This window comes from Cotesia glomerata, linkage group LG4 (genome assembly GCF_020080835.1).
Source record: "Cotesia glomerata isolate CgM1 linkage group LG4, MPM_Cglom_v2.3, whole genome shotgun sequence".
Lineage (NCBI taxonomy): Eukaryota > Metazoa > Arthropoda > Insecta > Hymenoptera > Braconidae > Cotesia > Cotesia glomerata.
Genome location: NC_058161.1, coordinates 13,793,527 through 13,901,787, shown reverse-complemented (window position 1 = coordinate 13,901,787; position 108,261 = coordinate 13,793,527). Strand labels below are relative to the sequence as shown.

General features: G+C 30.0%; 8 protein-coding genes, 5 long non-coding RNA genes and 1 other non-coding gene across 20 annotated transcripts; 7 read left to right on the top strand and 7 right to left on the bottom strand.

Annotated features, from left to right (window-relative positions):
• Positions 1–789: 789 nt before the first annotated feature.
• Positions 790–3,218, top strand: LOC123263628. Its single transcript, XM_044726535.1, has 3 exons — positions 790–863; positions 941–1,195; positions 2,921–3,218. The coding sequence occupies exons 1-3, from the start codon at positions 790–792 to the stop codon at positions 3,045–3,047; spliced, it is 456 nt and encodes a 151-aa protein (XP_044582470.1). The 3' UTR covers positions 3,048–3,218.
• A 9,248-nt stretch (positions 3,219–12,466) lies between these two features.
• Positions 12,467–72,734, bottom strand: LOC123263527 (acetylcholinesterase). Of its 4 annotated transcripts, none has more exons than XM_044726378.1 (7): positions 72,480–72,734; positions 68,988–70,145; positions 41,486–41,628; positions 37,030–37,182; positions 29,914–30,077; positions 14,981–15,135; positions 12,467–13,591 (listed from the first exon to the last, which is right to left on the bottom strand). In XM_044726378.1, the coding sequence occupies exons 2-7, from the start codon at positions 70,069–70,071 to the stop codon at positions 13,473–13,475; spliced, it is 1,818 nt and encodes a 605-aa protein (XP_044582313.1). In that variant the 5' UTR covers positions 70,072–70,145; positions 72,480–72,734; the 3' UTR covers positions 12,467–13,472. The 4 variants fall into 4 exon arrangements, with proteins under 4 accessions (XP_044582313.1, XP_044582309.1, XP_044582311.1 ...); XM_044726374.1 differs by lacking the exon at positions 72,480–72,734 and adding an exon at positions 72,109–72,188; XM_044726376.1 differs by lacking the exon at positions 72,480–72,734 and adding an exon at positions 72,024–72,111.
• Positions 16,418–18,209, top strand: LOC123263614. The gene is made up of 3 exons (XM_044726518.1): positions 16,418–17,072; positions 17,139–17,422; positions 17,743–18,209. The coding sequence occupies exons 1-3, from the start codon at positions 16,983–16,985 to the stop codon at positions 17,882–17,884; spliced, it is 516 nt and encodes a 171-aa protein (XP_044582453.1). The 5' UTR covers positions 16,418–16,982; the 3' UTR covers positions 17,885–18,209.
• Positions 18,879–28,436, top strand: LOC123263612. 2 transcript variants are annotated; one of them, XM_044726514.1, is made up of 4 exons: positions 18,879–19,014; positions 27,816–27,946; positions 28,009–28,173; positions 28,239–28,436. In XM_044726514.1, the coding sequence occupies exons 1-4, from the start codon at positions 18,907–18,909 to the stop codon at positions 28,375–28,377; spliced, it is 543 nt and encodes a 180-aa protein (XP_044582449.1). In that variant the 5' UTR covers positions 18,879–18,906; the 3' UTR covers positions 28,378–28,436. The 2 variants fall into 2 exon arrangements, with proteins under 2 accessions (XP_044582449.1, XP_044582450.1); XM_044726515.1 differs by lacking the exon at positions 18,879–19,014 and adding an exon at positions 27,403–27,534.
• LOC123263629 lies at positions 19,602–20,190 on the top strand. Its single transcript, XR_006509183.1, has 3 exons — positions 19,602–19,713; positions 19,775–19,939; positions 20,006–20,190. It is a non-coding gene; the product is annotated as an uncharacterized LOC123263629 (long non-coding RNA).
• Positions 22,561–23,832, top strand: LOC123263613. The gene is made up of 4 exons (XM_044726516.1): positions 22,561–22,669; positions 23,262–23,392; positions 23,452–23,616; positions 23,685–23,832. Exons 1-4 carry the CDS (start codon positions 22,562–22,564, stop codon positions 23,815–23,817), a joined length of 537 nt encoding a protein of 178 aa, XP_044582451.1. The 5' UTR covers position 22,561; the 3' UTR covers positions 23,818–23,832.
• LOC123263635 lies at positions 23,854–26,828 on the bottom strand. 2 transcript variants are annotated; one of them, XR_006509189.1, is made up of 3 exons: positions 26,817–26,828; positions 26,646–26,684; positions 23,854–24,153 (listed from the first exon to the last, which is right to left on the bottom strand). It is a non-coding gene; the product is annotated as an uncharacterized LOC123263635 (long non-coding RNA). The 2 variants fall into 2 exon arrangements; XR_006509188.1 differs by lacking the exon at positions 26,817–26,828 and having other exon boundaries at positions 26,646–26,762.
• On the bottom strand, positions 50,702–54,540 carry LOC123263642. Its single transcript, XR_006509195.1, has 3 exons — positions 54,421–54,540; positions 50,938–50,941; positions 50,702–50,733 (listed from the first exon to the last, which is right to left on the bottom strand). It is a non-coding gene; the product is annotated as an uncharacterized LOC123263642 (long non-coding RNA).
• Positions 54,880–72,973, top strand: LOC123263639. The gene is made up of 3 exons (XR_006509193.1): positions 54,880–54,971; positions 65,489–65,491; positions 72,963–72,973. It is a non-coding gene; the product is annotated as an uncharacterized LOC123263639 (long non-coding RNA).
• A 5,840-nt stretch (positions 72,974–78,813) lies between these two features.
• LOC123263616 lies at positions 78,814–87,425 on the bottom strand. 2 transcript variants are annotated; one of them, XM_044726521.1, is made up of 5 exons: positions 86,869–87,393; positions 86,047–86,805; positions 84,887–85,611; positions 84,663–84,827; positions 84,437–84,608 (listed from the first exon to the last, which is right to left on the bottom strand). In XM_044726521.1, the coding sequence occupies exons 3-5, from the start codon at positions 84,979–84,981 to the stop codon at positions 84,467–84,469; spliced, it is 402 nt and encodes a 133-aa protein (XP_044582456.1). In that variant the 5' UTR covers positions 84,982–85,611; positions 86,047–86,805; positions 86,869–87,393; the 3' UTR covers positions 84,437–84,466. The 2 variants fall into 2 exon arrangements, with proteins under 2 accessions (XP_044582455.1, XP_044582456.1); XM_044726520.1 differs by lacking the exons at positions 84,437–84,608; positions 84,663–84,827; positions 84,887–85,611; positions 86,047–86,805 and adding an exon at positions 78,814–79,121 and having other exon boundaries at positions 86,869–87,425.
• A 601-nt stretch (positions 87,426–88,026) lies between these two features.
• Positions 88,027–93,252, bottom strand: LOC123263512 (wolframin). Its single transcript, XM_044726347.1, has 3 exons — positions 93,108–93,252; positions 91,652–91,756; positions 88,027–91,595 (listed from the first exon to the last, which is right to left on the bottom strand). The coding sequence occupies exons 1-3, from the start codon at positions 93,163–93,165 to the stop codon at positions 89,455–89,457; spliced, it is 2,304 nt and encodes a 767-aa protein (XP_044582282.1). The 5' UTR covers positions 93,166–93,252; the 3' UTR covers positions 88,027–89,454.
• A 265-nt stretch (positions 93,253–93,517) lies between these two features.
• Positions 93,518–93,589, top strand: Trnae-cuc. Its single transcript has one exon. It is a non-coding gene; the product is annotated as a tRNA-Glu (tRNA).
• Positions 93,590–94,538: 949 nt separating this feature from the next.
• Positions 94,539–99,951, bottom strand: LOC123263567 (vesicular integral-membrane protein VIP36). Its single transcript, XM_044726451.1, has 8 exons — positions 99,789–99,951; positions 99,577–99,726; positions 99,100–99,215; positions 97,221–97,418; positions 96,969–97,131; positions 95,292–95,458; positions 95,148–95,211; positions 94,539–94,991 (listed from the first exon to the last, which is right to left on the bottom strand). Exons 2-8 carry the CDS (start codon positions 99,701–99,703, stop codon positions 94,840–94,842), a joined length of 987 nt encoding a protein of 328 aa, XP_044582386.1. The 5' UTR covers positions 99,704–99,726; positions 99,789–99,951; the 3' UTR covers positions 94,539–94,839.
• A 5,716-nt stretch (positions 99,952–105,667) lies between these two features.
• LOC123263645 lies at positions 105,668–105,976 on the bottom strand. The gene is made up of 2 exons (XR_006509198.1): positions 105,900–105,976; positions 105,668–105,773 (listed from the first exon to the last, which is right to left on the bottom strand). It is a non-coding gene; the product is annotated as an uncharacterized LOC123263645 (long non-coding RNA).
• Between the last annotated feature and the right edge of the window lie 2,285 nt (positions 105,977–108,261).

Genomic DNA, 108,261 nt, shown 5'->3' with positions numbered 1-108,261 from the left:
ATTTATTATTATTATTATTATTATTATTATAAAAAAATTTATTAGTAAGGTGTACAAAAAATTTTTACAATAATAATAATAATAATAATAAGTTAAATTTATGAATGATGTGAAGATCGGTAGTTTTTAAATTAATATATTTTTAGTAAATTAAGCCATGAATCCCCATCCGAAAATTTTTTTGAAGAATTACTAAATTTTCATTATTTCTTCTTCACCATAATAATTTTATCGGTATGAGGTTTGTGTCGATTAAAGACTGGATTTATTATTAAACTAAAGGTTTCACCTTGATTTTTCGAATTCAGATGATCTAGAAGGCTGCTGTGATGGTCACCGTGAAGCATTACTCGCGGGAGAGGATCCAACCAATATGGCGATATTTTAATAAATAATATATATATATATATATATATATATATATATATATATATATATATATATATATATATATATATTTTTTTTTTCATAAATGTTAAGTTAAAGCATTGTATAAAAACTCTGTATAATTTCTTTTCTAAAATAAACTTAATTACTGTAAAAAATAAATTTTTTAAAATATACCTTTTTTACGCTTCTGAGTGCATCTACCCCCTTAATTATAATTAAATAATTAGAAATATCCGTTAATAAAAAAAATATTTTTAACTATTTTTTGGTAATTAAATTTTAGTTGTTAAAACGATAATTTCTCTGAATGCTTTATATCAGTAGAAAAAAAAGAAAAAATATTGATTATTAAACTTTTGACTGTAAATGCGACACATTCTAAAAAATTAATTAAAAATAATGGAGAAAAAAAATATTTTTATTGCTCTATTAGTAATTTTAAATTTCCATGGCGCTCTTCAATGTGGATCTGGGTAATTGATTGTTTAATTGATTAATTAATTAATTAATTAATTTTTACTTTATTAATTATAATTAATCAAAATTTTAGAAGCTCCGAGCCGCCTAAAAAAGTAATAAAGCCCGTGGTGATAAATTACACAGAAATAATAGAGTCAACGAAATATTTAAAGTTCCTGAGAGACTTTGAGGGCGTAAGTAGGGTCCACCGCTTTGATCCAGAGTTCCATGTGTATCTTAAGTGCAACGGAAGCTACAATGAGCAAATGGGAAGAGTTATGCACGGACTGTGCTCTTATTGCGTTGAAATGCAACCGTCGAAGAATAACGTCTATTGGCGGTGCATGTAAATGTTTTTTTTTTTTTATTAATATTATAAAGGCTATAACTCCTAACCCAGGAAAAAAAGTTTAGATCTAGCTAGATATAATTATATCTGGTCAGATCTCATTATATCCGGTCAGATCTATTTATATCTGACGAGATATGGGATTTGGGACATAATCAGATCTAGTGATATCTGATCAGATCTAAACAGATGTAACTATATCTGGGTTGAAAAATACATTATACATGAAAAGATGTTATCATATCTGGTCAGATATAACTATATCAGAGCTGTCAACAGCATCAGATTCCATCAGATCTGATTATGTTGTTATACATATATTGTAGTAAATCATAAAGAATTAATAACAATGGGTCTTTAATTCTTACCATTTATTTATTGAGAAATATATTGATCAGATATTTCTTAAAGATTAATTGATACATGTAGGTATTTTCAACTAGCTTTTATTAAATAAAATTTTTTTTTAGTAATTAATCAAGACAGTTACGCAAAGTGTGAAAAGAAAATAGTATTCACTGGATATTGTTCCATGAAATTGTAATTTTTGATGATGTGATTATTTAGCTATTATTTTGTTATATCTGATCAGATCTCAATACATCTATAAATATAAATAATGCTGTGAAGCGGGAAAGAATAGGAGTTACGGTAATTATTACGTGAAGCGTTCCACATTCACGTAACAGGATATTGGTAGGAAAGGATTGAGAAAGGAATGTGGAGAGGATCATCTTAATGTGAATTTATAGAATATGCGAGAAAAAATTATTAGATTGCTCGGACTGGGATTCGAACCCAGAACCTTCCGAAGACATGTCGGCTACTCTACCATTTGAGCTATCCGGTCTATACTGGCCATGTCTTGCCAGACAGAGATAATTTAAAGATCTGACCAGATTTGGTCAGATCTAATCAGATTATTTTTTGAGTTATATCTGGTAAGATATATTTATATCTGACGAGATATGGGATTTCAGACATAATCAGATCTAGTGATATCTGATCAGATCTAAACAGATGTCACTATATCTGAGTTGAAAAATACATCAGACATGATCAGATCTAGTGATATCTGATTAGATCTAAACAGATGTAACTATATCTGAGTTGAAAAATACATTATACATGAAAAGATGTTATCATATCTGGGCAGATATAACTATATCAGAGCTGTTAACAGCATCAGATTCCATCAGATCTGACTATGTTGTTATACATATATTGTAGTAAATCATAAAGAATTAATAACAATGGGTCTTTAATTCTTACCATTTATTTATTGAGAAATATATTGATCAGATATTTGTTAAAGATTAATTGATACATGTAGGTATTTTCAACTAGCTTTTATTAAATAAAATTTTTTTTTAGTAATTAATCAAGACAGATACGCAAAGTGTGATAAGAAAATAGTATTCACTGGATATTGTTCCATGAAATTGTAATTTTTGATGATGTGATTATTTAGCTATTATTTTTTATATCTGATCAGATCTCAATACATCTATTCAGATCTTGTGATATTTAATGTAAACAATTTTTTAGTATATCTCGTCAGATCTAGTTATATCTGGCCATGTCTTGTCAGATAGAGACAATTTAAAGATCTGACCAGATTAGTTAAATATAAACTTTTAATAATAAATTAGGTATAAATTATAATTAATTAAAGAAATTTTTAAATTTAGAGATAATTTTACTTAAAAAAATTTTTTTTAGGGACAAATGCTTTACTACTCTCAAAGCCACCAATTGCCTTCGCAACTACGAAGAATTAGTCCTGAAAAAAGCCAGGGAGATTGAGGACTATGTCAAAGAATTAAGCGGACACCGCATGAAATTTTAATATTGATTTTTATTAATTTCAATAAAAATTAAATTACAAATAACTTTTATTTTTTTTTTATTTTTAATTAATTAATCTTCAATTTTCGATAATTAAACTCCCATTAAGCTTTTGAAGTAATGGCTCGAATATTTTTATTTCAATATTTTTATCTTGGCCGTAAAATTTTAAACAATCATTAAAATTTTCCGTTGAAAAACATTCCTAAAATAAATTTTATTATATTTTTAATTATTAACTATAAAATAATAAAATTATTTTATTAATTATAAATTTTAGATTTTTTTATTTATATAAAAAAAAAATTTTTTTTTTACTTACCTGCAGCTTCTAAAATTTTTATTTCTCGGCCCTGAAAAAAAAACAATAATCACAAAGTTCTCTTAAAATATTTTCTGTATTTTCATCAAATGTTCCCTTGCAATTCATTATTTTAAAAAACAAGTAGTCAAATTGATATTTTCTCTTGGTGGCTTCAATTTTTGCACTTGTGAGCAAATCTTTTAGAATACTAGAGTTGGAAATTATTTCCGAGACTGACGCTGTATTAATTTGAGCTTCTGAAGTCTGAGGAGGACTAAAGAAATTAAAAAAAAAAAAAAAAAATTTTTTTTTATTTTGGGGGTCTGTAACTTAGGAATGGTTGGTTTAATTAATTCGTGAATAAGGATCTTTTTTGTAGGAAATTTAATTTGTTATAAGAATATTAAAAAAAAAAAATTAGAAAAACGGTAGACCCTGAAGGCCATCCGTGCAACTTCTCGCTAATTCCATACCTAGGTGCATAAAACTGCACTAATGACGTTTTTGAGCTCTTCGAGCTCAAAAGTCTGATAGAAGTATCATAGGAAAATATTTTTTAAATTTTCAAACCGCACTAACTTTTAAATGAATCAACCAATTTTCACGCGGTTGGCAGTATTTAACACAATTTTTTTAGTTTCATGAAGAATCTTCAAGTTTGAATTGATAAAACTAGGAAATTTGGAGTAATTCCAAAAAAACACTTTGTTTGGTTTTCTTTCGTTCATGATATTTCTTGAACGAATTGACCAATTTTGATCGGCTTGACGGCGATCGACGTAATTTTTTCATGCTAATAGCTGATTAGTTATTGAAATTGATCAGTGCATCCGTTTAAAAGTTATTCCAAAAAATGTCGGAGTTATGTTAAAAAAACACTTGTTTCCAAATATTTTATCGAGGATATCTCTCGAACCAATCAACCGATTTCCACGTTTTTGGCGGCGATCGACGCGGTTTTTTAAGCTCTAAAATTATTTTATATCATCAAAAACGATCCGAGAAGAAATGAGGAAGTTATGTCAAAAAAACACTTTTTTCGGTTTTCTTTCGTTCACGATATCTCTCGAACGAATCAACCGATTTTGACCGGATTAGCGACGATCGGCGTGATTTTTTAAGCTTAAGGGCGGATTAGTTTTTGAAGTTGATCGATAGAGCCGTTTAAAAGATATTCCAACAAAAACCACTTTCAAAAATGATTTTTTTATTTTTTTTGAGATTTTTCAAAATTTCTCAAAATCTATCGGTCCGAATCGGTTCAAATTCTCAGGAAATCTAAGTTTGAGGGAACTCTTTAGAACACCGTTTAGTACGTTCCGATCGGTTCGGTCGTTCAAAAGTTATAAGCGAGTCACATAGTCACACACACACACACACACATACAGACAGAAATAGTGACAACCTCGCGTGGATAGTCAGGGAAGCTTTCTGTGACCTTCAAACGTCGAGATCTGATGAAAACTCGATTTTTGTAAAACGGGGTGAAAACAATAACTTCCCGATTTTTGAAAATCTTCGATTTTCTTAGCGGGAAGTTAAAAATCCTAGATAGGAAAACGCTAAAAATAAAAAAAAGAACTATTAATTAATTTCATTTATTTTATTTTATTTAATATACATATATATATTTTTTCTTAACTACAATTACAGTATACTATTACATACAATGTTAAAAGTATAATAAATAAAAAAAAAATGTTTATGTTAATTTAATTATTTATAATTGTTAATTAGAAGTACAAACAAAACTCGGGAGTGAAAAATAATTGAAAAAGTAAAAAAAAAAGATTAAATAGGTACAAACTTCATTAGAAGCCAAGATTGCACGCGAAGATCGTTGTATTACGACCTTTAAAGCCTGTCGTAATTGACTATTATTGTTATCAATTATTATTATGTATATACCACGTGTTATTTTTCTATCTAATTTGTTAGATTTATTTTTTAGAGAAGGTTAAATTATTTTTTTCTTTGGAATAATTTTTAAAAATGGCTGTAACTCCTAAAATATTGATTTTAGAAGAAATTTATAAGAGACCAAAATTGTAGCTTAAGAAATTTCCTATAAAAAATCTCCTAGTACTTCATTTCTATCTTCAATATTTTAGGAGATATGGCCACTTATAAACTGTTGACAATAAAAAATAAAAAAAAACATTTTTAGGAACTATAGAAGTGGCTATAACTCCTAAAATATTGATTTTAGGAGAAAATTATGAAACTAAAATGTAGCTTAGGAAATTTCCTACAAAAAATCTCTTAGTACTTCATTTCTATCTTCAATATTTTAGGAGATATAGGAACTTCTATAGTGTTGACTTGATTATGGAGGAAAATTTAATATTTAGGAACTATAAAAGTGGTTATAACTCCTAAAAGATTGATTTTAGGAGAATTTTATAAGAGATAAAAATTGTAGCTTAGGAAATTTCCTACGAAAAATTTTTTAGTACTTTAACTCTATCTTTAATATTTTAGGAGATATAGGAACTTTTATAGAATTGACTTAATAAAAATACTGTTAAAATAGCCATAACTCCTAAAATATTCATTTTAGGAGTAAATTATAGTACTTAATTTGTAGCTTAGGAAATTTCCTATGAAAAATGTTTTTATACTATGGGGCTAAATTCAATATTTTAAGAGATATAGGAACTTTTATAGTGTTGACTTAATAAAAATACTATTAAAATCGCCATAACTCCTAAAATATTGATCTTAGGAGAAATTTATAAGACTAACATTGTAGCTTAGGAAATTTCCTACAAGAAATCTTTTAGTACTTTATTCCTATTTTTAATATTTTAGGAGATATAGTCACTTAAATAGTGTTGACTTTCTAAAAAATAAAAAATTCATTATTTAGGAGCTATAAAAAGGGCTGTAACTCCTAAAATATTGATTTTAGGAGAAAATTAGAAGAGTCCAAATTTGTAGCTAAGAAAATTTCCTACAAAAAATGTTTAGTACTTCACTCTTATCTTCAATATTTTAGGAGATATAGTCACTTAAATAGTCACTTCCTAAAAACACTATAAAAATATCCATAACTCCTAAAATAATTATTTCCTATAAAAAATTCTCCTAAAATTTATATTTTTCTTTCATAAAAAATTATTTAACTTTCTCTAAAAAAAATTAAGAGTGCAACGCTTAGAACTTAAACATGGTCCCAGCCATTTTCCTAAAATGTCCGCTGCATTCCACCATTTTATACATTTCTACCAAATAAAACTTACATAGAATTAATAACTAATTAATCTAGCCAAGCATTATTTTTTTTTTTTCAATTATTAAATAATTGATTGCAAGCATTACACAAATTTAAATATTTATTATTATCATTATTAATATTAATATTATTATCATTATTATTATCTCATAATTTCTAATTGATAGTATTCTTGCAAGCTCGACAGGAAATATAAATATAGATATCATACATTTATATATATATATATATTTTTTTTACAGTATAATTCGCCATTTTACCCCTCAAATATTAATCTCACAAAAAAATCATTAGGTGCAAATTGTAGAGCGGAAAATTTCCTATAAAATCCACCTATTGACCTCCCTGTAGCTTTTAGGCCGCCATTTTGTGTATCGCGGCCGCCATTTTGTCGTAAACTTTAAATCGATTTTCCGGGGCTTAATATCAGTCCTACGATAAAAATAAAAAAACTATCCTATAGGAAATTTGATTCCCTATAAGATGGTGAGGTTTATTTTTCCGTAGGAGCGATAGCAGCGTCATAATTTCAAAAAAATTCCGTAAAAGTGTAATTTTTTACAGTTATTGTAGTTTTAATTGTCTTTTGACTTTGTAGAAGGAGTCGTGAGGATCATCTACGGTAAATATATGCCTCATACATTTAATAATATATATATATATCATATATTTATACATAATTATTATCATTTATTTGATCCTCACAATTATCGAACTACGATTGTTTTTTTTTTTAATTTAAAAAATTAATGATTGTTTTTTTAAATATATATATTGAATGCCAAATTCAAGCTCGTTATTAATTATTATTGATTGTAATTATCGGGGGTGGGTTTTTTTAAAACTCACACCCTTATATACATATAAATATATATATAACAAGTACCTCTTCCCGGTAATTGAAAGTTTTTGTTTAACTTGAAACAAACGATGTTAAGAATTTTTTTTTTTTTTTTTTTTAAGGGGGTGGGGTAAACTTGTACAACTAGACAATACACGACATTAAGGGATGAGACAATGCTGAGAACGACGTGCTGAGTATATTAAAAAGCTAGTTTTTCTTTTCTCGAGAGTTCGGAGTTTTGGAGGCCTGTAACTTTTTAACGGGTGATTTTAGGAGAATTTTAAGAGACTAAAATTGTAGCTTAAGAAATTTGCTAAAAAAAATGTCCCAGTACTTCATTTCTATCTTTAATATTTTAGAAGATATAGGAGCTTAAATAGTGCTGACTTAAAGGAAAGAAAAATTAATAAAGTTTGGAAAATCCAAAAGTGCACGACTCATAATGCTCATTTAATTATGAAATATAAAAAAAAAAAAAAAAAAAAACTTAAGTCGTTCAAAATTAATTGCCGAAAAAACAGCTGTAGTAGGAAGGTACTGCACTAGCGCCCCTGGTGGAATAAAATCTACATAATATCTATAGATATAGATATATCACCATCCATGTTAATTTTACATGGATATATATAGATATACAGTCTTGTAGTTTTCGTTTTTTATTAATTACAAGTAAACGACACTGAATTAATTAATCATTCGCATTCAGTGACCTACAATCGTCGATTAGAATTTAAAAAAAAAAAAATTTAACTCAAATAATGGATTTTTTCACAAGTTACAGTGTTTCCGGGTTTCACACATGACGGACAGGAAAATTTTTTGACCTATTTTGGTGTTTTTTTCCAATTCTATTGCAGTAAATCAATTTTTAAAAAGTATGAAATTAATCTCCATTAAATTATCTCAACAATAGTATGCAAAATATCTTGATTCCGTGAACTAACAAGGCTATAATAATAAAAATAGCCGCCAAAATGAGGCGAAAAAAATTTTTCGATCGTAAAGCACTCTCTGATGCTTCGCATCATGAGTCGTGCAATAAGTGGCGATAACTCCTTAAATATTGATTTTAGGAAAAATTTATAAGAGATTAAAATTGTAGCTTAGGAAATTTTCTATGAAAAATTTTTTTATTGTAGGGGGCTATTTTTGATATTTTAGGAGATATAGGAACTTTTATAGTGTTGACTTGATAAAAATACTATAAAAATGGCGATAACTCCTAAAAATGGCCATAACTCCTAAAATATTGATCTTAGGAGAAAATTATAAAACCAAAATTGTAGCTTTGGAAATTTCCTATGAAAAATGTTTTTATACTATGGGGCTAGATTCAATATTTTAGGAGATATACGAACTTTTATAGTGTTGATATGATAAAAACACTATAAAAGTAGCCATAACTCCTAATATATTGATTTTAGGAGAATATCATAAGACTAAAACTGTAGCTTAGGAAATTTCCTATTAAAAACACTCCTATACTCTAAGTCTACCTTCAATATTTTAGGAGATATATCCACTTAAATAGTGTTGACGATAAAAAATTAAAAAAACATTCTTTAGAAACTTTAAAAGTGGCTATAACTCCTAAAATATTGATTTTAGGAGAAAATCATAAGACTAAAATTGTAGCTCAGGAAATTTCCTATCAAAAACACTCCAATACTCTAAGGTCTACCTTCAATATTTTAGGAGATATAGCCACTTAAATAGTGTTGACTTAATAAAGACTATAAAAATAGCCATAACTCCTAAAATATTAATTTTAGGAGAAAATCATAAGAATCCAGCAATATTTTAGGAGATATGGCAACTTTTATAGAGTTGACTTCCTAAAAAATAAAAAATCATTCTTTAAGAACTATAAAATTGGTCATAACTCCTAAAATATTGATTTTACGAGAAAATCATACGAGACCAAATTTAGAGCTTATAAAATTTCCTATCAATAACATGCCCATTTCCTATGCCTATCTCTAATATTTTAGGAGATATAGCCACTTTTATAGCATTGACTTACTAAAAACATTATAAAAATCGCCATAACTCCTAAAATATCAATTTTGTCACACCAAAATTGTAGCCCGGTAATTTTCCTAACCTGTATCCCCTTCAACTTTTACAAATCCCTCATATTCTTCCCAAGATAACTAATAACATTCTTCGATAAACTCCCCATTGAAAATCCTCCTTTTTATCCTTATTAACTTTCTTATTAAAGTTTTCCAATAACCTTTTATCCCGAGAAAATCCAAGAAAAGAAAAACTAGCTCATCATTTCTACTTTTATTTGGCAACAGATTAAAACTAATAAAATATAAACAGGAATTTTGCAGGCACTCGTAATTTAAAAAAAAAAAATAAATAAAATAAATATATATTCTTATAATATATTTAAATTTAAATTTAAATGTTTTTTTTATGTCCTACTTTGATTTTCTAGTGATATGTGACCGGAAGTAAAGGCGGGTGAAGCTAATATATAAATATATATATGTATAGTACTTATTATGTATATTTTAAACAATTAGATAAATTTATTTTAAAAGTTAAAGTAATTTTTTTTTGCAACCGAGTTAAAATTTTTTTTATAAAAAAAATTGAGGACCAGCCTCAAAATAAATTTTATTTTTTAATAACCAATTTTTTTTTGCTCACAAAAAATGAGTCAAAAATAATACATAGTGTGTGTGTATATTTATATATATATATATTTTTTTTTCTATATTCATTTTTTTTTCTAAATATTTATTATGAGTGGATTGAGAATTTAGGTAAAAGCCCCAATTATTGACAGGAGTCTAAATATTGACACCTTAAATAATTTTAAAATAAATCTGTAATAAGAATAACTATATAAATTTTTATAAAATTCTAATTAATTAAAAAATTGAAAAAAATTACTGTGCAATATTAAATATTAATTATTTAAAAATAAAGTTGGCACCATCAAACCAGCTAACGAGCGTCTTTTTTAACAACTTTCGTTAGAAAAACTATTTTTTTAAATGCTGTTTAAATTAATTTCTTCATCTAATTATATGATCTTTTATTTTTTTTAATTAACAATATATGAAAAATTTATAAAATTGAATAATCGAAATTATTAAAAATTATTAATACTCCAACCTAGATCTTTAAATCCTGATTAAAATGAGTACCTACAAGCCTTATTGATTAATATTTGTTCCTACCAAAAATCGCATTAATAATTTATCAAATGATCTATAGATCATTAATCAAAATCGACCTGCGACAAAATGAGTCGTGAAACGGCTCATTTCACTCGGGAGTTATCCAAGATTAATAATTTTTAATTAGTTTATTTTTTAAAAATTTCCTAGACCCATTAATCGCCTCATTAATCATTAATGAAAAAAAAAAGTTTTGTATTTTTAAAAATTATTGATATTGCGACCTAGATCTTTAAATTCTGATTAAAATGAGTACCTACAAGTCTTATTGATTACTATTTGTTCCTACTAAAAATCGCATTAATAATTTATCAATTGATCTATAGATCATTAATCAAAATCAACCTGCGACCAAGTGAGTCGCGAAACGGCTCATTTTACTCGGGAGTTATCGAAGGTTAATAATTTTTAATCAGTTTATTTCAAAAAAATTTCCTAGACCCATTAATGACTTTTTGTTCCTACCAAAAATCGTAATTTCTTTAAATGCCGAGTTTAAATTAATTTCTTCATCTAATTATATGATCTTTTTTTTTTTTAATTAACAATACATGAAAAATTAATAAAATTGAATAATCGAAATTAATTGTTTCCTTTATAATATTTAAATAATGGGTGTCAATAACTAGTTGATAATTTTTAAGTTGAATCTCATATTGACAGCCAGTCGACAGCGCTATCACACCTTTTTTTTACTTTAAGCTAGAAAATTAACTGTAAGAGTTTGAACTCTTGATTCAATAAATTATTTTTAAATTAATTTTTATATTTTTAATAGTAATTAATCATTTATGGAAATTATTATTAATAAACTTTAATAATATTGATTACTTAATTAGTTTCGATAAATAAGAATAAGCTGATAATTGTAGGCATTAGTATATGTGTCAATAATTGGGGCTAAGGTATGTCAATAATTAGATCAATCAGTTTTTTAACCTGTCAATAATTGGTGTATCCGAATACTCTATTTAATTATTTAAAGTTAATAAGTAAATATCAGTGATTATCATTTAAAAAAAAGAAATTAGTTAAAACATTACTTGAGACGCCACAAACAAAATTCAATTTTGATATTTGATTGTTTAAAAAAAATCAAATAATAACTTTGTCTCTTATAGTGTCATAATTAGAGCTTTTACCTTACACTGTTAAAAATTTTTGTAAAATTACAATCATATTACAAAACAATTAATAAGTAAAATTACAAATCAGTGTATAGCAATGCGAAATAAAATACAATTCATATAATTTTCTAACACCTGTCAGCAAATCTACTAAGATGTATTGTAATTTTACAATCTTCATGTATAAACCTAACACGCATTGTAATATTACAGAACCGTTGGTCAATTTTTACGAAAAAGCTTTTTAATTTTGCAAACATTATTTGTCATCTGATTCGGCATAATTGTATGTAAAATCACAAAAAAATTATTGTAATTTATATTAAAATAATCTGATAAAAAAGTTAAAAAGCTTTTTTTTATTTTTACAATTTTCATTGTAAAATTACACAGTGCAATGTAATATTACCAGAAAATTTTAATTATATTACACGAATTGTAATTTTACTTCACTGTTTTCCAATTTTAAATACAATACTTTTAAGTTTTCCGAAAATGAGACTGATGTATCAAAAAACAACAATGTCCTTGATATTTATTTTTACTAATTTTTAGTCTATGGTTGTTTATTTTCAATAATAAATTCGAGGCATCATTTATCTTTTATGAATTTTAATATTACGCTCAAACGATCATTTCGAAATCAATATATTTTAATGAGTATATGTTAGACTAATTTTTATAATATTCAATGAATTATAAATAATGTAAAAGTTAGTTATTTTCCATCAATAAACAGCATCAAATAACACAAATAATGTAAATAATAAATAATAACCCGTAAAGCTTCACCACATATGATTAGCTTATAAGAATAATAAGATGTTAAATCACCTATCGGTCGTACGGCGTAGGGCGTTAAGTATCGTTCTGGCAAGCAAGCGGCTCGCGTTCGATTCTTAGTCAGGGTAAATATTATTTTCACTTTATATCATCAGAGTTGTAAAAATTAGGTCTACGTCAGATGCAAAATCTAGTCAGCGCTTCATAAAAATAAAATGACAACAAATATTAAATCAAATCTTTCTTTTTTATCATTTCAATTAAAGTAAAATTCAAGGAAAGTATTGTAATTTTACAAACTTAGCTAATCTAAAAATATTTTTAAAATTACAAAACCTTGTAAAATTAGTAACCTTACATCTATATATGTTTTGTAATATTACTATACCCGATTGTAATTTTAAATAAATATTTTGCCTATTAGCTTCCAATAGATTTCTTGTAAAATTACAATAGAAATTTTTAACAGTGTATAGATATTAATTATTCTCAATTCACTATCGTAAAAATCTAAATAATGAAATGAACCTAATCTGCATAAATTACTCGTAACATTACTTGTTTTAGGTGATATGTACCAAATGGAAGATTCAAGTTACGCTTTTAATTCTCCTAACTTCAATTAAAAGCGATTAATTCTTTAGAACATGATATCATTGTCACTTAATTAATCATTAATTAATTAATCATTACATTAGGCATTATTTATTTAAAAAATATTTCTATATTTATCGTTTTTTTTTTCCTAGCGCCTAAACTAACCTAACCTAACGTGTGAACCTTCACGTCAAATCCTACCTCCGATCATCTTGACCATCGTCATTAATAATCATCAGCCGTGATGATTTATTTAATCAATCTTTTGCTAAGTCATTCGACCTTAATTCAATATTTTCATTAATTTTCTTTCTCTAATTATTTTTTAGTTCCTTGGATCTAAATTATGCCGGTGATCATGATCAGCGCGAGCATTAGGAGCAATTTTGAGCGCAATTCTTGCGCTCCTGCTGATACGCTCGACGCTATTGCGCCGTTGCACGCCTCCGGGGATGGATCTGAAAAAAAAAAATAGATTTTTTAGATTAAATTTAGGTCCTAAGGAAAAATTTTAGGAACAAAATTTAATGAAGACACTAAAAAATGGCCATAACTTCTAAAAATATTAAGTTTAGGAGAAAATTATGGGGTTAAAATTGTAGCTTAGGAAATTTCCTAAAAAAAATGTCTGAGTACTTCAATCCTATCTTCAATATTTTAGGAGATATAGGTTTTACAGTGTTGAATTTCTAGAAAATAAGGAATTATTGTTTAGGAGGTATAAAAGTGGGCATAACTCCTAAAATATTAATTTTAGGAGATAATTATGAGATTAATATGGTAGCTTAGGAAATTTCCTATAAAAAATGTACTTCATTTCTATCTTCAATATTTTAGGAGATATAGGAAATTTTATAGTACTGACGACAAAAATACTATAAAAATAGCCATAACTCCGAAAATATTGATCTTAGGAGAAAATTATGAGACTAAATTTGTAGCTTAAGAAATTTCCTAACAAAAACACCCCTATACTCTAGGTCTACCTTCAATATTTTAGGAGATATAGTCACTTAAATAGTGTTGACAATAAAAAATTAAAAAAACATTCTTTAGGAACTACAAAAATGGCTATAACTCCTAAAATATTGATTTTAGGAGAAAATCATAAGAAACCAAATTTGTAGTTTATAAAATTTCCTATAAAAAAATACTCATTTCCTATGTCTATCTCTAATATTTTAGGAGATATAGCTACTTAATTAATGTTGACTTCCTAAAAACACTATAAAAACCGCTATAACTCCTAAAATATTGATTTTAAGAAAAAATCATAAAACTAAAATTGTAGCTCAAGAAATTTCCTATCTAAAACACTCCTATGCTCTAGGTCTACCTTTAATATTTTAGGAGATATAGCCACTTAAATAAATACACTATAAAAATAGCCATAACTCCTAAAATATTAATTTTAGGAGAAAATCATAAGACTCAGATTGTAGCTTAGGAAATTTCGCCATTTGAATAGGGTTGACTTCCTAAAATATAACAAATCATTATTTAGGAACTATAAAAGTGGCTATAACTCCTAAAATATTGATTTTAGGAGAAAATCATACGAAACCAAATTTGTAGTTTATAAAATTTCCTAAAAAAAAATACTCATTTCATATGTCTATCTCTAATATTTTAGGAGATATAGCTACTTAATTAATGTTGACTTCCTAAAAACACTATAAAAACCGCTATAACTCCTAAAATATTGATTTTAGGAAAAAATCATAAGGAACCAAATTTGTAGCTTATAAAGTTTCCTACAAAAAATCTTTTGTATATTTTTCAAAATTTTCAATATTTAACCTAGAAATCTCAATTAAAGTTTCAAGGTCATAAAAACGATCTCTTACCTGGTATTCCTTCCAATCTCGGTAAAAATTCATTCCAAAAAGCGCAAGCCGGCAATCGGGGCCCAGTTCCTAGTCCCGATTTTTCAGCATTGAAAATATAGTACTGTGGTTCGTCGCGAGTGTAAGCTGGCCAATCATCGCCCTCTGTCGGTTTTCTGCAAAAAAAAAAAAATAAATAAATAAATAAATCGGAATTTAGTTCGAAGTTTAACATCGTGTTTGAAGGGTAGCTTAACCGGAATATAGAAAAGAGAAAACTTCTTTTTTTTTGTTGAAATAAAAGAGTGGAAAGAACATATGTGGCTAGGGTTTATATTACCCACTTGGGAATTATTCTGAAGATAAATACTGTCGTTTAGCTAGCAGATATTTTTATATTTTTTTTATACGATACAAAGTTATAATTTATTTATTTGTGCTAATGTTTTTTTTTCCTCCATTTATTAGCTAATAAATCTTTTCCCTTTATTTTTATTCCACTGTTTCTTTTTTAATCTCAGTTACATGCTCAAACCCCCGAGAATCGTGCTTACAATCTATTTTATCTAAGCTCATCAATATTCCTTGAATTTTAGAGGTAGAAAAAAAAATTTGCTTTTTTTTTAACACTAATGTTCTAGCGACCTAGAATTTTTCATCCCGAGTAAAATGAACCCAAACACTCTATACTTACTCTCAAGTTTTCATTAAAAAAATCGCGTTAATAATTTATTGAATGATCTATAGATCATTGACCTGCGGCCAATTGACTCGTGCGACGGCTTATTTTCTTCAGAATTTTAAGGAGAAGAAAACTATCCAAAGATTTTTTTATTAATACAATTCCTAGTACCGATTAATCATTAACAGAAAAACAAATATTTGTATTTTTTAAAAATAAAGACCTAGAGACCTAGAATTCTTTCAGCCAAGTAAAATAAACCCAAACACTATACTTATTCCCAAGCTTTCATTAAAAAATCGCGCTAATAATTTATTGAATGATCTATAGATCATTGACCTGAGGCCAATTGACTCGTGCGACGGCTTATTTTCTTCGGAATTTTAAATTAAGGAGAAGAAAAATATCCAAAGATTTTTTTATTAAAACAATTCCTAGTGCCGATTAATCACTGATTAATCGTTAACTAATAAACAAATTTTTGTATTTTTTAAAAATAAAGTCCTAGAGACCTAGAATTCTCTATCCTGAGTAAAATGAATACCTACAACCCTTATTAGTAATTTTTCCTTCTATAAAAAAATCGCATTAATAATTTATCAATTGATCTATAGATCATTAATCAAAATTGACCTTCGACCAAATGAGTCGTGAGACGGCTCATTTTACCCGGGAATTATCAAAGATTAATAATTTTAAATTAGTTTATTTTAAAAAAATTTCCTAGACCCATTAATCACCTCATTAATGATTAATGAAAAAAAAAGTTTTGTATTTTCAAAAATTATTAATACTACGACCTAGATCTTTTAATCCTGATTAAAATAAGTACCTACAACCTTTATTGGTTACTTTTTGTTCCTACCAAAAATCGCATTAATAATTTATTAAATGATCTATAGATCATTAATCAAAAATCGACCTGCGGCCAATAACCTCGTGCGACACGTCATTTTTTTCAGAATTTTCTCGACATTCATATAATCCGACTGTCTTTCTTCTTCCTCTCCACCCAAGCTCGATTAATCACTTCATTAATCATAAAGAAAAAAAAATAACCGACTTTTTTAGTCATTGACCTCGTGACCTAGATCTTGAAATCCCCAGCAAAACAACTACCCACAGTCTATAATTAAAATTATTTCTTAAGCAAAAAACAGACATTAATATTTATTTAATCAATTAATCGATTAATTAATTAATTAATCAATCTACTTTGAATATATGCATGTGGGTATTCATTTTACGCGTCTCGGCACCAGCTGTTCAAATTACGTAATTATATTGTCAAATTAAGTCTTTATAAGCCCTCAGATTTAAAAAACGCCAGTAGTGTTCAAAATGCGTGTCCTTATAGTCTTAATTTTCTGCGCTATCACTGCCGCGGTGCCTAGCTGTCCTAACATTCGCGTGATCGTCGATCTGAATTTGGTAAGGAGAAAATTATAATTTTTAAAAATTGAAAAAAAGAAAATATATTAATGTAATTAATTCCAGGCTTCTGGAACTTGGTACGAGTTCCAACGCAGTGATAATAATTTAATACTTAATGGAACATGTACGACCGTAATTTTCCATCGAAATGACGAGTGTATCTGCAGAATGAGTTATTATGATATTCCAATGTCCGAAAAAACATTACTTGCAGAAATTGTTCCGAGACGTAGCGATGTTTTTTATTATCGGTTTCCTTTAATTGACATTTATGATCAAGAGTATTATATTATTGACACTAATTACATCGAATATACGGTTCTGATGAGTTGTGACCAAAATTATGGGTAATTATTGTGATTAATTAAAAATTTTGAAATTTTTTTAAATTTTTGAAAATTTTTGGAAATTTTGTAATTTTTGAAAATTTTCAAATTTTTAGAAATATTGAAAATTATGAAATTTTTGAAAATTTTAAAATTGTTGAAAATTTTGAAATTTTTTAAAATTTTCAAATTGTTGAAAATTTTGAAATTGTTGAAAATTTTAGAAAATTTTGAAATTGTTAAAAACTTAGAAAATTTTGAAATTGTTGAAAATTTTGAAATTGTTAAAATTTTAGAAAATTTTGAAATTTTTGAAAATTCTAAAAATTTTGAAAATTTAGGATTCCAAAATTTGTGGTGGTAACCCGAAATCCAAATCCAAGCTACAAAACTGTCCAAAAAATACGTCAAGCATTCCATAAACGACGAATTAACACCCCGAACTTAGTGACGATCAACAACGAAGATTGTGGAAAATTTTGAAAAAAAAAATTTTTTTGAATTTTTGAAAATAATTATATCCGCGACCTAGGCCTTGAAATCCCGAGTAAAATGACCCCTCACAACCCTGGTTGGTCATAAATATTAATGCGAAAAAATTGCGTTAATAATTTGTTAAATGATCTATAGATCATTAATTAAAAATCGACCTACGGTCGATTAGGTCGTGCGACGGGTCATTTTACTCGAAATTTTGTCACCTTTTCAAAAATATAATTACTTTTTGAAAATTTTTGTAATTACTCATGAAAATCAGGGCATTGATCCGGTAACAACTGGATAAATAATCAGATGTTAATATTTGTATGGAAATAAAATTTTTGAAAGTATTTATTCTTTTTTTGTTTCATTTAATCTTACAGTTGGATAAATATTTATAGATCCTAAAATATTTTTAGTTGAAATGAAAATATTTACATATTTATATAAAAAGTTTAATCTGAAAAAATAATATTGGATGTTTAAAAATAATTTTTTTGTAGAATATTGACAGTACTGCGAGCTAGCGTTTGAAATGCCGAGTAAAATGAATACCTAGAACATGTCCTGATTAATTTTTCTTCCTATTAAAAATCGCATTAATAATTTATCAAATGATCTATAGATCATTAATCAAAAATTGACCTACGGTCAATTGGGTCGTTCGAGCGCTCATTTTACGCGTAATTTTACCTACAATTTAAAAATCTCATTAATTTTTTCCAAAAATTATTTTAATGCCCCCTAATTAATCATTAATCATATTGCTCAAAACTTTTTCATTTTTTTACAGTTCATCGATTTAAATTAAATATAAAAGGTTTCGCAAGACTATATTTTGAGAACCAGGGTCTCACAATGTTTGCAATGGCGGCCATTAACCGCAAAAATTGTTAAATATTAAGCCGAAAAATTCCAAAATGTTTGACGTTTAATAAAATAATCTTTTTTTGGCCTCAAATATTTACCGATATTTCAATATAAATTAACGAGAAATCGATGACTATTCAGTTTAAAAATCAATCATGTTGCGTTTATTAATCTTCAGTATTATCGTCTTAACCTCAGTTATTTCGGGCCAACAGCCAGGACATTGTCCTAATATTCCTGGGCTATCTAGAAATATTTACAGAATAGGTATTAATTTGCAATTTATTAAAAATTACATTTCTTAAATCGTAGTGACCTAGGACTCGCCAACCCGAGTAAAATGAACCCAAACACTCCATAATTATTCCCAAGCTCTCATTAAAAAAATCGCGTTAATAATTTCTTAAATGATCTATAGATCATTGATCAAAATTGACCTGTGGCCAATTAAGTCGTGCGACGGCTCATTTTTCTCGGGTTTCAATGGACATTAATAGTATCCAATTAATTTTTCATAAAAATAATTCCTTGATCAATTAATCGGGTCATTAATCATTAATAAAAAAAAAAATTTGTTATTTTTAAAAATCTTTGATACTGCGACCTCGAATTCTTCATCCCGAGTAAAATGACTCCTTACACTCTGTATTTATTACCAAGCTTTCATTAAAAAAATCGAGTTAATAATTTCTTAAATGATCTATAGATCATTAATCAAAATTGACCTGCGGCCAATCGGGTCGTGCGATACGTCTTTGTTTTCAGAATTTCATCCACATTACGAATATCTAATTAATTTTACTCTAAAATTGAATTAATCAACAATTTCAGGCGCCTGGAATTTGGTACTAGCACAGCAAAAGTATCAACGACTATGATGAAAAAATAAAATGCGTCCGTATTGACTGGAGCCAACCTAAGGGATCAAACTTCACATTGAACGTTGACGCTATTTCGACCATGTAATTAAAAATTAATCGAAATAATTTATTAGTATTTATTAACCAATGGTATAAATATTAGAACCAACGCTCTTTCGTCAATTGTCATAGAAGGTAGGGATGGCAGTCCTACATTTAGAAACCACGTGCCGGTTTTGGGAGAAGTTGACGTCGACGTTTATATCCTCGGTCATAATTACGACAAATGGGCCGTTTTGTATTATTGTGATAAAACAGAAAACTCTTAGTAAGTTTTTTATTTTAATAAGTTATTTTATTAACAAACAGGTGATTTATTTTTGTGAATTCACAGCATTGAGCAAGCTTTGGTATTTACAAGACAAAAATTCCCGGATGAAAGAGGACTTAATCAATTCATAGATGAATCCTACAGTTATTGGAGTCTACGAAGGCCACAATTTAGCCGAGTTATCCAAAATTGTCGGAATTAATTTCTAAAAAAAAATTGTCAATTTTAAACTCAATAAAAAAATGACATACTTCAAAAAAGTTGATTATTTTTTAAATCCGAGGTCCTGGTGACCTAGAACACACCAGCCCGAGTAAAATGAACCTAAACACTCTATATCAATTCCCAAGCGTCCATTGAAAAAATCGCGTTAATAATTTCTTAAATGATCTATAGATCATTAATCAAAATTGACCTATGACCAATTAAATCGTGAGACGGCTCATTTTTCTCGGGCTTCAATAGACATTAATAGTATCCGATAAATTTTTCATAAAAATAATTCCTTGATCCATTAATCGGGTCATTAATCATTACTAAAAGAAAAGTTTTAATATTTTTAAAAATCTTTGATGCCACGACCTAGATCATGAAATCCCAAATAAAATGAACCCAAACATTCTATATCAATTCCCAAGCGTTCATTAAAAAAATCGCGTTAATAATTTCTTAAATGATCTATAGATCATTAATCAAAAATTGACCTGTGCCCAATCAGGTCGTGCGATACGTCATTTTCTTCAGAATTTCATCCACATTACGAATATCTAATTAATTTTACTCAAAAATGATTCTAATGATCTATAATTGGCGATTAATCAGATTTAAATTCAAAAATTTCTTAATTAAGGTTATTGACTGAACATAAATGTTAAGCAAGAAAGTTTTGAAATGTTTGACATTTAATAAAACGTTCTTTTTTTAGCCTCTAATATTTTCCAATGTTTTGATATAAATTCAAGAAGATAGTAATTGATAAATCAGTTTTAATGCTTAACCATGTCGCGTGTATTAATTATTAATATTTTATTCTTAATCCCACTTGTTTTAAGCCAACAACTGGGAAGATGTCCTATTATATCCGGAATTCCATTAAATCCCTATAAGGTATATATTTAATGTGTAATTAATAAAAAATTAAGTATATAAAAAAGTGCATAGTTACAAAATTTTGAGCTCCTAGTGACCTAGAATTCTTCATTCCGAGTAAAATGACCCCAAACACTATATATCACTTCCAAAGCTTTCATTAAAAAAATCGCGGTAATAATTTATCAAATGATCTATAGATCATTAATCAAAAATTGACCTGCGGCGAATCAGGTCGTGCGACGGCTCATTTTTTTCAGAATTTTAAGGAGATTAAAAGTGGCTTATTAATTTTAACCTAGCAATAATTTATCACCAATTTTAGGTGGCTGGTCACTGGTACCCAAACAGGCGGAGTTCTCAGCTTCGACAAAACAATCAAATGCGGGAGTCTTCTTTAGACCCCACTTAACGAATCGAATTTCACAATGAAGATAGATAGTATCTCGACGATGTAATAACTAACTAAATCAATAATAATTATTTTTAAATAATTAATTAAATAATTTTGTAGAACTAAAACCAAGTCATCGGTTGTCGTCGAAGGTAACGCCAATAGTCATACATTTCGATATCACGTTCTTCTCCTAGGAGAAATATACATTGACGTTTACGCCCTCGGTGCTGATGACAACAGATGGCGCGTCGTGTGGAGTTGTGTGAACCACGGAAACACTCAGTAAGTTTCTTTATATAGGTGACAAGATAATATATAAATATACTGACGATTATTTTGTGGGTCTACAGCACTGAGACGTCTCGAGTATTTACGAGACAACCATTTCCGAATGAAGAAGAACTTGGAAGATTTATAGATCAATCATTCAAGAGATGGGGTCTTCAGAAACCAAAATTCACTAAAATTGACCAAAATTGTTAAATAAAAATTTTTGGCTCAACAAATTTGAATTTTTTGTAATTTTCATGTCCTAGAGACCTAGAACCCAAACCCAAACCTGCGGCCAATTGACTCGTGCGACGGCTTATTTTCTTCGGAATTTTAAGAAGAATAAAACCATCCAAAGATTTTTTTACTAAAACAATTCCTAATGCCGATTAATCATTAACCAAAAAAGAAATTATTGTATTTATCAAAAATAAAGTCCTAGCGACCTAGAATTCTTCCGGCTGAGTAAAATGAACCCAAACACTCTATATCAATTCCCAAGCTTTCATTAAAAAAATCACGTTAATAATTTCTTAAATGATCTATAGATCATTAATCAAAAATTGACCTGCGGCCAATCAGGTCGTGCGACGGCTTATTCTACGCGTAATTTAACCCACAAGATAAATATCTTATTAGTTTAACTAAAAAACAATTTTAATGATCTATAATTGGCGATTAATCAAATTTAAATTTAAAAATTTCTTAATTAAAGTCATTGACCGAACATAAATATTAAGCAAGTAAGTTTTGAAATGTTTGACATTTAATAAAACGTTCTTTTTTTAGCCTCAAATATTTGCCAATATTTTGATATAAATTCAAGAAGATAGCAATTAATCAATTAGTTTAAAAAATTAACCATGTTGCGTGTATTAATTATTAATTTTTTAATCTTAATTCCACTTGTTTTAAGCCAACAACCGGGAAGATGTCCGATAATATCTGGAGTTTCGTTTAATCCTTATACGGTATGTAATTTGTAATTAAAAAAAAATTACTTATTTATTAAAGCGTATAGTTATTAAATTTGAGATTCTAGCGACCTAGAATTCTTTATCCCGAGTAAAATGAGCCCCAACACTATGTATCACTTCCGAAGCTTTCATTAAAAAAATCGCATTAATAATTTATCAAATGATCTATAGATCATTAATCAAAAATTGACCTGCGGCCAAATGAGTCGTGAGACCGCTCATTTTTTTCGGGAGTTATCGAAGATTAACAATTTTAAATTGGTTTATTTTTAAAAAATTTCCTAGACCTATTAATCGCCCTATTAATCATTAATGAAAAAAAAAGTTTTGCATTTTTAAAAATTATCAATACTGCGACCTAGATCTTTAAATTATGATTAAAATAAGTTCCTACAAACCTTATAAATTAACATTTATTCCTACTAAAAATCGCATTAATAATTTATCGAATGATCTATAGATCATTAATCAAAAATCGACCTGCGGCCAATCAGGTCGTGCGACGGCTCATTTTTTTCAGAATTTTAAGGAGATTAAAAGTGGCTTACTAATTTAACTCTAAAATTGAACTAATTACCAATTTTAGGCTGCTGGTTTTTGGTACCGAAACAGGCTGAGTTCAAATGGCTTCGACAACAAGCTTACATGCGAAACTATTTTATTTTCTCCACTTGACCGATCAAACTACACAATAAAGATGGATAGTATCTCGACAATGTAATGACTAATTAATTAATAATAATTTTTTTTTAATAATTAATTAAATAATTTTTTAGAACTAACACCAAGTCATCGGTTGTCGTCGAAGGTAACGCCAATGGTAATACATACAAATATCACGTTCCTCTTCTAGGAGAAATAGACATTGACGCTTACGTCCTTGGTACCGATGACAACAGATGGCGTATCTTGTGGGGTTGTATGAACCACGGAAACACTCAGTAAGTTTCTTTGTCTAGGTGACAAGATAATAAATTAATATACTGATGATTATTTTGTGGGTTTACAGCACTGAGGTCGCTCGAGTATATACGAGACAACGGATTCCGGATGAAGATGAACTTGAAAGATTTATAGATCAATCATTCAAGAGATGGGGCCTCCAAAAACCAAAATTCACTAAAATTGACCAAAATTGTTAAATAAAAATTTTTGGTTTAACAAATTTGAATTTTTTGTAATTTTAATATCCTGGCGACCTAGAATTTGAAATCCCGAGTAAAATGAACCCAAACACTCTATAGTTATCTCCACGATTTCATTGAAAAAATCGCGTTAATAATTTATTGAATGATCTGTAGATCATTGACCTGCGGCCAATTGACTCGTGTGACGGCTTATTTTCTTCAGAATTTTAAGGAGAAGAAAACTATCCAAAGATTTATTTATTTAAACAATTCCTAGTGCTGATTAATCACCGATTAATCATTAACCAAAAAAAAATTTTTGTTTTTTTATAAAATCAAAGTCCTAGTGACCTAGAATTTTTTATCCCGAGTAAAATGAACTCAAACACTCTATACTTATTCCCAAGCTTTCATTAAAAAAATCGCGTTAATAATTGCTTGAATGATCTATAGATCATTAATCAAAAATTGACCTGCGGCCAATCGGGTCGTGCGACGACTCATTTTACGCGTAAATTAACCCACAAGATAAATATCTTATTATTTTTACTCAGTAACGATTTTAATGTTCTATAATTAGCGATTAATCAGATGGAAATTTAAAAGTGAATTAATTAAGGTCAGTAGTTAAATAAATTTTCCTTATTAAGTAAGAAAGTTTTGAGATGTTTGACATTCGCCAATATTTTAATATAAATTTATAAGGATAGCAATTGAAAATTCAGTTTAAATAATAAATCATGTTGCGTGTATTAATAATTAATTTTATCGTTTTAATTCCACTTGTTTTAAGCCAAAAACCGGGACCATGCCCTATTATATCCGGGGTTCCGTTAGATGCTTCTCAGGTATATATCTCCTTTGTAATTAAGAAAAATGACTTATTTATCGTTTGAAATATCCTTTGTAATTAAGAAAAATGACTTATTTGAGTGCATAATTATTAAATCGGAGATTCTAGCGACCTAGAATGCTTCATGCTGAGTAAAATGACCCCTTACACGATATATTCCTTCCGAAGCTTTCATTAAAAAAATCGCATTAATAATTTATCAAATGATCTATAGATCATTAATTAAAATTGATCTGTGGCCAATTAAGTCGTGCGAGGTGTCATTTTCTTCAGAATTTCAAGGAGATTAAGAATATATATATAATATTTATGTAAAGAAAATACCTGGACTTATTAATCGACGATTAATGATTAACAGAAATATAAATGTTAGTATTTTTTTAATCTGAGCTTCTAGTGACCTAGAATTCTTCATTTCGAGTCAAATGAGCCCTCACACTATATAACACCTCCGAAGCTTTTATTTAAAAAATCGCATTAATAATTTATCAAATGATCTATAGATCATTGATAAAAATTGACCTGTGGCTAATTAAGTCGTGCGAGGTGTTATAGTTTTAGTCTCGCTAAAACTCAAAAACGGCTGGACCGATTTTCAAAATTTTTTTTTTGTTTTGTTCGCTATAGTTCAGGAATGGTTTAGAAAAATAAAAATTTTTGAAAAACCCGAAAGTTCAGCTAAAAAAATCAAAAATTGTTAATTTTATATCTGAATCACTATTGTTACGTTTGAGCCTCAAGGTTGCAAGAGTGTACCAAAATTGTTCAATATGTAGAAAGATACGTACAAGTATACTGGAGAGTTATATCATTTACCTACATTCAGTTTGTAGGACATAACCACAAATCTCAAGAAGAAACTCAAGAAAAATGTTTGTCATTGCTTTTGTTTTGTTCGTGTTCATTTTCATATTGTTTATATCTATCTATCTATCTTCTATATATATAAAAAGGAATAGCTGTGCGTTAGTCTCGCTAAAACTCAAAAACGACTGGACCGATCTCAACAATTTTCTTTTTGTTTTGTTCACTACACGCAAAAAAAAATTGGGGCTGCCACATGATTTTTTCATGTGGCTACCACATGATTTTCATGTGGCTACCACATGATTTTTTCATGTGGCTACTACATGATTTTCATGTGGCTGCTACATGATTTTCCTATGGTAGCCACATGATTTTTTCATGTGGTTGCCACATGATTTTCATGTGGCAGGCAATACTATAATAATAGTTAAAACAACAATAATAATTATCATGATGATAACAATAATAATAATCGATATTATTAAGAGAATAAGAAAAATTTTGTGGCCGGTAAATTTTTATGATAAAATGGGTTTTTATGGTTAAATTTGGTATCATTAGAAAGGTCTTAATCTGGAGTTGTGCCTATTCAAGGTTTCATATCATTCTCACTAATAGTCAATTTATTATGATAAGAATTAAGGCTGCATGCGAAAATGCTCTATCTCTAGATACATAATTAAGAAATGATCTTGCATCTGGTGAACTATTGCCATTTTTAAAGATATAAGCTCATCCTGACATTACACTCATCGGGACCTTTCATTTGAGTACCCACATCAACTTTTCATATATTTATATATTTTATATATATGTATTATATATACTCTGAATTTAATTAATTATTTATCATTGGCTATTAACTATTAACTATTGTCTGAAAAATATATAATATGTTTGCTATTATATTTTTCCCCACTTTAAGCACTGTATTTAATGTACACTAAATGTTAAAATTATGTAAAATTGATGGTCTTGAGGGAGTCTTGACTCCAAGATCAAATAAAACTTATTTATCTATCTATCTATCTATATATGAAAAATATATCAAAATGCATGTGGGTACTCAAATGAAAGCTCTTGATGAGTGTAACATCGGGAAGAGCTTACATCTTTAAAAATATAAATTAGAAGATTAATAATATCTAAATAATATTTATGTAAAAAAAAAGGTCCAAGCGACCTAGAATTCTTCGTCCCGAGTAAAATGAATCCAAACACTCTATACTTACTCTCAAGCTTTCATTGAAAAAATCGCATTAATAATTTCATAAATGATCTATAGATCATTGACCTGCGGCCAATCAACTCGTGCGATGGCTTATTTCCTTCAGAATTTTGAGGAGAATAAAACTATCTAAAAATTTTTTCATTAAAATAATTCCTAATGGCGATTAATCACTGATTAATCATTAACAGAAAAACAAATTTTTGTATTTTTGAAAACTATAGCCCTAGCGACCTAGAATTCTCCCGGCCGAGTAAGATGAACCCAAACACTCTATATTTATACCCAAGGGTTCAATTAAAAAATCGCGTTAATAATTTTTTAAATGATTTATAGATCATTAATCAAAAATTGACCTGCGGCCAATCGAGTTGAGTGACGGCTTATTTTACGCGTAATTTTACCTTCAATTTAAAAATCTAATTAATTTTTTCCAAAAATCATTCTAATGCCCTTCAATTAATCATTAATCATATTACTCAAAAACTTTTCATTTTTTTAAAGTTCATCGATTAAAATCAAAGATTGAAGATTTCGTAAGACCATATTTTGACAACCAAAGTCTTACAGTGTTTGCAATGGCGGTCATTAACCGAATAAATCGTTAAATATTGAGCCAAAAAATTCCGAAATGTTTGACGTACGATAAAATAATCTTTTTTTAGCCTCAAATATTTACCGATATTTCAATATAAATTAACGAGAAATCGATGACTATTCAGTTTAAAAATCAATCATGTTGCGTGTATTGATCTTCAGTATTCTCGTCTTAATCCCAGTTATTTCGGGCCAACAGCCAGGACGTTGTCCTAATGTTCCTGGTCTACCCCGAAATATTTACAGAGTACGTATTAATTTGCAATTTATTAAAAATTACATTTTTTAAATCGTAGCGACCTAGGACTCGCCATCCCGAGTAAAATGAACCCAAACACTCCATAATTATTCCCAAGCTTTCATTAAAAAATCGCGATAATATTTTAATAAATGATCTATAGATCATTAATCAAAATTTTACCTGCGGCCAATCAGGTCGTGCGATACGTCATTTTTTTTCAGAATTTCATCCAAATTACAAATATCTAACTAATTTTATTCTAAAATTAAATTAATTACCAATTTTAGGCACCTGGAATCTGGTACGTGCACAGCAAAAGTACCAACGACTTTGATGAAAAAATGAAATGCGTCCGTATTAACTGGAGCCAACCTAAGGGATCAAACTTTACATTGACCGTTGAGAATTTTTCGACCATGTAATTAAAAAATTAACCGAAATAATTTATTAATATTTATTAACCAATAATTTAATTTTTAGAACCAACACTCTTGAGTCAATTGTCGTAGAAGGTAGGGATGGCAGTCCTACATTCAGATGCCACGTGCCTGTTTTGGGAGAAATTGACGTCGATTATTATATTCTCGGTCATGATTACGCCAGATGGGCCATTTTGTATTATTGCGATGAAAAAGAAAATTCATAGTAAGTTTTTTATTTTAAAGTTATTTTATTAATAAATAGATAATTTAATTTCTGTGAATTTACAGCACCGAGCAAGCTTTGGTATTAACAAGACAAAAATTCCCGGATGAAAGAGGACTTAATCAATTTATAGATCAATCCTACAGATATTGGGGTCTACAGAAGCCACAATTTACACCAACTGTCCAAAATTGTCGGAATTAATTTCTAAAAGAAAATTGTCAATTGGTAATTTAATAAAAAAAATTACATACTTCAAAAAAGTCGATCATTTTTTAAATCCGAGGTCGTAGCGACCTAGAACTCGCAAGCCCGAGTAAAATGAACCCAAACACTCTATACTTATTCCCAAGCGTTCATTAAAAAAATCGCGTTAATAATTTCTTAAATGATCTATAGATCATTAATCAAAATTGACCTTCGGCCAATTAAGTCGTGTGACGGCTCATTTTTCTCGGGCTTCAATGGACATTAATAGCATCCAATTAATTTTTCATAAAAAAAATTCCTTGATCCATTAATCGGGTCATTAATCATAAATAAAAAAAAAGTTTTGCTATTTTTAAAAATCTTTAGTGCTGCGACCTAGAATTCTTCATTCCAAGTAAAATGACTCCTTACACTTAGTATTAATTCCCAAGCTTTCATTAAAAAAATCTCGTTAATAATTTCGTTAATGATCTATAGATCATTAATCAAAAATTGACCTGCGGCCAATCTAGTCGTGCGACGGCTCATTTTACTCGGGATTACATCAACGTTACAAATATTTATTATTTTTTAACCTTATTTAACTTGGAGAGAATTTAAATAAGAAAATTATAAAAAATAAAATTTTATAGATAGTAGTCAAATTTTTTAAAAATAACCCAAAACAGATAAAGGGAAAACAACCGACTCAGCAAACTTTGTCGAGAAAAAAAAAGCTAGAGTTTTATTTTTATTCAACTTCTTTTTTTTTCTCAAGCGATCGAAGGAACGTGCAATTGCTACACTTGTATACACGTTCTAGTAAGACATCACTGAGGAGTCACGTAGTCTTAAGTCAGGTGTCTTTTAGTAGTTTTTATTGATTTTACGTGAGTGAAAAGTTCGCCCGAAATTCACTTGAAAATTTTTGCGTGTTAATGGTCGTTGACAAATTAATTAAATAAATATTTTACAAAACACTATTTTATCAAAGTAAATTTTTTTCAAATCTGAGCTTCTAGCGACCTAGAATTTTTAATCCCGACTAAAATGACCCCCCACACTATATATTAATTCCGAAGCTCTCATTAAAAAAATCGCATTAATAATTTATCAAATGATCTATAGATCATTAATCAAAAATCGGCCTGTAGCTAATCAGGTCGTGCGACGGCTCATTTTTTTCAGAATTTCAAGGAGAATAAAAGTGGCTTATTATTTTTTCTTTAAAATCATTACTTCGCACAAAAATCGCGGATTAATAAAAAAAAAAAAATGTATTTGTTAAAATATTGAAAGCGGAGTTATAAAAGAAAGACGTTAACCCTCGATTAGATATCGAGTAAATATAAACTCTTAATACTCGAGTCGAGGGGCTGCTTTATCTTTAAGGTAACGTGTCTTCCCCTATAACTTATAACTATACAACATATTTTTATGCCCGGTTATATCTCTTTAAAGATCCTCTTATTTTTATCGCTAAAACCCAATACAGTTCTTCGTTTTACGTTAAATTAAAACAACTTTTATAGGTTTTTGTTCTTAACTCACCCTGTAAAGGCGAAGTTTGAGAATGCGGATATTATTTTCATGGACAGTTCACGCTCCTTGTCGGTGTATTTAAGGGAGGTGTTCAAGGGGTGTCCAAAAACATACTCGACTTCGTCGCCGTGGACTACGCCCATCCATTCTCCCCATAAATTCGTACTTGATCTCTGAAAAATAAAAAAATTTTTTTTTTAATCAATGGAGGTAATTTTCTTTATTTTCTCGGTAAATATCAATTATTTTTTAAATATAAGCTCATTACGTTGAAGTACGCTTTAAGAGCTTTCATTTGAGTACCCACATGATTTTTCAAAAAATTCCAAATTTTGGAATTTTTGTAAAATGCATGTGGGTATTCAAATGAAAGTTTAATTTAAGTGCTCACATGATTTTAACAAAAAATCGAAAAATTCCAAAATTTTGGAATTTTTCAAAAATCTAGTATTTTTTCCAAAATCTAGAAATTTTTCCAAAATTTGGAATTTATCCAAAATCTAGTCATTTTTTCAAAATTTTGTAATTTTTCCAAAATTTTCTAATTTTTCCAAAATATTGGAATTTTTGAAAAATGCATGTGGGTACTCAAATGAAAGCTCTTGAAGAGTAGGTTAAATAATAATAATAATAATTACAAGTGAAATTAATCAGGAAAGTTGACGTGGTCTTTATGCTCTAATGAACGCACTATTGAACAATGGTAAACTCATAGTCCTGGTGACTTGCTCGCATGTTAGTTGGTAAGAGGTGGGGGCGTGGAAGGGGTCGCCATTGAAGTTTGTATTCATATGCGGGCACAAAACCCAAACTTTAAATGAATGCTTTTATTTGACCACTAAATTACCGGATTGTATTATTTTATTATCCTTCCAAGAGGTAATTTAATATTTCATATAAATACTGAATTTTAATTGCGGGATTAATTAAAATAATAATTAACCTACTTTTTTTATTAGATTAAAAATATACATTTTAGATTATTCGGGATTTTTTTGGGGTTTTTCGGTAGGTATATAAAAATTTATGGACAGTTTTACTTGGAATTTAATGGGCTATACCTTTCAGGCATTTATTTTGACAAACAATTTGATTTTGATCAAAAAAATCCCATTTAAAATCAGAAAAACTGAAAAATCGTGATATTTTGGGAGTTTTTTTGGTAACTAGAGATTTTTTTGGGTTTATATTGGTAAAAACATATTAAATTAAACATCAGTCAACTCGTTTTTAAATGAGCTACAACCTCCATGCATAAACTTAGAGAAAAAAATTTTTTAACAGAAAAAATCCTATTTAAAACAGAAAAACTCAGAAACTCTGATATTTTATGAGTTTTTTTTGGTAATTAAGGATTATTTTGGGTTTTTATCGGTAAAAATATAAAAAATAATAGACCATTTTATTCGTACCTGAACCTACTACAACCTCCATGTATTAATTTTTTCTAAAAAAATTTTTTTGATTAAAAAAATCCTATTTTAAACCTAAAAAATACAAGAAATAAGGGTTTTTATTAGTTTTTTCGGAAATTAGTAATTTTTTTGGGTTTTTATTCAAAAAAATATATCAAATTATACATCATTCTACTTGTTATTGAACTTACTATTAGGTCCGTACATTTATTTTGTTAAAAAAAAATTTACGATAAAAAAAATCCCATTTAAAACCTTAAAAACTAAAAAAATCGAGATGTTAATGAGTTTTTTTGGCATTTAGTGATTTTTTTGAGTTTTTGTTGGTGAAAATATAAAAAATTATACACCATTTTACTCGTTATTGAATGTACTATAGCTTTTATGTATTCATTTTTTCAAAAACAATTTTTTTGATTAAAAAAATCCTATTTTAAACCTAAAAACTCTAAAAATCGGGATTTTAATGAGTTTTTTTGGTAATTAGTGATTTTTTTGGGTTTTTGTTGGTAAAAATGTAAAAAATTATAGATTATTGTGCTCATACGAAAGTGTACTACAACCTCTATACATTAATTATTACAAAAAAACATTTTTTAATAAAAAAAATCTTATTTGAAATCGAAAAATCCCAAAGGTTTGTTAAATCAACTTTAAATGTTTCTACAGTGGATTTCTAAACAAAATCCAATATTTTATAAGAACAGTTATCTGAGAAAACTTCCTGTTAAGAACTATCGACAAAAAAGGCAAGTATATGGATACGAAGGCATGAATAACTGAAGAATTGCGGTAACTCCGAGGCTTTTTAAAGAATTTCAATTTCCTCATTTCGTTTCGTCTCGGGCGAAAAAAAAAGTTATTTCTTTGCGTTTAACGGAACGGATTTAATATTCTGCATCGAGTTACTTTTTTTTCTAACCTCCACGCTTCCTTTCATTTTGTTAAACTCGAATAATAATTATATTTACTCTTATGTTAGCAATTCTTTTCGGATGCCAACTTTTTAATGAAAATGTTGGTTTGTTATTGTTATTCTTTATTTTTGGCTTACATGTCTGTTTACTTTTCATGAAAGCTTATTTTTTGTACTCTATAAGTGTCTAGTGAGTTTAAATTATTATTATTATCACCACTTTTACCGCTTTTTATCATAAAATTACGAGAAACAATAGTCAGAAAAGTTATTCTAGTGAATAATTGGGATTATTCGGGGAAGTAATTTTTTTTTAGGATTGCAAGCGTACTGAACTTGTAGGGTGTTTAAATACGAGTAAAATGATATATAATTTTTTATGTTTTAGAGTATGATTATCCAAAAAAATCACATTTTTATACAAAAAAACTACAAATTTACGCTTTTTCCGAGTTTTTATTATTTAAAATGGGATTTTTTCAAGTAAAGCTTCATTTTTTCACTAAATTATGTCATGAAAGTTGTAGCAGGTTCAATTACAAATCCAACAATACATAATTTTTTATATTTCTACCAACAAAAACCCAAAAAAATCACTAATTACCAAAATAACTCATTAAAATCCCTATTTTTGGAGTTTTCAAGGTTTTAAATGGGATTTTTTTTATCAAAAAAATTTTTTTAGAAAAAATTAATGCATGGAGGTTGTAGTAAGTTCAATTTTAAGTAAAATAGTCTATCACTTATTATATTAAACTATAAAAAACTAGCAAAATATCACATTTTTTATGTTTTTCTCTTTTCAAATAGGATTTTTTCAATTAAAAAATTTTTTTTCACAAACTAATGGATGGAAATTGTAGCTTATTTAAAAACGAGTAGAATTATATATAATTTTAAATATTTTTACAAATAAAAACCCAGAAAATCACTAATTACCAAAAAAAAACTCATTAAAATTCCTATTTTTTGTGTTTTCACGGTTTAAAATGGGATTTTTTTGATAATAAAATTTTTTTTTGTCAAAATGAATGAACGGACCTAATAATAGGTTCAATGAAAAGTAAAATGATGTATAATTTTATATATTTTTACCAATAAAAATCCGAAAAAATCACTAATTACCAAAAAAATTCATTATAATCCCTATTTTTGGAGTTTTTAAGGTTTAAAATGGGATTTTTTCGATCAAAATTTTTTTTTTGTAAAAAGTAATACATGGAGGTTATAGGAGATTAAATTACGAGTAAAATGGTGTATAATTTTTTATATTTTCACTGATAAAAACCCAAAAAAATCCTGATTCAAAATCAAAAACCCCGAAAAATGTAGTATTTTTACGATTTTTTCGGTTATTTACTTTAAAATAAATTTATTATCCCACATAATAACATTAATAATGAATAAAGGAGAATATTTCACAATATAAGTGAATCAGTTTTGGACGGATGATAAATGAAAAGCGAGATAACTCGACTGAGCTTTAATGCGGAAGGACTTTAAACCGGTAAGAAAATCCGCGATTTGGTCGCACTCTTACAAGATTCAACTTGACGTGTATGAGTAATGGCATCCTCGGTAGCTATCTTTATATTTAAGCCCTCTAATACCTACCCGCAACATATATACTCGCTTGCAAGCCATCGCGCCTTGTCATAGCCCTTTTAAAGCGCGCTATAGTGTACACTTGATGAATTAGTTCTCTAATTACTCACTCGCTTGGGGCGTTTTATCTAAAAGAAAGTCAGAAAAAGCTGGCAGATTCACAGTTCAAAGTGAAAATTTATTTTGGAATAGATAACCGAAAAAATCACGAAATTATGCAAATTTATAAGGTTTTTGAGTTTCAATCGGGATTTTTTTGGGATTTTATTTGTGAAAATTAAAAAAATGATATACTATTTTATTTGGAATTAAACCCTCTATGATGTCCATACATTGATTTTAACAAAAAAAAATCTTATTTTAAATCTAAAAAACACCAAAAATAACGATTTTTATGAGTTTTTTTTGTAGTAATTAGTGATTTTTTTGGGTTTTTCTTGGTAAAAATGTAAAAATTTATACATTATTTTATTTGTAATTAAACCTACTATAACCTTTATGCATCAATTTTTTCAAAAAAAATTTTTTTGATCATAAAAATCCCATTTTAAACTTTCAAAATGCCAGAAATAGGGATTTTAATGAGTTTTTTTGGTAATTAGAGATTTTTTGGGGTTTTTCTTAGTAGAAATTAAAAAATTAATACATTATATCATTCGTTATTAAATGTACTAATTACCATGCATTATTTTTTACAAAAAAATTTTTTTGATAAAAAAAATCCCATTTTAAACCTTAAAAACTCCAAAAATAGGGATTTCAATGACTTTTTTTTGGTAATTAGTGATTTTTTTGGGTTTTTATTTGTAAAAATGTAAAAATTTATACATCATTTTATTCGTTATTAAATGTTCTATAACTTTCATGCATTACTTTTTACAAAAAAAAAATTTTGATCAAAAAAATCTCATTTGAAACCTTAAAAACTCCAAAAATAGGCATTTTAATGAGTTTTTTTGGTAATTAGTGATTTTTTTGGGTTTTTCTTAGTAAAAATATATAAAATTATATATAATTCTATTAATTTTACCCCTTCGAAAATCGGGCATGCCCCTAATTACCCGTATCATATACAGGAGTACCATTCCTTAGTTAGATAATCCGAATACCCGGCACAGAGTTTAGAATTTCCGAGCCTTTAGCGGCCAACATCCAGCTCTCGCCCTAATCTTATATACTCCCAACGCCCTGGGCTTAATTGCTCCCATTCACGCACTAGCCGCTGCTCATTAACCTAATTACTCTAATCACGGGCTTTTAAAAATTTAGAAACCGAAAAAATCGAAATTTTACGGAGAAATTTAGCTAAGGTAGAGTAAAATTGAGACGAGAGTGATAAAAATACTGAGGAAAAAGTTTGCCCTGAGGATTAATGTTGTCTGTTATTGTAGGGGACAATTTATAACTGGATTTGTCTCTGAGTTTATTTTCTTCCAAGGACAAGGGCGTCTAATGGCAAATCGATTGGGGAAAAATTTTTCTGAGGGCTAACGAAGCTTAAGAATCGTTGCTTGGTTAATTTAAAATGGAATTGTGTGGAATAATAAATTTATTTTGTGGTAAATAACCGAATAAATCGTAAAAATACTCTATTTTATGGGGTTTTTGATTTTCATCGGGATTTTTTTGGATTTTTGTTTGTGAAAATGTAAAAAATTATACACCATTTTACTCGTAATTTAACATACTATAACTTCCATGCATTAATTTTACAAAAAAAAATTTTATAATCCAAAAAATCCCATTTTAAACCTTAAAAATTCAAAAAATAGGGATTTTAATGAGTTTTTTTCGTAATTAGTGATTTTTTTGGAATTTTATTATAATGAATATATATATAATTATACATTATTCTACTCATTATTAAACATTCTATTAGGTCCATGCATTAATTTTAACAAAAAAATTTTTATGATAAAAAAAATCCCATTTTAAACCTTGAAAATACAAAATATAGCGATTTTAATGAGTTTTTTTGGTAATTAGTGATTTTTTTGGGTTTTTGTTAGTCAAAATGTAAAAAATTATACACTATTTTACTCGTTGTTGAATGTACTATAACTTCCATGCATTGATTTTTACAAAAAAAATTTTTTTAATAAAAAAAATCTTATTTTAAATTTAAAAAACATAAAAAATAAGGATTTTAATGAGTTTTTTTCGGTAATTAGTGATTTTTTTTGCATTAAAATGTGATTTTCTCCATTATTATTATTATTATTAGTATTTTTATAATTATTGTTTCTAAGTTAGCTAAAGAACCACTAACTTAAATGCAAGGTATTAAAGGGTATAATAAATGATTTAATCTCTCGGGAACTGCTTTATCTGGTTGCTACAGATGTTAACTATATGTATATTCTGAATCTATAGGGCCAAGAGTTAGGAAACTAGAAGTTAACGTGAATTATTTAAATAGGCAATTCAAATTTCACTTGACAAAACTTTCGAGGGTTATGTTTTTGGTCAATGATTCTTAAAGTTCCTATATCTCCTAAAATATTGAAGATATCAATGAAGTACTAAAACATTTTTTATAGGAAATTTTCTAAGCTACAATTTTAGTGCCTTACAATTTTCTCCTAAACTCAATATTTTAGGAGTTATTGCCACTTTTACAACTAAATAAAAAATTCCAATTTTTCTTCCTAATCATTTCTAAAGTTGTTATATCTCCTAAAATATTGAAGTTAGAAATGAAGTACTAAGAGATTTACTATAGGAAATTTCTTAAGCTACAATTTTGGACTCATGATTTTTTTCTAAAATCAATATTTTAGGAGTTATCACAACTTTTCTTCTTTAAAGACCAATTCCTAAAAAAAACTTCCTTAAACTCACAAAATTGACACTTCCCTCTAACTTTCCCTTCCATCTTATCTTTTTTTAAAACCGGGTATTTACTCAGGTAACAGGATTGCTCCGAAGCAAACAGGGTGGGTAAATACGCAGTGTGTACGGCCATACAGAATGCACGGTGATATTTGCTCTCAAGCGCTTCTGTAAACTTTTATAAAACTGTTTGAAACGCGTCCGACAACATATATCACAGAGTCTACAACTTCCGGAGCTTCCTCGGAGCTATCTAAGTTACAACCCCTCCTCTTACCTCCTCCCCTTTATTCTTTTCTCTTCCTAAATAATTTCTAAATAAAATAAATATCAATAAAAATTATTAAATTAACTCACCTGGGTGAAGAAATAATAATAAACCTTCATTCCGCGCTCGGCGAACAATTGAGCGAACAATGTGGACGGACATATAAAAAAATAATCACCAACAATATCAGCTATTGCTTTCTGATATATGTAACCATCTTTAGGCCGCTCCCAGTCGGTGTACTGCAACAAATAAAGTTAAAATTATTTATTTTAAGATGTAAGTGGCTATATGTCCTAATATATTGAAGATAGAAATTAAGTACTCAAACGTTTTTTGTAGGAAATTTTATAAGCTACAATTTTGGGCTCTTATGATTTTTTCTTTAACTCAATATTTTAGGAGTTATAATCAAATTTATATAGGCTAGATTAAAAATTTGTACTTTTATAGATTTGATTTTCCTAAATGATTAGGAAAATTTTCAAGGGATTGACTCGAAAATTTATAAGAGCATTAAGGATAGTACCCTACACAAACCTTCGTCGGCGTTTTTGAATCTGACGACCCGTCGACGAGATATCGTGACGTCATTGATGAATCAGGAAAAATTTTGAAAATTAAAATCGCTCCCATTTGAAAACTACTGAACTGATTGGGTTCAAACTTTGTAGAATTCTTTATTTTTATGTCCCCTAAGACCCTTCAAAGTCAGTTTCAAAATCCGTTGACCCAAAAAATCACTCACTTTTCCCCCACTCCTTATTTTTAATTAATTGTCCAACGACTCAAAAACTACTTAACCGATTGGCTTTAAATTTCACAGGGAGGTTAGGGATACTACTCTACACAAACCTTCGTCGGCGTTTTTGAATCTGACGACCCGTCGATGAGATATCGTGACGTCATTGATAAATCAGGAAAAATTTTGAAAATTAAAATCGCTCCCATTTGAAAACTACTGAACCGATTGGGTTCAAACTTTGTAGTAGTCTTTATTTTTATGTCTCCTAAGACTCTTCGAAGTCAGTTTCAAAATCCGTTGACCCAAAAAATTACTCACTTTTCCCCCACTCCTTATTTTTGATTAATTGTGGAACAATAGAAAAACCACTAATCCGATTGGTTTGAAAATTTACAAGGACACTAAGTACACAAAGACAGAGGAAACTTCGAAGCGGTTATCAAATTGAAAAGCTCATTAGAGAGATATCGTCGTTATAATGATCAATAGATACGTCGGGTTTTGTTTTAGCATCAAAACTTGGACAAAGTTCCAATTGGGACTAACGAAGGGTTGGAATAGATCAATTAGTGACGGAGGTTGTTGGAGCGCGACAATAGACAATCAAAGAGGAGTTCTTGGGTGAATTGTTGCATAAAATAATTGATAGGGAGAAGTTATAAAATAGTCAATGCTCAATAGTCAATTTAAAAGATGATTATTATTTTCTGCACAAGCTGCACTTGATTACTGCCATCAGTTTTATGTGGGAGAGCCAAATAGAAATGCCCTCCAGGATAATGAAATAAGTTAGTGCTTCTATTTCCGTTTTCGCTTCTCGCGGGTCTTCGCTCCCTGTTAAAAACCCGCCACCAACGCCCATTCAATCGATTCTAATTCATTTAAACTATTAAATTCACACTAACAACACTGCCAATCATTTTTTTGTTTTTAAAACTTTTTTATGTTTGCTCAATAGAGTTTTATTAATTACTTTTTTTTTTTCAAGTGGCTATAACTCCTAAAATATTGATTTTAGGAAAAATTTATAGGATACCAAAATTGTAGCTTAAAAAATTTCCTACAAAAAACGTTTAAATATTTCATCTCCATCTTCAATATTCTAGGAGATATATGCAGTTAACTAATAAAAAAAATAAAAAATCAATAACTAGTTTATTAAAAAAGCGATAACTCCTAAAATATCGAGGTAAAATATTAGAATACTAAAATTATAGTTAATGAATTTCCGATATTATAAATCCATATTATTTCCACTTAACCTATAATTATAAAAAGTTTCAGAAGCAGATGAATAAAATAAAATCACAGGTATGAACAATTCTGAATATCTTTGTATTAATTATAAAAGCATTCTACTAATTAAAACCTGTTTGCACTATTAATTAAACTCGCTTCCAATATCGTGACGTCATGTATTTAACAAATATTTATGTTTGCTATGCATTGCCACCAGAGGCCAATGTAATTTGATTCGATGTTTACGATACCTGACCATCTACTCTCACGCAATTTGCACTTTTAATTCTAATTTCAATTACACTTTCCATTAACTTGCTCAAGAATTAATGATTTTTTGGTAAGTGGTCTGGAAAAAAGTGAGTGATTTTTTGGGTCAACGGATTTTGAAACTGACTTCAAAATGTCTTAGGGGACATAAAAATAAAGACTTCTACAAAGTTTGAACCCAATCGGTTCAGTAGTTTTCAAATGGGAGCGATTTTAATTTTCAAAATTTTTCCTGATTCATCAATGACGTCACGATATCTCGTCAACGGGTCGTCAGATTCAAAAACGCCGACGAAGGTTTGTGTATAGTACTATCCCTAACCTCCCTGTGAAATTTAAAGCCAATCGGTTCAGTAGTTTTTGAGTCGTTGGACAATTAATCAAAAATAACGAGTAGGGGAAAAGTAAGTGATTTTTTGGGTCAACGGATTTTGAAACTGACTTCGAAGGATCTTAGGGGACATAAAAATAAATACTTCTACAAAGTTTGAACCCAATCGGTTCAGTAGTTTTCAAGTGGTAGCGATTTTAATTTTCAAAATTTTTCCTGATTCATTAATGACGTCACGATATCTCGTCGACGGGTTGTCCGATTTGAAAACGCCGACGAAGGTTTGTCGGGGGTGTTATACCAGACACCCCTATAAATTTTGAAACCAATCGACTAAGTAGTTTTTAAATGGTACAAAAATAAGTACTGGGGGAACTCAGAACTTTTAAATGAGAGGAAAAACGCGGTCTAGTCTTTCATAAAATTTAAATCCGAGGTTAATTTCCATAATAGAGGCCTTAATAGTCAATTCCACGCATAATTTCACAGAGATTAACATTGACAAGAAAAAAACGACCCAAAAAAAACAGAGTGGCTCAAGACGAGTAAAAAATGTAAATACTAAAGAGCGAGAGTTATGCAACGAGCATAAAAGAAGGGCTTTCTAATGTTGGATTTTAATTATGTAAGTAACCCACCTGTGGAAATTGTCTTGGCTTTGTTTGTTGCTTCGGCAACAATTTAAATGACAAGCTTTGCCGGGAACGCTCAGTTCCTTCTTCCTCCTCCCCCTCCCCCTTTTTCCTTTGTAATTGTACTGTGACATTTTCCCGGCATTCTAAAGTCCAGACACATTTTCCGGATTGCTAATTGTACTTTACATCATTCAACATTCATTAACTTGTACAAACAGATTTTTTTTCCACTTTCTGATTCTTGGAAGATCTTTCAAAAAATTCTTCATTTTTGCCCACTCTTTACTTTTTTTTTAATTTTCGTACCATTCAAAAACTACTGAACGGATTGGCTTCAAAATCAATAGGGGTGTCTAGTATACCACCCCCGACAAACCTTCGTCGGTGTTTTCAAATCGGACAATCCATTGACGAGATATCGTAACGTCATTAAAGAATCAGAAAGAATTTTGAAAATTAAAATCGCTCCCATTTGAAAACTACTGAACCGATTGGGTTCAAACTTTGTAGAAGTCTTTATTCTTATGTCCCCTAAGACCCTTGGAAGTCAGTTTCAAAATCCGTTGACCCAAAAAATCACTTTTCTCCCACTCCTTATTTTTAATTAATTGTCCAACGACTCAAAAACTACTGAACCGATTGGCTTTAAATTTCACAGGGAGGTTAGGGATAGTACTCTACACAAACCTTCGTCGGCGTTTTTGAATCTGACGACCCGTCGACGAGATATCGTGACGTCATTGATGAATCAGGAAAAATTTTGAAAATTAAAATCGCTCCCATTTGAAAAATACTGAACCGATTAGGTTCAAACTTTGTAAAAGTCTTTATTTTTATGTTCCCTAAGACCCTTCGAAGTCGTTTTTAAAATCCGTTGACCCAAAAAATCACTCACTTTTATTCTTTCCTAACCATTATTATATCTCCTAAAATATTGAGGATAGAAATGAAGTACCAAGACATTTTTTGTAAGAAATTTCCTAAGCTACGATTTCAGCCTTATTATTTTCTCCTAAAATCAATAGTTTAGGACTTACAGCCACTTTTATACAACCTTTGGTAATTAAACCCCAAAAAAATCACTACAAAAATTCCTGTAAAATAAAACAAAACAAAAACATTGTTAGCATTGTTTGTATTCCGGTTTTTCTGCTCTTCGCCTCTATTATTTTTATTCGGCTTTAATTTCTCCCAACCTCCACGCCCGTATCGCTGATGTAAAAGCCCAATCGGACATGAATTTTTTTTATTTCAAACAAAGGACATTGTTCATGTACAGGCTTGTAGACAATTTTCCTTGGTACCAAAAAAAAAAAAATTCTTACCTGAAATGCGATAGCTTCCCTCTCGACCTCAGTCATATTTTTAAAAATAGTATTTATGATGCTCAGGAATTTTTCTCGTTGCAAAAAGCTCGGCTGGTCTTTTTCAAAGTAATCGATAAAGTCGTACAAAATGAAGTACGTTCCTGGAACAAAAAAATAATTATAATTTAGATTTTTTTCCTACCCTCTTAAAGGAAATGTTAAGAAATGCATGACAAAATATCGGGAAAAATGCGGATGCTCTTTCACCACCTAGAGGCACTTTATCTGCACTCTTTTCTGGCATTCGCTCCGGAAAGATGCTTGTGACATATATTAGCTACAAGAAATGTCAACACGTGCATTTGTATTCACAATATTCTTCTCTAGCTGCCTGCTCTTTTTATTCTTTGTTCTCTCTGGAAAACATTTTTCCACGGTGTAGTTGAGTTACTTTTGGACGGGATACAAATAATGCACTTACACGAAATTTCAATAGGCAAGATAGATGAGAGGGAGCCTTTTTTGCTACATAAAGGGTCGATGTTTCTATGGGTTGTAATGCTTCAGAATTCATTATTACGTAGTTGCTGAAATATTCAAGATAGATGTATATAAAACATTCGTTTTTTGTAGGAAATTTTCTTAGCTATAATTTTAGTCTCTTATAAATTTTCCCTAAAATTAATATTTTAGGAGTTATAGCTATTTTTATAGTGCGTACGTAACTACGCACTATTACGCACGATTTAGGCCTTTATATCTCCTAAAATATTAAAGATAGAGATGAAGTACTGGAAGATTTTTTGTAGGAAATTTTATAAGCTACAAATTTAGTCCTATGGAACTTCCTCCTAAAATCAAATTTTAGGAGTTATCACCATTTTTATAGTGCGTAACTACGCATTTTTACGCACAATTGAAGCATCTATATCTTCTAAAATATTGAAGTTAGAAATGAAGTACAAGGACATTTTTTGTAGGAAACTTTTTAAGCTACAATTTTAGTCTTATAAATTTTTCCTAAAATCAATATTTTAGGAGTTATAGCTATTTTTATAGTGCGTAGTTATCTACGCACTCTTACGCACAATTTAGGCCTTTATATCTTCTAAACTATTAAAAATAGAGTTGAAGTACAATGACGTTTTTTGTCGGAAATTTCCTAATCTACAATTTTGATCCTATAATTATCTCCTAAAATCAATATTTTAGGAGTTATCACCACATATTTATCAATAGATAATAATTTTGTAGTTTTTATTAAGTTATCACTAATTAAGTTAAGATAACTCCTAAAATATTGAAGATAGAGGTGAAGTACTAAGACGTTTTTTGTAGGAAATTTCTTAAGCTACAAATTTGGTGCTACAAAACTTCTTCCTAAAATCAATATTTTAGGAGTTATCACCATTATTATAGTGCGTAGATAACTACGCACTCCTATGCACAATCTAGGCCTCTATATCTTATAAAATATTGAAGATAGAATTGAAGTACGAAGACGTTTTTTGTAGGAAATTTCCTAAGCTACAATTTTAGTCTCATTATATTTTCCTAAAATCAATATTTTAGGAGTTATAGCCATTTTTAAAGTGCGTAATTATCTACGCACTTTTACGCACAATAAAAATTACAATATCTCCTAAAATATTGAAGATAGAATTAAAGTATCAAAACAATTTTGTACGAAATTTTCTAAGCTACAATTTTTGTCTTATAATTTTTTCCTAAAATCAATATTTTAGGAGTTATAGCTATTTTTCTAATCCCTAATTCCATAATCCCAAAAATAGTTCTTTTCTCTCTAAATTTATAATATCCATGATAATAATAATAATTATCATTATCACTAGCGTTGAAAAAAAAATAAATAAGCGTAGAGCGAGGCCGGATCGATGACGCTTTCGCTGTAAATAATTCTATGATGGAAAAAAAATGTTGTCGCTGGAAATTACTCGACAACTTTAATGCCATCATTTGTAAATGTTGATAAAAAAACGCGAGTACATTCCGTACACACATGCACACTTACCCTCCCTCTATTCTTCTACCCTCGCCCGTCACCGCCCGTGTACTCGTGTATCAAAAGACTTTTTCTCGTGTTTTTTTTATTGCATCTGCGGAACGGATCGGATAAAAAATGTTTCATTTCTTTATTTTTTTTTACTTTTTATTTAACCTCGCAGAGCTGAAAAATTTTATTGTGAATATATGGAGGCTCTGTTTCAGCGCATTGTCTGTTTAATGTCTGTTTTCATGCTTCTCGGTGTATTATACAGATTTTTTTATCGTTTTATTTATAAGTATGCTGATGCATCGCAATTTAGTGCTCATTAGAATTTATAACTACCTTTTTTTTATGAAAAACGAATAATTGAATATGAGTTTTGATGTAAATGTGAAATAACTCTTCATACCTCCTTAAATATTCCAGATAGAAGAAAATGACACAAACGTTTTTTGTAGAAAATTAATTAAGCTACAATTTTAGTCTCTTAATATTTTTTTCTAAAAGCAATAGTTTAAGAGTTATCGCTTTTATTAAAGTGCGTAGTTAACTACACACTAGTACGCACAACAAAATAGTAAATATCTCCTAAAATATTGAAGATAGAAATGAAGTACTAAGAGATTTTTTGTAGGAAATTTCCTAAGCTACAATTTTTGTCATGATTTTTTCCTAAAATTAGTATTTCAGGAGTTATTGCCTTTATTATGATGCGTGGATAACTACGCACTCTTACACATAATTTAGGTTACCAAATCTCCTAAAGTATTTAAGATAGAGTTAAAGTACTAGGAAGTTTTTTGTAGGAAATTTCTTAAGCTACAATTTTGTTCTCTTATGATTTTTTCCTAAAATCAATATTTTAGGAGTTAAAGCTATTTCTATAGTGCTTAGTCATCTACGCACTACTATGCACAATAAAAAATACAATATCTCCTAAAATATTGAAAATAGAGTTGAAGTACTAAAACAATTTTCGTAGAAAATTTCCTAAGCTACAATTTTTTTTTTTACAATTTTCTCCTAAAATCAATATTTTAAAAGTTATAGTCATTATTATAGTGCGTAGTTATCTACGCACTACTACGCACAATTTAGGTCTTTATATCTCCTAAAATATTGAAGATAGAAATGAAATACTAAGAGGTTTTTTGTAGTAAATTTTTTAAGCTACAATTTTTGTCCTATAAAATTTGTTCCTAAAATCAATATTTTAGGAGTTATCACCATTTTTACTCCAATAATTGTAACAATTCATTAAAAAATTATAATCTCGTAAATATATTTACGAATTAAATTTTTTTTCAAGCACAATAAGCCCAGTAAAGTTTCAGCTGATATCGGTGTATACTGGCAGGGGATGATGGCCACGTCTAGTAGAGTGAGGGTAAAACCGGGAGGCACGACCTTCTCACCTGCCTACATAGTACCCCCAGGCTCACCAGCCTCTATCGATTCGACACTAGCAACTTGTTGGCTACCTCTAACACTTCCGTTGTGTGCGCTGGACTTTCTTTCCCTTCAAATTATATATCATCCACCTTTTTTTGTTTTTATTTTTTTTTTCACACAACTATTAATTATTTTTTATCTTTATGTTTTTATGTATCTCGTGTTTTAGTGATTTTTAATGGATTCTCGGAAAGCAATCACCCATTTTCACTCTCAAAAACTATTTATTTAAGGTCTGTACATTTCTCGTTTTACGAGATAAATTTAATTGCAAAACCCATAAATAAGTGATTTTGGTTTTACTGCTCCTAGATCATGTAATATTTATATCCAGTAAAAACTTATAGGTGGATTGACAGTATAAATAGTTAATGGCTGAGTAAGGTACTATAAAATTGGCTATAACTCCTAAAATATTGATTTTAGGAAAAATTTATAAGACTAAAATTGTAGCTTAAAAAGTTTCCTACAAAAAATGTCCTTGTACTTCATTTCTAACTTCAATATTTTAGAAGATATAGATGCTTCAATTGTGCGTAAAAATTCGTAGTTACGCACTATAAAAATGGCGATAACTCCTAAAATATTGATTTTAGGAAGAAGTTTTATAGGACCAAATTTGTAGCTTAAAAAATTTCCTACAAAAAAAATTCTAGTATTTCAACTCTAATTTCAATATTTTAGGAGATATAGGAACTTTAGGAGTAATTAAATAAAAAAATTGAAATGTTTAATTTAGGTAATATAAAAGTGGCGATAACTCCTAAAATATTGATTTTAGAAGAAAATTATATGAAACAAAAATTGTAGCTTAGAAAATTTCCTACGGTAAACCTTCGAGTACTTCAATTCTACCTTCAATATTTAAGAAGATATGGAGCCCTAAATCGTGCGTAGGAGTGCTTAGTTACCTACGCACTATAAAATAAGCTATAACTCCTAACATATTGATTTTAGGAAAAAGTTTTATAAAACCAAATTTGTAGCTTGGAAAATTTTATACAAAAAACGTTTGGTACTTCACTTCTATCTTCAATATTTTAGAAGATATAAAGAGTTTTCTACAAAATATGAAAATCATAATTCCCCGGAGCTTTTAGGAAGAAATAAGCTTTATTGAAAGCTTGCAGGTCAAAGTGACTATACCTTAACCACAGCGCTGATAGAACGAAATATCGAGCTACCAGAGGTCAAAAGCTCAGTTCTGAACTTCTTGTATCGAAGTTAGTAGAATGTAAAAATATATTTGAGCTTTTAGTAAGAGCTTGACTCACAAGTGGAGGAATAGGTAAAAGCTTGCTAGATAAACCATCAAATAGCCTAAAAGCTTGCAAACTCTCTTTTCTTTTTGCTCAGGTACCGCACCAATTTACCTGACCCTCTGCTTCTCTCCGACATTTTGTACGTCTTACCAGAGCTTTTTTATTCCCTTCACGTTCACAGTTTTCATAATTAACTCCCCGAGAGCTTTTTATCCAAGAGTGAACAATTAATTCTGTCAATTTTACGTGAGTAAATTTTACTTGGTAATTACAACTTGCAAGCTCGAGGTGAAATTTAAGAGCTAGATCAAAAGCTCGATATGTATTTTGTAGCCGATAGTTTAAAGATTCTAAAAAATTGTGAGCTTTCGCGATTGGTGAGCTTTCAGGCTGAAAGCTTGCAAAAATAAAATTATGAAAAAATAAAAAAAAAAATATTTTTATAGTTTTATGACTGTTGCAATGAATTTTTGTTTTAGCTTGCAAGCTCTAGGTTAAAAAATTACATTTTGTCGCAAGCTCAACGTCTATTTGATGTATCGAGGTCAGTAGATTTCAAAAAATTAAGAGCTTTTACCTTTTAAATGTATCTACTGTGAAACCTTGCAAGCTAAAAATTAAAAAAATTAAAAAAAAAAAGTTTCAGAAAAATGATTTCTTTAGTTTTATAAATATTGTGAGTTTTTTTCAACTTGCAAACGCTTTGCGAAATAGAAGATTAAGATCAAAAGCTCAATATTTATATTGTGGCTTATGGTTTGTAGTTTTTACAAAATTGTGAGCTTTCGCGATTGGTGAGCTTGCAAGCTTAAAAATAAAAAAAAATGAAAATGAAAATTTAAAAAAACAAAAATTAAAATTTAAAAAAAATAAAAAAACAAAAATAAAAATTTAAAAAAAATTAAAAATTAAAGAAAATGATTTTTTTTAGAGTTTTATGACTATAATAATTGTTGTTTTAGCTTGAAAGCTTTGGGTTAAAAAATGACATTTGATTGCAAGCTCGATGAATGTTTTGTAGATCGAGGTCAGTGGTTTCCAAAAACCTAAGAGCTTTTACGATTTAAAAATATCTAGCGTGAAAGCTTGCAAGATAAAAATTGAAAATTAGGAAAAAGATTTTTTTTATATCAAAAGTTTCATGACAGTAGTTGAAATTGCATCACTAGAAGTTGAGTTTCTTTCAAACTCGTAGTATTTACTGTTAAGAAGAAAAGACATTGAAGATGTTAGAAAATAGTCTGAGACGTAGACAAAACTTACAACATACAACCGAGAACATAATCAACCCCAGTCTTGCCAGATAAGAGGATTGAGATAAATAGAAAGTTGGAGAAACAATTTTCTCCGTCACACGAATTAACTTTTTTTCCCCTTTTACGATTTTACGCTTTTTCCCAAAGCTCTCTTCAAGCTTTTTTTTTACAAACTCAACCATAAGAAATATTACGTCAAATCCTTCGCAACAAGCAATTATCAATTTACGATAAATTTCCGATTTTTTATCTTTGAGCTGCAAGCTTCCAGTGAAGGGACTTGCAATGTTAAAAGCTCGGTATGTATTTGAAGAAGACACTCCAAGGAACATTTAAATACCCGAGCTTGCGGGATTTGATGTCATTTAACCAGTGAGCTTGCAAGTTGAAAATTAAAATTTTACCAATAATTAATATAACCTAAAATTTGATATTGTTTGGATAAGCTTGCAAAAGCTTGAATAGTTAACGGTATTAAAATATTATTAAGCTCGTCACGGCTATCGATTAAGCTCGGCCTTGAGACTGTAATTACCGAATCAATAGCTAATGTTAAAATCATTGGTAAGCTCGATAAACGCTTGATAATTCAGGCATTTCGATAATATTCATACCTATCTATTATTATTGTCTGTGCAATGCAGAAAATATTCGCAAGCTTACCCTCCGTGAGCTCATTAGCATGAAAGCTCGAGTACCAATGAAAAGTACGGGATCTCGGGATATTAAAAATACCAGAGCTTACGGAGAAATGCTTTAATTAACCTGAAAGCTTGCAAGTTTAACTTGACTCACTTGTCGAATTCATCAAGTTTGTTTATTGTAACTTTTGCACTCGAGATTTTAATGACTTGCGAGAATTTTTTAGAGCTTATTTTTTTATTATTTTTTATAGGAGTCATAAAAAAGCTGATAACTCCTAAAATATTGAGTTTAGGAAAAAATTGTATGAGACTAAAATTGTAGCTTAGGAAATTTAAGAAATAAAACTTTTTTGTACTTCAACTCTATCTTCAATATTTTAGGAGTTATCTTAACTTAATTAGTGATAACTCAATAAAAACTACAAAATTATTATCGATTGATAAATAAGTGGTGATAACTCCTAAAATATCAATTTTAGGAAAAAATCATAACTAACTAAAATTGTAGCTTAGAAAATTTCCTAGAAAAAATATCTTCGTACTTCACCTCTATTTTCAATGTTTTAGGAGTTATACTTTTAAATAGTGATAACACGATAAAAATTAAAAATCACTACCTATTGCCAATAAAAATAATTATAACTCATAAAATATCGTTTTTAGAAAGAAATTATAAGAGATCAAAATTGTAGTTTAGAAAATTTTCTACAGAAAATATATTTATACTATAGGGTTATCTCCAATATTATAGGAGTTATCCTAACTTAATTAGTGATAACTCATTAAAAAATCCAAAATCGTTATATATTGACAATAAAAACGTCTATAACTCCTTAAATATTGATTTTAGGAGAAAATTATAAAAGACCAAAATTGTAGCTTAGAAAATTTCCTACAGAAAACGTCTTAGTACTTCATTTCTAATTACAGTATTTTAGGAGTTATCGTCACTTAAATAGTGATAACCCTTCAAAATCTGTAAAATTATATTAAAATAGCTCCCGTATTTCCTTACACCCTTGAACTTGCAAACAACCCGAAAGCTTATACAATAACAATGATCTGAAACCCCGAGCTTGCGGCTTAAGACCCGAACTTGATGAAAAATAGTACTTTTTACTGGCTACTATCTTGCTACCGGATAGTCTTGAAGTATTTAACCCATTAAAACAGCCGTAGCCTGAAATCCTGACCCAAGGCTGACCACTCAATCAATTAATCCTCAAAGCCTGAGAGATCTCTAAGCCCATACACTCAACCACGAAACTATCCTCAACGACACCGTATCTACTCCGAGGAGTTGTTATATACACACAGTGAAAGCCAGGAAGCTCGCAAATTGAAATTAATGTTTGGTACTTCGGTAACATATCACGATCATCAGCAACATCAACATCAGGCGCATCCTTAGCCGCAGCTCGGGATTCGATGCCAGAGCCACTAACAGTGCAACATAAACAGCACTCTTGAACAATAATCCTCGTTACATATTGTGATCGTTATCTGGCTATGATTATCATTATTGTTATACTGACATGTCCGTCGTTTATCAAAAGCTGTCATAACAACCTGACTCTATTCAACAGCTAGAATCATTAGTACTAACTAGTATCGGTGTCATAACCACGTTTGCATTAGTTTAATTATTTATTTACTTTCTTTTATCGCGAGCTTTTGTGTCTAGCTTCCATAATTGCTGCAAGCTCAATGGTTTTAAAAGCTTAGTTGATAGGAAATTTTATAAGCTACAATTTTGGTCTCATATGATTTTTTCCTAAAATTAATATTTTAGGAGTTAGAGCTGTTTTTAATATCGTTAATCTTTTTTTTTCGAGTCGCTGTTTTTGTCAACAGTGCCAAATCACTGTTTTTGTGACGATAACTTCTAAAATATTGATTTTAGGAGAAAATTGTAGCTTAGGAAATTTCCTACAAAAAATGTCTGTACTTCATCTCTATCTTCAATATTTTAGGAGATATAGAGGCCTAAATTGTGCGTAGTTAACTACGCACTAAAATAATGAAGATAACTCCTTAAATATTGATTTTAGGAGAAAATTATAGGATCAAAATTGTAGCTTAGGAAATTTCCTATAAAAAATGTTTTTGTACTTCAACTCTATCTTCAATACTTTAGGAGTTATTTTAACTTAATTAGTGATAACTCAATAAAAACTAAAAAATGGTTATCTATTGATAATATAAGTGGTGATAACTCCTAAAATATTGATTTCAGGAAAAAAATATAGGATCAAAATTGTAGCTTGGAAAATTCCCTACAAAAAACGTCTTTGTACTTCAAATCTATCTTCAATATTTTAGGAATTATCGTCATTTAAATAGTAAAAACAATAAAGATGCGAATTTATTATCCAGTTACTATAAAAGTGATGATAATTCCTAAAATATTGATTTTAGGAGAAAATTAAAAAAAACCAAAACTGTAGCTTATAAAATTTCCTAAAATAAATGTTTTTGTTTTGTACGTCTAACTTCAGTATTTTAAGAGTTATAGGAACTTTAATAGTGATAGAACCAAAAATGCAAATGCATAGTCTAGTCACTATATAAGTAGCGATAACTCCTAAAATATTGAATTTAGGAAAACATCATAGGAGACTAATATTGTAGCTTAAGAAATTTCCTACCAAAAACGTCCTTTTACTTCATTTCTATATTCAATATTTTAGGAGATATAGAGGCCTAATTTGTGCGTAAGAGCGCGTAATTATCTACCTACTATAAAAATAGTGATAACTCCTAAAATATTGATTTTCGGGAAAAATCACAAAATACCAAAATTATAGCTTACAAAATTTTCTATAAAAAATATTTTAATATCTTAAACCTATCTTCAATATTTTAGGAGATATAGGAACTTTAGTTTAAAAATATGACAATTAGAAAATTAATAATTTTATTATTGCTAAAACTACGATAACTCCTAAAATAATTACTTTAAGAAATCATAAGAGTCAATAATTGTAGCCTGGAAAATTTTCTAACAATTACAACCTTCAACTAGTTTTTAAATACGATAGGAAGTTTGAATGAATGATAAAAGCTCGTATATAATTTGAAAATGATAATTAATCTAAGAATTCCTAAAATTCCATATTTAATACATGGAATTCCTATTTTGATCCACCGAAGCGAATTGTTATGAAAGTTGCCGCTCGTCACACGTCATTTAAGCGAAATTACATTTCAAGTAGCATGAATATTCATTGCTTACCTCCCACATGAAAATAATTATGCACGGGGATGTAATAAATTATCGAAAAATATCTTAATTAACATTCTAACATTTTAACTGTTGCTTTTGTTATTATAGTAATTATTATTAATAATAAATTAAAATATCTTAATGATTAAAATAAAATAGATTTTTTGTTGGGCGGCAGATACGTCGCAGGCGAAATAAAAGCTGTCGAACCAGAGCTGGGAATCCAGGTCACAAAAATTCGATTATCGCTTGGTATCGCCGGCGGAGTGAAAATTCACAAGAGAGAACGAGAAATAAAAAAAGGGACAAATAGAAAATAGAAAAAAAATATATATAAGCCTCAAGGGTCATTGTCGTGCTGAATCTAAATGTTAATTGAAACGATTAATCCAGGTTTTTAATTGCTGTTTTGGGTTTTGCAGATTTTGCCAAGAAAATCTTAACAAAAATTTTTGAAAAAAAATTTTTGAAGCTTCAATTTTGGGTTATGATTTTATCCTAAAATTGATATTTTAGGAGTTATCGCATTTTAATACTGATTAGGTAAAGATATGGAAGTTGTTAATGAGTTATCACTATAAAAGTGGTGATAACTCCTAAAATATTGAAGATAGAGATAAAGTACTGAAACATTTTTTGTAGGAAATTTTTTAAGCTACAATTTTGATTTCTTATAATTTTCTCCTAAAATCAATATTTTAGGAGTTATAGCTATTTTTATTGTCATTAGATAATGATTTTGTACTTTATTTTGTGTTATCACTATTTAAGGGACGATAACTCCTAAAATATAAAAGATAGAGTTGAAGTACACAGACGTTTTTTGTAGGAAATCTCCTAAGCTATAATTTTAGTCTTGTAATTTTCTCCTAAAATCAATATTTTAGGAGTTATCACCATTTTTATAGTAACTGGATAATTACATCACATTTTATGTCATCTTACGACCATATAAGTGACGATAACTCCTAAAATATTGGAGATAACCCCATAGTATAAGAAGGCTTTTGGTAGGAAATTTTCTAAGCTAGAATTTCGGTCTCGTATACATTTTCTCTAAAATTAATATCTTAGGAGTTATCGCCATTCTTATAGTAACTAAATAAGAAGTTTCTATTTTCCATTATCTAGTCACTCCTAAAGTTCTTATATCTCCTAAAATATTGAAAATAGACCTGAAGTACAAAAACATTATCTATAGGAAATTTTCTCAGCTTTAATTTTAGTTTCTTATAATTTTTTCGTAAAATCAATATTTTAGGAGTTATCACCATTTTTATAGCAACTGGACAATTTCATCATATCTTATGTTCGTTATCACTATTTATTTATTTTGAGTTTTAATTGTACACCGTTTTCTGGTTTTTACAAGGTTACTTTCCCTTCTATATTATCACCACAATTTTCCACCCCTTTTTTTATCAACATATTCTCCACTCTTTTTATAATCAACATGTTCTCCACTTTTTATTATCAACATGTTCTCCACTTTTTATAATCAACATATAATTTTCGCACATATAATTTCATTCCAATGCGGCTATGGACCGACTTGTGCTTTCTGTACTGTATTTACCCTATTCCTCACCCCTTTCTATCGGTTGTTGGAATAGTGGCGATGGAGAAACCACAGAGAAAACCCATGCCAGTACAGTCGGCTACCGGAGCGATCTCCGACGGTTGGTGTTGGAACTATTCGAACAACCGTCGGGGATCGAACCCTCGCCTCACGACAAGATGCACGAACGAACTAACGGGATAATGACTTAGTCCACTCGGCCATCATGCCGCTTCGTTATCACTATTTAGGTGACGATAACTCCTAAAATATTGAAGATAGAGTTGAAGTACAAAGACGTTTTTTGTAGAAAATTTTCTAAGCTACAATTTTGGTCTCATAATTTTTTCCTAAAATTGATATTTTAGGAGTTATCACCATTTTTGTAGCAACTGGACAATGACATTACATCTTTTGTTTGTTATCACCATTTAAGTGACGATAACTCCTAAAATATTGAAGATAGAGTTGAAGTACTAAAACATTGTTTGTAGAAAATTTTCTAAGCTATCATTTTCTTTTCTTATAATTTTCTCCTAAAATCAATATTTTAGGAGTTATCACCACTTTCACAACTAAATAAAAAATTTCAATTTTTTTTATCTAATCACTCTTTAAGTTTCTATATCTCCTAAAATATTGAAGTTAGAAGTGAAGTATCTAAACATTTTTGTAGATAATTTCCTAAGCTACAATTTTAGTTTTCTTATAATTTTCTCCTAAAATCAGTATTTTAGGAGTTATCACCACTTTTATAGTAACAAAGTTCCATTTCATTAAAAAATTTTATAAATATAAATAAAACAGGACAAGACAATAAAGATTATTAAATAAACATAATCTTCATCGGGTACGCTCCTAGAGAACACACACGAAAAGAATCGGTATTCAGAGAGTGCACACCAAACTACAGCTGTAATGAGTTTCCAAAGGCTTCCGGCGGTTCCCGGGCTGTCCACGGTACAAAAGAGCTTTTATCATTCCCTCGGGTCGTTTGGCTTTCCAGTGACTCGCATCAAAGGGTCACACATTTTTCCGCTCGCTTCTTTTTTGCAACGCAAAAATAAAAAATAATAAACAATTATTCAATTATATATTATTGAAAATTTATTAATTTTTTTTTTGAATTTAACCAAAGCGAAGTTAATTTGCGATAAAATATCGCGCTACTGAGGCTCAGGGACACTTCCGGTTGCACTGGCATCCGGAATTATTCGATGAATTATTCAAGAGATTAATATTGCACCTGCGATATTGTGCGCTCCGTGCTTACATTATTGCATTCCAATGTCTTACTTTTATTGCTACAATTTACAGACAAGTCGATATTTAATTAGCTTTTTTTTTAGGAGTGAAAAAAAAATTTTTTTTGTGCTTAGTAATTTTTACCATGCAAAATTTTTTATATATAGGACGAACTTTAGGAGCGAGGTAAAAATTACCGCGTTTTTTTTGGTTGTAGTTATAAAATTGGCGATAACTCCTAAAATATTGATTTTAGGAGAAAATTATCAGATACCAAAATTGTAGCTTAGAAATTTTCCTACAAAAAATGTTTTAGTACTTCATTTTTATCTTCAATATTTTAAGAGATATGGAGTCCTAAATTGTGCGTAGGAGTGCGTAGTTAACTACGCACTATAATAATGGTGATAACTCTTAAAATATTGATTTTAGAAGAAAATTATCAGGTACCAAAATTGTAGCTAAGAAAATTTTCTACAAAAATTGTCTTTGCACTTCATTTCTATCTTCAATATTTTAGGAGTTATCCTAACTTAATTAGTGATAATTCATTAAAATATACAAAATTACACGTTAATATTAAAAACGTTCATAACTTCTAAAATATTGATTTTAGGAAAAATTTATTTGAAACTAAAATTGTAGCTTAGAAAATTTCCTACATAAAACGTTTGAGTACTTCACTTCTATCTTCAATATTTTAGGAGTTATCGTAATTTAAAGTAATAACTCGACAAAAATTAAAAATCAATACCTTTTGCCAATAAAAATGGTCATAACTCCTAAAATATTGATTTTAGGAGAAATTTATAAGATACCACAATTGTAGCTTAGGAAATTTCCTATATAAAACGTTTAAGTACTTCACTTCTATCTTCAATATTTTAGGAGTTATCCTAACTTAAACAGAACTCGAACATAACCCCTAAAATCGTTATTTAATATCTAAAAAAAATGTATAAAATAAAATAAAACTAAAAAGCAGTCTCTGCATAGTGAGTACTATCTAAAAACTAAATAAATCCTTTGTATCCCGCTGATAAAATGAAACAATAAATAATAGGAGCGTTGATAACATAATGACATTAATATACAGATCCAAGTGTGTAAATAATGATGATGGCCTGCTAAAGTATCCAGTTTATATCGAGGGTTATAAAGACCGTCTAATCGCATCACTGGATCACAAGCTATCATTTCCGGCGCCGGGACTCGCGCTTCCCCCACTCTTCTCCTCTGTACTCTAAATTGTCACCGTTTTAGAGCAATTTTCCGCGGAAAAATTTTTATAAAATGACCGCAGATTATTTGATAACAGAATTATCCGAGCCACTTGTCCACTATCCGGATTAAATTGAACGTAAATAGTGTATAAAAACCACTCTATGCACCAATAAATATTGATTGAAATTTTTAACAAGTTAAAAGTCAAAAGGTTAATTTTTTTAAATTTAAAATTGAATTTTAGGAATTAGAAAATTAAATTCCGCAGGAGATTGCAATAGTTTGAATTACTTCTCTCCCTTCTCTTTATTTTAATTATACTAAATTCCGCGGATCAACTTCCGGAAATAGAATAGTTCATTTGACATGGAAATTGTCGATAATCGTCAGATAATAATAATCAATACTAATATCCGATAATTATTATCATTATTAATTTTTTATTGTTAACCTAATTTTTTGGGTTTTTAATTTAAATTTAAATTAGTGGAATTATGGAAAAATTGTTAAGACAAAAGCTGTAGGAAATTTAATTTTAAATAATTTTGGTATCTTATGATTTTTTTATAAAGTTAATATTTTAGGAGTTATGGCTATATTTAAACTGACGAGGATTTTGTATTTTTTTTGGAGGTTATCACTATTTAAGTGACGATAACTCCTAAAATATTGAAGATAGAGGTGAAGTACGAATACATTTTTTATAGGAAATTTCCTAAGCTACAATTTTAGTCTCATAATTTTTTCCTAAAATTGATATTTTAGGAGTTATCACTATTTTAACATGATATTACAGATTTCAACGGGTTATCACTATTCAAAGTATGATAACTCCTAAAATATTGAAGATAGGGATGAAGTACACAGATATTATTCATAGGAAATTTCTGAAGCTACAATTATGGTCTTTTATAATTTCTTCCTAAAATCAATATTTTAGGAGTTATCGCCATCATTATAGTGCGTAGTCACGCACTCCTACGCACGATTTAGGACTCCATATCTCCTAAAATATTAAAAATAGAGTTGAAGTACAAAGACGTTTTTTGTAGGAAATTTCCTAAGCTACAATGTTGATCCTATAATTTTCTCCTAAAATCAATATTTTAGGAGTTATCGCCACTTATATCACAACAAATAACCATTTTGTAGTTTTTATTGAGTTATCACTAATTAATTTAAGATAACTCCTAAAATATTGAAGATAGGAATGAAGTACAAATACGTTTTTTGTAGGAAATTTCCTAATCTACTATTTTGATCCTATAATTATCTCCTAAACTCAATATCTCCCCCGTAAATTTCAAAATCAAAATTTTTTTAATTTACAGCTTAAATATAAAGAATTTAAAAAAATGCTAAGATATATTTTTTGTAGAAAATAAAATTTTCTAAAACATTTATCTAAAGTATTTTTAGATAAAACCAATAGTTAAAAAGTTATTTTAAAAAAACGTTATCACCAGCGTCATCTATCTAAAATTAATCCTTCTAGTTTTAGTGATTAAAAGTCTGTCAAAGAGTTTCTTACAGTGGAAGTCGAATTACAAGGATGACAAGAGTCAGATGAGCTCCGAGAGAGTTTAAAGAGGATGAGAGGTTGAAAGCTGAATGGTAAGTAAATTGTAGGGGCAACAATAGACTGCAATTTCCGGCAGCATTCCACCCACTGCTCTCCTTTTACCTAGTTTAATTCATTTTTGCGGTTTTTCTTACAAAAAAACTCGATTATTTTTTTGTGAGTTGACATTTGGGACAAGTTGGTCAGCTCATGACAAAGAGGAGCCCGAGACGAGAAGAATGAGTACCCACAAGCTGGGGTTTCGTCAGATGAGCGCACACGCGCACACACGAGCACACACGACGCACACGTGTGTGTTTGCCGCAAGTACGGCTTGTGGGTACTCATTTTACGCGGAATTTCATCAAGATTAAGAATCTGCTAATTACTAAGCCGTAACTCCGACCATCGCCGAGAAAAACCGAGTTTTAACGAGCGACGAGGGGAAAAAAAGGGGCGTAATAATAAATAGGGATTGATTTTTACCGAATAACTGGGTCTATTTATCTCGACTAAATAATTCCGAGATAATGGATCCTAAAAATAACTAATAAAAAAAAAAGAGAACAAGACTTACCCAGCGGCAATATCGCGAGCGAGACGCCAGATGTAAAGAGAAAATCAATATCTCTGGTAATGCATTATCCACAAAAAAGCAAGGACGAAAGGACACGTCTATTTTTAATAAAATGACTGGATTTCATTTTTCAAAAAATAACGATAATTTCTTTTTGGGGGTTTTTTTTAAATTAAAATTGTGACGTTGATCGGATGGTAAAAACTCGGTTACGGTTTATTTAAAAAAGTCAATTTATTTTAATCTTTGGTTACTTTTTTTTCGGCCCCGACGGACGTAGATAAAGTCGCGGAAATAATTGATGCTGAATGTTAAAGTTCGTTGTTAATTTGTCATAAATTTGACGCTTTTAGACGGCTATTTTTCGCTGGATTTCAGATTTATTGGCGTGATAGAAATAATTTTTTTGACGTAAATGTAACAGTTACATTTTTAGTTACTGTGAGCTACTAATTAATTTTTTTTGAAAATTTTTACTTGGAATATTTATTATATACTGTTCTGAACAAACTTTCGGAGTCAAAAAAATTTTTTTGAAAAAAAAATTAATTTTGACATAAATGTAACAGTTACATTTTTGATTACTGTGAGTAACTAGTTAAAGATTTTTGAAATTTTTCTTCCATAATATTAATTTTTGATCACCCTTAACAACCTTTCAGCGTCAAAAAAATTTTTTTTGACAAAAATTGGATTTTGACATAAATGTAACAGTTATATTTTATGTTACTGTGAGCAACTGGTTAAATATTTTTGAAATTTTTCACTTGCAATAGTTTTTGTAGATTATCCTGAACAACCTTTTAGTGTCAAAAACATTTTTTTGAAAAAAAAAATTGGATTTTGACATAAATGTAACAGTTAGAGTATGTTACTGTAAGCGACTGGCTAGTTATTTTTCAAAATTTCCTTTAAAAATATTTATTCTAGAGTATCCTAAATAACCTTTCGGTGTCAAAAAAATTTTTTAACATAAAATTGAATTTTGACATAATTGTAACAGTTACATTTTTCGCTACTGTGAACAACTAGTTGAAAATTTTTTAAATTTTATTTTTGTATCATTAATTTTTGATTTCCCTGAACAACCTTTCAGCGTCAAAAATTTTTTTTTTTAATTTTAGATTTTGACATAAATGTAACAGTTACATTTTATGTTACTGTGAGCAACTAGTTGGATATTTTAAAAATTTTTCACTTGGAATATTCATTATAGATTATCCTAAACAACCTTTCAGCGTCAAAAAAATTTTTTTTCAAAAATTTTAGATTTTGACATAAATGTAACAGTTACATTTCATGTTACTGTAAACGACTGGCTAGTTGTTTTTCAAAATTTCCTTCAAAAACATTTATTCTATAGTATCCTAAACAAACTTTCGGTGTCAATAAAATTTTTTAACATAAAATTGGATTTTGACATAAATGTAACAGTTACATTTTTTGCTACTGTGAGCAACTGGTTAAAGATTTTTGAAATTTTCTTTTTTTAATATTAATTTTTAACCATCCTTAACAACCTTTTAGCTTCAAAAAAAATTTTGGAAAAAATAATTAAATTTTGATATAAAGGTAACAGTTACATTTTTATCGTTTGAAGCTGAAGGAGTGCTCGGATTTGAACGTAATAAGATTCAAATAAAAGGTATACCCTCTAGAATATTCATCCTGTTCCCCTAAAGCAATAAAAAATTTCCAGGGGGTAAAACGGGCCATAAAATTAAAAAACAGTAGTGGGAATTTACCTCTGGTGAAAATGAATAAATGAATCGATCGTGTGATTGAAAGGCCACGGGGTTACGGAGTGAAAAGTCAGTGAGTATTGCAACCTACACTTTTCCACCCTCACCCCTAGCCGGGAGCGTCTTACAGCAAGACCATAGCCATAGAGGTATGAGTTGGCGAGTTGTTTTCCAGTTGTATGTACGCGGTTAACTAGGTCGTATATATAATTTGACGTGTCTACACACAGGGGGATATATAACTTGTATAGACATGTTGTATATACCGGAAGTCTTTTTCTATATCTTTTTAACTATTCAGTTATAACTTGAGAGGTTAAATGTCATGACTGCTGAATATTTGTTTTTTTTCCAAAGAAAAATAAATATCGCTTTGTTTACGGCGACCCAGATTGCCCCTATTGACGGTTTTCCTGATTTCTGGAGCTACAGTGTCTCTTTTTATAAGCTTCTAGTCATTAAAGTTTGAATTTTTCTAATCAGAACAGTCTTTCAACCTAAAACGGCTAAAATGTAACTGTTACATTTATGTCAGAATCCAATTTTTGTCAAAAAAGTTTTTTTGACGCTGAAAAGTTATTCAGAGCACTCTAGAATGAACATTTAAAAAGGAAATTTTGAAAAATAACCAGCCAGTTGTTTACAGTAACAAAAAATGTAACTGTTACATTTATGTCAAAATCCAATTTTTTGCCAAAAAAAATTTTTGACGTTGAAAGGTTGTTCAGGATGGTCCAAAATGATTATTAAAAGTGAAAAATTTCAAAAATATCCAACCAGTTGCTCATAGTAGCAAAAAATCAACTGTTACATTAATGTCAAAATTTAATTTTATGTTAAAAAATTTTTTTGACGCCGAAAGGTTGTTCAGGGCACTCTAGAATGATTATTTAAAAAGAAAATTTTAAAAAATAACCAGCCAGTTGATCACAATAATAAAAAATATAACTGTTACATTTATGTAAAAAAAATCAATTTCTTAAAAATTGTATAAATAAAATTTTTTTTTCTCAGAAAAGAGAACTGTGTCTATGAATATAACATCAAATATTGCAACGACTTAACATAAATGTAACAGTTTCATTTTTAGTAATTGCTCGGGCCAAATAATGCAAAGTAAGTTCGGAGTTTTAAAGCGGAGCCTCTGGCGGTGGAAAATCGCTTAGAACAAGGGGATTAATAGTCATAAGAATATTAAATTCATGAAGATGTTCTCGGTTTTCGTAAAATAAAATTACGTTGCTAATGTTTCCAATGCTGACCTACATTTACCTTTTCTCCCCTCTACTTTGGTGCTTTAATATTTTGGGGAATGCTCTGATTGAGATGTTTGAATTATTCACGAGCTAAATTAGGGGTTGCAGTCACAGTTATATGTACCACTTATATATAACCACCCAGTTGTTTACAGTAACAAAAAATGTAACTGTTACATTTATGTCAAAATCCATTTTTTTGCCAAAAAAAAATTTTGACGTTGAAAGGTTGTTCAGGATGGTCCAAAATGATTATTAAAAGTGAAAAATTTCAAAAATATCCAACCAGTTGCTCATAGTAGCAAAATATATCACTTGATACTCTCGAAAGCCAAGTGATGTTTGAATTCCATGAAATGGGGTTAAACATTCCTATATTTTTTGCTACTGTAACCAACTGGATGACAATTTTTAGAATATTATGCTTCTAATCTTCATTTTGAATGATCCTAAGCAATCTTTCAGCGTCAAAAAATTTTTTTGACAAAAAATCGATTTTGACATAAATGTAACAGTTACATTTTATGTTACTGTAAGCAACTGGCTAGTTATTTTTTTAAATTTTCACTTGCAATATTAATTTTAGATTGCCCTGAAGAACCTTTCGGCGTCAAAAAAATATTTTTACTGAAAAATTGAATTTTGACATAAATGTAACAGTTACATTTTTTATTGCTGTAAGCAACTGGATGACAATTTTTAAAATATTACACTTCTAATCTTCATTTTGGATCTTCCTAAACAATCTTTTAGCGTCAAAAAAATTTTTTGACAAAAAATTGATTTTGACATAAATGTAACAGTCACATTTTTGATACTGTAAGCAACTCGTTGAAGATTTTCGAAATTTTCTTTTTGTAAAATTAATTTTTAATTATTTTAATCAACCTTTCAGCGTCAAAAAAAATTTTGACAAAAAAATTAGATTTTGACATAAATGTAACAGTTAATTTTTTGCTACTGTGAGCAACTGGATGACAATTTTTAGAATATTTCACTTCTAATCTTCATTTTGGATCATCCTAAATAACCTTTCAGTGTCAAAAAATTTTTTTTGACAAAAATTGAAATTTGACGTAAATGTAACAGTTACATTTATTGTTACTGTAAGCAACTGGCTGGTTATTTTTCAAAATTTTCTTTTTAAATGTTAATTTTAGAGTATCCTTAACAACCTTTCAGCGTCAAAAAACTATTTTTAACAAAACATTGAATTTTGACATAAATGTAACAGTTACGTTTTGGCGTTTCTCGGCTTCTAGTGGTCGCATTTAAAAAATTTTTGATTCTGATACCTTTTTCTTACCCTTCTGACCCCTTTTTGCCCGTTAAAACAAAAAAAAATTCAATAACATAAATGTAACAGTTGACTTTTGAGGATATCTCAGCTTCTAGTTGATATATTCCTCCAAAATCGGACTCAAACGATTGATTGGATTCTCAGAGACTTCAAAGCGCCGGAGAGAATAAATAATCTCGAGCGGAATGGAATCAATACCAAAGAATTTAAGATTTCTCAATCCGGGCAACAGGTTGAAAGTGTAGGGTGTAGAGTGTTTGAGTGGTGCTCTCCGGAATAAAAGCTGATTCACCTTGGCGCCAAATGATCCGTAAATGCACATACTCGGGCAATAATTTTAACGGTCTACCGGGTTCCTCACCTTTGATTGCTTCATATAGGACGGAGGGTAGTAGTTAGATAAAAAATTTTTCTCCAACTTAAGTGACGTTTTTCATTCGGTATATATTTATCCAATCGTAAAATTCAATCATTTTAAAATTATTTCCATATCGTAATTTAAATTAACTTTATCCATTTTTTTTTATTTTATTTTAATGTTTAATATCGAAACGAACGGAATATTAAAACGGAACGAACAAAATAACGGAATGTATTTGATTTTTAGTGCTATCGACAACCCGTTTTATATTTGTTGCCAGTGACAGTTGTGACAGAATAATATTTTTTTTTCTCACTCCCACGGGTATTTAGTACACGAATAACGATCTTGTTTCATACCAAATTCACAGGTGGATTTTATCTACAAATATTTGTACGTTATTTCAAACTTCCAATTGCTGTTTAATTACGATTTTATTTTTTTGTGTGAGAAATATTATTTACCTTTTTTTTTGGTGCCATTTTCAGGCACTTTGGGGGTCAGGAGGGTGAGAAGAAGGTGTGAGAATTCATAATTTTTTAAATGCCCCCATTAGAAGCCGAGAAATGCCAAAACGTAACTGTTACATTTATGTCAAAATTCAATTTTTTATTGAAAAATTTTTTTGACGCTGAAAGGTTGTTCAGGACAATATAAAATTAATATTCTAAAAGAAAAATTTGAAAAATTACCAGCCAGTTGATTACAGTAACTAAAAATATAACTGTTACATTTATGTCAAAATCTAATTTTTTGGGCAAAAATTTTTTTGACGCTGAAAGGTTGTTTAAAATAATTTAAAATTAATGTTACAAAAAGAAAATATTGAAAATCTTCAATGAGTTGCTTACAGTAACAAAAAATGTAACTGTTATATTTATGTCAAAATTCAATTTTTGTCAAAAAAATTTTTTTGACGCTGAAAGGTTGTTCAGGATGATCTAAAATGAAGATGAGAAGCATATTGTTCCAAAAATATTCATCTAGTTGCTTCCAGTAACAAAAAATCAACTGTTACATTTATGTCAAATTTCAAATTTTTTGAAAGAAAAATTTTTTGACGCTGAAAGGTTCTCCAAGATGATCCAAAATGAAGATTAAAAGTGTAATATTTCAAAAATTGTCATCCAGTTGCTTCCAGTAGCAAAGAAATTAACTGTTACATTTATGTCAAAATTGACTTCTTTGCTAAAAATTTTTTTTTTACGCTAAAAGATTGTTCAGGTCACTTTAGAATAAATATTTAGAAAGTAAATTTTGAAAAATAACCAGCCAGTTGCTTACAGTAACAAAAAATGTAATTGTTACATTTATGTCAAAATCTAATTTTGATAAAAAATTTTTTTTGACGCTGAAAGGTTGTTCAGGATGATCAAAAATGAAGATTAGAAGTGTGATATTTCAAAAATTGTCATCCAGTTGCTCACAGTAGCAAAAAATTAACTGTTACATTTATGTCAGAATCTAAATTTAATGACTTGTAATACTGAAAACGTTGATTGTAAGTCATAACTCTCTTGGTAGGGGTTGAAAGTAAACATATATGAATCGAAAGGTCGACAATTGAAACCCACAACAGTATAAATTAAAAGCAGTGGTTAAAGTGAAGCCTAAATTAAACTTTAGTGTTGGCTCCCGTCCAGATTCAACAGATGCGAACAATCAGCTCCACCCAGCTAGCAGCTCCAGTTCCCGACTAGGGACATATTGGACACTACAATGTCTACACGGAGAAACTGGTCAGCCAATTGTGTTAATGTTACAGGTGTCCGAGGCTCCTCCAAGATCTAAATTACTCAATCGGGGAATACACTCGCTGAGAAAATAAGATAATCTAAATAGTGATCGTAATGATAATAACAATAAATTTAAATTGGATCAGAGAGCCTCCGCTGGAGGTTTATTGATCCAGACACATTAATCTCGAGAAATATATAAATGATGAAATAGACCAGACGCTATTGGGTAAATTGCCGGATTCCGATTCGAGAAAGTTAAACGAGGCGCGGTCGATAAATTTGCTTCAAGTCTTACGTGCTTTATACTCTTATTCCAAAGCCACCGGATTTAGTTTTCCCATTCATACGCCCCGATTTACTCACTCAGCTACAAGGATTACAACCAACCTGACATCAATGTAATAGTCACGTTTTTGCTATTTTCAGCAACTGGTTGGCTGGATTTTAAGATCTTATACTTTAGATAGTCATTATTAACTGTCTTTAATAACCCTTCGAAGTCAAAAAAATTTTTTGGAAAAAAAATTGGATTTTTACATAAATGTAACAGTTAATTTTTTACTACTGGAAGCAACTGGATGACAATTTTTGGAATATTATGCTTCTAATCTTCATTTTAGATCATTCTGAACAACCATTCAGCGTCAAAAAATTTTTTTTGAAAAAAATTGGATTTTGACATAAATGTAATAGTTACACATTATGTTACTGTAAGCAATTGGCTGGTTGTTTTTTTAAATTTCTTTTTTTAATGCTTATTCTAGAGTGTCCTGAACAACCTTTCAGCGTCAAAAAAATTTTTTGAAAAAAATTGGATTTTGACATAAATGTAATAGTTGATTTTTTTTCTACTATAAGCTACTGGATGACAATTTTTAAAATATTACACTTCTAATTTTCATTTTGGATAATTTTGAACAACCTTTCAGCGTCAAAAAAATTTTTTTTCATAAAAATTGAAATTTGACATAAATGTAACAGTTAATTTTTTGCTACTGGAAGCAACCTAAATGAATATTTTTGGAATATTTGACTTCTAATTTTCATTTTGGATAATTTTGAACAACCTTTCAGCGTCAAAAAAATTTTTTTTCATAAAAATTGAAATTTGACATAAATGTAACAGTTAATTTTTTGCTACTGGAAGCAACTGGTTGATTATTTATCAAAATTTTCTTATTAAATATTCATTCTAGAGTATCCTGAACAACCTTTCAGCGTCAAAAAATTTTTTTTGACAAAAATTGGAATTCGACATAAATGTAACAGTTGATTTTTTGCTACTGAAAGCCACTGGATGAATATTTTTGGAATATTTTACTTCTAATCTTCATTTTAGATTATTCTGAACAACCTTTCAGCGTCAAAAATTTTTTTTGACAAAAATTGTATTCTGACATAAATGTAACAGTTACATTTTTAGTTACTGTAAACAACTGGTTCATCATTTTTCAAAACTATCACCTGAAATACTATTTTAAGACTGCCCTGAAGAACCTTTCAGCGTCAAAAAATTCAATTTTGACATAAATGTAACAGTTACATTTTATGTTACTGTGAGTAACTAGTTAGATATTTTTGAAATTTTTCACTTGGAATATTTATTATAGACTGTCCTGAACAACCTTTCAGCGTCGAAAAATTTTTTTGAAAAAAAAATTGAATTTTGACATAAATGTAACAGTTAATTTTTTAATTTATAAGAATACAAAAATTTTTTTTTCTAAAATCAATTACACTCTAAGAATACATCTAGCATCGACCTAACTAAGACAAACAGAGTGAGATAACAAGAAAAATAATTAACGAAAGCTTAGCGTGAGTGAAACAAAACATGAACTAATTGGTTTCTGGGAGGAAATTGAATCCTGCATTAAATCATCCGTAAATGTCACGAGGAAAGCTACGAGCTTAAGTATTACGTCGAGCATGTGACTGCATTGTAACAGAAAATAGTCAGAGTATAAGCATCAAAAGATTTTGTTCCTCGTCATAGAGCTCCAAAGAATAAAAAAGTTAAATAACTTTCTTGATTCGTTTTACATTTATATTTAAACTTCTTTTATCTTTTTACAGATGAATTAATTTGTTAATATTTTTCTTTCTAGGTCACTGAAAATTCACTGTAATTTTTTTTTCGAATTTAAATTACAGCCAGGTAACATGTGCATGAGCAAGATTTAGGTGCCAGTGTCTTGAGAAAAACCCCCCGGGAAAAATGAATTAGATCTGGAGATATATTAAAAGATCTGGCGAGATAGAATCTTTCTCAGATCTTTAAACTGTCTTTATCTGACGAGATCTGGCCAGATATATTCAGATCTGACCGGATATAACTCAAAAAAAGATCTGATTAGATCTGACCAGATTTGGTCAGATCTTTAAATTGTCTCTATCTGGCAAGACATGGCCAGATATAACTAGACCTGACGAGATATACTAAAAAATTGTTTACAATAAATATCACAAGATCTGAATAGATGTATTGAGATCTGATCAGATATAAAAAATAATAGCTAAATAATCACATCAACAAAAATTACAATTTCATGGAACAATATCGAGTGAATACTATTTTCTTTTCACACTTTGCGTATCTGTCTTGATTAATTACTAAAAAAAAATTTTATTTAATAAAAGCTAGTTGAAAATACCTACATGTATCAATTAATCTTTAACGAATATGTGATGAATATATTTCTCAATAAATAAATAGTAAGAATTAAAGACCCATTGTTATTAATTCTTTATGATTTACTACAATATATGTATAACTACATAATCAGATCTGATGGAATCTGATGCTGTTGACAGATCTGATATAGTTATATCTGCCCAGATATGATAACATCTTTTCATGTCTAATGTATTTTTCTACCGAGATATAGTTATATCTGTTTAGATCTGATCAGATATGACTAGATCTGATAATATCTGATGTATTTTTCAAATCAGATATAGTTACATCTGTTTAGATCTGATCAGATATCACTAGATCTGATTACGTCTCAAATCCCATATCTGGTCAGATATAAATAGATCTGACCGGATATAATTAGATCTGACCAGGTATAATTATATCTGGTCAGATCTAAACATTTTTTCCTAAGCCCTAGTTACTAGTGTTTTTTTCTACATGTCTTGCTCAAGTTCATGTAGAAAGAACTGGCTCAAGATTTATATATAACTAGCTCAAGACATTTTGTGCAAGAATATGAGACAAGTCTAATGCAAGGTACATTGATAAATTTTCTGACGGATTTTTTGAATCAGAAACTCACAACAGACACTTACCCATCACTTGCTCAACATTTGCTCAAGATCCGTAATTCTCAGTAATTTGTTCATTTCTAAAGCATTTGTCAACCAAAAACTAACAGCAAATGTTGAAGCGTGACTTGCTCAAGATTTGCTCAAGGTGCATCATGCGTTATATATTTTATAGCACTTTTTCCCCTCCACTACTTGAAGATGTATTGATTTAGTGGTGCTCATTTTAAAATGATTTTGTCTTGATCGATAAAACAGTAGGTCTGTACTCTAAAAGGTTAAGCTGAATGAGATCCACTGATCCTATAGTAAATATAGGAGGGGTAGAATGATAAGAACGATTATTCAAAAACATTTGATCTTGAGTAGATCTTGAGCAAGTCTTGCACAAGTATATTCAGCATGCTTCTGGTGTCAGTCTTTCTCAAGAATTGATATAGTTAGTTTATCGATAAGCATCTTCAGATTTTCTCAATTTTCTTACACAATTGTTGAGCTATAATCTGGCCGAAAGTTCTTGTACAGGGCTTGTTCAAGACTTGTCAATTGAATTTGCTACAAGTATCTGGAGCAAGACCCAATAGGTAGAAAAAGACACTAACAACTATCGAAATTGCGACCATACTTGCTCAATCCTTGAAAAAGATTGCTATTTAGGATAATTTTGTTAATATTTCGCATATTAAAAGTTAATCCATAAATCGGTGGTATAAAATCGATTTATTAAGTAATAAAATTACCAGGCTGAGGATAGTTAAATTTTCTGGTACAGATTTATTAAACATGTCACTAATTCATCCAGCTGTCAATTAACCAGCGCATCAATGAATTCTCAGGGAATAATTGGGTCAGTGTGTCACTATAAATATTATCTGTTATGAAGTAGTCAGTAGAAAGATACTGCGTATCGATTACAAGCTTTTCTTTATTGAAAAAGCTGTCACTCGAACAGACAGACCCGAGGAGTGTGACTAGATTGAGACATATTGCTCCCGAAATTACCTCCCCTGTTCTCTTCAATATAATATATATCTTTCAACATCAATCATGAAAATCGGCGCTTTTTTATCCGATTTTAAACTCTAGAAACCCTTCAATATTATTTTTCGATAATAAAATCAGAAAATCGGGTGTAGTTACCGATCTGATGCAGAAATCGGCACTTTTTTTTCGATAGATCGGGTCTACAGAGCACCCCGGAGCTGAGGATACTAAAAGATCGGCACTTTTTAGAAATATCGGTATGGGACTTCCGGGACTTAACATCAAGCATTAATTAATTTTTGTTAAGGTTCTAAACTTTAACTGGGTTTTTCTCAGCTTTGTTCTGATGAAACTCGGGGTTTATATACGTCATTTCACGCGGAATTTTATGGAGAATAAAGTAAGAGGATTATTTTTTCAATAAAAAATTTTTCTGACCCCCTAAACCAGGTTAAAACGGCCCCAAGAGTTGTTAATAGTATCTGACATAAAAGTAACTAATTTTCTTTTAGTTATTTTCAAATTTCCGGGTTAAATATCGGGTTAAATAGTTTAGAAAAAACCATTGAGACATTTTCAGAGCACTAAAATTCCTCCAAAAAATCTCTAAAAATTTTCTTCTATCTCCCATAATTTCCTCAAAAATCTAAAAAATCTCCAGGTCATCTAACATAAAAGTAACTAATTTTCTTTATTAGGTATTTCTCAGTTTTGTTCTGATCAAAATCGGGGGTTTATATACGTCATTTTACGCGGAATTTCATCAAGAATAAGTTAAAAGGATTAATTTTTTTCCAAAAAATTTTTCTGACCTAAACCAGGAGTTGTTAATAGTATCCTAGTAACTAATTTTACCTTCATTCTGATTATTCCCAATCAAGATCTCCGTCTCCTTAAAATCAGCCTCCTTTAGCAGCTCCAGGGGATGTTTCGGCAGAAAAATCCCATCAATAGTCGGCGCTGAGGGGAACCCCAGAATTCCCCAGTAGCTGTTCCACTGCTGAACACTGATAGTCTTGGCATCAACAGACCTGAGGCACGCCATGACCCTTGCAGGATTATCAACGAGCATAGTAGAATTGCATCCGCAGTCATCAACAAGCACTCTGGCGACATCTGTGGCCTTTTCAGCGGTCATAAAGCTCCAGGGTGCATTAAGAGTCCCACTTTGAAGCACGCCCCTCCTAACAAGACCCCTAGTAACGGGACTAATTAAGTGGAGGGAAACGGAGCCGCCTCCAGCGCTCTCTCCAAAGATAGTGATGGCGTCGGGGTCACCTCCAAAGGACTTAGCGTTGGCCTTGAGCCACTTGAGGGCCAGGGCCTGGTCCCACAGGCCCATATTACCCGGTGCTTCCTCGCTGGAGCCGAAGTACTTGTTTAAATAAAGAAACCCGAAGGCGCCAACCCGGTACTGGATCGAGGCGATGATTGCGTTGCTGGTAACCGCCATTAAATCCGCGTCATACACGTCCAAGGTCGCGGTTCCAGTCATATAACCTCCCCCATAAATCCAGACCAGCAGCGGCATCCCCCGGTGGTCTTCTGGGGTCTCCTTGTGCCTTAATCTGTACTTCTGGGGCACCCAGATGTTCAAGTACAAGCAATCTTCCGACACATTTGTGTTTGGGTTCCACATCTCCTCCCCTTCAAACCCTGGGAAGTACTCGTACCGCTCCTGGAAGCAGCTGTTGCTCAGGCTGGTCGTGTTCAGCACACCGTGCCAAGGGTCCATTGGCAGCGGCTTTCGGAACCGCAAGGGACCAATTGGAGGCTTTGCAAAGGGAACTCCCAAGAACACGTGGACTTCATGGTCAAGCACAGTCTTGGAGGTTCCGCGGATCAGACCGCTGGTTGTTTCGATTACTAACGGGTCCGATCTGGCGAGGGTAGTCAAGCTGATCATGGAGAGTAAGAGGATGATAGCTCCTGATGACATCGTGATGCTGGTGGTGGTACTTTAGTTGGTCAGTTGACTGTCATTGCACTTGACACTTTTGGGACACTAGAGCACTAAAGGTTGGTTGGTAGATATTAGATTTGAGTGGTACTATGGTAGTTTGGGAGGTGGGCTGGTAGTTAGGGTAGTTTGGGAGGGTTAGGTAATAATTATGGTAGTTTAGGAGGGATAGTTGATGATAAAGATGGTACTGTGGTAGTTTGGGAGGGATATTTTGGAGGTAGGAAGGTACTATGGTCGCTTAGTAGTAATAGTTGGTAATTTAAAAGGTAATTGGAGTGATAGTTAGTGACTGTGACGTCACTGTGTTAATTTAGGAGAGATAGTTAGTGATTATTAGGTTACTAAGTTAATTTAGGAGGGATAGTTAGTGATAAAGATGGTACTATGGTAGTTTGGGAGGGATAGTTTGGAGGTAGAAAAGTACTATGGTGATTTAGGAGTGATAGTTAGTGTTTATATGTTACTATTGTAGTTTAAAAGTGATAGTTAGTGACTAGGACGTCACTGTGTTAATTTGGGAGAGATAGTTAGTGATTATAAGATTACTAAATTAATTTAGGAGTGATAGTTAGTAACTATAACGTCATTTGATTAATTTAGGAGTGATAGTTAGTGACTGTAATGTCATTTGATTAATTTTGGAGTGATAGTGAGTGACTATAATGTCATTAAATTAATTTAGGAGGGATAATTAGTGATAAAGATGGTACTATGGTAGTTTGGGAGGGATAGTTTGGAGGTAGAAAGGTACTATGGTGATTTAGGAGTGATAATTAGTGCCTGTATGTTGCTATAGTAGTTTAGGAGTGATAGTTAGTGACCATAACATTACTAAATTAATTAAGGAGTGATAGTTAGTAGTTTAAAGACCAATAGGAGTGATAGTTAGCGCCTGTGACATCACAATGTTAATTTAGAAGTGATAGTTAGTGAGTATAACGTTGTTTAATTAATTTAGGAGTGATAATTAGTGACTATAAAGTTACTAAATTAATTTAGGAGTGATAATTAGTGACCGTAATGTTAGTTAATTAATTTAGGAGTAATAGTTAGTGATTACAACGTCACTATGCGAATTTAGGAGTGATAGTGAGTAACTATGACGTCACTATGTTAATTAAGGAATAAAAATTATTATCTGTAAGGTCACTAAGTCAATTTAGAAGTGATAGTTGGTAGCTTAAAAGTTAATAGGAGTGATAGTTAGTTACTGTAACGTCATTAAATTAATTTAGGAGTGATAGTTAGTTAGTATAACGTCAGTAAATCAATTTAGGAGTGATAGTTAGTTACTATAACGTCACTAAATTAATTTAGGAGTAAAAAGTGATAGTTACACGCTAATAGGAGTGATAGTTAGCGACTATAATGTCATTAAATCAATTAAGGAAGAATAGTTAGTGCCTGCAACGTCACTATATTGATTTAGAAGTGATAATTAGTAATTATATCGCTACTTTGTCCATTTAGGAGTGATAGTTAGTAACTTCACTGTCACCAAACTAATTTAGGAGTGATAGTTAGTAACTTGACTGTCACTAACTCACTTTAGGAGTGATAGTTAGCCGCTATATTAGATAGGAACGATAGTTTGCAGTTCAAAGGTTACTATGTTACCTTAGGAGTGATAGTTAGTGATTACACCGTCACTATCCCAATTTAGGAGTGATAGTTAGTGATTACAACGTCACTATGTCAATTTAGGCGTGATAGTTACTAACTATAACGTCACTATGTCTCCTTAGGAGTGATAGTTAGTGATTACAACGTCACTATCCTAATTAAGGAGTGAAAGTTAATAACTATAACATCACTATGTCTACTTAGGAATGATAAATGATAGTTTTGGTAACACTATGCTAGTTTAGAAAAGGATATTTTGTAATAAGAAAAATTATGTAAATTTAGGAGTGATTGTTGATAGTTACGTCGATTTTGAAATAGTAGTTGATAGTTATAAAGATTTAATAGCTATCAATAGTTAATAGATTAAAATAGTGAATTTTAAATTACACTATTTAATAGTAACACTATAAATCACTATAACTATTTTAATTCTTTAAAATTTGATAGTTTTAATAGTATCACTATTTTATATAAATAATATTTATATTATATATAAATATTATAGTGATATATTATAATTATATAATAATTATAATATATCCCTAAAAATTTTCACTATTAAAAAATAGTAGTACTGTCAATATATTTTTTTAATAATATTATTATTGTCACTAAAATAGTAATTACTATTAATAGTAGTACTATATCACTATTAAATTTAAAAACTATCAATCCACTATTTCAATCCAAATTTTTTATAGTAACACTCAAAAAATTAATAGTAGTACTATGTCACTAAAAAAAATTAATATTCCAACCTATAATTATTTTTATTAATAGTATTAATAATAGCACTATACAATTTATTTTTTTTTTTTTTTTTAGAAATAAACAATGTTTTTTTTTTATTTATATTTTTATTTTATATCAGGCACGATTTTAACGAGAGGTGTTTATCGCGGACACGCCATACTGATACTACGACCGACATGCCGCGATGCACGGGGTCAACTGAACTACCGCCAGCCGCGAGCCGCCAGGCTACGAGGTGGAAGGTATAAGGTGGATCGTGGATCGTGGAACCGTTTGTGTACACGAGAGGGTGTGTTATATATATATGACTCTAGATATATAGATATATGTCTAATGTGGGTTAGAGTTAGATTTTATGTGTAAGAGAGAGCGAGGGTGGGAATAGAAGAAGCGTCGGCGCATGGGTACGTCTTTTACCTTTTCCCTTCGATTCTATGTGAAATATACTATAACCAGGAGCAAGCTACTGGGTTACTTTGAGAAGTAAGCCTACTGTTTATTATTTACTTATAATTATTGGGAAAAGACATTTAAAAATCAGTAGTATACCTAGAGTATTTTTAGATAATAAAATGAGAAAATCGGGTGTAGTTACCGATCTAATACAGAAATCGGCACTTTTTTTTCGATAGATCGGGTCTACAGAGCACCCCGGAGCTGAGGATACCAAAAGATCGGCAGTTTTTAGAAATATCGGTATGGGACTTCCGGGACTTAACATCAAGCATTAATTAATTTTTGTTAAGGTTCTAAACTTTTACTGGGTTATTCTCAGCTTTGTTCTGATGAAAGTCGGGGTTTATATACGTCATTTTACGCGGAATTTTATGGAGAATAAGGTAAGAGCATTATTTTTTCAATAAAAAATTTTTCTGACCCCCTAAACCGGGTTAAAACAGCCACAAGAGTTGTTAATAGTATCTAACATAAATGTAACTAATTTTCTTTTAGTTATTTTCAAATTTCCGGGTTAAATATCGAGTTTAGGAAAAACCAATGAGACATTTTTTATAGAGCACTAAATTTCCTACAAAAATCTCTAAAAGTTTTCCTCTATCTCCCATAATTCTCCCAAAAATCTAAAAAATCTAAAAATCTCAAGGTCATCTAACATAAATGTAACTAATTTTCTCTACTGAGTTTTTCTCAGCTTTGTTCTGATGAAAGTCGGGGTTTATATACGTCATTTCACGCGGAATTTTATGGAAAATAAGGTAAGAGGATTATTTTTTCAATAAAAAATTTTTCTGACCCCCTAAACCGGGTTAAAACAGCCACGAGAGTTGTTAATAGTATCTGACAGAAATGTAACTAATTTTTTTTTAGTTATTTTCAAATTTCCGGGTTAAATATCGAGTTTAGAAAAAACCAATGAGACATTTTTTATAGAACACTAAATTTTTTCTTTATCTCCAATATTTCCGAAGAAATCAGTGTCTTTAAACAACAACTAAACTTCCATAAATTCAAAGTCTAAAATGCCTTAAATAATTTTCCACAATGACAATTTTCAATGAAAAGCTCGTTGATTATAAATTATTATCCATAGTTTGAATATGAGTACAAACTTTAAGTCTATCGATAGACGCTAGCCACTAATCATCAAAAAGTTTGCCCCGTCTCTCGCGAAAAAAGTTTTACGGTAAAAATAAATCGATGAGCTAGGTCATAAATCACGAGATTGTAAATTTTTTTTTTTCTATTTTTTTTTAATAAAAAATAGTTAAAGTTTTAGAAAAATCCCTATAGAATTTCAAATTGTCGTTACAAGTTTCACCCAGGTGTCAGCGACGTCCACGTCAGAGACGGTTAATTTATAAAAAGAATCTGTAAAAAATTATAGAAGAAGAATTTATTGGGAATAGCTATCGTACCTTTGGATTGAAGCCTCCTTCCCTTCTTACCGTCACGGAATCGTATCAATTCAGACACAAGTGGCATTCAAATCCAACTACACTGTTGCACCATTACTGAGCGGTGTATTGAAATGTTACGGTGCATTTCATGCATTTACTCTTCAAACTTTGCTTTAAATAATTCATTTATTAAAAAATAACACTTCACTTAAGCAGTAACATTTATGTTAAATTTAAAATTAAAATTTCTTGGAAAATTTAGTGCTCTATAAAAAATGTTTCATTGGTTTTTCTAAACTCGATATTTAACCCGGATTTGAAAATAACTAAAAGAAAAATTAGTTACATTTATGTCAGATACTATTAACAACTTTTTGGGCCGTTTTAACCCGGTTTAGGGGTTCAGAAAAATTTTTTATTGAAAAAATAATTCTCTTACCTTATTCTTCATGAAATTCCGCGTGAAATGACGTATGTAAACCGCGAATTTCATCAAAACAAAGCTGAGAAAAACCCAGCAAAGAAAATTAGTTACATTTATGTTAGATGACCTTGAGATTTTTGATTTTTTAGAGTTTTGGGGGAATTATGGGAGATAGAGAAAAATTTTTAGAGATTTTTTGTAAGAAATTTAGTGCTCTATAAAAAATGGCTCATTGGTTTTTCTTAAGCTCGATATTTAACTCGGAAATTTGAAAATAACTAAAAGAAAATTAGTTACATTTATGTCAGATACTATTAACAACTCTTGGGGCCGTTTTAACCCGGTTTAGGGGGTCAGAAAAATTTTTTATTGAAAAAATAATCCTCTTACCTTATTCTCCATAAAATTCCGCGTGAAATGATGTATATAAACCCCGAATTTCATCAGAACAAAGCTGATAAAAACCCAATAAAGAAAATTAATTACACTAATGTCAACTTTTTAAAATTTTTAAAATTTTTTATTTTTAAATCTCCTAGACATCTTAAAATTGATATTTTGTAATATTTCACATAAAAATAACCCAGAAATTACAATACTTAATTAACGCCATTAAAATTCAGGTAAAATACACCGCGTACGGTAGTACGCGGTAATTACTCAGCTCAAAGGACTCTTGTACAAAGATGCGTGCTCATTAGTTCCTCTAAACATGATTTTGTATCCTTTCCTGGGTGGAAAATTCATTAAAAAAATTTTTTTATTTATTTTAAAAAATTATGACATAAATGTAACTAATTTTTTTTTTTTGGTTTTTTCAATATTTTGGCTAAAATATTACTTTTAGAGAAAAAATTAAAGATACCTTTTTTGTAGAGAATTAAATTTGCTACAAAAATCCTTTAAGATTTTTTTGGGCATTTTTAATATTTTTAAGATATTTAAAAAATAAAAATTTGACATGTAACTAATTTTAAATGTAAATAATTTTATTTTTTTTATTTTTTTTATTTTTTGGGTATAATATCAATTTTAAATAAAAAAATCAAGAAGATATTTTTGATAAAAAAAAAAAAAACAAAATTTTCTGGGCGTATGAATGAGTCAATCTGTCAAGTCAGAGCTAGTAATAATATAATAGAAACAATAAATGCGTGGAAGATCGTCAATGATCGTGGACGAACGAGCTAACGATTGGTTGAAGCTCGAGGGCATAACGAGTCTCTTCCGCTGACAATTTAAATCGTTCATACTCGATTTGTATCATTATTATTACTGGGTAAGTAAGTAAGTAAGTGTAAGTGTAAGTTGGGGAAGAGGGGAGGGGGTAGGGGCTTAAATTTCGAGGGAACTAAAATATAATAGACAAATACAATAATGGTATAAAGACCCGTGAGAGACACCGCGACGGTCATCGATTTAATCCTACGTGACCTTTAACTTGGCCTCAAATATTGCTATTGTGTTTTACTCATCTTGTTTTACTCAAGGTACTTTTAGTGTCCCAGTCGGTTATTACCGGAAATATTCGGCTTACAGATGTTTTTTGTAGAAAATTTGGTGCTCTATAAATAATGTCTCATTGGTTTTTCCTAAACTCGATATTTAACCCGGAAATTTGAAAATAACTAATCGAAAATTAGTTACATTTATGTCAGATACTATTAACAACTTTTTGGGCCGTTTCAACCCAGCTTAGGGGGTCAGAAAAATTTTTTATTGAAAAAATAATTCTCTTACATTATTCTCCATAAAATTCCGCGTGAAGTTACGTATATAAACCCTGACTTTCATTAGAACATATCTGAGAAAAACCTAATAAAGAAAATTAGTTACATTTATGGTAGATGACCTTGAGATTTTTAGATTTTTTAGATTTTTGGGAGAATTATAGGAGATAGAGGAATATTTTTAGAGATTTTTTGTAGGAAATTTAGTGCTCTATAAAAAATGTCTCATTGGTTTTTCTAAACTCGACATTTAACCCGGAAATTTGAAAATAACTAATCAAAAATTAGTTACATTTATGTCAGATACCATTAACAACTCTCGGGGCCGTTTAAGCCGATTTAGGGGGTCAGAAAAATTTTTTATTGAAAAAATAATTCTTTTACCTTATTCTTCATAAAATTCCGCGTAAAATGACGTATATAAACTCCGACTTTCATCAGAACAAAGCTGAGCAAAACCCAGTTAAAGTTTAGTACCTTAACAAAAATTAATTAATGCTTGATGTTAAGTCCCGGAAGTCCCATACCGATATTTCTGAAAAGTGCCGACCTTTTGGTATCCTCAGCTCCGGGGTGCTCTGTAGACCTGATCTATCGAAAAAAAAGTGCCGATTTCTGTATCAGATCGGTAACTACACCCGATTTTCTGTTTTTATTATCCAAAAATAAATTAATAACCCCCGTCAAACTCAAGAATCGTACTAAACTCCATTACACCGCAATAATACAGGCGCAAACCAGTTAAACTTTACCAGAGAGCAAAACATTGATGCTGACAGCTCGATCATAACTTATCCAACTAAAGTCCGAATTCGAGATCCAGAGCATTGCATATAAATTCAAATTTAACGGTTAACTTTATAAAAAGCTCACCACTCCTCCCGATGAACTAAATCACCTTTAATTACCTAAAATCCAGAAAACCAGGCCTGGTATCGATTTCTGGCCTACATCCCCGTCTTTCTAACCCGGTAATTATTTTGTTGATTCGACATGACTTCCCTTGCGGCTAGCAAGAGTTAGGATGAAAAATTTTAAACAATCTGCGGTTAAATTAAAAAAAAATTTCTATGGTAATTTTACATGAAATATATTGGAAGCTAATAGGCAAAACATTTATTTAAAATTACAATCGGGTATAGTAATATTACAAAACATATATAGATGTGAGGTTACTAATTTTACAAGGTTTTGTAATTTTAAAAATATTTTTAGATTAGTTAAGTTTGTAAAATTACAATACTTTCCTTGAATTTTACTTTAATTTAAATAATAAAAAAGAAAGATTTGATTTAATAGTTTTTGTCATTTTATTTTTATGAAGCGCTGACTAGATTTTGCATCTCACGTAGACTTAATTTTTACAATTCTGATGATATAAAGTGAAAATAGTATTTACCCTAACTAAGAATCGAACGCGAGCCGCGTGCTTGCCAGACCGATACCTAACGCCATACGCCGTACGACCGATAGGTGATTTAACATCTTATTATTTTTACAAGCTAATTCTATGTGGTGATTGAGCTTTACGGCTTATTATTTATTGAAAACATTAGTTGTATTATTTGATGCTGTTTATTGATGGAAAATAACTAACTTTTACATTATTTATAATTCATTGAATATTATAAAAATTAAAGTCTAACATATACTCATTAAAATATATTGATTTGGAAATGATCGTTTCAGCGTTATATTAAAATTTTTAAAAGATAAATGATGCCTCGAATTTATTATTACAAATAAACAACCATAGACTAACAAATTAGTAAAAATAAATATCAAGGACATTGTTGTTTTTTGATACATCAGTCTCATTTTTGTAAAACTTAAAAGTATTGTTTTTAAAATTGGAAAACAGTGAAGTAGAAGTACAATTCGTGTAATATAATTAAAATTGTCTGGTAACATTACATTGCACTGGGTAATTTTACAATAAAAATTGTAAGAATAAAAAAAAGCTTTTTAAATTTTTTATCAGATTATTGTAATATAAATTACAATATTTTTTTGTAATTTTACATACAATCATGCTGAATCAGATGACAAATAATGTTTGCAAAATTAAAAAGCTTTTTCTTAAAAATTGACCAACGGTTTTGTAATATTACAATGTGTGTTAGGTTTATACATGAAGATTGTAAAATTACAATACATATCTTAGTAGATTTCCTGACAGGTGTTGGAAAATTACATGAATTGTATTTTATTTCGCATTGCTATACACTGATTTGTAATTTTACTTATTATTTATTTTGTAATATGATTGTAATTTTACAAAATTTTTAAAAGTAATACAATTATGTAAATTTTTTGAATTTTATCCATTTTTTTTTTGAATGTAAATAATTCTCCAAAAAAGGTTCGAATGACGTAAACAATGACCTGGTTGGTGACCTAGGTTATTTTGAGTTAGCCCCGTTCGCAATTACCGGGTCAGAGGAGTCTCGAGTTTGCTTTGCCGGTTTCGTCGGTATTTTTTACCTTTGTATATCATTTTAATGTGTTGTGTCTTGTGTGATCTCTCCTGTTGTCTGTGTGGGACAAGTCAACCCCCGAGATAAAGATAAGAGCAATCCACCAGTCACTCCGAGGTAATAAGCCACCAACGTGTCTGAGTGCCCGGAATAACAGCCCCTATAACAATAACCACTTTTGTGATTAATTATTTCAAGAGTCTAATATTGATTTTCGATTCAACCTTTTCAGGAAAAACCACTGGAAAAAAAAATTTTTACTAAAAAAATTTTTTTCGGAGGCAATATAGTTGAAAAACTTAAAATTTTCCGGAAAATTTTATTTTTCCAAGGGTTGATTGTTAAATGTTTTATCGGGATTTTTTTGGAGGGTACTTGGGACCTCTAGGAAAAATTCTGGGACTACCCTGAGGCGAGAAAAAATTTTCCGGAGGAACTGGAGGGAGAAATAGAGGAAATTTTGGGGAATTTTTCAGATGTAACAAAGAAAAGTTTTTCCTGTAGGAATTTTTCCGGGTTTTTTTTTCTTGGCTGCGCTCCTTGGGTTCCTAGACAACTTTTATATCATATAAGCTCGGAAAAAGTTTGTAATGTTGAGGTAAGTTGGGCCAATTTTGAAAAAAATTTTGGGAATGAAGAAAAGTTTTGTGATTAATTATTCCAAGAGTTTGATATTGATTTTCGATTCAACCCTCTCAGAAAAAACCACTGGAAAAAAATTTTTTTAAGGGGTATTATAGTCAAAAAACTTAAAATTTTCCGGAAAATTTTATTTTTCCAAGGGTTGATTTTTAAATTTTTCTTCGGGATTTTTTGGAGGGTACTTGGTACCTCCAGGAAAAGTTCTGGGGCTACCCTAAGACGAGAAAAAATTTTGCGGAGGAACTGGAGGGGGAAATAGAGGAAATTTTGGGGAATTTTTCAAATGTAACAAAGAAAACTTTTTCTTGGAGGAATTTTTCCGGGTTTTTTTTCCTTAGTTGCGTTCCTTGGGTCCATAGACAACTTTTAGAGCACATAAACCCGGCAAAAGTTTGTAATGTTGAGGGAAGTTGAGTCAAATTTTTGGGTTTTTTTTTAGGTGAATTTTGGGCTCCCCTAGTGTAAGTAATTTTCATGTAAGAAGGGAATTATCTTAGTCACGTTATCTCGGTTATCAAAAATTGGGATCGGCAGTATCAACATCAAGCTCTTGAGTAAGCACGATGGCCTTCAGGATAGGGCTCGGTATGCTGTCGAGTATAACTGACAACCAGCCTGTTGCGTGACCTAACCGATCAATATCTCTGCCGGGAGCAGAATATCTCTCCCTCCAGCACCCTCAGTGTCTCTCTCGCTCCGCCGTCATATCTGGCACTTAAAATCCTACCCTGGCTCACAAACTTTTTATTTTCCGTCCGTATCTCACACAAGTTCGGGCGGGTTGAGCAGCTTCCAAGAATCTTGAATTTTTTCTACAGCTCGGCTTCAGATTACCTTCTAGGTCAAGTGATGCGTCTTCAACTCTTTATTTCTTTCTTATTTTTCTTCCATTATTTTTTTATTTTTCCTACCCCTAGCTTTGACGTTTGTTACTTTGCTCAGCGAAATTGTCTCACTGGATTAAACATCTATTTAACAACCCTCCCTACAGAGTGTCGTTCATTGTTCCGATATTACAATTTTTCCGCATCATTTTTCCACCAGTGACAATTTTCATTAAATTTAACCGTCACAAAAATATGACGGATTTTTCTCCGGGATTAGCGAGTCTATAAGGTGTCTAGGGACTTACAGAATACATTCCAGCAAGAAAATTCCCGGAAAAATCCACCAGGAAAAACTTTTCTTTGTTACATCTGAAAAATTCCCCAAAATTTGCTCTATTATCCCCTCCAGCACCCCCGGAAAATTTTTTACTCCCTAAATTTGGTACCTAAATCTTACTAAAGACCCCCAAGGATCTAATTTTGGGAAATTAGCAAAAGTATTTTCCTTTTAAAAAAAAATTTTCCGGGCCTAAAGAAAAAAAAATTGATTTTTTAACTTTTTTACCTTGAAAAAAATTTTTTTTACAAAAAATTTTTTAAGGATCTTTTAGAGAGTCTTCTAGAAGTCACAAAGCAGAAAATAAATTATTTGTATTGACTAAATATGTCCCAGTTAAAAAACTTTTAAAAGTACATTAAAAAAAAAAAAAGTATTTAAAAATTAAAACTCACCGGTAAAATTATAAATTATTAATCACCGCTGGGAAATTAGAGACACTAAAGATTCACGTTCAATAATTTAAATAAGAGACTTAATTTTTTATTTACACTCAGAGAAAAAAAATTCTCGAGCTTGGAAGAAAAAAAATCTTTAGTTATTCTTTTAAGATCTGTAACTTTTTAAGGATTGCTTTTATTAAAAAAGTCATTCAAAGCTTTTTTTTGTAGAGAATGTAATTTTATATCAAGAAAATTAATCAAAATATTTTTAAAAAATTTTTTAGGGCCTCAAATTCGGAAAAAAGTACTTTTTTAGCGACAGTTTCAAAATAGAGAGTTTGGAAGGTTATAGTGGTTATTTTTGAACGGAACGAAATTTGGAGGCTTTTTTTGAGTGCTTAGAGGGGTAATTTGGGCCAAAAAAATGAAATTTTGGTAATCCAAAAAAAATAAAAAAAATCGGATTTTTTATAGGGTTTTTTGGATTTTTGACCTTTATTTATTTAAGGTCTGTATCTTGTTAAGGGTTAGTTTTTTTGAAAAAGTGAAAAGGGCCTTTTTTGTAGAGGAGTAAATTTTCTGTAAGAAAAGTGGAATTAAATATTCTTAAAAAATTTTTTAAGGGGGTAAAAATAGAAAATTGTAATTTTTTTGGATGATTTATTAAATAGAGCCAAAAATAATTGTTTAATTTAAAACCAGCACAGACGTCGATAGAGTCTATTTAAATAATTGTACTTCTATCAGCGGTTCGTTCATTATCGACCGAAATTTATTTATACAGAATGGATAAGGAAGCCCGGATCCGGCTAACGTAAGACACTAAAATAAATATTTTTAATATCTGTCATTTATATTTCTTTTATTTATAAAAATTGGGTTAGTACTGGCTTTGTCCGGACGAAACAGATCAATGATAATCGCGTTTCCCGAAATATAGGTTATTATAGAGCGAGTTTGTTAGTGCGGAGTTTACCCATTTCCTTCGTATACACACAATCGCTAGGTTTATTATACTATCTCGTATATACTAACTAAGTTTGCTTTAATTTCATGCACTAACACTTGGGAATCAAATATTGTTTATCTCAAGTATATTTGCTTTAAAAATCATCAACTTAAGGTACTAAATAATAAACATAAAAATTTAACTAACAAGAAATTTGTTAAGTTTGACTTTGGAGGCGTGTAACTTTTTAAGGGTTGGTTTTAGCGAACAAGTCATTCAAACCTATTTTGTAGGGAATTTAATTTCCTATAAAAATTGACGATTAAAATATTTTTATAAAATTTTTTTGGTAGTTAAATTTGTAAAAAAGTCTTTTTTTAGCGACATAAATGTAACAGTTTCAAAATTGCGAGTTCGGGAGGTTCCGGTGGTTCGTTTTGAACCGGACTAAATAAGGGGGCTTCTTATGAGTGCCTAGAAAGATAATTAGTGGAAAAAATAAAAAATTTTTAAAATAGTTTTTTTTTATGGAATTTTAATAGTTTTGATTTTTTAAGGGCTGTAACATTTTAAGGGTTGGTTTTATCAAAAAAGTCAATCGGCGCTTTTTTATAGGAAATTTAAATTCCTATCGGAAATATTAATCAAATTATTTTTAAAAAATTTTTTTCACGGTTAAATTATTACAAAAGTACTTTTTTAGTGACATAAATGTAACAGTTTCAAAATATCGAGTTTGGGAGGTTCCAGTGGGTCTTTTTGAACCGCACAAAAATTTTTGGCTTCTTTTAAGTGCGTAGAGGAATAATTAAGGATAAAAATAACGAATTTTTAGTAAGGAGTATAAAAAAAAATTTATTTCTACAAAAAAAATATGATAGAATTTTCTATCTAGATTCTGAGATACGTGGGCGTGATTTATTACCCGAAACACGTATCAAGGCATTGAGAGAAATAAATTTTTATGCTCCTCATGTCGAACATGAGATCCGTCATAAACTCGGTACAATATACTATATAATTTTTTTTATATAGTATTATCGGATTTTTTTCATATAAATTAAATAAAATAAAATAACTCCGACATTTTTATTTAAATAAATAAAAAAAAAAATTTGACATAAATGTAACAGTTTCAAAATTACTAATTCGGGGTGTTCTAGTTGTCGGGATCAATCAAAAAATTAGGCAGGTCCTAGAGGTACCCTAGAAGGATAATTAAGGGTAAAAATAAAAAAAAAAATTTTTTTAATAGAAAAAAAAATAATTAACTTCGTGTGAGTAAGGTAATTAATAATAATTGTCTATGACATTCTCTCGATGAATAATCCAGTAATAATTCCGTAAAAACAGGTTGTTAAGTATAAAAGAGTAGGTATTACAATCTAAAAAGATAATCATAATCTGTTGGTGTCACGCGATCCGTGGACACTAGCCACCGACAATAACCGCAACATGTCACATTTATTACCTTTATTACATTTTTTTTATTTGTATTTATGAGTTAAACATGCTAGTGTACTTAAGAATTATTTATTAACCCACTTTACTTACCTTTGAATCCAATTAAGACTCTCGAATCCTATTTCTTACCGCAAATTTTATTATTGTGGTTTTTGAAAATTTTTTAAAAATAATCTGATTAATTTATTTAATAGTAAATTAAATTCCCTACAAAAAAGGTATGATTGAAATTTTCGATAAAATTAACTCTCAAAAAGTTACAGACCTCTAAAGATCAACAATTTTGTAATTCTGAAAAAAAATATTTTTTTTTAGTTTTTTGGGATTAATGGGGTGATAATTATATTTTAGAAGAAAATTAATGAGCTATTTTTGAGCTCCTTGAAATTCTGAAGAAAATGACACCTCGCACGACCCGATTGGCCGCAGGTCAATTTTTAATTAATGATCTATAGATCATTTGATCAATTATTAATGCGATTTTTTTAATGAACACTTGGGAATAAGTATGGAGTGTTTGGGTTCATTTTACTCATGACGAAGAATTTTAGATCGCTAGAACCTTCGTTTTACAAAATACCAAAAATTGTTTTTTATTAATGATTAATCGTAAATTAATCGGTCTTAGAAATTAATCTTCTGAAAAATTATTAGGTCACTTTTAATGAGGATAAAATTCTGAAGAAAATGAGCCGTCTCACGATTAAATTGGCCGCAGGTCAATTTTTGATTAATGATCTATAGATCATTTGATAAATTATTAATGCGATTTTTATAATGAAATCTCGGGAATAAGTATAGAGTGTTTGGATTCATTTTACTCGAGAGAAAGAATTCTAGGTCACTAGGACATTAATTTTCAAAAAGACAAAGTTTTTTAAAATTCAAGAATTTTTATTTAGTTTAAAATGGACAGTTTGCATCAGGCGTAGAGAACGCTGGCTTCTGGAGTCTCCAGTTTCTGAAAGATTGGTCTATAAATCGTTCAAGGTCTTGGTACTGGACTCGTTCTCTTGTGAGTATCCATGTCCCCTCAGTGCTAAGACTAAAAAATAATTAATTAGTCAGTTAATTACTCAATTATCATAAGTAAACTTACTGAGTATTTCCGTGGTTATTGCTCTGCCATATTACACGATATCTGCCGTAATCGACACCTATAGCGTAATTATCGACGTCTACTTCTCCTAGAAGGGGCACGTGGTGTCTGAATGTTGGACTATTTACATTACCTTCTGCGACAATTGTCGAAATTTTGTTGGTTCTAAAAAATTACAAAATTAATTATACAATAATTAATTAATTAATTTTGTTCAATATTACATGGTCGAAACGCTCTCCATTATCTCCGTGTAGTTTGATCCGTTGTAAGGTAAGCTACGGTTAATACGGCTGCATTTTATAGCCGGGTCGTACATGTTTAAACTTAGCTTGTACACATGCCAGACACCAGCCGCCTGAAAATGGTGATTAATTTCTTCTTAGGCGAAATTTAATAGGATATTCGTAATCTGAAGAAAATTCTGAGAAAAATGACGTGTCGCACGATCAGATTGCTCGTAGGTCGATTTTTGATTAATGATCTATAGATCATTAGATAAATTATTAACGCGATTTTTTTAAAGAACCCTTGGAAATAAGTATGGAGTGTTTGGGTTCATTTTACTCGGGAGGAAGAATTCTAGGTCGCTAGGACCTCGGTTTTTAAAAATAAAAAAACAAATTTAGTTTTTATTCATCAATTTTATACAACTGACTTCAGATAATGGTACATTATAAACTGTCATTTGTCCCAATCCTTTGCGTATCTCTGAAAACATAGTAAATATTAGATCCGTGTAATGCGTAACTTTGTCAAAAAAAAATACTTATTTCTGTATATCCCTCGAAGCCATCTACAAACAGCGGGTCTTCTTTTGTCGTGTCGTAAAATATGTAAGCATAAAAAATCTCGCGAAATATTCCTGTAGTTTCCCATGTGTCATGCTTTTGATATTCTACCAGTATTGTGTAGTGTCTTTCGTCATTCTCGACTCTAACCTGAGCCCCTAGACAGTAAAATTTTTTGTAAATTTTAAGTCCACTATTGATTTCTTTCAACAATTATTCGCCAGGCATCTTTGATAAATTTTTCAACTTCTGGATTATCATCACTGACGTTGAGAGATCACTTATAGGACGCAGTTTATGAACAATTATCGCCTAAGCTCCCACAATAACAAAAATCAAAAAAAAGATCGATGATACTCTATTCATGATTACTAACTAATTTGTTTTTTCGTAGCTGTACAAGTCATTTAAAAAAAAACGCCCTGAGCTGAATCAAGTAAGATAAGAATAAGTATATTGCTTTGATTTTATTGGATTTCAGGTCATTAATAAGATAAATTAGTATCTTAGTGTCTTGGAATGTAGATAAAAAATTCTATTTTTTTGTAAAAAAAGAATTTTTTTTTATACTACTAAAAATTCGTTATTTTTACCTTTAAATATTCCTCTAGGCACTTGACAGAAGCCAAAAATTATTGTCCGGTTCAAAAAGACCCACTGGAACCTCCCAAACTCGATATTTTGAAACTGTTACATTTATGTCACTAAAAAAGTACTTTTGTAATAATTTAACCGTGAAAAAAATTTTTTAAAAATAATTTGATTAATATTTCCGATAGGAAATTAAATCCCCTATAAAAAAGCGCTGATTGACTTTTTTGATAAAACCAACCCTTAAAAAGTGACAGCCCTTAAAAAATCAAAACTATTAAAATTCCATAAAAAAAAAACTATTTTAAAAATTTTTTATTTTTTCCCCTAATTATCTTTCTAGGCACTCATGAGAAGCCCTCTAATTTGGTCCGGTTCCAAACGAACCACCGGAACCTCCCGAGCTCGCAATTTTGAAACTGTTACATTTATGCCGTTAAAAAAAGACTTTATTACAATTTTAAGTACCAAAAAAAATTTTTTTTATACTATTTACTAAAAATTCGTTATTTTTAGCCTTGATTATTCTTCTAGGCACTTGACAGAAGCCAAAAATTTTTGTCTAAATGACTTTTTTGCTAAAACCAACTCTTAAAAAGTTACACACCCCCTAAGTCAAACTTTTACAATAAATTAGTTAATTCTTTTTCCGAGTTCTTTATTTTACATAAAACGATTTAATTAATATCTTAAATTAATTCCCAGTTATCAAGAAAATTATACATTCTGTACTGTGAATAAAACTTTGCGTCTATGTGCCTCTAAAATAAAAAAAATTAAAATTTAGGATGTACAAAAAATAAAATAAAAATTAAAAAACTTACATCTGGGCCCGTAGAATAACAATCTATGAACAGAGGTTTTTCTCTAATTGGATAAACAAACAAATAACAGTAAGAAAATTTAACATCTCTATTCTCCGAAACGTAATAAGCCAATATGGTGTACTTCCTTTGATTGTCTTCGACTCGCACTTGCGCTTTGAATAAACCTGAGTGGTTGTAATTAACAGCGCCATCTACCCGGTTGTACTCAACTAATTTTTTCCAGCCGTCTTCGATGAACTTTTTACCATCTGGATCATCTGGAGTGAGATATAATTTATACGACGAAGTTTCTGAACAATTTTTAGCCGCGGTTAAAAAAATTGATAACAATAATAATAATGTAACTTTATACATTTTAATTATATGTTTTTTTAAATTGTAAGTGACTGGAAAAATAATTCATGATAAAAAAGATCAAGGTACTAGAATTCGCGCGGACCATGACGAGAGTTTCAATTATTAGTTGGGACTGAGCTAAGACAGGCTTTTAAATAATTTTTTTAGTAAATTAGTTGTGGGTTTTTCTGCTTTTAAGAAACTTAATCAGTACACAGTAAAAAATTTTGCGTCATTGCGTCAAAAAATTTTGTGTTAAATATTTAACACTTTTATATGTAAATTTAAGATTTAATGTGTTAAATTAACACAAAAAAGTGTTAAATTGACACAAAAAAGTGTTAAATATTTAACACAAAATTTTTTGACGCATTGACGCAAAATTTTTTACTGTGTAATTAATTAATCAATTAATTAATTAATTGTATCAATTGATTATAATCATTTGGTTTTTTTATTTCAACGCTAAAAATTTTGATTAAATACTAAATATATTTTATTAACAAAAACTAAATTTCAAGATTCAATACACTATTATAAAAAGTAAACGCTTAATCTGAAGATAATTATGTGAACTTTAACATTTAAGCTATCTTTTACGGCTAAGAAACTATTTAAAGATATTAAAGCTCGAAATACATGATATGTATTTTGGAAGATTTTTAAGCTCTAGAATCGTTCAATGACATTTTTGGATAATAAAATCAGAAAATCGGGTGTAGTTACCGATCTGATACAGAAATCGGCACTTTCTTTTCGATAGATCGGGTCTACAGAGCAGCCCGGAGCTGAGAATACCGAAAGATCGGCACTTTTTAGAAATATCGGTATGGGACTTTCGGGACTTAACATCAAGCATTAATTAATTTTTGTTAAGGTTCTAAACTTTAACTGGGTTTTTCTCAGCTTTGTTCTGATGAAAGTCAGGGTTTATATACGTCATTTCACGAGGAATTTTATGGAGAATAAAGTAAGAGGATTATTTTTTCAATAAAAAATTTTTCTAAACCCCCTAAACCGGGTTAAAACGGCCACAGGAGTTGTTAATAGTATCTGACATAAATGTAACTAATTTTCTTTTAGTTATTTTCAAATTTCCGGGTTAAATATCGAGTTTAGGAAAAACCAATGAGACATTTTTTATAGAGCACTAAATTTCCTACAAAAAATCTCTAAAAATTTTCCTCTATCTCCCATAATTCCCCCAAAAATCTATAAAATTTAAAAATCTCAAGGTCATCTAACATAAATGTAACTTATTTTCTTTACTGAGTTTTTCTCAGCTTTGTTCTGATGAAAGTAGGGGTTTATTTACGTCATTTTACGCGGAATTTTATAGAGAATAAGGTAAGAGAATTATTTTTTCAATAAAAAATTTTTCTGACCCCCTAAACCGGGTTAATACGGCCCCAAGAGTTGTTAATAGTATCTGACATAAATGTAACTAATTTTCTTTTAATTATTTTCAAATTTCCGAGATAAATATCGAGTTTATAGAAAAAACCAATCATAAGAAAATTTTCATTTTAAAAATGTAACCATTTCTTCTTCCAATCAGAAATATCATACTTTAACAAACTCAATAATAACTCTTTCATCCCAATATCCTCGACGGAGTATCTCATTGATTGGCCATAGTAAAATAAATTAATTTACTTGAGTGTGTAATTGTATCAGCAAGTTGTCGACTAAATCAATAAAAGCCCTCCCATATCCTTGGAATAAAATATCCCCCTCCAATCAATACTAATATCTCCAATTAAAATCACCAAAAATAGATTATTATCGACGATACTTACTATTCTTAATAATTAATCACCAATAACCGGTAAAATAGGACAGTTGCGGTTAGACCAATACAATACTTCTAATATTACAAACTGCGTACTATCCAGGTAACATGTGCTTGAGCAAGATTTAGGTGCCAGTGTCTTGAGCAAAACTCCTAGTTGTTAGTGTCTTTTTCTACATGTCTTGCTCAAGTTCATGTAGAAGAACTGCTTCAAGATTTATATATAACTACCTCAAGACATCTTGTGAAAGAATATGAGACAAGTCTAATGCAAGGTGCATTGAAAAACTTTCTGACGTGTTTATATCTGGCCAGATCTCGTCAGATAGAGACAATTTAAATCAGATCTAATCCTTTTTTCCCGGGTATCATATAAACCACAATAAAAACGATAATTTTTCTTTCAAAATAATTTTTTATTTTACAAAAAGGCACATAGAGAATATCTTAACAATTCACCGAAAAATAACCAGCGGATTCAGTATAAAATTAAGCACAGACTTCCCCCCACTAACAATAACCCCCACTATATCCTTAACTCCGCCCTGCCCCGCCCTGAGCTCCCCAACATGGCACAAAAGACACTGGGCCTCAACGATATTCACATGCGGCCTGACCCCACCCAGTAAATTCTCCCTCTCTCCTCCATTAGTCAACCTCCCCTTAAACCAAATCTTATCCCCGGGATAAATATTAAGACTAAAGTTTTTAAACTCATGCCCGGCATTTAGCACAATTTCACTGTGACTCCCCCACAAGCTGCTCTTCATCTTAACAAAAACCTCAAACTCAAATTTATTCCACCCATCAACATTACACGGCCTTAACTTCATCAAAACTCCGCAATTCCCCTCCTTACAGTCCGCCTTTTCCCCCAGAAGGCAGCTGAGTTTCTTAGCCACGCCTTCTGGGACCCAAGCTCCGCCCAGAAAGTCTCGGAGGGGGTTTCTGACCCGCCTGAGCTTGACGTCAGTGACATACCCCTCCCAGGTGACAGGCAGATCCGTCAGAGCGTCGCAAGCCACTTGGACCTGAGCTTTAGGAGCTTCTTCCCAAGCTGGCTGGTGGCAGAAGTTCTGATACGCCTCCCAGGAGAGTGACTCAGAAGGGGCGGGGTCTAGATTCGTCGGCCAGATTAGGAACGCCCCCGCGGTAAGTCCCAGGATTATTTGGGTGCTGCTGAACCATCGACGGCGGTACCAGAAGGTTACAAAAGGCACCGCAGCGAGGAAGGCGGTCGCTAAATTGTTCCTCCAATCCGCTAGGAGGTACTTTGTTAGCGCCAGAATTGGCAGGATTATCGAGGCCACGCCCACTATAGGCAGGAACATAACCACGCCTACTAAAGCCAGAGCCGCACGGATCAGGCCGTACATTGTCGCTCCCTGGGAGCTCAAAATGGCGATCTGCCACCAGGATAAGGTTACGCAGTGCGGGATTAATAATTGGTAGGTTCCCTTCCAGGAGTTCCGTGCGGCTAATTTCAAAAAAATGGCCGGGATTAGTAAATAGAAAACCGCACGAAAGTTCAGGCAGAATTCTATGGAGTTGCCAATAACGTAAGAAGCGAAAGTAGGGACCCGGATGTCAAGAAATCGCCATGTTTGAGCGACTACGATGTCTAGCTCGTAAGGATACTTCGCTAGGACGTGAATCGCGAAGCTAAAGAGGACTAAAGGGTCAGGAGAGGAGAAGTTCAGGAGGGTCAGGAGGGTCAGTGTGAAGGCTATTAGCGTGAATTCAGACTGAGGAGTCCATTGGTGGGCTATCAGAGGGTAGATCATGAGGTTCAGGAGGAGGGAGAGGAAAAAGTGGCCGTACGGCTTGAGGTTGTTCCGGCAGAACTGAAACTCCGCCTCTTGGGGATTTAAGGAGGAGGAGTAGGAGATAAAGAGGCGGGACCAGGAACGGAAGGTGGACAGTTGGGTTCCTGAGTGGAGCATTTGGAGGGTCGCGAAGGTCATTAGGACGAAGGAGAGGTAGTAGAAGAGGAGTGGGAGGAATAATAGGAGAGATTCGGTTCCTAAGAGGCAGTAGGTGAGGATTAGGAGGAGGGTGAATAATCTGGAGGTGAACAGGGCGGAGTTTTGGGACAGGAGGAGGAGCTTGTGGTAAAGGCGGCGGCAGAAGCTCAATGGTTCCGTCCAGGGGGGGTAGAAGGGGGCCAGGGGGAGGGGAGGGGATAAGGAGGGTAAAAGGCCGCGGGAGTAGGAGGCTGCTGCGGAGACTAGTTGGGACTCGGAGATCCTTTCGGGGTCCGAGAGGTATTCTAGAGGAGGAGGGGAACTCCTGGAGGAGGAGGAGGAGGAGGAGGAGGAGGAGGGGCTTAGGTGACGTCGTAGTTGTTCGGAGGTTATGAAATCTTCTCCGTTAGAGAGCGCTGTGAAGAGCAACCGGGCGGCATTGCGAGCTAGTTTTTCTTGCTGCGACATCTCCAGGCAGAATTTTGCGTCGTGGTAGTTGTGCACGGTGATTCCGTGGCCGGTCGTGAAACAGTGCTGGAGGATCTTTGTGGCTTCTAGGTTGCCTTGCTCGGAAGCTTTTGTTAGCCAGTAGACGGCTAGTTTAGCGTTCTCTTCTGTGTCGACGTCTAGGTCTAAAAGGAGAGAATTTTTTAAAGAGAGAAGTTTGATATAGAGGGAGTTTACTTACCGCAGCGCTCTTCAAGGAGCTTTTTTGCGAGGACTACTTGGGATTCTGCGCAGCCGTCTTCGGCGAGTTGGGAACGTAGGCCTCGTAGAGATCCTCGCGGTCCATCTGAAAATGAAGTAATCTATAATATAAAAAGAATAGGAAAAATTTTGTGGCCAGTGTATCTCTAGATACATAAGAAATGACCTTGTATCTTGTGAAATATTGACATTTTTAAAGATATAAGCTCATCTTGATGATACGCTCATCAAGACCTTTCATTTGAGTACCCACATCAATTTTCCATATATTTTATATATATATATATATATATATATATATATATATATATATATATATATATATATATATATATATATATATATATATATATATATATATATATATATATATATATTAGGGTGGCGCAAAAAAACCGACTATTCTTTTTTTTGAGTCTCGAGTCAAAAAATGTTAGTTTTTGATGTTTTAAAAGCTCTCTCCAAAGGACAGCTTAAAAAAAAATTTTTAAGAGGTCGCTCCAAGTTTTTTTAAATTTCAAAAATCGTCGAAAATCGAATTTTTTTTTTTTTAATTTTTTTTCTCGTTACGTTATAATTTTATAGACCAAAAAAAAAGGTTTTTCTGAAAGTTTCAGTTCAAAATGTGAATTTTAAAAGGTCGCTCATAATTTTTTTTTAATTTATTAGTGACTTTTTAATTGGATTAGCATTTTGGGACTGTGAAATTTAAAAAAAATTATGAGCGACCTTTTAAAATTTTAATTTTAAATTGAAACTTTCGGGAACTAATTTTTTTTTGGTCTATAAAATTATGACGTAACGAGAAAAATAATTAAAAAAAAAAAAATTTCGATTTTTGAAGATTTTTGAAATTTAAAAAAATTTGGAGCGACCTCTTAAAAATTTTTTTTTGAGCTGTTCTTTGGAGAAGGCTCTTAAAACATAAAAAACTGTCATTTTTTCACTTGAGACTCAAAAAAAAAAATAGTCGGTTTTTTTGCGCTACCCTAATGTTTATATGAAAAATATATAAAAATTGCAAGTGGGTACTCAAATGAAAGCTCTCGATGAGAGTATCATCAAGATGAGCTTATATCTTTATAAATGTCAATATTTAAGATAGTACAGTGCAATTTAACGAAATTCATTATTTAATGAAGTAAAATTTTATTTATTTATAGTTCACAAACCACAGCAGTCACATAGTGACTGCAAGGTTGCTAGTTTCAATTTCTCAGTATATATCAATATATAATTTTTATAAAGCGAATTTTTAAAATTTTTTTCAATCAATATTTTTAAACAGGATCAAATAATTTTAAATTCGTCATATCCAATCAAAATTAAAATTTTCCCGCTCGAATTTCTCTCAAGCAACAGCACCTAAACAAAAATAAACACTGACTAATGATGACAACTAAAACCTTCCTCTGAAATAAAAAGAAATAATTTACCTTGTAAAAACCATTGTTTCCTAAAAGGTTTTCCAGACATTGGAACAACTCCAGCCATAATTAAAAAAAATATAAACTCAGCAAAATATGACACTTTACTATATAAAATTATTTTTTTAAAATAAACTTCATATTTTAAAAATATTCACTTATTGCTTATCTATAAAGATTACTTTTAATAATAAAAATAATAAAAATAATCACAGTAATTAATTTTTTGAATTCAAAACAAGTAAAAAGTACTTGCAAACTTTATTTGCTTATCTCGGAGGTTAGCTAGTTATTTACCAAACTATCGATTCACCAGACTGTCTCGCAGCGCCACCTGGCGGCAGCTTACCGCAACGGAGCGCGGCATAGCAATAAAATCAGACTTTAAATTTGCTGTGCAAAGGTAACCCTTCACAAGCTCCGGTATGGTCTAATGGCTATGATTTCTGGCTCTCACCCAGGCGATCCGGGTTCGATTCCCGGTACCGGAAATTTTTTTTTTTATTTTAATAAAAAAAATTACAATTTTTTTTACAATTAAGAAAAGTATTAACATAGCAATCTTTTTCAAGGCTTGAGCAAGTCTGGTCTCAATTTCGATAGTTGTTAGTGTCTTTTTCTACCTATGGGTCATGATCCAGATACTTGTAGCAAATTCAATTGACGTCTTGAACAAGCCTTGTACAAGAACTTTCGGCCAGATTATAGCTCAACAATTGTGTAAGAAAATTGAGAAAATCTGAAGATGCTTATCGATAAACTAACTATATCAATTCTTGAGAAAGACTGACACCAGAAGCATGCTGAATATACTTGTGCAAGACTTGCTCAAGATCTGCTCAAGATCAAATGTTTTTGAATGACCGTTCTTATCATTCTACCCCTCCTATATTTACTATAGGATCAGTGGATCTCATTCAGCTTAATCTTTTAGAGTATAGACCTACTGATTTATCGATCAAGACAAAATTATTTTAAAATGAGCACCACTGAATCAATACATCTTCAAGTAGTGGAGGGGAAAAAGTGCTATAAAATATATAATGCATGATGCATCTTGAGCAAATCTTGAGCAAGTCACGCTTCAACATTTGCTGTTAGTTTTTGGTTTACAAATGCTTTAGAAATGAACAAATTACTGAGAATTACGGATCTTGAGCAGATGTTGAGCAAGTCATTTAAGTGTCTGTTGTGAGTTTCTGATTCAAAAAATCCGTCAGAAAGTTTTTCAATGCACCTTGCATTAGACTTGTCTCATATTCTTTCACAAAATGTCTTGAGCTAGTTATATATAAGTCTTGAAGCAGTTCTTCTACATGAACTTGAGCAAGACGTAGAAAAAGACACTAGCAACTGGAGGTTTTGCTCAAGACACTATCTAAATCTTGTTATCTATAACAAAAATCAGGTTTAAACTACAAAAATTATTACAAAATTATCTTAAATTACAATTAATTTATTAATTACAATTACGTCCACATATTTGGCAGCAGCATCTATCCCAAAAATTCTCTCAATTGAACACACTATTAATTAATTAATTAATTAATTAATTAATTAATTAATTAATTAAGTAAGAATGTTTTTCACACTAGCGACAATTAAACAAAATTCAGTCGACTTTTTTTTTTTACAACAACCCAGAGAACTTGATATTTATATTTTATTTACATGAAAAATATAAAATTTTTAATTATTGTTATTGTTACCTAATCGTCACAATTATCTAATCATTAATTAATTAATAGAATCTTTTGCGACTGTTTTCTTGGTGCTTTTGATAAAACATTATTCCAATAACCACGCAAGCAATAATTGCTAAAGCAGCTACCAACATTAGTAGGAAGATCTTGATACCAGAAAGAGAAGAAGGTTTTGGATCTTCCACGTGATCTAAAAAATAAAAATAATAAATAATAAATAAATAATAATTATTAATTATAAAATATAATTATTAAATAAAATAAAAAAAATTAATTTATTAATAAATTAAAATTAAAAGAAAGTTTTTTTTTAGATACTAAATTTTGGGTTGGTAAGTATAGTTACCTCTTGGAGATTCGAAGAATGTTGCTGAGGGAATGATACTAGATCTGTCTTCAGTGTCTTTTACCTAGAATGTTTTTTTTTTTTTTTTAGTAAGATTTTTTTTTTTTTTTTTTTTTTATATATAGGAATTTAGTAAATACTTACAGAGTCAGGTAAGTCGAGTTCGTACAATTTAACAGACAGAATGTCGTGGTGGTCTGATAGGTCTCCAGTAGTAGCGGATATTCCAAAGTAATAACCCGTAGGCAATTTAATGCCGTTTACTTTGAAGCATTCTTGCCAGGCTGCTTTGTTGGATATGTCTGTCGATACTAAAAAAAAAAAAAAAAAAAAATATTATTGAGGGACTATAAAAGTGGGTATGTCTCCTAGAATATTGAAGATAGACCTATAGAACACAAATTGTGTTTCATCCTGCGTCACATTATATTTTTCGTATAAGTTGCATTAAAAATGCTAGTTCCAATGTCTAGAGCCAATCAGAACTAAATAGTTTTAGACAAATAGCGAAAATACTATTTTATTAGAAAAAATTATTCAGAAAATTAAAAACTACAATTCAAGAAAGTAATGGTTTATTTTTTATTAAACATTATTCGTAAATTGAATAGTTTTCTTTTGTCATTCTTATTTATTCTTAGTAACAGAATTATAATATGTCAGTACAGCTAACGGTTAGAATGACAATTATAAAGGTATAAAATAAACAAAAAATACTCTGATCCCAGGAAAAAAGGTCAGATCTAATTATATCCGGTCAGATCTATTTATATCTGACCAGATATGGGATTTGAGACAATCAGATCTAGTGATATCTGATCAGATTTAAACAGATGTAACTATATCTGAGTTGAAAAAAACATCAGACATGATCAGATCTAGTGATATCTGATCAGATCTAAACAGATATAACTATATCTGGGTTGAAAAATACATTAGACATGAAAAGATGTTACCATATCTGGGCAGATATAACTATATCAGAGCTGTCAACAGCATCAGATTCGATCAGATCTGATTATGTAGTTATACATATATTGTAGTAAATCATAAGGAATTAATAACAATGGGTCTTTAATTCTTACCATTTATTTATTGAGAAATATATTCATCAGATATTTGTTAAAGATTAATTGATACATGTGGGTATTTTCAACTAGCTTTGATTAAATAAAATTTTTTTTAGTAATTAATCAAGACAGATACGCAAAGTGTGAAAAGAAAATAGTATTCACTGGATATTGTTCCATGAAATTGTAATTTTTGTTGATGTGATTATTTAGCTATTATTTTTTATATCTGATCAGATCTCAATACATCTATTCAGATCTTGTCATATTTAATGTAAACAATTTTTTAGTATATCTCGTCAGATCTAGTTATATCTGACCATGCTTTGCCGGATAGAGACAATTTAAAGATCTAACCAGATCTGGTCAGATCTAATGAGATTATTTTTTGAGTTATTTCTGGTCAGAACAGATTATATCTGGCCAAATCTCGTCAAATAGAGACAATTTAAAGATCTGGCTAGATCTGCTAAGGCAGATCTGACTAGATATTTTTCTATATGGTCAGATCTAATCCGTTTTTTCCCGGGATAGGATTGAAAATAAAGCTGCAGTTTCATCTCGCGGGCAGAAAATGATGATTTTCTGCCCGCCAGGATGAAATCATTGATTCCTGCCCGGCAACAGTTGCATTGGTCTGAAATTGACTAGTTTCGGTTGGCTCAACAGGCATTGAAACTCGTATTTTCAATGCACGTTATATAAAAATTTTTTTTAATAGTTCAATTAATTTGAAAATAAATTTAGTTACCTGTTAGAGTATCGCCTTCATATCTGATAGATATATGAGTATCATAATCCAGATTACGGAACTTGGCTTCACAACCAGCCAATTGAGTGTGAGTTCCATCACGGTCATGGTCGTAGTGCAGTGAACCGTTGTTAATCATCGCAGATATGTAGGGGTGTTGATGCTGAAATAAATCAATATTAATTAATTAATTAATTAATTAATTATTTATGGTAAATAAATTTTATAAATTATAATTTATATTTAACTTACATTATGGGGTCCATTGTGATTGCTGTAAGTGTCTAAAATAACAGCAAGTCCGTGGAAGAAATCTTTGTTCCCAAACACTGGACCAGTCGCCATTCGATCTTTGGCGTACCAAATCGCGAAACCATCGCCAAATAGATCACGGCCTTTGCCATGAACTTTGAAGTGAACTTCTAGGTTCCAATTTCTGACGTTGCATGGCTGGGAATAATAATATTAGTTTTTTTTCAAGGTCAATATTAATTAAACTACTATATCTCCTAAAATATTGAAGATAGATCTATAGTATAGCAACGTTTTTTGTAGGAAATTTTCTAAGCTACAATTTTGGTCTCTTATAATTTTCTCCTAAAATCAATATTTTAGGAGATATGGCTATTTATAGTGTGCGTAGTTATCTACGCACTCCTACGCACAATTTAAGTCACCATATCTCCTAAAATATTGAAGATAGACCTATGGTATACGGATGTTTTTTGTAGGAAATTTTCTAAGCTAAAATTTTGATCTCTTATGATTTTTTCCTAAAATCAATATTTTAGGAGTTATCGACATTATTAGAGTGCGTAGTTATCTACGCACTCCTACGCACGATTTAGGTCACTATATCTCCTAAAATATTAAAAATAGACCTATAGTATGAATACATTGTTGATAGGAAATTTTCTATGCTACAATTTTGGTCTCTTGTAATTTTTTCCTAAAATCAATAGTTTAGGAATTATAGCCATTTTTATAGTGCGTTGTGAACTACGCACTATTACGCACAATAACAAATACAATATCTCCTAAAATATTGAAGATAGGCCTATAATATAAAAACGTTTTTAATAGGAAATTTCCTAAGCTATAATTTAGGTCTCATAAATTTTTCCTAAAATTAGTATTTTAGGAGTTATAGCCACTTTTATAATCCCTCAATAATAATTTTTAATTTTCTACTTCCTAGTCACTCCTAAAGTTCCTATATTTCCTAAAATATTGAAGATAGGCCTATAGTATAAAAACGTCTTTGATAGGAAATTTCCTTAGCTACAATTTAGGTCTCATAGTTTTTTCCTAAAATCAATATTTTAGGAGTTATAGCTATTTTTATAGTGCGTAGTTAACTACGCACTACTACGCACAATAAAAAATACAATATTTCCTAAAATATTGAAGATAAGCTTATAGTATAAAAACATTTTTTATAGGAAATTTCCTAAGCTACAATTTAAGTCTTATAAATTTTTCCTAAAATTAGTATTTTAGGAGTTATAGCCACTTTTATAATCCCTCAATAATAATTTTTAATTTTCTACTTCCTAGTCACTCCTAAAGTTCCTATATTTCCTAAAATATTGAAGATAGGCCTATAGTATAAAAACGTTTTTGATAGAAAATTTCCTTAGCTACAATTTAGGTCTCATAGTTTTTTCCTAAAATCAATATTTTAGGAGTTATAGCTATTTTTATAGTGTGTAGTTAACTACGCACTACTACGCACAATAAAAAATACAATATTTCCTAAAATATTGAAGATAAGCCTATAGTATAAAAACATTTTTTATAGGAAATTTCCTAAGCTACAATTTTCATCCTGCAATTTTCTCCTAAAATCAATATTTTAGGAGTTATGGCCACTTTTATAATCCCTCAATAATAACTTTTAATTTTCAACTTCCTAGTTACTCCTAAAGTTCCTATATCTCCTAAAATATTGAAAATAACCCTATAGTATAAAAACATTTTCTCTAAAAAATTTCCTAAGCTACAATTTTGCTCCTATAATTTTTTCCTAAAGTCAATATTTTAGAAATTATGCCAAATTTTCAACAACTCCATCAAGCTTACAATTAATACCACCTTAAAATCTTAAATTAAATTAAAAAAAAAAAATTACCACTGAATTCCAAATAGCTCCCTGTTGACTCTGCAAATCCGGGGTTAACTTAATGTAATTTTTAGTTACCATAGTACTGCCCAAAAAATCCCAATAAGGTATCGTCATACCCATTCCTAAAAAAAATATAAATTTTTATTATAACATAAATTTGATCATAAAAAAAAAACAATCAATATTTAATAAAGAAAAAAAAATAAAAAATTTTAAATATGTATAATAAAAAAATGTATTATTTAAGAAAAAATTCAATCTAAAAAAATTTTTTTTTAGAAAAAAAAAAATTTTTTTTCAATAAATATAATCGGCAAATATTGTCGGCAATATTGAAGGTCATAATCTACATATAACAACAAATACAAAAAAATATGTTACTGTGTCACTTATCATTAAATTAACATAATTAATCAAAATCATTAATTACCTACATGTTAATTCAAGATAATATTTAATTATAATAATAATAAAATTAATTACCTTGATAAGGTTTAACCAAAGAATGCTCTCGTTTCATAAAATCATGAGTGTTCCATTCGGTAGATTCAACCCCAAAAGTAACAAAAATATTTACTATAAATATACAAAAGCAGGTCCAGAAGTCCATTTTTATTTCTTATATTTTAGAATCTGAAAAAAAAATAAATTAATTAAAATAATAACTATTAAAATAAAAAATAAAATTGACTTACTTGCTTATGAATTAATAAATTTTAATTTAGATAAATAAAATTGACATTCGGCAAGCGGCTTGTTATTTTCAAGTCCGAGCTTCTAAATTAGTGACTTGTCGAGTGTGTATAAATTGTATAAAAGATTTTTCTGAGATTTTGTGACCCTAACTGACGAATCGAGTGTCTCCACGACAGCGACGCAAGCTAGTACTATAAATAAGAGGTTCTGCCGCTCGGAAGGTACTTCAGAGCTTAGTTATACCGACTGCCGCACGGGCGCTTCTGGAAACTATACGGGTAAAACCGGTAAAACTGCGTTTTACGGGAGTTGGGACAAAATGGCAGACTGTGACACTTCTGGCAAGGAGATTATGATGAGTTTAAATTAAATTAATTTTTATCTGAAGAATTTAAAAACATCATTTTAATTAAAAGCTAGATTTCTGAGCTGCAGGAATTTTTTAGAGCAAAATGAATAATATTTTTGAAATCCTGAGAAAATTTCCGAAAAAATGACGTATCGCACGACTCAATCGGCCGTAGGTCGATTTTTGATTAATGATCTATAGATCATTTGATAAATTATTAACGCGATTTTTTTAATGAAAGCTTGGGAACTAATATATCGTCCAAGGAGTCATTTTACTCGGGATTTCATGATCTAGGTCTCAGAGCAAAGCATTTATAAAAATAACAATTTTTTTTTTTTTTTTATTAATAATAATTTATTTATTTTTAGGCTTTGGTTAAGAATTTTAATAAAAATTCAAAGATGTTAATTATTTTTAAATATTTTATAGGATTTTTTTAAATATTTGAAAGACTTTTAATTATTTAATTAAGGTAAACAAATTTTGTATGTCCTTTATTGCATTCTATTTTATTTTTTTAAGTTACTAATTTTTATTAATTAAATATAAATAATTATCAACAAGTAAAGAAATATTCGGACAAGTATTTCATATATACAATACATCATTTTAATATCCACTAAAGGAACGAAGGTTATCAGAATAATTTGGTGGTTGGCAAATCTTAGGCCCGAAGTTTTTTGAAGGTGCGCAAATCCGGTATTGGCACTGTATATGAACGTTGCACTAGTTAAGAAATAAATATTTGTTTTAATAAGTCTTATTAACTATAAAAATATATTAATGCTGGCAAAAAAAATACAGTCGACTCTTCCTGATTGAAAAATCTAATTTTAAATAATTAAAAACAATTTTAAACAATTCAAAATAATATCTAAAGGTGGGTAATTAAAATGCCAAGAAGGGGTATAAAAATTTTTTTTTTCCGTTAATATTTTAGGTATATACTTACTTTTTCGCCGACTCTTCTCTCTGCTCCCAAAATGTCACTTAAGAAATCCCACATGGTCTCTTGGGCTTCTATTCCTACAAGAAGCGTCAATGCTAAAATAGCCAGCAATATTTTCGCCATTTTTTATTTCAAAATTAGCTTTCGATTTGTGATACCTGGAAATTTATTTTAAAAATTCATTATTTCATTTTAAAAAAACGTCTATTTAAATTGTTTTAAATATAAATGATAAAAAATACAATTTTTTTATGGAGGTTCTAAATAATTAAGATTTATACTCACCAAATAGTTGAAGAAATAACTGATGAGGAAGTGGAATTGTGCTCAGTATTTATACCAAATTAAATGAAAGAAAAAATACCACATTCCACAACGGATTTCGGTTATACGATTGAAAATAAAGGATCTATTGTTTGCTTCAATTTTTGGGAATTTCCGATCATTTGGTTTGAAGAATTCTTCGCTTTGTTAAAGTATTTTTTGATGATTTTAAGTGACTTAGATAACGCATCAGTGATCTTTGTTTCGGATACATTAATCAAAAGAGTACAAATGACTTTAGCCCTTTTGCAAAAAATAATTCTTTGAAGAAAGATCTAACATAAGATTTTTGTCCAAGAATTTTTAAAATCTTACTGCAGATACTTCATCACAAATTTTGAGCCAGAATTTAACCAAATTATACTAAAGTGGCTGTTAAAAAAATTTGTTATTTTTATAAATGCTTTGATCTGCGTCTGCGACCTAGATCATGAAATCCCGAGTAAAATGACTCCTTGGACGCTATATTAATTCCCAAGCTTTCATTTAAAAAATCGCGTTAATAATTTATCAAATGATCTATAGATCATTAATCAAAAATCGACCTACGGCCGATTCAGTCGTGCGATACGTCATTTTTTTGGAAATTTTCTCAGGATTTCAAAAATGTTATTCATTTCGCTCAAAAAAATTCCGGCAGCCCGGAAATCTAACTTATAATTAAACTTCAGTTTTCAAATTCTTAAAATAAAACTTAGAAATAATCTCTTCAATCTACAAAATAGTCTGAACTCAACAATCAATTGAGCTGAATAATTTTAATAAGAATTCCAAAATTTTAATTATTTTTTTTGTTTTATTTAATAATTTTTGAAAATGAAAATTAATGTAACAGCAAACTTAAAAATGAATAAATTATTATTTAAAAAAAAAAATTTGTTATTTTTATCAATGCTTACCTCTGCGACCTAGATCATGAAATCCCGAGTGAAATGACTCCATGGACGCTACATCAATTCCCAAGTTTTCATTAAAAAAATCGCGTTAATAATTTATCAAATGATCTATAGATTATTAATCAAAAATCGACCTACGGCCGATTGAGTCGTGCGATACGTCATTTTTTTGGAAATTTTCTCAGGATTCTAAAAATGTTATTCATTTTGCTCTGAAAAATTCTTGGAGTCCAGAAATCTAGCTTATAAATAAAATTTAGTTTTTAAATTCTTAAAATAAAACTCAGGAATTACCGCATTAATCTTCACAATAAAGTCATTAAAAAATACTTTTAAAAAAGCGACGAATTCTTCTAATCAATTGATTAATTAAATTAATTGATCGGGAATTCCCCAAAAATTGAAGCAAACAACAGATCCTATGTTCATAGTTGTATAACCGAAATGCATTGTGTGCAATGTGGGATTTTTTGCGTTCAATTTATTTCGTATAAATACTGAGCACGATTCCACTTTCTTATCAGTTATTTTTTCAACTATTTGGTGAGTACAAGTCTTAATTATTTAATACCTCCATAAAAAAATTGTATTATATATCATTTAGATTTTAAACATTTTAAATGTAATTGTCAATTTTAAAAGGAATACATTTTTAAAATAAATTTTCAGTATCATAAATTAAAAGCTAATTTTGAAATAAAAAATGGCGAAAGTATTGCTAGCAATTTTAGCATTGACGCTTCTCATAGGAATTGTCACGTGCGATAATAAGAAGAGCGTAAAACCGAGATCGGTTGGAGCAGCTAGATTACCACTCGGCGCAGAAGTAAGTATATAACTAATATATACACGGAAAAAAAATTGTTGAAAGTAATTAAAATACCTATTTTTACGATGTAATACCCAGGTAACATGTGCTTAAGCAAGATTTAGGTATCAGTGTCTTGAGCAAAACTCCTAGTTGCTAGTGTCTTTTTCTACATGTCTTGCTCAAGTTCATGTAGAAGAATTGGTTCAAGATTTATATATAACTACCTCAAGACATCCTGTGGAAGAATATGAGACAAGTCTAATGCAAGGTGCATTGAAAAACTTTCTGACGGATTTTTTGAATCAGAAACTCACAACAGACACTTAAATGACTTGCTCAACATTTGCTCAAGATCCGTAATTCTCAGTAATTCGTTCATTTCTAAAGTATTTGTCAACCACAAACTAACAGCAAATGTTGAAGCGTGACTTGCTCAAGATTTGCTCAAGATGCATCATTCATTATATATTTTATAGCACTTTTTCCCCTCCACTACTTGAATATGTATTGATTCAGTGGTGCTCATTTTAAAATAATTTTGTCTTGATCGATAAAATAGTAGGTCTGTACTCTAAAAGGTTAAGCTGAATGAGATCCACTGATCCTATAGTAAATATAGGAGGGGTAGAATGATAAGAACGGTCATTCAAAAACACTTAATCTTGAGCAGATCTTGAGCAAGTCTTGCACAAGTATATTCAGCATGCGTCTGGTGTCAGTCTTTCTCAAGAATTGATATAGTTAGTTTATCGATAAGCATCTTCAGATTTTCTCAATTTTCTTACACAATTGTTGAGCTATAATCTAGCCGAAAGTTCTTGTACAAGGCTTGTTCAAGACTTGTCAATTTAATTTGCTACGAGTATCTGGAGCAAAACCCATAGGCAGAAAAAGGCACTATCAACTATCGAAATTGAGACCAGGCTTGCTCAAGCCTTGAAAAAGATTGCTATGTGGGTAACATCTTAAATTTTTAAATGTAAAGGTTGAAATTTTTTCTACAATTTTATTTCCGAGCATATTAAGTGGTTAATTTAGAATAAGTACAGTCGACTTTAGTCCTTTTATAAATAATAATTCTTTGAAGAATGATCTACCGTAAGATTCTTGTCCAAGAATTTTAAAAATCTTTGTGCAGATACTTCATCACGAATCTTGAGCCAAAATTTAACCGAATTTATAATAAAGTGTCTTTTAAAAAAATTATTTCCAATAATTTTGACGTTTTGAATAATTTTGAGTTGAATGGCAAAAAGAATTTTTCCATACGTCTTTTTGGCATTTGTTACAATATATTTTCAATTACTTACCTTCAGACATAATTTTGAATTGTTTTAAATTGTTTGTATTCATTTCAAATTAGATTTCTTAATCAGGAAGAGTCGACTGTATTTTCTATTCGCCGATACTGAAATATTGTTATAATTAATAAAATTAATTAAAATAAATATTGATTTTTTAACTAGTGCGACAACAGCCAACAGTGCGAAGACGGGTATTGCGAACATGTGCGTGTTGGAAGGAATATTAAGTCAAAATGTAATCACCATTATCTTAAACCATACAGAGAAGATTGAGCGCTTAACACTCTTCTCTACTCCCCCCCTGAGACAAGAATTTTTAGAGAATCATAATAGCAGGCATTTTGATAATCATAATTTTCATTAAAATTCTTCACAATCCCAGGAATAAATTAATTACATTATTATCTATTTTTTTTTTAGTTATTTTTGTCCTTAGAAAATTAATAAAATTATCAAATAATTGTTACTATTTTTTCTTTTAACTTTTCGGAATAAAATTTGTTTTGTTAAATAAAAAAAAATCGTCAAGTGACAGCTAACTCTAATATTATTCAAATTTGTAACTAAAACCTCAAAATGAATAAAATTATCATTAATAAAAAAAAAAAAAAAAATTTGTTATTTTTATAAATGCTTTGCTCTGCGACCTAGATTATGAAATCCCGAGTAAAATGACTCCTTGGACTCTATATTAATTCCCAAGCTCTCATTAAAAAAATCGCATTAATAATTTATCAAATGATCTATAGATCATTAATCAAAAATCGACCTACGGCCGATTGAGTCGTGCGATACGTCATTTTTTTGGAAATTTTCTCAGGATTTTAAAAATATTATTCACTTCGCTCTAAAAAATTCCTGAAGCTCAGAAATCTAGCTTATAATTAAAATTAAGTTTTTAAATTCTCCAGACTTCTGTTTTGATGCTTAAAATTAATTCTAGTTTATTAAATAAATAAATTAATTTCCATTTTAGTACACATTAAGTCAAGTACAATGAGGATTATGATAATAATAATGAATAAAAAGATGTTTGATAAATGGAGGCATTTATTATTGGAAATAAAGATGTCAATAATAAATTAGTTCAACAGCTGCCTCGATTCCTGGACTAGGTAGACTTGCGATCCTGGTACAGTGGCATTAATGACAAAGGTGCGGTGTTTCTTACGGATCCAAGCTAAATTGCTTTCGGCAACCTCTGCGCGATCTTCAGCAGCTTCAAGTTCCTTTCTTACATCCTTCTCATTATAGCACGCTACAATTCCCATAAGAAGCGTCAATGCTAAAATTGCCAGCAATACTTTAGCCATTTTTTATTTCAAAATTAGCTTTCAAATTATGATACCTGAAAATGTATTTTAAAAATTAATTCTTTTTAAAATTGACAATTTCATTTAAAACGTTTTAAATCTAAATGATATATAATACAATTTATTTATGGAGGTATTAAATAATTAAGACTTGTACTCACCAAATAGTTGAAAAAATAACTGATAAGAAAGTGGAATCGTGCTCAGTATTTATACGAAATAAATTGAACGCAAAAAATCCCACATTGCGCACAATGCATTTCGGTTATACAACTATGAACATAGGATCTATTGTTTGCTTCAATTTTTGGGGAATTCCCGATCAATTAATTTAATTAATCAATTAACTCGAAGAATTCATCACTTTGTTAAAGTATTTTTTTATGACTTTAAGTGAGCTAGATAAGGCATCAGTGATTATTTTTTTTCGGATATGTTATTGAAACGAGTACAGTCGACTTTTGCAGTTATTTTTTTCTTAGAAAATTAAAAAAATTATTATTAATAAAAAAAACAACATTCGTTATTTTTATAAATGCTTTGCTCTGCGACCTAGATGATGAAATCCCGAGTAAAATGACTCCTTGGACTCATTTTTCCTCAAGATCCGTAATTCTCAGTAATTTGTTCATTTCTAAAGCATTTGTCAACCAAAAACTAACAGCAAATGTTGAAGCGTGACTTGCTCAAGATTTGTTCAAGATGCATCATGCATTATATATTTTATAGCACTTTTTCCCCTCCACTACTTGAATATGTATTGATTCAGTGGTGCTCATTTTAAAATAATTTTGTCTTGACCCTCGCGGTTTTGATAATGCCGTAAAAATACCGTAATTTTTCGGCATTTATGCTCATGCTGTATATTTACCGTTATAATTCGGTAATAATGCGGTTAAACTATAGTTGTTTTGGCCAGTTTTTATATTGTAGTTATCCAGTTTATATACTGCACTTATGCTGTACAGTTACCAAAAATATACTATACAATTACCGCATTGATGTCCAAATTTTACCCAAAAAATTCCAAATAATTACCGTAATAATACAGTAATTTTGCCGAATATTTTCTGACATAATGGACAATTATTAAAGATTTAGTTTTATTTTTAGTTCACTTTTATGTTAGAAATTAATAAAATGAAAAATTTAAAATTTTGCTTTTTATTCTCCATTGCTACTTTGCAAAAACAAATACTGTTTTTGAATAAAAAATATGTAGAATATTATTTTTTAATTAGGTATTTAGCGATAATTAATATAAAATAATACATATGTTAAGTAAATATATCCTAATTTTAATTTCAATTTTTAATTTCTCACTTAGAAAATTGCAAATTTTCTAAAATCGAAAAGTTATATTGTTTCACATATATAATTATATTATTTAATTTTAAATATGCTTATCGTAAGATGGACGGTGTGGCTTAATGTATATAAAATAAGCAAAAAAGCAATATGGTATAGACCGGGTAGCTCAAATGGTAGAGCAGCCGATATGTCCCCAGGAAGTTCTGGGTTCGAATCCCAGTCCGAGCGTTATTTAATTTGACACCATTTTTTAAATATGGTTTTAATACAGTCATTTTACCGCCTTATTACCGTCAATAGCCGCATTTTCAGCGTAAATGTATCGCATTTTTACGGTAAATGTTTCGTAATTTTTCGATAAAAAAACTGACCAAAACAACCGAAAAAATGCTGAAAAAATACCGCATTAAGACTGCATGATTGCGATATTTTTTCGGCATTTACAAAACCGCTAGGGGATCGATAAAACAGTAGGTCTATACTCTAAAAGGTTAAGCTGAATGAGATCTACTGATCCTATAGTAAATATAGGAGGGGTAGAATGATAAGAACGGTCATTCGAAAACATTTGATCTTGAGCAGATCTTGAGCAAGTCTTGCACAAGTATATTCAGCATGCTTCTGGTGTCAGTCTATCTCAAGAATTGATATAGTTAATTTATCGATAAGCATCTTCAGATTTTCTCAATTTTCTTACACAATTGGTGAGCTATAATCTAGCCGAAAGTTCTTGTACAAGGCTTGTTCAAGACTCCCTCACGGTTTTGGAAATGCCGTAAAGATTCGGTATTTATACGATATAAATGCTGTATTTTTACCGTAATACTTCAGTTATTTTAGCCAGTTTTTTTGTCGAATTATTACGAAAAAATTACGAAATAAATTCAAAATATTTACGGCATTACAATAGAAAAATTACGGTATACTAACAGCATTTAAACCGTAAATGTACCGCATATTTACTGTATATCTGCGGCACTATTGCAGCAAAAAACCGGAAAAGAAGATCCCTACTTTCTATTACCGGCAAAATACCAAAAATATGCTGCTTTACTACTATTTTTCAATAGCTTAAAATTTTTTTTTATAATATTATAAATTATCATGAATAATTTTTAAGAGGCTGATAAATTAATTTCTCTGTTATTACTATTATTATCATTTTTTTTAGTCCAGACCGGGATTCGAACCCGGATCGTCTAGTTACGCGCT

What these genes read in the sequence shown, in the direction of transcription:
- LOC123263613 (XM_044726516.1), top strand. Translation starts at nt 22,562, where the DNA reads ATGTTGCGTGTATTAATTATTAATTTTTTAATCTTAATTCCACTTGTT. An exon ending in ATGGATAGTATCTCGACAAT is followed by an intron (nt 23,393 to 23,451) that starts GTAATGACTAAT and finishes ATAATTTTTTAG; the next exon opens with AACTAACACCAAGTCATCGG. An exon ending in ATGAACCACGGAAACACTCA is followed by an intron (nt 23,617 to 23,684) that starts GTAAGTTTCTTT and finishes GTGGGTTTACAG; the next exon opens with CACTGAGGTCGCTCGAGTAT.
- LOC123263614 (XM_044726518.1), top strand. Translation starts at nt 16,983, where the DNA reads ATGCGTGTCCTTATAGTCTTAATTTTCTGCGCTATCACTGCCGCGGTG. An exon ending in TGATCGTCGATCTGAATTTG is followed by an intron (nt 17,073 to 17,138) that starts GTAAGGAGAAAA and finishes AATTAATTCCAG; the next exon opens with GCTTCTGGAACTTGGTACGA. An exon ending in AGTTGTGACCAAAATTATGG is followed by an intron (nt 17,423 to 17,742) that starts GTAATTATTGTG and finishes TTGAAAATTTAG; the next exon opens with GATTCCAAAATTTGTGGTGG.
- LOC123263616 (XM_044726520.1), bottom strand. Translation starts at nt 87,225, where the DNA reads ATGTATAAAGTTACATTATTATTATTGTTATCAATTTTTTTAACCGCG. An exon ending in GTTATTCTACGGGCCCAGAT is followed by an intron (nt 79,122 to 86,868) that starts GTAAGTTTTTTA and finishes TTATTGTTATAG; the next exon opens with GGGCTGTTATTCCGGGCACT.
- LOC123263512 (XM_044726347.1), bottom strand. Translation starts at nt 93,165, where the DNA reads ATGGCTGGAGTTGTTCCAATGTCTGGAAAACCTTTTAGGAAACAATGG. An exon ending in GAAACAATGGTTTTTACAAG is followed by an intron (nt 91,757 to 93,107) that starts GTAAATTATTTC and finishes CTTCATTTTCAG; the next exon opens with ATGGACCGCGAGGATCTCTA. An exon ending in GCTCCTTGAAGAGCGCTGCG is followed by an intron (nt 91,596 to 91,651) that starts GTAAGTAAACTC and finishes CTCTCCTTTTAG; the next exon opens with ACCTAGACGTCGACACAGAA.
- LOC123263628 (XM_044726535.1), top strand. Translation starts at nt 790, where the DNA reads ATGGAGAAAAAAAATATTTTTATTGCTCTATTAGTAATTTTAAATTTC. An exon ending in GCTCTTCAATGTGGATCTGG is followed by an intron (nt 864 to 940) that starts GTAATTGATTGT and finishes TCAAAATTTTAG; the next exon opens with AAGCTCCGAGCCGCCTAAAA. An exon ending in AACGTCTATTGGCGGTGCAT is followed by an intron (nt 1,196 to 2,920) that starts GTAAATGTTTTT and finishes AATTTTTTTTAG; the next exon opens with GGACAAATGCTTTACTACTC.
- LOC123263567 (XM_044726451.1), bottom strand. Translation starts at nt 99,703, where the DNA reads ATGGACTTCTGGACCTGCTTTTGTATATTTATAGTAAATATTTTTGTT. An exon ending in ATCACAATGGACCCCATAAT is followed by an intron (nt 97,132 to 97,220) that starts GTAAGTTAAATA and finishes GATTTATTTCAG; the next exon opens with CATCAACACCCCTACATATC. An exon ending in TGAAGGCGATACTCTAACAG is followed by an intron (nt 95,459 to 96,968) that starts GTAACTAAATTT and finishes TTTTTTTTTTAG; the next exon opens with TATCGACAGACATATCCAAC.
- LOC123263527 (XM_044726378.1), bottom strand. Translation starts at nt 70,071, where the DNA reads ATGTCATCAGGAGCTATCATCCTCTTACTCTCCATGATCAGCTTGACT. An exon ending in GGGAAGCTATCGCATTTCAG is followed by an intron (nt 37,183 to 41,485) that starts GTAAGAATTTTT and finishes TATTTGTTGCAG; the next exon opens with TACACCGACTGGGAGCGGCC. An exon ending in TCAAACTTCGCCTTTACAGG is followed by an intron (nt 15,136 to 29,913) that starts GTGAGTTAAGAA and finishes TTTTTTTTGCAG; the next exon opens with AAAACCGACAGAGGGCGATG.
- LOC123263612 (XM_044726514.1), top strand. Translation starts at nt 18,907, where the DNA reads ATGTTGCGTTTATTAATCTTCAGTATTATCGTCTTAACCTCAGTTATT. An exon ending in GTTGAGAATTTTTCGACCAT is followed by an intron (nt 27,947 to 28,008) that starts GTAATTAAAAAA and finishes TTTAATTTTTAG; the next exon opens with AACCAACACTCTTGAGTCAA. An exon ending in GATGAAAAAGAAAATTCATA is followed by an intron (nt 28,174 to 28,238) that starts GTAAGTTTTTTA and finishes GTGAATTTACAG; the next exon opens with CACCGAGCAAGCTTTGGTAT.